Source organism: Bos grunniens, chromosome 2 (genome assembly GCF_055505025.1).
Source record: "Bos grunniens cultivar Pamir isolate PY7600 chromosome 2, Bosgru_T2T1.0, whole genome shotgun sequence".
Classification (NCBI taxonomy): domain Eukaryota; kingdom Metazoa; phylum Chordata; class Mammalia; order Artiodactyla; family Bovidae; genus Bos; species Bos grunniens.
The window spans coordinates 44,709,387-44,833,130 of NC_141166.1; the positions used below are offsets into that span (position 1 = coordinate 44,709,387).

At 41.5% G+C, this 123,744-nt stretch overlaps 1 protein-coding gene and 1 long non-coding RNA gene across 4 annotated transcripts; both read right to left on the reverse strand.

The window, feature by feature from the left end:
• Nucleotides 1–18,028: 18,028 nt before the first annotated feature.
• LOC147377995 (uncharacterized) lies at nt 18,029–35,528 on the reverse strand. The gene is made up of 2 exons (XR_015151222.1): nt 35,408–35,528; nt 18,029–21,138 (listed from the first exon to the last, which is right to left on the reverse strand). It is a non-coding gene; the product is annotated as an uncharacterized LOC147377995 (long non-coding RNA).
• Nucleotides 35,529–44,246: 8,718 nt separating this feature from the next.
• CTLA4 (cytotoxic T-lymphocyte associated protein 4) lies at nt 44,247–107,664 on the reverse strand. Of its 3 annotated transcripts, none has more exons than XM_086366641.1 (4): nt 107,448–107,664; nt 46,547–46,894; nt 45,666–45,775; nt 44,247–44,424 (listed from the first exon to the last, which is right to left on the reverse strand). In XM_086366641.1, the coding sequence occupies exons 2-4, from the start codon at nt 46,890–46,892 to the stop codon at nt 44,320–44,322; spliced, it is 561 nt and encodes a 186-aa protein (XP_086222767.1). In that variant the 5' UTR covers nt 46,893–46,894; nt 107,448–107,664; the 3' UTR covers nt 44,247–44,319. The 3 variants fall into 3 exon arrangements, with proteins under 3 accessions (XP_086222767.1, XP_086222761.1, XP_086222778.1); XM_086366635.1 differs by lacking the exon at nt 107,448–107,664 and adding an exon at nt 49,617–49,854; XM_086366652.1 differs by lacking the exons at nt 45,666–45,775; nt 107,448–107,664 and adding an exon at nt 49,617–49,854.
• Nucleotides 107,665–123,744: the final 16,080 nt, after the last annotated feature.

Genomic DNA, 123,744 nt, shown 5'->3' on the forward strand with positions numbered 1-123,744 from the left:
TCTTCTTGTCCAGATCCAGAATTTGAACACAGGGATTGAATTCCAGCACCTGGACTTAAAACTGCCACACTTATTAAAGCCACGTGTGTGCTTGCTAAAGTCGCTTCAGTCATGTCCGACTCTTTGTGACCCTATGGACTGTAGCCTGCCAGGCTCCTCTGTCCATGGGATTTTCCACACATGAATACTATCCAGGGACCAAACTCAAGTCTCTTTTGTCTCCTGCATTGGCAGGCAGTTTCTTTACCACTACCACCACCTGGAGCCATGACATCAGTTAATTCATACTCCACAACTCAAGATTTACCAGTTGTAAACCCTCTGTTTTAACTTTTTCTCTGCACAACATAGAATGGGAGAATTGACATTTATTTAAGCTTTCATTATACATTTGAATCAGTTCTAATGAGGTGGATGAAACTGGAGCCTATTATACAGAGTGAAGTAAGCCAGAAGGAAAAACACCAATACAGTATACTAACGCATATATATGGAATTTAGAAAGATGATAACAATAACCCTGTGTACAAGACAGCAGAAGTGACGCTGATGTATGGAACAGTCTTATGGACTCTGTGGGAGAGGGAGAGGGTGGGAAGATTTGGGAGAATGGCATTGAAACGTGTAAAATATCACGTATGAAACGAGATGCCAGTCCAGGTTCAATGCACAATACTGGATGCTTGGGGCTGGTGCACTGGGACGACCTGGAGGGATGGTATGGGGAGGGAGGAGGGAGGAGGGTTCAGGAGGGGGAGCACATGTATACCTGTGATGGATTCATTTTGATGTTTGGCAAAACTAATACAATTACGTAAAGTTTAAAAATAAAATAAAATTTTAAAAAAAAATAAGCTTTCATACACTTTGCTACGAATTTAACACATATTATCTCATTAAATGCTCAGAGCAGTTCTATTTTACAAATAAGAAAACTGAGGCTCAAGAAAATAGCAACTGGCAGAGACTGGAGTCACATGTTTGACTACTATTTACCCATTATATTCACGTATGCTTCAACTGGCTCAACTGAATAAGGGTTTCATTTTATCACCTTTTTAATGTTTTAATAATTTTGAAAAATTGGTCCTCTACTATAAGGATTCTATCCATCCTCAGGTTTTATGATAATCGATAATGACCCAAATGTTCACAATGAATCTGCCTATAGTTTAATACAGAATCCATTGTGTTCATCAATACCCACTCCAGAGGCTGAATGGCAGAATATTCTTTAATAAAAGAGTAGAACTGATCACCACTTCCTGGGCTTGTGCTGCTTAAGTGGAGACAGGCAGAGTATGGGTCCAGATGGAATATTCCACAGATTCCTGAGACCAGAGCAGAGAGACGTAATTCTTTCTATTTGTTCAACTGGGTTGTCTTTTAAAAAGTTTAGTTAGGTGATTTTTAAATTCCTGAATAATTAAACATACTTGGATAAGTTGTAGGCGTGGCTGGTATTATTAGATATTAAAAAGACAATATTTCTAAGGGTGTTCTAATTTGACGTCCCATCTCAGAGGCATTTTCAATTCCAAAATACAGCCACTAGGAGGTGCTGATGGATCATACTTGACTCACAAAACCCACAATATAAATGCTTTCGTTCTTTTGCTGCAATCAAAGAAAAGAAAAAGCACAATTTCCATAGATATACAGTGCAATTCAGTGTAAGGGCAAGGGTTGTTTTGTTTTGTTTTTAACAGTTTGCAGTACAAGCCCATAGAGCAAACACAATGCAGGTAAATCCCAGCAAAAAGTGATGGATTATCTTGATGCAGTGACACCTTCATTGGAATTGTTTTCTTAAAAGAATTTTTTATTTTCATTCAAGGAGATGATTGCTTGAAAACCTGTGCATTTTTTGTCACGATTTGCCTTGGAGAGGAGGTAGAGAGGAGGATAGAGGGGGTGCTTCCATACAGAGATTTGAGATTTGTCCTTGAAGGAATGTGACATCCCAGTGAAGGCAAGAAAACCAGCTGAAATTGCCGTGCATCCCATCAGACTCGTCTTGGTCCTATTTCCACCCTCTCTAACTGTAAATGCATTTCATAGTACTTGCCTGAGCAGCATTAGATGTGTAACCCACAAAGCAAGGTAACTTGAAACTAAATTCATATTCTCACATGCAGAGAAGAGAGAAAAGGAGAGGGCAAAGGCTGAGAACAGAACATGACCCCACCACCCACGGGGGTATGTCATCTGGTTAAAGACACCCCTGAGGAGAAGTATTGGATAAAGGTCAGGTGGAGGAGGTGACAACACCTGTTCACGTACCTCAGGGAGAGGAGAAAGCTGAGCAGAAGCCAGTTCCTTGTGAAAGACTGACCGGTTTCCCAGACATCGTGATCTCAAGAAATTGATCGCTGGAGTCAAAGGGAATTGAATTCCCGGTTTTGCTTTTTAAAATATCTTGTGTCATAAACAGTTTTTAGTATCCTAAACAGTTCAGTTTATATTTTTAGTGTATTAACAGTTTAAAAAAATTTAAATATAACTGTTCAGAATGTCTGTAAATAAATGGCTGCAGAGTTTTTAGAGAACCCTGCTTCTGACCTACGCTAACACAGCAATACTGCCTTTCCCTCCCTCCATAAATGGTTGTTCTTGATTGTTCCCTTTAACCACTGAAGATCCCCTGGAGAAGGGAATGGCATTCCACTCCAGTATTCTTGCCTGGAGAATTCCACGGACAGAGAGCCTGGTGGGCTACAGTTCGTGGGGTCGCAAAGAGTCGGACACGACTGAGTGACTAACACACACACATATACTTGGAGAGAAAGGGTTTCTCAGGTAGAACTAGTCCTAAAGAACCTGCCTGCCAATGCAGGAGACACGTCAGGAAGATCCCCTGGAGGAGCAAATGGCAACCCACTCCAGTATTCTTGCCTGAGGAATCCCATGGACAGAGGAGCCTGACAGACTACAGTCCATAGAGTCGTAAAGTCAGACACGACTGAAGCGACTTAGCACACACTTGAAGAGAATGGACAATCACAACGCAGGCATGCCTCAACTCCCTGAGAGCATACATTCTGGAAGTTCATTGTCAGGCCATGTTTGGAACTGAGAAAAGTATGGAGAGTTAGAGTTCTTAGGCTGCCAATCAGAGTACATGCAGTCCCTAGGCTAGGCTGTATCAGGAGCAGAGAGAAGCTACCTGCACTGAGCGCTTACTGTATACCACCACCAACAACCATACCTTACTTCCTTTTACTCTCAAAGTAACTTTGAGGTGGGTATTAAGATACTGTTTTGTAGATGATTGGGATTAGACAGTTTATAATAACCCCCATCAAAATCCCACAGTCAGTAAAGTCAGAGATAAACCAATTGACTTCAAAGCCTGTGCCCTTTCACTTAACACCCCTGTACCTATCACATGCTTTCCGTGTACCAGGCTCTCTTCCAAGTGCGTCACACATCATGTCATTTAAACCCACAATGGGTGTAACAGGTACTGTTGCTGTTATTTTCATTTTAAAGGTGAGGCAACTGAAGTACAGAGAGGCTAAGAAGAGGTAAAGTAGCTACAAGGTAACAGGGCCTGGATTCCAAGCCAGGCCATGGGGCTCCAGAACTCCTGCTGTGAAATAAACCACCACCTAGGGACCCTCAGGAAGTACTCAGGCACTGGCTGAGTTACAAATCCATGGGCCAGAGGCCATGACTGCCAAAAGGGAAAGAAAGGGGGTTCTCTCCCCACGCTGGATTCTCTCCCCATACTGGGTAAGGTAACACTTGTTTAGAGTTTATTATTTGCCAGGCTCCATGTTCAGTGCTTTATATTTATGATATCATTTGGTTCTCATAGTAGTCCTGGGAGAAAAGGATAATTATTCTCATGTTTAGATGGGAATACTTGGGCAAGAAATGTTTCTTAACTTACCCAAGGACATGCAATTAATAATCAGCAGTTCAGTTCAGTCGCTCACTCGTGTTCAACTCTTTGCAACCCCATGGACTGCAGCACACCAGGCTTTCCTGTCCATCATCAACTCCCAGAGCTTGCTCACGTTCATGTCGATCCAGTCGGTGATGCCATCCAACCATTTCATTCCTCTGTCGTCCCCTTCTCCTTCTGCCCTCAATCTTTCCCAGCATCAGGGTCTTTCAACATCAGGTGGCCAAAGTATTGGAGTTTCAGCTTCAGCATCAGTCCTTCCAATGAATATTCAGGACTGATTTCCTTTAGGATGGACTACTACTGCTACTGCTGCTAAGTCACTTCAGTCGTGTCTGACTCTGTGCGACCCCACAGACGGCAGCCCACCAGGCTCCCCCGTCCCTGGGATTCTCCAGGCAAGAACACCGGAGTGGGCTGCCATTTCCTTCTCCAATGCATGCAAGTGAAAAGTGAAAGTGAAGATGCTCAGTCGTATCCGACCCTCAGCAACCCCATGGACTGCAGCCTTCCAGGCTCCTCCATCCATAGGATTTTCCAGGCAAGAGTACTGGAGTGGGTTGGATCTTATTGCACTCCAAGGGACTTTCAAGAGTCTTCTCCAACACCACAGTTCAAAAGCATCAATTTTTTAGTGCTCAGCTTTCCTTATAGTCCAACTCTCACATCCATACATGACCACTGGAAAAACTATAGCTTTGACTAGATGGACCTTTGTCGGCAAAGTAATGTCTCTGCTTTTTAATATGCTTTCTAGGTTGGTCATAGCTTTTCTTCTAATAAATAGCAGAGGCAAGACTAAAAATGTAACTTGGAGGGATTTCCATGAAGTATTGTTGAATAAGAAAAGCCAAATCCAAAAAAGTACACACAATGTACATATGTAAAGAATTATTAATATCAACATGGAGAAAATATAGGAGGAAGCATCTTAGGCTGTTAATCTGGGTTATAGGAGAAGGTGTGATAAGGATGTAAAAAGTATATACATCATACATTTTTCCTATATGTGAAAATTGTGCATGTGTGTTTATGTACATATAATTATACAATTTATATAAAAGTTATAATAAATATAAATAAAGTTAAATAACAACACATATTTGATGAAACTCAATATCCATTTTTAATTAAAGGTCTTCGAACACTTTATTGTTAAGGATGTATCTTTCTAACATGGAAATGTTAACAGAAGTCCAAGTAAACATTATATTTAGGTTTAAAATTCTGGATGTATCGAGTCAGGAAAAAGCCTAGTAATCCAATTATTATTCTCTATTATTCAACATTGTTTTAGAAGTTCTAGTTCATGCAATAAGAAAAATAATTAAGAAGGCAAAAGCATTATAATGGAAGACACAAAATGATATGTGCAAATGATTCTGTTATAAAAGAAAACAATATATATACATCAACAGAGTACTGCCTTCTCACAACATAAGGCCAATCCTAGATGCCACTTTTCAAGTGACAAAAATTAACATTGGTGCCATTTTATCTCCTTTACTACTTATCACTTACTAGTTTCTACTCCTCCAAATCTTGGTGCCATTATGTTTCTCTAAGTCTTAAAATTACCCACTTCTTCCTCTCCTCCTTAGTAGAAGAAAGCCTCCCTATACACACACACACAAACTAATTCATACTTAAATGAGAATGACCACTAAAATTCCATTGTGTTGCCTTTGCTCCTTTGTCAAAGACCAGTTAACTATATTTATGTGGGCCTATTTCTGGGCTTTCTATTCTGTTCCACTGATCTATTTGTGTATTATTTCACTGACACCACAGTGTTTTGATTACAGTAGCCTTATAATGTCTTTAAATCAGGTCATCTTGATCTTCCAACTCTGTTCTTTAATGTTCAGTTGGCTATTATAGGTCTTTAGACTCCCCACATAGATTTTCAAATCAGTTTGTCTCATCCACAAAATAACTTTCTCAGATGCTGATTGGAATTGCATTGAATCTATATATCAAATTGGGAAGAACTGGTATCTTTTTTTAAATTGAAGTATAGTTGCTGTACTGTATTATGTAAGTTACAGGTATACAACATAATGATTCACAATTTTTAAAGATTATACTCCATTCATAGCTGTTATAAAATATTGGCTATATTGAAGAACTCATATCTTGACAATATTGAGTCTTTCTATATATGAATATGAAATACCTCTTCATTTATTTTGTTCTTCTTCAGTGTTTTCATCATATAGTTTTGTAGTTTTCATCATATAGATCTCACACATATTTTATTAGTTCTATATTACATATTTCATTTCTGGAGGTACTAACTTAAGTATTAATGTGTTCCTCTGCAATATGAATTTTTCCAGTACTTCTCATTATTTTCTCCCGTTAGGTGGGACAGGATGGTGGAGAGGGGGGAGGTTTGGGACTACATGGAAGGCCAGAGCAGACTGAGGTTGGGTATTTCTTTTCCCTCAGGTAGCTTATGTTGTGATAAATTTCCAGTAGCTTAGGCTCTAGTAAAATACTTTCTTCTGAGAACAGAAGAATAGGATGCTCTTGCATATTTCAAAATGATTCCTTTTCCTCTTGTTCTGGAAGCACAAGAAGATTTTTCTCCAGGTTTAACTGTGAGACCTGGTAGATCTTCTGGAAGTAAAACTCAGTGAAGGCCCAGCACAGCCAATTTTCTTTTTAAGTCTTTCCGAGATTTCTCTCATCATGTTTGAATGTTTCTCTTCACAGTTTAGTTTCTCAGAGCAGAGATCCTGAGGAAGACAGTCTGATGTTATTCAAAGAACAACAGGCAGGAATCAGGAAATCTGTCTTCTAGTCCTAATTACATTACCTTGAGCAAGATGGTTAACTTTTGTGGATCTTTACTCCTATCATCACATAAATAGAGAGTTGGAAACAGCTTTTAGTTCAACAAGAACAAAAGAGAGTGTCATTCAGAACAAAAGAACCATTGCTATGATTTATAGTCCAATATTGCAATATTGTAAAAATACATAACTTTTTAAAAAGTGATAACTTATTTTACTAAACTGAAGACAAGGAAAAAGAACACTCTAGACTCTCCAAAACTTTTGTAGGCTTTCCTGCAGAAGACTGACCAGCTTTTATCATCATGAATAAGATAATCATAAAATAATTGAAATCAATAGAACATTAAAAATGATGTCGTTCAGACTATGGTTCTGTTCTTTTTCATTTCTTTTTTGGTCAAAGTACATTTTTTAAAGCCCATGGGTCATTGACTATTTATAGAACTTACTTAAAGAACTTCAAAAGTTCAAGCATACACACAGTGCGGTAAGAATCATGTATGAATTTTGGGCAGGTCTTCAAAATGTTTTGCAATCAGATAGTCTGCATGCTTCTCTGGAGGTTACTAGGTTCAGCATGCCTCTGAAACTTGGGCAGATGTGAAATGAGCTGGACAAAAACTCCAAGCTGGATCTCAGTAGCTGTTCCAAAGCTAATAACAGCTCCATTTCAAGAATTCCTTCTTGCTGCTCAACCAAATGCTCAGCAAATTTAACTCAGTCTTTCCCGTTTTAACTACTAAAAATATTTAAGGCTCATGCCCTTCACATCACAACTTCTCTGTTTCTGAGGAAGGATGATGTTAAGACTCAAAGCAATCTCAAATCCTTCAAGCATTTTCTAGTTCTTCCCCACCTCAGCATTTTTCTATTTCATAAGAGACAAAAAAGTTGAGGGGATAAGCTTACTAGATCAATTAAAAATAGGGAGAGAAAGAGATGGGATTCGAAAAGAGCAGACATGCAGTTAACATGAAGCCAGCTTGCTTGCTTGTGCTCGTGCTCATTCGTGTCTGACTCTTGGCAACTCCATGGGCTGTAGCCCGCCAGGCTCCTCTGTCCATGGGATTCTCCAGGAAGAATACTGGAGTGGGTTGCCATTTCCTCCTCCCAGGGATCAAACCTGCGTCCCCTGTGACTCTTGCATTGAAAGGCAGATTCTTTACCACTGAGCTACCTGGGAAGCCTGATGTGAAGTCAGAACCCTAAAAACCTAGGACAAAAAACAAAACTGGCAATGTACTTCCACCTGATTTTCCCAGATTCTCAAATTTCACAAAGTAAATTTTCAAAATAAAAAGGGGAGGACCTTGTTTGCTTTTCACCTTTTCAAGTCATGGCATTTAGTAAATAAAATTTGAAAAACAATAAAGTTCCTAGTATAAACTAACATGACAAATTCATTGAAAGGACATACCTGAAACCAAAAAACTGGGAAGTAAACAGTCTTCAGATAATGACAATTCTTTGAATGGAATCAAAAGTGTACTATATCAATCACATTTTTCTCATTTTACTACAGACAAGTGAAAGTTTATCAAAGAAAAATACTCCTCCTACTAGGTCTGGCATCTGAAAACCTCCCAACTTCTCCATCATGAGAATGAAATTAAAAAGAAGAGCCCAAGATGCAGCAGGCAGGGGATGGTTTCACAGTGCTGCCGAGGGAACATCTGGCATGTGAAGCTATACAGAGTTCTTAGTTTGAACCTCCATCAGAAAGTGATTGTATTATCCAAAAGAAGCAAACCACTAACCTTCACCATGCTTAAGATACAACTGTTGATCTTGCATCCTGCAACCTTGCTGACTTTGTGTATTAGTGCTGAAAGTTTTTGGTGAACTATTTAGGTTGTTCTATGTATACGATCATTTCATACCCAAATGAGAGAGTTGTATTTCTTGTTTTCCAACCTGGGGGGTTCTATTTCTTTTTGGTGCTTAATTTCCCTAGCTAAAACCTCCACTACAGTGTTGATTATAAGTGGTAAAAAGAGACAGCCCTGTCTTATTCCCCTTCTCAGAGGAAAAGCTTTCAGGTTTTCACTAGTAAGTATGATGTTAGCTGGGCTTCCCTGGTGGCTCAGAGGTAAAGAATCTGCCTTCAGGAGACATAGGAGAGCAGGTTCAATCCCTGGGTCAGGAGGACCCCTGGAGGAGGGAATGGCAACCCACTCCAGTATTCTTGCCTGGAGAATCCCATGGACAGAGGAGCCTGGCAGGCTACAGTCCATAGCGTTGCAAAAAATCAGACACTCACACAGAGAGATGCTAGCCAAAAAAGGACAAACTTCTAGTTATAAGATAAATAAATTCTGAGTTTCTAATATACAGTAGGGTGTTTATAGTTAATAATACTGTATTATAATACTTGAAAGATGCTAAGAGAACAGATCTTAAACACTCTTACCACAAAAAAAGAAATGGTGATTATACAACATGATGGTGGTAGGTGCCAGATACAAGCTTATTTTCAGAAAATAAGATTCTTACACAATCGATAGATGCAAGATACAAGCTAGACAAGATACATTGTAGCACAAAAATAACCAGCACGACCTGATAGCTAGTTCTTAAGGGGCAAAACTTAAGTTTAATATTAAATTATTCACTGATCATAATTATGATTGAGCTAACTGTACAGGAAAATAGCATTTATAAAGTTTCAGTCCATAACCACAGTTTGCTGCTGCTGCTAAGTCGCTTCAGTCATGTCCAACTCTGTGCGACCCCATAGACGGCAGCCCACCAGGCTCCCCAGTCCCTGGGATTCTCCAGGCAAGAATACTGGAGTGGGTTGCCATTTCCTTCTCCAGTGCATGAAAGTGAAAAGTGAAAGAAGTCGCTCAGTTGTGTCCGACTCCTAGAGACCCCATGGACTGCAGCCTACCAGGCTCCTCCATCCATGGGATTTTCCAGGCAAGAGTACTGGAGTGGGGTGCCATTGCCTTCTCCTAACCACAGTTTAGTTGTTTTCAATTAATCTTTGTGGCAGACATTGCTAATTGTCCCCCAGTATCTTGTCCTTTTTTCTTTTTTCATAATAGAAAATTTTAGCTGGATACATAACTCCACCACCAAAGCTGACATCTTTCAGCCACCTTTTCACCTAGATGTATCATGTGACCAGGTTTTGACCAAAAGGAAACGAGAGAAAGTGATGTGCAATTTATAGGTCATACCCTTAAAAATACAGGGACGTCTTCTTCCCCCTTCCTTATTCCTGTTCACTGGAATGTAAAAGTCATGGTGGAAGTTAGAGAATCCTTCACAGATCACAATATGGAAGTCATGAGTTGAGCACAACAGAGAATCCCCACCATCCCTTGGTCTTCTTGAATTGTTCCATTCAGACCATTAAGTAAGAGAGAAATGAATTTCCATCTTATTTGACCCACTGCTATTTTGGCCTTTGTTACAGAAGCCAAATTAGTATCCTAAGTCATACAATCTTTGCCTAAAATTTCAGGTTTAAAATAAAAAACCTCAAGATATTGCTAGACATATTTTTATCTAACTGGCTGCAGCTTTCAATTTTAATCACAATTTTGGTATTACAAAATAAATGAACAAAAAGACCAGATAAATAATATCCTTTACAGAACATTATCTTAATAGGGCTTCTCCTCAAGCCATTTGTTTCTTTCTTTTCACTCTCTCTTGAACACAATTCAGTTAAGTTCTTTCTCCTTCTCCTCCACCAAAATCACTTGGTGAGCGATTGGGATCAACAATGACCTCCACATAATGAAATTCTATGCTTAATTCTCAGCATCAGAATATCAGTACATATTTCCCTCTTTGAAAGACTTCACTGAGTTTACAGAACAGCTCACTCCCCTGGACTTCCCCCAACCTCACCAGCTGCTCTGTGTCAGTCTTATCTTCATTGCTCTTCAGTTCAGTTCAGTCGCTCAGTTGTGCCCGACTCTTTGCGGCCGCATGAATCACAGCATGCCAGGCCTCCCTATCCATCACCTACTCCTGGAGTTCACTCAGACTCACGTCCATGGAATCAGTGATGCCATCCAGCCATCTCATCCTCTGTCGTCCCCTTCTCCTCCTGCCCCCAATCCCTCCCAGCATCAGAGTCTTTTCCAATGAGTCAAGTCTTCCCATGAGATGGCCAAAGTACTGGAGTTTCAGCTTTAGCATCATTCCTTCCAAAGAAATCCCAGGGCTGATCTCCTTCAGAATGGACTGGTTGGATCTCCTTGCAGTCCAAGGGACTCTCAAGAGTCTTCTCCAACACCACAGTTCAAAAGCATCAATTCTTTGGCGCTCAGCTCTCTTCACAGTCCAACCCTCACCTCATATTATTAGAGTGCTCCTCAGTCCTCAGAAATCTCTTTTCTATCTACATTCACTTCCTTGGTGATCTTATCTAATCTCATAACTTTGTTGTTGTTCAGTAATTAAGTCATGTCTGACTCTTTGTAACCCCATGAACTGTAGCACACCAGGCTTCCCTGTCCTTCACTATCTCCTGGAGTTTGCTCAAACTCATGTCTGTTGAGTCAGTGATACCATCCAATCATGTCATCTTCTGTCATCCCCTTCTCCACTTGCCCTCAGTCTTTCCCAGCATCAGGGTCTTTTCCAATGAGTCAATTCTTTGCATCAGGTGGCCAAAGGACTGGAGCTTCAGCTTCAGTCCTTCCAATGACTATTCAGGGTTGATTTCCTTTAGAATGGACTAGTTTGATCTCTTTGTAGTTCAAGGGACTCTCAAGAGTCCTCCAACACCACAGTTGAAAAGCATCAATCCTTCAGTCCTCAGCCATCTTTATAGTCCAACTCTCACATCCATACATGACTACTGGAAAAACCACAGCTTTCACTATATGGACCTTTGCAGGCAAAATTATGTCTCTGCTCTTTAATACACTGTCTAGGTTTGTCATAGCTATTCTTCCAAGGAGCAAGTGTCTTTTAATTTCATGGCTGCAGTCACCATCCATAGTGATTTTGAAGCCCAAGAAAATGAAATTCCAGAGTTTCCACCTTTTCCCCATCTATTTGCCATGAAGTGATAGGACCAGACGCCATGATCTTAGCTTTTTGAATGCTGAGTTTTAAACCATCTTTTTCACTCTCCTCTTTCACCTTAATCAAGAGGCTCTTTAGATCCACTTCACTTTCTGCCATTAAAGTGGTATCATCTGCATATCTGAGGTTGTTTATATTTCACCTGGCAATCTTGATTCCAGCTAGTGCTTCACCCAGCCCAATAGTTCATGTGACGTACTCTGCATATAAGTTAAATAAGCAGGATGGCAATATACAACCTTGACATACTTCTTTCCCAGTTTTGAACCAATCCATTGTTCCATGTCAAGTTCTAACTGTTGCTTCTTGTCCTGCATACGGGTTTCTCAGGAGGCAGGTAATGTGATGTGGTAGTCCTGTTTCATTAAGTATATTCCACAGTTTGTTGTGATCCACACAGTCAAAGTTAAACTTATAACTTTAAAACCATATAGATATTGCAACTCCTAAACTCTCTTTCCAGCCTATAAGCCCTATGATGTCAGGAATTCTTGTCTGCTTCTTTCCTGGTGCCTCTTCAGAGCCTAGAACTGGACCAGGCTCATATCAGTGCACCAAATACATAGTTGTTGAGTGAATAAATAAATAACTGGAAGCTTCTTTGCTTTATCAAAGATCTCTTTAAAGCACTTACATTTATTTTCACATTGAAAGTCTTAGCAGAGGGCCAAGAAAACCCTACCCTAACTCATCATACTGAGCATATGCAGAATAAAGTTCAACTATGAACTTTCTGGTGGCACAGCCAGGCTCTTTCACCCTCACTGTTCTTGGCCAGCTATATAGAGGTTGTAATGACAGTGTCCTCAGTTGGCCTTAAGAATTTATAGCACTGCAGAACATGAGCTGATATGACAAAGTCAATAATAGGCTTAAAGAAAATGAGTGCTCATTAGTATTCAGCTCTTCATGTCTGTGAATGCTAGTCCCCAGTACAAACTCTTCTAGGGTCATAAACAATGCTCAAAGACCAGCACTTTCAAATGGTGCTTACAGGGTTCTCTTGGCTTCTGTGTATATTTAACAACCAATTACACTCAGTGGGATTCTTGGGCAATCAGAAAAGAGCACCCGTGTCTAATTAGAAATATCAGTTATATACAGGCTCACTTAGTCCCAATATGACCTGTGTTTATCCAAAACTGAATTAGGAATTGCAATTAGCTTTCTCTTAAAAAAATCATCCTATCAGTGTTGCTGTTGTTCAATTCCTAAGTTGTGTCCAACTCTTTGTGACCCCATGAACTGCAGCATGCAAGGTTTCCCTGTCCTTCACCATCTCCTGGAGTTTGTTCAAACTCATGTTCACTGAGTTGGTGATGCCATCCAACCATCTCACCCCCTATTGCCTCCTTCTCTTCCTGCCTTCTATCTTTCCCAGCATCAGGGTCTTTTCCAATGAGTCATCTCTTCACATCAGGCGGCCAAAGTATTGGAGCTTGAGCCTCAGCACCAGTCCTTCCAATGAATATTCTAGGTTGATTTCCTTTCAGATTGACTGATTTGATCTCCTTGCTGTCCAAGGGACGCTCAAGAGTCTTCTCCAGCACCATAATTTGAAAGCATCAATTCTGTACATGTGTAACTTCCTGGATGTTTGTTGAATGTCCTCCAAGTGAGCATCTCAAGGTGGGTGTCTCTATGTATGTCTTTCTGTGTGTGAGTATGTATCTGAGACTACATGTCTGTCTATGGTCTGAAAATAGTCTGTGCAGATCTCAGGAGGAAGAAGAAGAGCTGACTATTACCTGAAAATCAGTTGCTAAACAGAACATTCAGGAGAGAAAATACTTTCCATCTAGGAACCTAGATGGGCTTCCCTGATAGCTCATTTGGTAAAGAATCTGCCTGTAATGCAGGAGACCCTGGTTTGATTCCTGGGTTGGGAAAATCTTCTGGAGAAGGCATAGGCTACCCACTTCAGTATTCTGGCCCAGAGAATTCCATGGACTGTATAGTCCAGGGGTTGTAAAGAGTCAGACATGACTGAGTGACTTTCACTTAATTTCACTTCAAGAACCTAGATTGGAACCTAAATTCTCTTCAGAGAATTGAGCAAACTTTTATTATAAGAGCTAGGTAGTAAATATTTTAGGGGTTCAGCTACATAAATGTCTGTCACATAGTCTTTGGTTTTTGGTTTTGTTTTTTAAAACTCTTTACAAATGTAAAAACCTTTTTTTAGGTCATGCGTCATTCAAACATAGGCTGCAGGCTGGATTTGACTCATAGACTATAGTTTGCCAGCTCCTGTCTAGCCTGTCATAATAGCTTCATTCCCCTTGCCAGTCACTGCTTTAGAAGAGGACGTGTGACCCAATTCTAGCCAATGAGATATATGGGAAAATCTGTTGAAGACTCTGGAGAGATGCCTCCCCATCTCTCTGGCCCCCCAGAAACTACTGCAGCCATTTTGCCATGTGGATCGACACAAAGAGGGAGCAGAGCCAGAAGGGTCACAGGGAAGTGAAACCAGACCCTTAATTGCACCCTGCCTAGAGCCCATCCTGCCTCTGGACTTCTTGCTACACACGATAATGACTTCCATCACCACTGAGCTCATCTGAATGAGTATTTTCAGCTACTATAACCCAAAGTCCAAATTCTAATTGATCCAGATGGTAATGCAGATGATAGGAGGGAAAAGAATAGTTGGGAATATAAGATGGCAGAAGATGTTTTCTCAGTTCCCTGAATACCCTGTCCTTCCCTTGATCCTCTTCAACTCCCTCTCTGATTTCAAATATAAAGATGTCTGAATGAGTATTAAGAACTATTTCAGTTTTAAAAACCCTAGGATTTTAGAGAAAAAAGAGACGTTAGGGATAATCTACCATAACTCCTTCATTCAGTGGATGAGAACATGGAGCTCAGAGAGAAGGAATTTGTCCCTAATTACACAGCTACTTGGCGGTAGGGATGGAATTAGACATGGGTCTCAAAACCAGGTCTACATACTGAAACAAGTAACCCAAAGTCTACACACCAGGATACAGGGTCTCCCAATGGTGCTTATCATGAAAACCTAGAAATCAAGATTTCCCTTTGAACATAAAGAAATTTTGTTATATCCAGGCATATAATCATTATATCTGTGTATTAGTCAGTGTTCTTCAGATAAATATAAGCAATAGGCTGAGAGAGAAAGATTCTGAGGCTGAAGCTCCAATCCTTTGGCCACCTGATGTATAGCCAATTCATTAGAAAAGACCCTGATGCTGGGAAAGACTGAAGGCAGGAGGAGAAGGGGATGACAGAGGATGAGATGGTTGGATGGTATCACCGACTCGATGGACATGAGTTTGAGCAAGCTCTGGGAGCTGATGAAGGACAGGGAAGCCTGGCATGCTGGAACCCATGGAGTCACAAAGGATTAGACATGACTGATCGACTAAACAACAACAATAGCACGGAGGCTGACAAGTCCCAAGGTCTGCCATCAGCAAGCTGTAGATGCATAAGAGTCAGTGTGTGATTCCAGCCCAAATATGGGCAGGCTCGAGACCCAGGAAGAACCAGTATTTCATTTCGAGTCTGAAGGTGGGAAAAAAGCCAACAATTGAGTTCAAAGACAATTAAGCAGAAGTAGTTACTTCTTCTTCATGGGAGGGTCAGCCTTTTATTCAAGTCTTCAATTGATTGAATGACGCCCATCCACATTAGAGAGGGAAATATGCTTTACTCAGATTACCAATTTCTTTTTTTTTTTTTTCTTCTTTCTCTTCTTTTTTCTTTTTTTTTCAGCCAAATCACATGGCATGTGAGATCTTAGTTCCCAAACCAGGGATTGAACCCCTGCTTCCTACATTGGAAGTGCAGAGTCTTAACCACTGGACCACCAGCGAAGTCCTGAGCCTACTAATTTAAAAGTTAGTTACTCCCAGAAACACCCTCACATACACCCAGAGTAATGTTTGACCAAATAACTGAGCACAGCAAGGCCCAGTCAAATTGACACAAAATTAACCATCATGATCTGTAAGCACTGGATTTCTGGGTCTGGGTAAAAGGGAGGCAGAGTTGTACATACAGCCCCCAACACATCTATCTTTGACAAGTCCCTGGCTTCGAAGCCGTGGAGAACTGTGGTGCCAGGAGAAGAAGAGGTACCAAGGCCTCCTGTCTGAGCCCATTCTTTTGGATTTGCAGCAAAGAGTGGATAAACTACAGCTAAAATAACCCTATGTACACTAGAATTTGAAATGTCAATCCTGACATTTAAGAATAAAGTGGAAAAAAGAATAAAAGGTATGAGTATCTTAGAGAAATTTACTCAAATAGAGGGGATTTTGGAAAGGCAGAGAGTTTTATAAGAATAGCTTTGTCTCTGTGGTTTTTCTAGAAAGCCAGGGGTCCCCCAGTTTTGATAAGAAGATCCATTTATCATTCTTTCAGTCTTGTGCTCATGAGTGCAGTGTTGCAGGGAGGGAAAAAAGCCATAATAGAAAACACAGTAGAGGAAGGGGCTCTCCCTTACTGATTGGAATTTTGGTCAACTACAGAGCTCTCTGTAGTTGTTAATATAAAGATCTTGGGGCCCCATTAAGAAAAGATTAAAAGCTTCTGATTGGGGTTAATTAGCATTGACACCTAACACCCTGTAAATGTTCAAAAATCAAAATAACAGGAAGAAAAAATAAGAAGGCGCTCTATAGAAGCCACGTAGAGTAATAAGTTTACAAAAAATTGGAAGCAATGTCAGCAGTTTCTAATGGGAAGTGAAAGACAGATGAAGAACTTAACTATTTAAAGAAATCAAGAGAGGCCCCATGAAAATGAAGATTCTATTCATGGCCTTCAGTAAAATTTCCTCTGAACCTTTTGAGTGATGAAAAGGAATTATTTTTAGGTAAAGTACATTTGCAGTTTCATTGCTTGGGCTGCATATTTGGTGGGTTTTCAGGCCATCAAATAGATTACACAGCATAGAGAGTCCAGAGGCAGGAAGGAGACTTGGCCATTGTTGAAGGATGTAATGCTATGGCTTGTGCCACAACTGGTGTTCGGGAGAACACCCAGTAAGACCACAAGTGCCACACAGCTGACAGCAATATCCTGTTTTTAAAAAATTAAAGAGAGGTTGGTTAATTACCATACTTTGGAGATCAAATCTGGTTACATCCTTCTAGACTGACAATCTTCTTCCTACCGAAATAAACGCACCTGGAAACTTCCCCAAAATGTGCTTGTAACCCTATCCCACCTGAAAATTTATCTCTTCATCTTCTAAGGGTATCTGATTTTCAAGGCCCTAGAAATGGCCTCTTTTTTCCCTGACCTCCTTCAGAACCATGGCAAAGGGTCAAAGATTGGAAGCAGCATATCTGGAACAGGGCTAGAAATGAAATGATCCTGAATATTCATTAGAAGGACTGAAGTTGAAACTCCAATACTTTGGCCACCTGATGCGAAAAGCTGAGTCATTGGAAAAGACCCTGATGCTGGGAAAGATTGAGGGCAAGAGAAGAAAGGCGACAGAGGATGAGATGGTTGGATGGCATCACTAACTCAATGGACATGAGTCTGAGCAAACTCTAGGACACAGTGAAGGGCAGGCTCCCCTGGCATGCTGCAGTCCATGGGGCAGCAAAGAGCCCAGCACAACATAGTGATGGAACAACAACAATACATTAAATGAAAGAGACAGAAGTAAAAATGTCCAGTGTCTGCTCACTGTCCAGGAACGGAGTTATTATCAGCTGAGCAGAGTTAGCCTCTAAAGATTCCCTCCTCCAGAGCAATCTCACCAACACCTTGACTGGCACATTCCTCCTGAACCCACAGGAGTGGGCCACAGGCCCTAAGTAAAGAGAAGAGAATGGTGGGAGGCAGCACAGAAGAAATCGTGGCTGATGGTTTTTAATCCAGATTGTTCCATTAAAATAGACATACTATATATTTAACCTCAAGGAATAAGGAGGTTTTTTTCCCCTTTCTTTTTTTCAACAAGAATTAAATGCTGTGGTGTTTGGAGACATAATTGTATGAATTGTGAGGAAAGAAAAAATCTCTTGTTGTGTTCAAACTGCTTAAAATACTTTAAACTATGAACAAGGCCAAAGACATTACTACATGGAAACCTCAGACACAAAAAAAGTGAGACACAAAGAAATGAATCAAACTATGAAGCAGTAAGTTCGAGACCTGATTTGGAGGTAAGGTTGGCCTTCTGACTCCAGAGGATTCATCCCTTCCAGTTACCATGTCTTCAGAATTGAGACAGGGGACAGGAGTGGGAGAAAAGAATATAGGACACTTAAAGAGACACTTGTTTCTTTTCTTTTATTCCTACAGTTTTTTAAATCTCCTAGACACTAAGAAAGTGCCATTTTGGAAGATAATGTGCACATTTGTAAGCAATCTTGTGCTAATGATATCCTACATTTTTTTTTAAACCCTTAAAATAGCTGCTGATCTATCAAGCTTTCCCCGCCCCCCCCCAAGATAAAAAGTACAGAGAAAATAAAGTCATAGTCCTCTTTGTTTTGCTAAAAAAGTGTTGGCCCCAAATCCCCGGGTTTTCACGGTAGCCTGGGAGAGACGGTCTGACGAGGAAAGATTCATAGAGGAGGCTGAGTCCGTAGCCCTTTGCAGGAAGGGCGTTATGTACTGTCCCTGCCTTGGACTGTCTGTGTCCAGGATGTTCGGTTCCTGAGTCCACGCCAGTTCTGAAAGGGACAAGAGGAGGTGTCTGATTCTTGAGCAGCGAAGTTCAGATGATGGGTGACTGTATGGGGTTTTCTCTCAGAAGGGCAAACTAATGGTAATCAACAAGGGTGGCCAAGAGGATCTCGAGTCATAGGGTATTTGAAGGGATATGGGCAAAGACTGTTCAGGAAAAGGAAATCGAAGGTGGTTAAGTCCCTGTGTCCACATGAAACGGAGATGCGCACTTCCCACAGTCAACGTCCTCATGTCTCATGGTTCGGAACACAAAGCATTCTGGCCAGTAGGGAGAATACAACCATTGCTCTCGGGCTTCTCCTCTTGGCAGATCACTCTCATTTTAGGGAACTTGCTTATACCAGAAAGATGGAGGCTTTCTGACCACATTCTTCAGAAATGGTTGCAAGAAGGGTGGATCACATCCTCAGCTAAGCTGGAGTCCTGAGCAGAAAAGAGGTGTCCTCTGGAGAGAAGAGACCAGAATGCAATATAAGAGTCCCCATCCTCAGTGACTCAGAGTAAAGACACAGGGGCTCAAAGGCTCACTTGGCTCCAAAGTGACTCACCGTGCCCATCCCCATTCTTGCTAAGTAATCTTCAAGCTCCTGAGTCTTCCTGATTCATAATCATCACCATTTCCCTAGCCAATATGCTTGCTTTCTTTGCCTGGATTTCCTCTGACTTCTAAGTGTTCATTCCTTCATTCTTAGCATCCCTTTCAGGATGACTCCTATTTATAAAGCCTATTAAACCAGAACTTAGGCTTCCCTGGTGGCTCAGAGGATAAAGCGTCTGTCTACAATGCAGGAGACCCGGGTTCGATCCCTGGGTTGGGAAGATCCCCTGGAGAAGGAAATGGCAACTCACTCCAGTATTCTTGCCTGGAGAATCCCATGGACAGAGGAGCCTGACAGGTTACAGTCCACGGGGTCACAAAGAGTCAGACGTGACTGAGCGACTTCACCCACCCACCCACATTAAACCAGAACAGTGGTGCTCCCACTTGATCCCATCACATCACAACAGACCTCTGGAAGAATTCTTTATGTTCAGAGTTTCTGGTGCCATGAAATGAGATTATTGTCTTCCTCAGACATCCAAGTTCACATTTGAAAATGAATTCCTTTAAGAGAAATTCTGGAAATAGGAGGGAAAAGCACAGAAGTATTTCCCTGCCCTAGCTCTAGTCCATCGGAGAAGGCGATGGCACCCCACTCCAGTACTCTTGCCTGGCAAATCCCATGGATGGAGAAGCCTGGTAGGCTGCAGTCCATGGGGTCGCTACGAGTCGGACACGACTGAGCGACTTCACTTTCATGCATTGGAGAAGGAAATGGCAACCCACTCCAGTGTTCTTGCCTGGAGAATCCCAGGGATGGGGGAGCCTGGTGGGCTGCCATCTATGGGGTTGCACAGAGTCGGACACAACTGAAGCGACTTAGCAGCAGCAGCAGCTCTAGTCCATAATTGGCCATGATAAGTAACACTCAGTTGTATACAGTGACTTGTTCTGATTGATCTTCTTGTGGTTCGCAACCCTGGCTACACATTAAAATCACCTGGGGGGAGTTTTTAATCAACAAATGCCAGTGTCCCAGCCCTTGTGGTTCTGATTCAGATGGTCTGAGTTGGAACCCAGGCAACAGTAGTTTTTGATTCTTTGTAGAGTATTTTTAATTTCAGTAATTGTGTTGTTTGTCTCTATGTTTATTCTTTAATTCTTCTAGGCCTTTGTTATTCTCACATCTTCTCCATTTTGTTTTCGAGGTTTTTGATCATCTTTACTATCATTATTCTGTATTCTTTTTCAGGTAGTTTACCTCTTTCCTCTTCATTTATTGGACTTCTGTGTTTCTAGTTTGTTCCTTCATTTGTATAGTATTTCTCCGCCTTTTCACTATTGTTTTTAACCTATTGTGTTTGAGGTCTCTTTTTCCCAGGCTTCAGGGTTGAATTCCTTCTTCTTTTTGGCTTCTGCCCTCCTAAGGTTGGTCCAGTGGCTTATGTAATCTTCTTATAGGGTGAGATTTGTGCTGAGTTTTTGTTTGTTTGTTTGTTTGTTTTTCTGAGAAAACATGAAAAGAGGATGATTCTCTGATATGTTCACACACAATTATAGTCACTGTGACAACTCCTGATGAAATAAAACCTGTTTTTGATGGAATTTCTTCGGCTGGTGAAATATTGGTGAAAGTGATGTGTGTCATTCTCAGGCAGAAATGTCCAGAGTCAGCACATGGTTTGCCACATTCTCCGTTTTTCTTCTGCCACTAGATCAAGCAATGTTCCAGACAGAGGCTGTTCTGTTTGCCTAGCTGAGCTCCGGGCACCAGAACTCCTCAACAGCCATTTTTAAAAGATCCTCTGAGATGATGATTACAATGAACAGCTCAAGCTGAGAACCACTGCTAACTTCATAGTGTCTGACTATATCCATTTTCTACAGGTCAGAATTCTATGTTCCTCTCAGAGGCAAGTGGCTCAGAGGAGATATTTCCTTGATTCATGAGTTGCTCTTGCCTGTCACGTACATTTTCTTCATAATTGACTTAGACATGCTATGACTCATTTCAAAAGTCAAAAAAGCCCAAATTCCATTTTAGGTAGGTCTGAACAACTGCAACAGTCTTCGTGCTCTCACATTTGAAAAGTGCATTCTACTCTACAGATCACTGTCTTGACGCAGTATCTCACTCCATCCTCACCACAGTCCTAGGGTAAAAAGGTCAGATGTTATTCTCCCATTTTAAAGAAGAGAAAACCAATACCTAAAGAGAGAGAGCGTGATTACCCCAGAATCACACCAAAGGAAAATGGAAGAATGGTGTCTAGAACAAGGTCTCATATCTCAATCTAGTCTTCTTCACATCCCTAAGTCTGCCTACAGTCTAATTTGCAACCCAAGCCTATTGGCCCCGTATTATGACCTGCCCTTATTTGTCACTTAAAGGGCTTCTCATTCCCAAGGTGCCTGCGAATCACCTGAGGATCTTGTTAAAAATGCAGAATCTGAGTCACTGGGTTCAGGGTGGGGACTAGGATTTTGTGTTTCTAATCTGCTCTTTGTGGGCACCAGTTCTGCTGGGGACCATACATACTTTGAGTAGCAAAGTCATCACAAAATCATGACAGACATCCCTTCAAATAATACTGAAGAAAAAAATTAAACTGAGCTTCACTCCTCTACTGGATGCTCATGAGACAAGACACATTTGTTGAAGCACATCATCCTGATCCTTGGCAGTTCTTTCTCTGGCTAGAATATGTCTTACTCTTTTGGCAGCCAAATCAACATCGTGCTCATGTCTGGAACCAGATCAATAGCTGGAGTTACAGCAGCCATTGGCTATAATTTCTCCCCTCTCCCTGACTCTCCAACCCTGCTTCTAGTTCTCAGACCAGCAGGATAGGCCCACTGGGGCCAGAGAGCCATCTGGCCATGCAGCTGGCCTGGGCTTCTGAATCCGAGAACACAATGGTGATTCACTGTGTACAGTCTAAGTCCTCAGATGACATCTTCCGTTCCTGGAAATAAACTACCAGAAACAGTTAAGTTGACAAAGGGTTTTGTCTTGAAATCCATTCAAGTAATGTCATATTGGCATGTTCTTTTTCAGTGTGTTCTTATCTTTAAAATAACTTAATAGTTACATACCTTAGCGATATGTAAGAAGGTCCTGGAAAGCACAAATAACAAGGACCCAGAGATGTAGGATTATTCCTGCCATGGACTTGGAGCAAATGTGATTAGCATTTCATTCTTTAGAAAATTAAATGATTTTTACATAAGCTCTCCAACAATCTTTCTTAGCCTTAATATTTTCTGAGACAGTGGTTCTATCTTCACGAAGTAGTACAAGAAAAGATTTTAGAGAAATTTTCTCTCTTCTTTCTACTTAGTCATTCCCCTCTCCCAAAGTTATCCTACACTTCAATTGCCACACAGGCCATTTGATTGTTGTCCGCTATACCATAGAGTCATCCCATATTAAACAATCATTATTAAGGACTACCCGTTGTATGTCATCCATACCATTGTGTATCATCCAGTTTTAAAAGGCATACATGGAGAGAGTAACATGGAAACCTACATTACCATATGTAAAATAGATAGCCAAAGGGAATTTGCTATATGACTCAGGGAACTCAAACAGGGGTGCTGTATCACCCTAGAGGGGGTGGGATGGGGAGGGAAATAGAGGGAGGTTCAAGAGGTAGGGGGCAAATGTATACCTATAGCTCATTGTTGATGATCTATACCTATAGATTCTTGTTGATGTTTGATAGGAAACAGCAAAATTCTGTAAAGCAACTGTTCTTCAATTAAAGAAATGAATAGATTTTTAAAAATTAAAATAAAAAACATTAAAAAAAAAAGCACCGTTGAGTGTGTGCAGCTATGTCTTAACACACAGATACCTCCCCTCAGTCCCCTGTGAGTTGGATTATTTTTTCCTAGCCCCCTTTGTCTCTCCTTTTAATCCCCTGCAATTTGATGATTGTAAATTTACATTCATAGAGTTGCTAAAGAATAGTATTTTGAAATAATAATCATTTATTCCCTTTTACTTCTCTCTACTCTCTCCATGCCCCACCCCCATGTTCTCAGAATTTACCTCTGCTCTTCTTGGCCTCAAGGAAAGAATGTGCTAAAGAAAAAGAGCTACTCCTATTGGTCTTTCTGCCTTTTCTTTAACAAAAGTCCCCAAGGTAAGCAAGGCTCTCAAAGAAGCTGAACTGAGGATTTCTCTCAGCCCCTAAAGAGACTCCACCAAAGTTCCTGGGGGCAGAGAGAGAGGTCAGGGAGCAGAGGGTACCTATGCCTCTCTCCCTGGTGACACCACCTGGTGTCAAGACATCAAGACCACAGAGAAAGAAGGGAATGGCTGTAGGATACATATAGGCCAATGAGACCAGAGATAATGTCTCTCAAGAACAGAACCCCCTACCCAAACAGAGCATGGGTGTGGCTGAAACCTTCTGTACCTGAAGGATGAAAAAGACAAAAAGAAAAAAAAGGAAACTGGACAGGTGTGAGAAGACCTGATATCAGACTACCTCAATATCTTAAAATTGCACAAGATCCAGAAGTATGACACAATCCTGGGGAGAAATGGGGAAACCCCAGGAAGGACTGAGGTTAAGATATCTTTCCACTAGCCTAGCGGAATGAAGCTTGCAGTCAGAAATCAAAATCTGAAACTGAGTTACTAAAATGAAGACAATGAACTGAAATATACATTATCCCTTTCCTAAAATTCATAGCTGCTCTCCATCCATAGGATGCTGTATTGCATTGCCTTGTGTGATCAACTCTGGTAGGAATCAACACTTCAGAATACTAGGGAATCCAAGATACTATTCATTAAGTATTTCTTGCTAGCTAAGCATCCTTGAAGTACCTGGATCAGATCAGATCAGTCGCTCAGTCGTGTCCGACTCTTTGCGACCCCATGAATCGCAGCATGCCAGGCCTCCCTATCCATCACCAACTCCCGGAGTTCACTCAGACTCACGTGAACCAGTCAGTGATCCCACAACACATATATAGCAGTCTCCGTGAATACTGTTTGCTGGCTGACTGGTTGTCTGAGCAACCCACATATTTAATGAAACACTGAAATGACTCCCTTCCTTTATCTTAGCATGCCAGTTTGATACAGACAGAAAGCTATTTGAATTGGTAAAATGTCAGCAGAGACTGGGCCCTTAATAATAGCTTTTACCAGATTCATTTCCTCAGATTATTCCAAAGCTTTAGCCTGCAAGAATTCCATCCTTTTCACCAGGGAGCTGACCTTGGAAGGCAGACAGCTGCTGTAAGTGTTTTTACAAGAACTGTAAAGGCGTTAATAGTATTGAAGCTCCGGGAGCATTGTGAAATTTGGGATGCTATGTTCTAAAGTGTGACATTCACCTTTGGCAGCTGTGCTGTAACCAGACATAGCCAGGTGTTAACTGAAATTGAAAATAGCCTTTTCAACAGTCCTAGGTCCTCATTATTTTTAACATCATAGTTCATGTTGCTAAAAATATTCCTAAATCTCTCCCTATGGATAATTTGGAAGGGGAGGTATTATATTAAGAAATAGATGGATAATAACCCCTCCCTACTGGAAGTTCAGAATAAACGCCAGTGAAGGCATCAAGATCCCTCTGAGGGGCGGCCATGTTGGATTCTGTCCGTTGCTGCAGAGGCTAAGACACACTTCAAACAACAGTTTCTGCATCTCTTCTCATCTGAAAGTGACAGGATTTCACATTTCACTTTAACAGTCACTGTTCAAAAGTACTAACTTACCACCCACGAATCCTGTTTTGTTGCTTTCTTTTCCTTAAAAAGATTTTTTTTTTTTTAAGTGGGGCTTAGTATTTAAGTATTTAAGCAAGGAAACAGGGAAGAGGTATGATTTTTAAAACCCCATCGCAAATGTCAGGGTTGTGATCCTGGGTCTTATTTCATTGTCAAACCTATGCCTGCTAAGAATGCTTTCTTTACTGACATTTTCAGTCATAGCTATGTTTAGTTCACTGTCCAAGTGATTTTACTGGGTGTTCTAGACATTCAACCCAAAGCAAAAAGGATAAACAGGTAAGATTAATCTTTTACTATCCACACCTAGAAGAATGCCAAGGACTCTCTGCAGACACTACAAAACTGACAAGAACTCTTGTCTCTAAGTTTTCAAGATAGCAGCTATAAAAGGAAAAGCCACGGACCCAAGATATTATAAAAAGTTAGAAATCTGAAGTTAGGTTATAGACAAGGATAGAAACATTCTCAGCCTATCTAGCTGTAGAGGTATAGCAATTAGTCAAGATGGCAGTGGTCAAGCTCTCTCACCCCACATTCTGCAAACGATGACTTTGCATGGTTACGTAACAGCGGAGATAATTTATAGCAATGCACATGCTTTTCCATATGGCACCTTTGTTCTGTATACCTGTATAAGCACCACCTGAGACAGCCCTTGCGACTGCATCAGCCATGAGAAAATAAAGCATTTTTGCCTTGCTGCTGTATCAGCTACTGGGAATAAAGTATGTCTGCAGTTGCTACGGCTCCTCACATTTTCTCCCACCTTCTCTGCTTGTGCCTTGCCTACACTGTTCAGCGATCAGCGAGACACTACCCTAGATACTCTTCCACAAGTTTAGTTAGGTCACTTGAAATACTCCTCTTTCCCTGAACACCATACAGTCACGCATGTCTTCACTGTCTGTGTGATGTCTGCTCCCCAATTCTAACCTTACAGATGAATGTAATAATAATAATAGTTCCTAACTCATCTCAGGAAGAAAAACTAAATAATTCAATTTTAAGGGTTTAAAACAGAGTACATGGCCAGCACCAAATATTTGTGATTATTACCCCTCAGGGTATGTGCATACACAGGTTTGTGTATGTAAATACACAAAGTTATCACTTATCAATGTTACAGAAATACTATTTTCAATGGATATGTCATGATTATTCTAAAACCTGCAGGTTAATTACATATTCTTTGTTAGCGTCTTCCCTTACAGTGCTGAGTCCACAATCATTTTACCTGAAATTCCTTGGACAGGGCATCCTTTATGATCACCCACCTCACTTAGAGTTTCCTTATCACACAATCAATGTGACACTCAGAGGCATCTCAGTTAAATCTAAACTTAGCCCCATTGATTGACCCAGAAGCCATCCCTCCATTCTCTGTCTGAGAAAGTACTTTCTGCCAACCTACCAACAATGGGAGAGAATGTTGAGCCTGTAGCTGGACAGAGACAGCTCGAGGTTCTTCAACTATGTGCATAATCAAGGAGAAAGTGGCTGAACAAGATTTTTCAAGTGTGGCTCTGTTAGAGAAGCCACCCCACGGAATCTTAGAGCATGGCTATATCTCAACAACACTGACCAGCTAATCTCCTGTCCTTCGTCTTTGCCCTTTTCCCTAGTATGAGGGCTGAGACCAAACAGACTACCAAGGCTTATGACAGCAGTACATTTCTATAGCAAGGAGGCTATAATTCCCAGTCAAAAGTAGTTGCTAGGACAAATAGAAAATCTGTAAAGTTGAGGTGGATATCACAGCTCCAGAGTGGCTACAAAAGCAAGCTTGTCCCTAGTCAAAGATGGTGGCCAAGACATTGACAGGACCCCCTCATAGGTTCCCAATCCAGTTTTTCATAGGCTTCCAAGGGTTCCAACCAATGGGCAGCCCAATTCATTTCCAACAAATGTTCAATAGTATTCTTTTTGTGTAACCTATCCCTCAGCCTTTCCTGATCTGGAAATGATAGCAGTTCACCTTATAGCTCTGGACTTGGACTAGATACACTACTATAGGGCTGAAAACACTTACTTAATTTTGACTTCTTAAATAGCCACAATTACCAAATGATCTCTTCCTGCTCACTCCCCTCAATAGTCCTCACCCACCAGCCCACATCTTCATTCTTTCTTCCATCTCACAAAATCTCAGGCCTCTATCCTTCCCAATCCCAAACCTGTCTTAACTTACTGGCTATGTGGAAATAAATGATCATATTCTGTGCAAGATTCTTAAGCAAGAGATGCTACCAAGAATATGTTTGTGCAATGTGTTCTTATTAAGCATGATTCATTCTTGCTCTAGTAACATTGCATAGGAGATGCAGCAGAAATTTAAGGCACAGACTTTATCTCAGGAAGCAGATAATTATTAACCTCTTCTAATGAACAACATCTCCCACTCTGCTAGACTCTAAGAAAATGGTTAGTAAATTCCATGTGTAGAAAATAATGTTATGGCATAATATAATGACAGTAAATGGATGCTAAATAAATTCCCCATTTTCTCAACCCCAGCCCAGCAAAAGCCTTAAATATCTCCAATAATAAGTGAGTCTTTGAATGAGAAAAGCCATCAAATCATGTGATGAAATCATCAAAGGCATGTGTATACACAAATGAATTAATGGCTTTTCTCTGAACAGTGAATCTAAAGTCATTTGCTAATTCTTGATAAAGTTGGCCAAGTTCAGGCTATGTGTTCTTTTTTAAAAACTCACATCTGTTTCTTGTAATTCATTAAGTGGCAAAACACCACTCTCGTGATTCTGTGCACCTATTGTTTAACTTGGCTCTGTTTCCAGTGGTCTGAATGGTGTTCTCCCAGATGGACAATGTGTTTATTCATTTAGCTATAGCTGTTCTGTTATTATAAGTGTGTCTTTGAAACAGACTTATAATGTCTGGAAGGAAGAAAAACACCTAGAAGAAAGCAATCAAGCGTATCATTTTTTTTCTTAATGTTCTTTTCCCCCTACCTAAATATTAAGCACATCCTACTCCTCAGAACATCTTTCTGAAAGATGTAGTTACCTAAAAGGTAGTAGACTATCCTGACATTGAATCTAAGTAGATTAGCTTCTATTCCCTATTGTTCAAACATTAATAGGCCTTGTCAGGATGCCTTGGCCCTCATGAAAGTGCTTCTGCTTATTGTATGATTCTAAAAATGGCCCCAAAAACCCATCTAGCTCAAATAAAATGAATCTTTAGTATCATAATTTTTAGTAAAACAAATTACTCAAGGCACCATTTTGTGGTGCAGGGAGCCTAAGATTTTGAATGGCAGTATGAAAAGGATTTCCTGATGGAATATGTCAACAAAAATGAAAAGAAAGACTATGGTATCCACTTGATAAGGGTTAAACATGCAAAAACTGAAAGCTTGCTCTTGGGAGAAGAGCCTTTATGACTTCTTGAGTCCCTCCAAGCTCTAGGGTTGAATGATTCCATAATAATAATGTGACTGCTTTGTAAAATATTGAGATAATGAGATTGGCCAAGGAGATAACCTGAAGGAAAATCTGAGTAAAGAGTGACGCCGTCTGTCAATCATAAAGGAATTCAATAGGTGAAACAGAAAGAGGTCTCTTGAGAAATGGTTGGCCACAGGGTGCAACACCTCATCACATTTCTTGCTGGTAAAACCCTCTTGCTTTGCTTAGAAGGGCTCATTTGCTGAGCTTTCACAAATGTAGAAATATGGACTCAGCAGTTTACAAAGCCAATTGGCAGTTTCAATCGTGTCACTTACAAGAAGAATTTGATAACCAATTCAGAAATGAATTGTGCTCCTTTCCTCTCTTGATTACCAAACCCATTCTGACTGTTCCAAGTATGTGGTCTCAAGTCTAATTTGTTGTGGGGCTTATGTACTGAGTTATTTCCAGAAAGCAAAGATCTGAGTTTAGGGGAGGGTGGGGAGGGAGGAGAGAAGGATATCTATTAAAAAAATCACATGACTTTCTTTTCATTCAACAATAAATGTGTTCTAGCAAGAAGGAACTAGGAACACAGTCCATGTTGAATAAATTTTACCTGCTCATTTTAAAACTTATAGGACAATAACTATATTAACTTTATGTTCCTTATCACATACATCATAGAGTCAGTACCACAATAAAATAAAGCTGAAAATGATAGATCAAGTAAACACATCCTATAAGATCTTGGGTAATATGACCTTGTTTCTGAATCAAGTTAATTAACAACCCTAAACTTTGACCTTCTCGTTTATGAGAAGCTTGGCACTGCCTACTTCTTAGGACAGTGGGGATGATCAAAGGAACTACCATTTCCTTTGACTACTTACATTTCAGCAATGTACATGAAAGTGCTTTTAAAACAGAAATATGTTCCTCAAATGAAAAGTATTGAGAAAATTCAAGCCCAGAAAAGTTGTGTGCTGTGTGAAACTGGGAGTTAATTAGCTATGGGTCTGGGACACAGAGCTAGTTGTCTTTATTTACAATCCAGCAGTATTTCCTCGGGAGACTCTGTCATCTTTCCAATTTCTCCTTGCGAACCAACTTGGAGACCAAAATAACAATTTGAAAAGACATGCTTTAGAAATAAGCACTGAGGCCTTTACCACCCAGAAGGAATGAAAAGAGTTTAACATCAAAATGTGGAACAGATCTATTTGAAAGGTCCTCTTTTAACTAAAATGACTCAATATTCTGCTTTGAAACTAATGCTTGGGAAACTTATGGATACAGTCCTAGGTGGTCCTTCTCTGGGTGACACACTCTTTCCCAAATCATCCACCAAGAAGGCATATGAATTTATACCTGCTACCAAGTTCTTCTCTGGCACTGACCACAAGCTAGGTCTGCTTCCAGCCACTAAAGGAACTCCATTAATGAAGTCTTATGCTTGAGATTTGTTCTGAAAATGTGCAGAATTCTAGATTACAACTTATCTTGTATCATTTCCTGGGGAGTAGGTTGCAGGTCTACATCCGGTAAGTAAAGGCCCTACAAGCCTTCGAGGTTTCTCCTTATGTTGTTCTTAATTTCATTCAACAGTGACCATAGCCCCTTTTTCATATTCAATCAGGCATTCATTCTACTCAACATGTTTACTGAAAACCTACTCTGTTCCAATCACTGCTCAGTGTCCAAGCCATTAAAGTGGAAAAAATGGGAAGAGGGAAAAGAATACATTTTCCAGACCCTGACACCATCAATGACAACGTATCAATACCTATCCACTGTGTTTTATGTCCAGGATCACACTCATAACTGGCCAAGATTCAACTTACTCAACACGTCAAGTCCCTGTTCATTTCCAGGACACAGGAATATGAGATGTCCCTTCCTACAAATGAGGACTGCTCCTTGATTCTAGCTCCAAGCTCTTAACAAAGGGAGGAAGGGAGGAAGGAAAGAAGAAATTGATCTTAGTAGAACTCATTTTCCATTTTCAATCTAATATGTTTCTTTTCTCTTAAGTTCCCTACTTCTAAGTTACTCAGCCAAATCAAATCCTAACACCCTGGACTAGTATATGCGGTGACAAGCAACTCCAGGGGAGAGATGGCTTTGTAGTAATACTTCCTGCAAATCACACTCTGTGTCTATCCCCCAGATTTACTCAATTTGAGCAGGATCAGCACAGCTTACTCATCCCTGACTTTTTTTTTTTTTTTTTTTGCTAATATACTTGCACACAGCTAGGCATTTATCACCTGAAATTTCTATAGTTTTGTTTTTCTTCCCCAAGCACAGCCCTCTACAATTGTTCTTAATTGAAATTCATCTTGATAATATCTGAAAATCTCTACAGCCTCTCAAGGTTGCTCTGAACTCTAATGAAAGCTCTGTAGGCTTTCAGACCTAGAAGAAATCTTGGATGTAGCGAGTCTGATCACTCCTCTTCTGCTATAGAGAAGGCAATGGGGATCCAGGGGCATAGAGGACATTTTCAAGAATGTATGATTTACATTCAGCACAAAACAGAGTTCATCTCAGATGGTTCAACTGAAGAAACTTGAATAAAGGGACTTTTTACAGAAGTGTGGACAGGATTAAGAGTAAACAGTGAGTGATGAGATCCCCAGCAACAGAAATTCTTTGCTTTCCCTAGAGTTTAAGGAGAAGTGGAAAGATACAGTGAGCAGAGCTCAGTGGGGTTGGAAATGAGAAAAAGCCCTCAACCAGCGCTATACTCAGGGAAGAACACAACTACCATTCTGGATGTTGTGTCAAAGCAGTGATGATTGGAGAAAATACCCTGATCACTGACTCCCCACACCCATGTCAGTCTGGTGTTTTCCATCCACCATGATTGCCGGAGACCAAGGAAGGCAGATGTGTGGTTCATTCAGGCCAGCTTTTCCCACAGAGAGCAGAGCAGCAGAGCCAGGAGAGCAGACTGGGAGGAGAATAACTACAGTGGGCTTCCCTGGTAGCTCAGAGGGTAAAGCATCTGCCTGCAATCAGGAGACCTAGGTTTGATCCATGGGTTGGGAAGATCCCCTGGAGAAGGAAATGGCAATCCACTCTGGTACTCTTGCCTGGAAAATCCCATGGACGGAGAAGCCTGGTAGGTTACAGTCCATGGGGTTGCAAAGAGACAGACACAACTGAGCAACTTCACTTTCTTACTTTCTTCCTTTCTCTCTTTCTTTCTTTCTTTCTTACAGTGAATTCAATCACCCAGCTTTAATGCACATATCCATTTTAACCAGCATCAGTCTTATTTCAGGGCTTCCCAGGTGGCTAGTAATTAAGAACCCACCTGCCAATTCAGGAGACATAGGAGACACAGGTTTGATCCCTGGGATGGGAAGATCCCCTGGAGGTATGGCAACCCACTCCAGTATTCTTGCCTGGAGACTCCCACAGACAGAGAAACCTGGAGAGCTACAGTCCATAGGGTCCCAAAGAGTCAGACACAACTGAAGCAACTTAGCATGCACACAGTCTTATTTCAAAGGCCCTATTTGCCTAGCAAATATTTGCTAAAGAGAAAATGAAGGAAAAGTGAAAGAAAGAAAGGCAAACAGGAAAAATGTAGACCTGACCTGTGCCAGGCCCTGGGCCAAGTGCTATAAAGAGTCATGAAGAAATAACACAAGTATTTTAGTAATATAGTTACTATATTTAGTAACTACTTAGTAACTACTAAACTATATTTTAGTAATATGGTTACTGTGTGAATTACTACATGACATAGTGTTCAGCCCCTGCCAGGCCCATGCTGAGCACTTTAGAAACACCAACTCATTCAATTTGCAACCTCACCCATCAGAGGAGGAAACAGAAGCATAGAGTATGGAGTAGAATTAGTTCCCAGCTGCCTGCAGCAGAGGTCATGCTGTAGCTATTACTCCCCTCTGCCTCCACAAAGGGAAAGTGCCTTGGGGAATTCATTACGTATTTGGGATCCCAGTAATATGAATGGGCTTCCCAGGTGGCACTAGTGGTAAAGAACCCGCCTGCCAATGCAGGAGATGCAAGAGAAACAGGTTTGATCCCTAGGCTAGAAGATTCCCTGGAGGAGGGTACAGCAACCCACTCCAGTATTCTTGCTGGAGAATTCTATGGACAAAGGAGCCTGGCAGGCTAGAGTCCATAGGGTCTCACAGAGTCAGACACGACTGAAGCAACTTAGCACACAATATTAATGCATGGGTACTTAGTTATGAGCATTAAACAATAACAAATTATATCAGTACAAGACAGCGTAAGGAGGAGTTCAGGAATGAGAGTTCAGTGGGGCTGGAACCGTAAACAAACAGACCAGGGTGGCTCTTAAAAGGTGTGCAACCCAGAAATGGCTTCAGGAGACTGCAAACTTGCTGAGGCAGAGCCAAGAGCAGAGCCAGGTTGCCGGGCTCCAAACAGGGATTCCCCATCCCTTTGTCCTTGAAAATTCACTTTCAGGGCTCCATAGACGTTTCCTTGGAGACAGGGTTTCAAAGGATAAATCTAGTACTTCCAATCAAACAAAAAATGGGCCAAAGAACTAAATAGACATTTCTCCAAAGAAGACATACAGATGGCTAACAAACACATGAAAAGATGCTCAACATCACTCATTATCAGAGAAATGCAAATCAAAACCACTATGAGGTACCATTTCACACCAGTCAGAATCGCTGCGATCCAAAAGTCTACAAATAATAAATGCTGGAGAGGGTGTGGAGAAAAGGGAACCCTCTTACACTGTTGGTGGGAATGCAACCTAGTACAGCCACTATGGAGAACAGTGTGGAGATTCCTTAAAAAACTGGAAATAGAACTGCCTTATGATCCAGCAATCCCACTGCTGGGCATACACACTGAGGAAACCAGAAGGGAAAGAGACACATGTACCCCAATGTTCATCGCAGCACTGTTTATAATAGCCAGGACATGGAAGCAACCTAGATGTCCATCAGCAGATGAATGGATAAGAAAGCTGTGGTACATATACACAATGGAGTATTACTCAGCCATTAAAAAGAATACATTTGAATCAGTTCTAATGAGGTGGATGAAACTGGAGCCTATTATACAGAGTGAAGTAAGCCAGAAGGAAAAACATAAATACAGTATACTAACGCATATATATGGAATTTAGAAAGATGGTAACAATAACTCTGTATACGAGACAGCAAAAGAAACACTGATGTATAGAACAGTCTTATGGACTCTGTGGGAGAGGGAGAGGGTGGGAAGATTTGGGAGAATGGCATTGAAACGTGTAAAATATCATGTAGGAAACGAGTTGCCAGTCCAGGTTCGATGCACGATGCTGGATGCTTGGGGCTGGTGCACTGGACGGCCCAGAGGGATGGTATGGGGAGGGAGGAGGGAGGAGGGTTCGGGATGGGGAACACATGTATACCTGTGGCGGATTCATTATGATATTTGGCAAAACTAATACAATTATGTAAAGTTTAAAAATAAAAAAATAAAAAAAATAAAAAAAAAAGAACTGGAAAAAAAAAAAAAATCTAGTACTTCCCTCCACAGGAACTTAGGGTCTCGCCTTGGCCAGCCTCCTGCCCTCAGGCCAGGAAATACTGATACGCTTTTTTGTCAAATGGAGCAATTCTTCTGCATTCATTTTCTTGATTCTGTGGGAAAGCCAGTGACCAGTATTTTTAAAAAACTGAACACAGGCTTATAAATATATGCACAGGAAAACATTTAAACAATGGAATATAAGCAAAGTAAGACTAACCTTGTCCATCACACATTAGTCTCTATTATCGCCAGTTTTAAATATAATTTAGGCTCAAGAAGATGCTCCATTTGCTTTCTTAACCATCTCTTAGACACATGAAGTATTTAATAAGAATATTAACTAAGGTCTTTTGTTCAAGGACAAAGCATGCAATTTTCTTTTCATTTGCACATGTATTTTGACCTTGAAGGGACTAGACATCACATTTGGTTTTATGTTATTGCTGTGTGATTTTCCAATTAGGTTTCTGTTATGTTCTGCAAACAGAAAAACCAGCCTGTATCTAATTTAATACCTATAAATTTCCACAGATGGTCGCAGAATATTGTAGAGTCTAGTGGATAAAGATTTTGCCACATGTTTTCAATTCGTGACTTAAATTTGTGTTTCTACCACATTCTTTATTAAAAATTTCCATCAACGATTTGGTTTCCGGAGAGTATGATTATAAAATAATTCTCTCCGTTTCACTAGGCATAGTGACATCTGATTTGAAAAAAAAAAAATTGTAGATTAGGCAGCCAAGTTAGACAGCAACAGTTCAGCTGTGACTGATGAAGGCAAAAAATGTTAGCACAGTGGTTAAAAGTCAGATTCACCCAGACTAGCTTGATCCCAGTGTGTATAAAGCACCACAGAAAAGGAAAGTTTCTGAGGGTGGAGCCTAGGATTCCATGAGCAGCCATAAAATTCCTTACACATCTGTCAATGCTGACAAGTTCAGCCTATCCTCCTTTTCGCTGAACCCAGGCCAACAGCTGAGGGGCTCGTCATTGAGTGCAGAGTTTAAGAGAAGAACACAAGAGTTTGATATCAGGCCAGCTTGAACCCAAATCTATCTATGTGTAGATGGTCCCATGATGAGACTGTGTGCAAGTTATTTAACAAAAGTAGAATAATATCTTCCCATGTAGTGGCTGGAGTGACAAATTCAAGAAGGACTCCCCATTTCCCTGCAGTGAGTTTTCTCTCTAGAGAAGGTATTAAGCTATCAACAAACTTTGACACAGCAGAGGGGGTAAGAAGGACCAAGGGCAGTGGAGTAACCACGTGTGAGGGTTTAGGAAGGTTTACAGAGGAGGGACGTTTGAGCTGGGGCTTGGAAAAGAAAGGAAGTGACTACTTTCCTGGGGTTATCAATGACATCTTGAATACTATCTATGATAACTATCTTTGATTCATAGAGACCTGTGTTGGAAAAGGTTCTAAGGTTGTGTCCAGGATTTTCAGTGGCCTTGTGGTCAATCTCAGACCCAGTGTATGGCAATATCTCCAGGCAAGCTCTCCAGGAGAATGTATTCTTCCCCAGTTTAGGGAGTGAACTGGACTGTGGCCTCAGTTCCTTGTCCAGCAGGCCAGTCCTCATGGATACCCTTCCTAGCCTCTCTGTAAGTGGGACATACTATTCTCTGTATCCTCAAATATCTGTGAGTGTCCTACCAGCTGACCCACCAGAACACCAATGGCCATCTAGTTTGGGGTATTTCTTACCATTTCATTTCCTGCTGTGGTGCCCACCTGCCACATTAGACAGTGCTGCCCACCTGAATGGAGCCTGAACCCATCACAAGTCTCCAATGCAGCCCACAGGAGTGCTGCCCACCCAGAAGGAGCCAGTCCTTCAATCAGGTCCTTTTCCCAGCCTCTATCCCACCTGATCCCTTGCTTCTTTTCCTTCCCCACCAGCTGATGTTGATGAGGATCCAGCAGGCCTGCCCCAAACCAACATGCAGTGTGACCCACAGTGATGCATTCTCCCTGGCTCCAAATCCACCTCTACATGTAGGAAGGAAAACCGTGCCAACCCTCCTTCCTATCGTGTGCTCCCTGGAACACTCAGGCTGGTGCTCCAGGAAGCCCCCAGAGCAAATCTAGTTCCTCTTTCATCTGGCAGCTCTCCATATCTTGAACACAGTTTTCATGTCCTTCTTGAATGATCTCAGTTCAGTTCAGTTCAGTTGCTCAGTCATGTCCGACTCTTTGCGACCCCGTGGACTGCAGCACGCCAGGCCTCCCTGACCATCACCAACTCCCGGAGTTTACTCAAACCCATATCCACTGAGTCAGTGATACCTTCCAACTATCTCATCTTTGAATGATCTACTCAAGCACAAATGACAAACACCACAAACACTCAGATGGGCACAAGCACAGTGCACGCTGCTCAGCTTCACACAGGCTTAAGGTTCTCCATTCAGCAGTTCTTTCATGATGCTCCCCCATCATCAGCTCTCAGCCCTGCACGGTGCCTTCCCCTGCACCACACACACACCTCCTCCAACACCATCCATCCAGAATGGAGCCATTACCTTTCATGTACATTCCGGCAGAGTAGGTTGGTTTTTTCTACTTTACCCCCAGTTGGTCCCACACTTTGACTTCTGGTAGACTTACTTCTTTATGGCTATCTCCATCACAGTCTCAAAAGGATGGTCCCCCACTTCTCACCTGGACTTCTCTCAGTCTTCTATGTGGCCTGTGGCATTGGGTCTTGCTTGACAATTTTTTTTTTCCACAGAGTGCTGGTCTACTTCATTTGCCATTTGGGGTGGGGGGAACTTCAGGCTTCAGTCTTTTGCTTCATTCTTTTTTTTTTTCTCTTCAAAGAGACTCATTGCTGTTTTCTACCACCCCTCAACCCCAGCTTAAAGGCTCTCCCTTCTCTTTACCCCCATCTCCCAAGCTCACCTTCTATTCCAAGCTGATTATTATCCTTTTAGAAACTAGCCCCGTTCCAGGGGTCACAGGTATACTTGCAAGGTCACTCACACTGACTTCCAACAGTCATTACTTTCTTTTACCTCCAGCCTGTTTTGAATGGGATTTGACCCCAGGTATAAAGGGAGCATGCTATGGTTATATGAAAATCATATCTTCCCACTGGGCTGTATTAATGGTTTCCATTTGCCCATCTCTGAGTGACAAGTTCTAATACCCCAGGCCAGCCAGCAATGCAGACACTTCAGCTCCAGTGACTGGGAAAGTAGATACTACTTAAATTGTGTATAAAACACGTAGTCTATGCTTAAATGTCTTCAACTTCCTGTTTTCTTTGCTCTCTAGGGACAATTCTCAGCTGTTGGAGCTAGTCTCATCACACCTTCCAAAAGCCTCTTAAAACATTTGTTTTGAAACAGTTATTCAAAGTAAGAATATTTGCTTATTCCACAACCCATGTGTAACTCTCAGAAACACACTTTGCTTCTCTAGCACTTCGATCTCCACTCACTTTCCATTTTCCCTTTTCCTTTTTCAGGTAGACCCTCAGAATTCAGATATGATCATTTGAAAAGAGAGTGGACTTTGGAATTCAACATAGGTTCTAATCCTGACTCTGCCTCTTACGAGCTGCGTGGCATTGGGCAAGAAATAAATCCCCCTGAAACCTCAGTTTCCTCATCTGTAAAATATGGCTGATGTCAGTATCTCTTCTGCAGGGATCTTGTGAGAATGACTTTAGCTAATTTATACCTCTGTGGTGTTGAATGCTTCAGATTGGTTTCTTTCCTCTCTTCATTCCAAATAAGGAACTCATGAGCTGCATCCAGTATGACGGCTTCCTCAACAGGAAAGCAACCAGAGGACATTGGTCTTCATTCCCAGATCCAACCTTTCTGTCCTTAAAGTCATAGTTAATGACAACTCTGATGTTCCAGGACCAAACAGATGCTCACAGGAGACCAAAGACTGTTACAGAATTGCAAGTTAACTACAAGGAAGGAAAGCAAGGCTCATTTTCAACTCATTGAATAAAATATTGGGATGGCCAAAGAGGTTGCTCTGGTTTTTCCATACGATGTTACAGAAAACTCTCTTTGGACAGCCCAGTAAGGTAATAATGGGATGCCTGCCACAAGAACGAAAACGAAGTCAAGATGAAGCCAGAAGAGAAAAGGTAACATCCTCATAAAAGTATAGTTTGTGCTGCTTTCTAAAATTTGAAGTTGCCTCCTGAAATATATTCCTTACAGTTTTTCCCAGAGAGATCCTCTTCTTTTTGTTCAAAAAGACAATATCACCTTGGGGGACTAATATCATGTTTTTAAATCACAGTTGGTTGCCATGGTAACCTGATGGCATGTGATTAAAAAAAAAAAAAAAGCATTTCATTTCACTGGGTTGTTCTATGACTTCCAGCAGAATTGAGAAGCTTTCTCAGAGCCCTGGAGACCTTTCTGAAACACTGTTGACAACGGTTGTTTGGCCTTCTCTTCTGCTGCATCCGTCTGCTGGATTGCTGAGGATCACCCAAGACCCTCTTGCTAGGGCCCTGGAAGGTTAAGGGAGAGAAAGAAAAATGGAGCCAACATCAGGCAGGAAAGAGTGATAACGGTCACATTGAGGCTCAGAAGAGCAGCTGGGGTAGAGGTGAGAGGAAAAACAGGCTTTCTGGAAAAAGTCTGGGGTGGTGGCAGTGACATTACTAAAGCAGCCTAAAAAGGACAGTTCCTGGGCAGAAAGGTTCAAAGTGTCACCCACAGCAGAGCCCTGATGTGAAAATCTATAGACCTGTCTTTCAGACTGTGACCTTGGCCAAATTTCCTAATGTCTCTGAGTCTAACTTTCTTCCAATGCATGCTCAGTTTCTCAGTCATGTCTGATTCTTTGCAGTTCTGTGGACTGAAGCCCAGCAGGCTCCTCTGTCTATGGATTTTTCCAGGCAAGAATACTGGAGCGGGTTGCCATTTCCTCCTCCACGGAATATTCCTGAGTCAGGGATTGAACCTATGTCTCCTGCATCTCTTTCGTCGCCTGCATTGGCAGGTGGATTCTTTACCACTAAGCCACTTGGGAAGCCCTAATTTTCTTCTAAAATGTGAAAATAATTTCCAAGGTCCCTTCTCTAAGTCCTAACCATCCGTGATGGTAGGATGCTGACCTAGACCAGGGCATCTGAAAGTAAGATCACAAAGACTCACTGAAGAATGAAAAAAACCCAAACCCTGCCTCAGACCTTATAAATGAGAAGCTCTGAGTCTATGGCACCTTGATCTACATTTTTCCCAAACATTTCAGTTAATTATTGTGCACAATCAATGTAAGAACAGCTGTAACAAGTCCACCACAAAAGCAAAGATTTCCAAGAAGGGTCTGAACGTCAGACTCCGCACCATACAGAACAAATGGAGGTGACCTCTAAAAAAAAAACTTTAGAGATAAAGAACTGCCCCGTTTGCAGGATCCGTTAGCCTCCAGCGAAACTGAGCATCATCCAACATGTGCCCGGGAGTGAGAACAGGAGATCCTGTTAGTTCTGAAACAGCAGTCATGGTCTCAGGCTCTTCCTGCCCACAAACTCCTGGGGAGGGGTCAGCAAAACACTTTTTATTCACACCACATTAAGATACAAACTTTCCTGCTGATAGGGTTGTTAGATCAAACACAGGGCATCCTGTTTTTAGGTTTTGAGGGTTTTTGTTGTTTGGTTTTTTTTTTTCCTTTTGGCTGAATCTGGCAAACCTACTTACAAACTCCTACCCCAGGCTGTCGACAAGGACACGCAAGAGAGGAAGGAAAGAACGTTTCCTCCCTCTCCACCATTAGGTCATGTCATCCTTCTAGTCTGAACAGAGAAAACTGACCTGTGCTGAGGAAAACAAATGTGTCCAATAAAACAAGGCCTCTACAGCACCTGAGACATGGCTCTAACCAGGTGCAAAAGAGAAGTCAAACAACAGAGTAGCTTTCCTGAGAAAACCAAGTTCTCCTTACCTTTGAGACCTCCCCCAGGCAATAACTTAAATGTATAAATTCTCCACCTTCCTAATTGGCTTTTCTCCAATTAACAGCACAGTGACATCAACAATTTGCAAGTTTGTTGTTCAGTCACTAAGTTGTGTCCTACTTTTTGACCCCATGGACTGTAGCACGGCAGGCTCCTCTGTCCTCCACTATCTCCTGGATCTGCTCACATGCATGTTCATTGAGTCGGTGATACTATCTAACCATCTCATTGTCTGTCACTCCGTTCTCCTTTTGCCTTCAATCATTCCCAGAATCAGGGTCTTTTCCAAAGAGTCAGCTCTTCGCATCAAGTGGTGAAAGCATTGGAGCTTCAGCTTCAGCATCAGTCCTTCCAATGAATATTTAGGATTCATTTCCTTTAGGATTGACTGGTTTGATCTCCTTGCAGTCCAAGGGACTCTCAAGAGTCTTATCCAGCACCACGATTCAAAAGCATCGATTCTTCAGTGTTCAGCCTTTATGGTCCAACTCTCACATCCATACATGACTGCTGGAAAAACCACAGCTTTGACTATATGGACCTTTGTCAGCAAAGTGATGTCCCTGGATTTTAATATGCCTCCTAGGCTGGTCATAGCTTTCCTTCCAAGGAGTAAGTATCTTTTAATTTCATGGCTCCAGTTACTGCCTGCAGTGATTTTGGAGCCCAAGAAAATAAAATCTGTCACTGCTTCCACTTTTTCCTCTTCTGTTTACCACAAAGTGATGGGACCAGATGCCATGATTTTCTTATTTTGAATGCTGAGTTTAAACAGCTTTTCCACTCTCCCCTTTTACCCTCATCAGGAAGCTTTTAGTTTCTCTTCAATTTCTGATGTTAGCGTGGTATCATCTGCATATCAGAGGCTGTTGATATTTCTCCCAGAAATCTTGATTCCAGCTTGTGCTTCATCCAGCCCAGAATTTTACATGATGTACTCTGCAAGCTTGCTAAGTTTGGATCCCAAGTAAATTAAATGTGTATTAACTGTGGATATAGAAGAGGGTTCAGACTCTGAGTAAAAATATAGTCAATTTTAGCAGAAATTTTGAACCCACAGTTCAAAAAATAGAGACTAAAATTGAGAATTCATCTTCCCCTTCCCCCCATACACACCAAAAAACATTGGACGATTAGATTGAGATAAAAGTAGAATATGTGGGGCAGAGAAGCCAGCAGGGGCTCACATTGCAAGCCTTAAAGGTTTAAACCGAGAAATATTATTAGATTGACCTACACATAATTCTGTTGGTCAAAGAGGAAACAGATTATGCTGAAGCCACCTTCAGAAGCACAGCCAGGTTCCACATAGAAGACATGTCCCTCTCATCATCCCAGCTGTCCTCAACTCTCCAGTACATTTATTTGAGCATCTACTGTGTGCCTGAGGCTGTGATGATGCCTATTTTGGAGAAGTTCCCACCCAGGAAAGACATTCACATTTGAAATGATTAGAGATGACTGAGTGTAGCTACAAAATGGAAGGGGAAAAAATTCACGTACGCTTGAAGTGTCAGCACAGCTGATGGAGGGAGCAGAATCTGAGATGAATCTTTATAGATGCAAAAATGAGGGATAGAGATATTTAGGGGTGAGCAATTGGAGAAGGAAATGGCAACCCACTCCAGTGTTCTTGCCTGGAGAATCCCAGGGACGGAGGAGCGTGGTAGGCTGACGTCTCTGGGGTCGCACAGAGTCGGACACGACTGAAGCGACTTAGCAATAGGGAAATGGGAAATGGCAGAAATGAGAGTACCATGTTGGAAGAAGGGAGATGAGCAGAGGTATGTGCTAGGAGCTGGTAAGAGTTGGGGTTGACCCAGGCAACCCCTGGTAGCTGTATCCTGTTCCCCTCATCTCCAGATTCCTACCTGAGACGAGTGGTTCCAGGAGGAGAGGCACAGTGCCCAGGCTCTCCCTCCATGGTGGACCGAGTCTCAATGGGATGAGTGGAGTCTTTGGGCTTCCCCAGGACCTTGATCCTTTTCTTGCCCATTTCTTCTGTCACAGGAGAAACTTTTTTAAGTTAAAGAGTATTTTATCTCTTCAAAATTGAGACTGAGTGAAAAAAGCAATTCTTAACTCAATAGTAGAATTTCAGACAATAGTAGAGGAGATATTAGGATATTCTTGTGTAAAGAAGATATTAGGCTTATGTCTGAAAAATGCCTGAGACATCTCTGAAGACCCTCTCTGTCATTTAGATCTTCTGTCAACTATGGAGAAAAATGATCTCTCTAAAGACTTGGAGGAGCAAAAATGGTAATAAACTATTCACTGGCACTCCTAAACTGTGTGTTTCTTCATGGCTTCCAACCAAAGATCAAGAAATAAAAAGGAACAGTCTACTACAAAGTAGGAGCTTACTCTGTGTGTACTTTGCTTGGTCAATTCAGTCGTGTCCAACTCTGTGAGCCTATGCATTGTAACTGCCAGGCTTCTCAGTCCATGGGGGTCTCCAGGCAAGAATACTGGAGTGGGTTGCCATGCCCTTCTCCCAGGGATCTTCCTGCCCCAGGGATAGAACCCATATTTCCTGCATTATAGGTGGATTCTTTACCAACTGAGCCACCAGAGAAGCCCTAGGAGTTTACTCTAGGTGTTATTACCATATTTGGAAGACCTATTCCTTTTTATTTAGCAAATCTTTCTGACATGCTCACTATGTGCTCATTCATTTGTATGTTACACTTGTTTGGAAAAAAAGAGCACATAGTGAGCAAGAGGAGCCTGGAGGGGTACAGCTCATGGGATCACAGAGTCAGACATGACTGAGCAACTAAGCACGTAGTGAGCGAGCAAGCGAGAGAGAGCTGCCTGAACAGCAATCCTCAAAACGTGATGGATCTGAGAAGCACTGGGGAGTTTGTTGGGAGAGCAAACCTCTGGTCCCACAGCCTGAAGATTCTGATTCAGTACATCTGAGGTTAAGCACTTGAATCAGCATTTTTTGAAAGTGACCCGGTTGATTCAATTATAGGTGGTCCCTGGCCACTTTGAGAGTCATTACAGAAAGCAACAACAGGATGTGGAGGTCAAGAATGAGAAACCTTAAGTGGAAACCAAGCAGGCTGAGATGACATACTGGTTAACCAAGAATCACAGAGGGGCTGTGTCCCTCACATTTTGAACGAGTCCATCTGGAAGCCACAAGGGAAAGATCATTTACCGCAGAGGCAGAGCAAAATGGCTGCAGGGTTGACGACAGTGGAGTTGCCATGGCAACTGTAATCTGTGTTTCAGTTGAGTTGAGAAAGGTCTGGGTAAGAAAGAGGTGAGAAACCTGTGCTAAAAAGAACGCTGTGTGATTTATCAAGGGCTGCTGGAACTGTTTGTAGTAGCTGCTTCATATCCCAAACAGTGAGGAAGAAATCAAAAAGATCAAGGATGAATTCCTTTCAAGAGGGGCTTGCAGGTGAAGTGTTGGTGGACAGCTGATTCATGAAGCATGATTTGCCCTTTGGGTTTTTTTTTTTTAATTTGTTCCCGGTCTTCCTAATATTGACGAGTCAACCAAGTGCTGAATGAATCAATCAAAAATAAACACAATACTCACATCTAAGGAAGGTTAAAAACAACTCTGGAAAACAACCATCATGGATTTTTATTTTAATTAAAAATATTATACATGTTGTTGCATTTTCATGGAAAATATCAAGTTAAAAAACACTAACAGTGTTAGTTTTCAGAGACCTTTGCACCCTGTTTTGCCATTTGCTGCTTTTTCCTGTCTGTGGCATTAACCATGTGTAAGGAATTGGGGCCCAGTGGAATTGGAGCTTCCTTGAGGTTCATACCCACAGGACTCCTGAAATGAGCAGTTTTCTCCATGACGATGACATGCCATCAAATTAACTCAGATACCACCTGCTTTGGCTTCCTTGTTAAAGAAAGGGAGAGGAGCTGGCATACAAGCCCAAAGCACATGTCGCCATCAATGCAGCCCACATGTCTGCAAGGATCAGCTATGACCTTATCTGGTTTCCAAGCCAGTTGGCACGTGACCTTGTATTCTACCCAGTGTATTAGTGTCCTGAGTCTCGACCATAAAACTTCCCCTGAATCCATGATGGGAAGACACTGCCATATAGTGTTTCTATTCAGACAATCAGCAAATACACAAAAGCACATGTGGTCCCCATGCACAATACTATCAAATAAAAAAATACATATTGTTACAATACAACCTTTGGAATCACTGACTAAAATATAGCCATGTGAGTATTTTTTAAGTCTTCACATAATTATATATTTGTTAAGAAAAATAACACAGCATAAGTATTTTACTTAAAGACATTTCAGCTAAAAACTTCCAATGGGTAAATACAAGATGTATACAATACCATCCTCTCCCCTCCTTCTTTCATTGCTTTCTTGGGATGGTACTATTCCCTAACTTTTGTCCCTGAACCTACGTCGTAATGCTGCTTCCCTATAACGCTCTCACGTGATGCTTCTTCTAAAACTGGATCAGATGTGATAGAGCCAGCCTGGCTCTGTTCTTCTGCTCCTTTCCTTTAAGTTGTAGTACGCTGAATTGGGGTTCTGCATCCTGCTTTATGTCAGAGATGAATCCCCCCATAAACACAAACAAACAAAAATAGCTGGATAGCAAAAAGTTAGAATTGCCTCAGCTCTTACAAATTAGAAAATAGTCCTTTCTCTTCAGTATGGTCTCTCAATTGATGGGAATAAAATAAGGCTGAAATTGCTTTTCACATTCTGGCTCTGTTGGGGGCATTTTCACATAGACCCCTGTAGTAAGAGGGCTTCTTTTCTTTAGCTGCCAAACATAAAAAGAAACAATCATTAGCACTGAGGAATACAGAAGCCACTTCTAACTGTAATAGGATTCGACAAATATTGGGTCCCTACCCCACTGAAAAATAGATGTTCACAACATGCAAAATTGGAGATTTTCTTGATTCAGCTATTAAAATTCATTTTGTGTAAAAAAACCCTGTGCTATTGACATAAAATAGAAATCATTTTCCCTGACAGGGAGACAGGAGGAAGAAACTCTGAAAAAGCTTTAGAAAGAACTTCCAAAATGCCTATGATAATTGACTGGATCTTGTTTGTCAGGTGATGAGCTTGATAAGATAATAAACTTCAATTATTCTCTTTGAGAGCTGTATTCCTCATCTCTACTCCTCATATACTTTTGATTCGTTTTTTTCTCTGTCCACACTGATTTCCAGTTTTTATCACCTCAGTAAACTGAGGTCTAATCTACTAGTCTGCATGGCAGTTTGTAGCAAATGAGGTAGAAAGAAGCTACTGCCACAGAACAGATTATAGAGGATCTGGGAATAGAATGTGGAGGTGAGGGAGGGAAACAGGGAGAGGAGGGGAAGGTTTGTGATGGCAAAACCAGCCATAGGCAAAGGAGGCTGAAAGTGACTATCAGAGAGAAATGGTGACAGGAGCACTGATTCCATACCTCTGTCTCTTCTACAACAACTGCAGTAAATAAAAACTGGGTTCTCTTCTACTGTGCTGGAAAGGAGGGTCAGGTTTGCCAGTCAAGCAGACTGGGTAACAGGGAGCCCTGGGCAGGGATTACGTGGACACCTACAGCTTAGACAAGGAGGGCTCAAGTAATGGGGCACAGAGAGATGGCTTCCAGGTGAAGTGAGGGACACTAACCACCCAGGTGATCTTCTCCAGCAACATTTTGCCCAACCTCATTTCGGGTTTCAAGGTTATGATAACTCAAGTACAATTGTCATGGAGATAAAGAGCAAAACAGCTGCCCCGTGTTATTCACACAGTTACTCAAACTGAAACCTTGTGCAAAAGCACACAAACATTCAATGTCAAACACACTCATCTAAAATATTAGTCATCCTGAAACCTCAAAGGCCAGTGCCACGGGTTCTAGTGTGTTCTTTACCACTGTCCTTGCTCTTCTTCATTTATTGCTTCATCTCAAGAGAACTCGACTCAACAGTGTCCCTTGGTCATTTATCATCACCAAAGGCATCCAGACCAAGGATGGTGCATTGCCCGCACTGCACTCACCATTTTGCTCAAAGAAACAGCTGTGATGAGGAAGCTGTAGAAAAACAACCCTGAACTAACTGCTGCCAGGATCCAGAGGAGAAAATCAGAATCCGGGCATGGTTCTGGATCTGCAATAGAGAACAAAGCAGAGCTTCCCTGAGATGCTTTCTAAATTCTAGCGCCTTACTCCCCTGACTGGTGAGAAAAGGAATAAGTTCAAGCTGCCAAACCTTGATGTCCACCCGTAAATAGAATCGCTGGCCCCCAGATAAGTCTGTCTCTTGGGGCTACTTGGCTGGGAATTTCAGATCAAAGGCCAAGGCCAAATTTCATGCTGGCCATCACTCCAGAATGAGTGCCCCTACCTGCTGGGAGGAAAAACACCTTCCTCGACTCATTTTATAGTCAGAATGCTGTTGTCTCACCATCCGTACTAAGCAGGACTACCACATATTATGCCAGAGAAGTCTGTTTTTCATTAACTTTTGTTGGAGTAGAGTTGCTTTACAATGTTGTGTTAGTTCCAACTGTAGAGCAAAGTGAATCAGCGCTATGTATACATATATCCCTTTTTTTTTTTTTTAATTTCCTTCCCATTTTGGTCACCACAGAGCACTGAGTGGAGTTCCCCAAGCTATACAGTAGGTTCTCATTAGTTGTCTATTTTATACATAATATCCACAGAGTATATATGTCGATCTCAATCTCCCAATTCATCCTACCACCCGCCTCTTTCCCCTCTTGGTGTCCATATATTTGTTCTCTATGTCTGTGCCAGAAAACTCTTAAAGAGAATTCCCACAATCCTAAACATGAAGGACCCAAAAAATAAGGGGCCAATTTGTTTGCATGGCAAAGAAGAGACAGCAGTGCAAAAAGTGTCGGTCAGTGACGCTCACCAATGACGTAAATCTGGGTTCCATTGCCGATGCCCACGTAGTAGGGCGGCGGGTACATGAGCTCCACTTTGCAGACATAGAGCCCAGTGTCCATGGCCCTCAGCCCTTGGATGGTGAGGTTCACTTTGTTTCCTCTGGAGGTGCCAATGCAAGTGGAATCATCCAGGAAGGTTAGCTCATCCTCCACCATGTAGGTCCCAGCACAGACTTCGGTCACCTGGCTGCCTGCCTCCCGCAGTACTGTCACCCGGACCTCGTCAGCTTTGCCTGAAGACTCATATTCACATGAGAAGCTGGCAACACCCCGGCTGCTAGCCAGCACCACTGGAGGCTGGGTCACATTCATCCCTAATGTGGGAAAACCAAAGGGAAATCAATGAACTCAAGCTCACTCACCACCAGGTCCAGGCAAACCCTTGGGCAGGGTGGTTGATCTCTGATGGCCCCGTCCAACTTCACCTGTCAACCCTTCTCTCCCCCCATCAACAAACCCATCACCCTCCCCACCCCTCCCCTCTTCCATCCACCCCAATGCCCCCTCCATCTCTTGCTGCCTTCTGGCTTCTCTTCCATAAAGGTGCTTCCTTACTGGAAAACAGTTTTTGGAAGGCAGTTGGTTGTGGCAGTGAGAACACTGATGTGACAAACAAAAGGGCTGGCTATACCATGAAATAGATGGTTTGGGGAAAGCTGTGCCTCCCTCATAGCCTTCATTTTCCCTCCCATGCAAAAGAGGGGTTTAGCTCAGATGACATCACAGTGCCTCCCAACTCTGGTATTCTAAAGTTATAATAGAGCAGTAGGGGAAATTTTGGAGGCTGAGGTAGAGAATCTTGCCTTACCTCTCAAAGTACACCTTTATTACCTCTGCTTACTTTGACCTGGCCCTGGATCTTGATTGCCCACAGGGAGCCGAGCCTTGGCTAATGTGCTGGCCACCCCCCTTCCCTGCGTTATTACCACAGAGGGAAGGATGCTGCTTGATGGAGGAAGCCGCAGAGGGAGGGCACCGGGTCGCTTCCTCTGTAGGCTGAGGCAACCCTGCCATTCACTTCTATGGGCTTCCCCTGCCACTGCCATCACCCCTTCCTCCACCCTCTCTCCTTCACTTGAACACCTTGTATTCCTCTGTCCTTTGTCTTCTAGCTTCTACAGGAGAAGGGAGCCCAGCTTTCCATACAAAAGGACTCACATCATATAAAAAATGATGGCTTCGTGACAAATTACCTTCCCATAAGTAACTCAGCCCCTTTCTAGTCCACCCATCATACAAGTGACACTCAAAACTTGGATGGAACCGTGTAACTCATTCTCTTCAAACCTTTTCATGCCTTATACACTTGGTTGTTGTTGCTGAGTCACGTCTGACTCTTTGCAACCCCGCACACTGTAGTCCTTTGGGCTCCTCTAGCCATAGGATTTCCCAGGCAAGAATACTGGAGTAGGTTGCCATTTCCTCCTCCAGGAAATGGCAAAAGACTCTCCTCCTGGGTCTTCCTGACCCGGGGACCAAACCCATGTCTCCTGCATTGGCTGGCGGATTCTTTGACCACTGAGCCATCGACTGCAAAATCAAAGTAAATAATACTCACTGTCTCTATAACCTGATCCTAACCTACTACTCCAGTCTGAGTTTCCAGGACACCTCTTCCTTTATACTGAAAGCACTAGTCTTTCCCCCAAGCACATGTATGGACACCCAGAAGAGAGAATAATATGGCAGCAGCCATTGCCATGGTTAATGAAGCAACCCTGGTTGGCTAGACAACAGTTTTCTTTCTCAGCCCTCATTTCTGTCTACCAGAGATGCCCTCCGAGCATCCTCTGTACTATTACAACTCCACCATAGTACTTAAATTCTGCCCTGTATTAAAGGATTTTTTTGTGCATCATTGTATGCTGCCCATTTGTTGTGTTGACTCTAAACCTAAAGGAGACCCAGTTTCCTGCCCTCCCCCAAGGCAAGCTTCCAATTATCACCACTAAATCTGGTCACACTTCATTTTCCAATATCCACCAGGAGCGGATCCCAGATACAGATTGAGAAATTTTCTTAAAAGTAAATTTGATTGTTTCTCTGGGCATTTAACCTTTGCATATTTAAAACATGTAAAATAAGAAAATACGTGTGAATATTTCTTATACAGGAAAAATTAAATAAACAAATATTTTTTGAGCCCCTACTTTGTACAAACCACATAGTTTTTCAACAGAGGTCTAGAGAGATAGAAGGCAGAAATGTATTAGAAAAGATCACCATTGTACACCATGTAACAAACCTAGTATCAGCCTTTACAGGGCTTTATTTCAGCTGAAAACTGGGGGACCTGCCCCTAAAGTTCAGAGATAAGTCAGGCAACAATTAAGTATCTTATGCCAAACAGACCGATGGCCCTTTCTTTTGTTCATTCTTTTATTCTTTCGTTTTTTATTTCTTTCATTCTTTCTTCCCCCCGCCTTTTTTTTTGTTTTACTACTTCAAACTGCTTAATTTTAAAAATAATTACTAGCTAACTAGTTTATAGAGTTGACTAAGTGGATCTTAAAACCTTGCATTGAGTAAAGAAGGCCGCAATGTTAAACAAGCAGGCTCATTTGTTTATAAAAATGAATCAGAAGACCTTAAAACCTTGATTGATAAGAAAGAAATATCTCATAATTTTATTCAATCAATGTTTTTTAAAAAGGAAAGCTTGAGCTAACCCTTATTCCAAGCCCAGATGGATTTAGGATGGTCTCTCTTCTCTCTTACATCACTTACCTTTACAGTATTTTCTTCCAGTCTTATAGAAGTGTCTGAAATTTCTCCTGTCTCCCAGACCAACTCACATGTACTCACTAAGCTTCCACTCCATGCCCAGTAAGCTGTTACTAGCTGTGTCTCTGCTGGTTTGCTCCTTCCAGCTGTCCCTTGCCTGCCTTGGAATACAGAGCTGCCCAAACCAGGAGACTGGAGTCTCACCTTTAGCTTCTGGCTTTGCTGTAAATCTCTGCCCTTGACTGAGAAAAGAAATGAAACCCAGTGGGAGAAACACCTCCTCCACCTTCATGCTCCAAAAGCCTCACTCACCTTTAGAGAAAACAGGAATGAAGACAAGAAAAAATAGGGCAGTGCAGGGCCAGGTCCTAGATGTCCACCAAGTCCCATGACTCTGGAATCCAGAGCAAGCCATGGCTTTATGGGAGCGGTTGTTCAGGTCTTCAGGAAGCAGAGCAAAAACTTTCAGGATCCTGAAGCTTTGAAATGTGTTTGAACCCACACAGAATCAAGGACTTTATATAGCTGGCTTTGATCCCAGGTATATACTACACATGTGCACACACAGAAGGCACATGAATTTCTAGCCTTTTTGTTTTGGTTTTACGAGAAAGGAAGACGTGGGTTTAGCTGCTACGTCGAAGAGATAACCTCAAACACTCAAAGTAAAACTGAACAAAACAAGCCAATCCATGGATGGAAAATGCACTCAACTTGAAACTGAAGCTTCTTGTTCACTTTGAGGATAAGTGGAGACTTGGAGAATTTCCTGGAGCGCAGGAGTCCCCCTAAGTCCCAGTTTTATCCGATCGTCTAGGCATCTTTTGCCACCCAGTATTTCATTGACACCCCCAGAACTGCTTAAGCTGCTGGCCCTCTGAGCCCTTGTGTTAAAGACAGAATGAGTCTATTGTGCTGTTCTTAGTTGCTCAGTTGTGTCCAGCTCTTTCCAACCCCATGGACTGTAGTCCACCAGGCTCCTCTGTCCATGGGAATTCTCCAGGCAAGAATACTGGAAGTTTTGCCATGCCCTCCTCAAGGGGATCTTCCCAACCCAGGAATCAAACCCAAGTCTTGTTTTGTTTTACAGATGGATTACAGATGGAATCCATTACAGATGGATTCTTTACGGTCTGAACCACCAGGGAAGCCCAAGAACACTGGAGTGGGTAGCCTATCCCTTCTCAAGGGGATCTTCCTGAGTCTTCCAGAGACTCAAGAATCTCCTGCACTGCAGGCAGATTCTTTACCAACTAAGCTACCAGGGAAGCCTCCCAAATGAGTCTGGACACCATTCATAAAAGCTTTCCACCTGTGAGACACCATCCTTGGCATGCTTTGCAAAGCAGAGTTTATTTCTCCTAGCTCCATTTAGCATTCTGTTAAGAGAAAATATCCAAATTACAAGAAATAAATTGATCTGCCTCTAGTTTTGAAGATTAAGAAAAAATTCATGCATTCTTAAGAGATCTAACTCCACAAAGACAAAACAGAGTTGGATAAGGTCCAGAAAAAGTCAATGATCCAAGATATTTGAACCTTCCATCAGAGGATAGTTTTTGTTTTTTTTTTTCCTCTAATGGGAACTCCTCAAGCAGAAAATGAGGAACTGAAGTTAAATATGACTGAAGTGCTTAAATTTATGAAAGCTGTAAAGAGAATAAATGTTCATCCTCTAAGAAAATGCTAAGCATTGGGGACTATATCACTCTTAAAACTGAGGAGTTTTCATGTATTTCAATGACGAAAGAAACATTTATTGAGAGGCTTTGAGATGCCAGAAATTGTGTGCGAATAGAATTGAATGACGAGCAGACAAAAACATAGCACCTTAAAGGACTTCTGGAAGACTGACCCACAGCAGACGGTGTGGTGCTGGCCTCCTGCAGTCCTCTGTGGTTTCGCGTGGCCAGGCTCCTCAGCCCTGTGGAGGGCGCTCTGTGGAATACAGGCCTGACGCATCTCATCTTAGCCTATCTTTCAGCATTCCCTCACGTGTCCCTTTCCTCTGATTGTCCTCTCTCCAGCACACCTCTTTCAAGTTTCATCACCTTTGCCAAAACTGTTCCTCCTGGCTTCTTCCTCCCATTACTTTGTTTTATCCTCCTCCTCATCCTCCAGGAGGTGACATCACCTCCTCCCGGAAATCTCTCCTGACCTAGCTCTTTTCTATCCTCCACAAGCTCCTTACAGAAGCCCTCAAACCACAGCTAAAATGCCAGCAGGTGATACCAACCTAATGGTCACTTATCAAGGGTCAGATCCCAGTCTGGGCACTGGAGATACAAAAGTGAAAAATGTATGATCCTAATCTTGAGAGGAAGCCAAGGCAGTCACAAGGCAGATGATTAAACCCATGATCGGGAAATTGGGAATAAGTGCAGGAATTGAAGTATTGCACAGAGGAGCAGAAGCCATTGGTTCAGCCTGTGGAAGTCAGAAAGGACTTCTCAGAGGAAGTAAGCCCTGAACTTATTGTTAAGGACAAGGGGCAAGAGACAGATATTCAAACAAAAGGAACAGCCCATGCCAGGCTGGAAAAAGCACAAAGTATTAATATTCATTACAGCCAGAGAACAAGATGAGTATGGGAATGACTGGTAGGTAGAAGACTAGGTTCTTAGTCTTCAATGCACCGTAAGGAGCAAATAGGCATAATTAAGTTCACATTTAAGGAAATTCCCCCAACACAGGAGGATGGATGGGTAAGATGAGTTCAAGGAGGAATAAGATATAACCAGGAAAACCCAGAAGGACACTATTGCAACACCCAGGTAACCAGGTATTGGCAAGCTTTTTCTATAGAGGGTCAAACGGGCTTCATAGGCCACACAAAATGGTCTCTGTTGCTACTACTCAACTTTCCTGTTGTAAGGTTTAAGCAACTACAAAGAACTCATAAATGAATGGGCATAGCTGTGTTCCAATAAAATATTTTTTTAATGTCCATCATACCTCAGTGAAAAACAAAATTTACAAAAATAGGAGGAAGTTGGATTTGATCTACAAGACATTGTTTGTCATCTCCTGGTCTAAACTAAGGCAATGGCAGCAGTGGTGATGTGGTTCCCTAAGGAGACGAATCCACAAGCAGTGACGTTTAAGATAACACCAGATTTATGACTTGCTGCTGCCAGAAATTGTCCAAATGTTTGTCAAGTTTTATCACATTCAAGTCTTAAAACAACCCTACCAGGCAGGGATTACTGGCTTTCCCAATTTATAAAGGAGAAAACCAAAGCACTGAGAGTTAAGGAGTGTGAAGTAAAAGTCGCTTGGTCATGTCTTAGCCTTTGCAACCCCATGGTCTGTCCATGAAATTTTCTAGGATTAAGGAGACTTATCCAATCCCCTGTCATTGGTAGGAGAGTCAGGATTTGAAGCCAAATGATGCTGTTAATCACTATACTAAAGCAAAGGATTTAAAGTCAAAGAGAGCTGGGTTTGAATTCTAGTACAATGACTTGCTACCTGTCAACCTGGGGCTATGACTTTCAGAAAATAGCCTCAATGCTATGGCAAGGATTAAATGAGATAATGTATGTCAGGTATGTTAAAGACCTATAATGGTGGCTGGCTACTCAGTAAATGTGTGCTGTGCTTAGTCGCTCAGTCATGTCTGACTCTTTGCCACCCCATGGACTATAGCCTGCCAGGCTCCTCCGTCCATGGGGATTCTCCAGGCGAGAATATTGGAGTGGGTTGCCATGCCCTCCTCCAGGGAATCTTCCCAACCGGGAGATCAAACCCATGTCTTCTGCATTGCAGGTGGATTTTTTACCATCTGAGTTACAGAGTCACTGAGAAAACAGAAGTATAATTCATTGGAATAGAAAATATAAGAAAAGCAGACCAGAAAGTGATGATGGTGAGTTTCATTCAGGCATGTTGAGTTTAAGGTATCCATAGATGGTAAGGTGAAGGCACTCAAAAGCAATTGCCATGTGGATCTAGAGCTCAGGAGAAGGAGCTGAGCTAAAGATATTAACTTAGTCAGCTATGAAGCCACAGGTGAAAATTCCACAGGCCCAAGGCACATGATGAACACATTATGACTATTTTAATAGATAAATCAATGAAAACAGTTTAACATAAAAAGAGATGAGAATCACAGTAGAAACTTGTAAAGGACTCTTACCAAGTCCCCTAAATACACTTTTATGAAACTATTTCTGCCAAATAACAGCTGTAAAAGCCACTGCATGAAAGAATGTTGGTGAAAAAGATATGTTCACATTTATCATCTGGTAGATGACTTGATATTTACAAAGAGAGAAAATAATCAATAAATCTAGCAGATACTGCTTTAACCAAGTGATCAAACTGAAGATCATCTATGATGGGCCATTCTGACATCATGTCCAGATGCAATACACTAAGAAGAACACGCCTTTGTAGCATTACTGCCAAAATTGCTTAAACTGAATCAAATTATGAAAAAACAACTAGAAAAATTCATAGTGGGAGCATTCTGCAAAGCAATTGGCCTTCAAAACTGGCCTTTGATTCCTCAAATATGTTAATATTATGAAAGATTAAAAAATAAACAACCTGAAAAAACTGTTGTAGATTAAATGCAATTAAGGAGGCATGGCAACAAAATCCAATGTGCAAGCCTTGATTGAAAAAATCAACTATGAAGTGTATTATTGATATACTTGAACAAATTTGGAATATAGACTATAGCTGATGATAAAATTGCATTAATTTTAAATTTGCCAAGTATTGTCTTATTGGGGTTATATAGGGAAACATCTTTGTTTTGGAGTGATATTTGCTTAAATGTTTAGGAATAAAGTTGGTAAATAACTCTCAAATGGTTCAGCAAAGATATATGTATATGTTTGTATTAGTAGACAGAATAATACTAATAAGACAGCAATGACAAAATGTTAACAACTGGAGAATCTAAGGTAAAGACTATACCGGTGTGCTCATGGTACTATTCTTATAAATTCTTTTTTATTTTTAATTGGAGGATAATTGCTTTATAATATTTATTGGTGGTGTGCTGCAATTCACGGGATCGCAAAGAGTCGGACACAACTGAGCGACTGAACAGACTGACTGACTGATACACCAACGTGAATCAGCCATAAGCATGCATATTTCCCCTCCCAAGCACCCCTTCAACCCCACCTCCATCCCACCCTTCTAGGTCATCACAGACCGCCAAGCTAGGCTCCCTGTGTTATACAGCAAAGTTGCAAAGTAAAATGTTGAAAGTAGAAATTATAAGACCACTATTAATATAGTAGATACACAGATAAGCAAACTGAAATTTAGAGAGAGGAATGGCTCATTTAAGGTTATTCTCCATCCCCTTTCCTCACATCTGTTCCCTACCTAGGAGACAGATCCTGTAGAGGACTTCTCAGGCAGGTTGGCCTCTGGGAGGAATCAGCTGATTTAAGGCACTGGCATAAGGTCAGAGGGCATGAAGATGGAGGTCAGAGTATTTCTTCCCTGCTTTCTCCCAGATTCAGGCCCTGCCTCTGGCAGAAACAGTAGCTCTGAACAGCTATAGCTCCTGCGGTATACCCCGACACTTCTATAATGCCAATTCTCATTGCTTCTTCCTCTGCTCCTTTCAGTCCTGGAAGTGGTATCAGCTTCTACTGTTGCTAGTGTCTGAGTGCTTTAATGTCTTCTGCCCCTTACCCTCCTTAATACCTCTAAAATACAGTTGGCCCTTGAACAATACGAGTTTGAAGTGCATGGTGCGTGTATATGTGGTTTTTTTCCCAGTGGTGCTACAGTACCACACCAAGCTTAGCTGATTCAATCAACAGAAGCAGAACCAGAGTTATGGAGGAATCACGGATACCAAACGTTGACTCTCAATTATGTGTAGATCTTCCTTAACTCCCGCATTGTTCAAGGGTCAGTTGTAGTTCTTTCACTGAGTCTCTTATTTGAATCACCTGTTTCCTGTAGAGTCTCTCATTGACCAAGTCCTAAAGCTAGTATGTGGTGAAAACTGGCTTTAAATCCTGGCCTCATCCTACCCTATTCTTTTCCCCTATTATCTCATGAGCAATAATAGTAAGTCCTATCATGTAAGTTTGTATTTATTACAGTTGTGTACAATTCTGTCTCCCTATTTCAAATTCTATCTTGCACCCTCATCCCTGGGAAAGCTTGAGGGAAGGAGGAGAAAGGGGCTACAGAGGATGACTTGGTTGGATGGCATCACTGACTCAGTGGACATGAGTTTGAGCAAATTCTGGGAGATAGTGAAGGACAGAGAAGCCTGGCATGCTGCAGTCCATGGGGTCACAAAGAGTCAGACATGACTTGGTGACTAAACAACAGCAACATCCTCACTTCACTTAGATGCAAAGTTCTTAGCATCTAAGAACTTTGTATAAAATAGGCAATGGGGAATTCTGCATTTTGATTTCATTCTCAACATTTTTATTGCTCTTGCACCTCATTTCCAGCTCTAGGGAAGGTACTAATAAGTAAGGATTCCATCAGAGGACTGATAAGCACCAGTGAGCCCAGCACAGTGGTTAAGAGTATGGCTGGAGTCAGACAGACATGAGTTCAAATCCTGCCTGCACTGCTTACTAGATGTATCCTGGGTGAGGTTTTCAAACTTCTCTGATTCTCAGCTTCATCATCTATAAAATATGGCTAGTTATGGTAGCCAATAATCTTATAGGGTTATTGTAATGATACAATGGTTATTGACATTCAACTATGCCAATAAAATGTTGAAAGCTGTGCTTAGCATATTGTAGTGCATGCCCAGTAAATGTTAACTCATCAATTAAATACAGAGAAAAGTATGGATTTCAAATCTCAGTTGTTTCATATATAAACCTTTCTTTTATTATCACCACTCTGAAGGGCGTGGCAACTACTGCAGTATTCTTGCCTGAAAATTCCCATGGACAAGAGCAGCCTTGTAGCCTAGGCGGGCTACAGGTCCTAGGGTCACCAAGAGTCAGACAGGACTGAAGCAAAATAATTGAGCACACACACATTATCATTACTAGTGACTGGATGGTACATTAGACTAATATCAGGTTCTTACTTTTCTAACACTCACACATGTATTCAATTTTTGCTGTTTTCAATGTCATCAGTATCTGGAATCAAATGACTGAGTCTGAAAAGTGTCTCCCTGGTGGTTCAGACAGTGAAGAGTCTGCCTGCAATGCAGGAGATCTGGGTTTGATCCCTGAGTCGGGAAGATCCCCTGGAGAAGGAAATGGCAACCCACTTCAGTACTCTTGCCTGGAAAATCCCAATGACAGAGGAGCCTGGCAGGCTACAGTCCATGGGGTTGCAAAGAGTTGGATACGACTGGGCAACTTCACTTTCTTTCTTTTTCTGAGTCTGAAAACTCAACTCTAGACATAATCAAAGATTTCTGTATTGTGAGCTCTCAAATATTCAGTGGTTGAATATTCAAATGTCTGAGGGTATCACATCCTTGGATGTTTTCATTTCAGGGTAGGAAAGGGAAAACCAATTTTGTTATTTACTTTTACCACTCTAATATTTTTTTTAAAAAAAAGGTTGGTGGTAAAGGAAATGAAAATAATTGGCTAAAATTAGGGTTCGGGGATTCACTGTGATTTCATTTCCTCACCATCTTCCTATATCCTACTAATTTGAGTAAACCCCAGACTGGTTTTGTAGTACTCTTAGTGGTTACTGGATTTGAAAGATCTCTCAATTTGCATAACTCACAGTGAAGCCTACAGTGAAGTGCCTTCAGAATTCCAGATGAGATATGGGTTGGGTAGGGTAACTGGGTTATTATTACTTAATTGTAAAACTCCTCTGAATTTGTAAAGCTCATCCTGAGCTTAGCTGAACTTGTAAAGGTTTTTTTTCTAAACCTCCTATAATCCTTTCCCCAACTAGTACACCACCCCTCAAAAAAAGTCTTTTGTTGAAAAATTTGCACCTGGCATTGACTGTGGTACATACTGCAAAACATCCTTTACTTGATGGTTTCAGATGTAACGGGAAGAATGAAAAGTCTAATATTTGCATAGCGTGCAGTTTCAGGACATCCCATTACGTTGAGCCTATAATCATGCCTAATTAAGGTTATATACTGTGTTTTTATGCTAATTAGCTCATCACAGTACAACTCCTTTCAAAATCGACTTCAAAGGAAAAAGAAAATCATCTACCAAAGTGATTGCTAAAGAAGGATCTATCAATCATCTCACTGAGAAAGAGCTAAAGAGAAAGGAAATGACATGCAAAGTGACTGGAAAGAAATTTTAGCTTCATTACCATTAAAGGGTGAAAATATGGGCTGGCCAAGAACTTACTTAAATAAACGTGGTAGGTGAATTTTCAGGCCCTAGGAAACTAATCTACATCATAAAGTCAGGTAAAAATGGACGGTTCTGGGCTGTGGACTTCCTGCCCATCCCTTAGTGGGGAAATAGAGTAGGTCCTGCTGACTTTTTAGTCTATAGGGTCCCCTCACTGGGGGAGCGAAGAATGGGGTGGGGGGATGTGGAAATTGTTGCCAGAGAAGCAAAGTTTTATCTACTAGTCTTAGTGACAAAATGAAATGCAGAGGCTGCTTCAGCTGAAGATTAATTCTCACCTATCAGAGCTTTATTTACGCTGAGGCAAAGACAAATACTTTTGAATGAATAAATGATAAAGTCAACTGTGACTACTAGAGTCAACTGTGACTACAATTGTCACAAAGTAATTTGAAGGGGGGATCTATGTTCTAATTATCCAAGCTGCTTACTATATATGATTGAGTGCTTTTGAATGTCTTATCTCCATTTATGGATAACGGTCTCATATTTCCGGTTTTAGCCATTATCATCTCTGATTATCTCTCAGTCGTCTTAGCATTTCACACCTAAAAGTACAATTAAGTTAGATTGTGTTTTATTCTTAATCCTTCACCCTTGTTGCAACACTGCCAGCCATGAATAGTTTAGGTCAGTGACTTTATCCAAAACCAAGAATAGATATTTTCAAAATAGATGACCCTTTTATTTTATAAATTGGATAACTGATTTGCTGAGAAGAAAATTGGCTTGCCCAGGATCACACATCTAGATCTTATTCCTTAATCATCAAGCAGAAATAGAAAGAGAAGAGTAAATAGTCGATATTTAATCTATCATGCACCCCAGCTCTCTCCACCTGAAAGGTGCTCACAGCCTGCCTGATTGCCATTTAGGACAAGTTGAGATTGGCCTAGTATCATTTTCATTTTACTAAAGACGAAACAGGACCAGACACTGTTTACCTACCTTAGTGAAAGGAGTAAGAAAACCTTGGAGCACAAGTCAAAATTGTCTTTGATACTGAATAATCCACTCCACCTCTAAAAAGTTGCTAGCTAGCTATAAATAGTGGGCATTGGAAATGTCAAAGATTTAATGGAACCCATTTCTCCCATGTTATTTGTGGCTAGGTAATCTCAGCCTGAAGCATTTATTTCAGATTCTTGGTGGCAGAGACAATCACTGTTTCCATATTTTGAGCTATGTTATTTCAAGCCCTGCTGCTATTGCAACATTTGAATGATTTCAGGCCATGATCTCCTCCACACCTCCGGTTTAAAGGAAACTCTTACGTTCACACCTTGCACATAGAAAAGGAGCATCTTTACTCCTTTGTAGTTTAAGTGATAGCAGCTGTGATGGTGCAGAAAGTTGTGTTAGATGATGAGGAACATAGGGCAATTGCACAGTCTGTTGCGGACACTGAATCCTAAAAGAAATGTGAGTTCTGCCTTCCCATTTTACAGAAAGTAAACAAAGCCCCTGCGAGGTGAACTGATCTACCCAAAATTATATGCATAACCTGTTAGTGGCAGAACTAAGATGAGAGCTCAAAAGTCCATAAAAAGTGAAAGAAAAAAAAAAACAGTGAAGTCGCTCAGTCGTGTCCGACTCTTTGTGACCCCATAGACACCAGGCTCCTCCATCCATGGGATTTTCTAGGCAAGAGTACTGGAGTGGGTTGCCTTTAATGTCATTCACCGTCTTCCCAAGGGCTTCTGACTCTAATTTCCTGCTAGTTTGCAACTTGAAATACAGCCCCACCAAACTTCCTGGTGGGTCTTGGGTCTCTGAGAAGACAAATCAGCAAATCAAATTTTAAGTAAAAAAAAAAAAAAGAAAGAAAACTTGGTCTTATAGCAGTACTAATCACAATAGTCAAAAGATGGAAACAACCCAAGTGTTCATCAAGTGATTAATGGATAAAGAAAAAGTGGTATATGCATGTGTATGTGCGTGTGCTCAGTTGCACAGTCAAGTCTCTCTACAACCCCATGTACTGTAGCCTACCAGGCTTCTCTGTCCATGGGATTTTCCCAGCAAGAATACTGGAGTGGATTGCCATTTCCTCCTCCAGGAGATCTTCCCATCCCAGGGATCAAACCTACGTCTCCTGTGTCTCCTGCAACGGCAGGCAGATTCTTTACCACTGAGCCACCTGGGAAACCTTTCATATTCAGCCATAAAGAGGAATAAGGTACTGATGCATGCTACAACATAGATGAACCTTGAAAACAGTACCCTGAAAGAAATAATGCACAAAAGGTCCCATATCATATAACTCCATTTGTATGAAATATCCAGAACAGACCAATCCATAAAGATAGAAAGCAATCTGTGGATGACAAGAGATTGGGGGGGGGGGGCGGGAATCAGGAAATGGAGAATGACTGCCTGATGGACATGGGATTTATTTTGGATGATGAAAATGTTCTCGAACTAGATATTAGTGATGGTTGTGCAACATAGTAAATGTGAATATATCCTGAATCATACACTTTTATATGTTTAGTAAATTTCATGTTATGTTTAGGTTTACTATACACACACACAAATATATGGTCATGCCAATGCATTCGGTTGGCATTCACCACCTTAAAAAGCATATCACTGATCTTACAGTATGTATTGGCCATACATTTTTCCTCTTCTCTGAGTGTAATCTAGATGAAACACATAGGCAGTTCTCCTTCTTTCCTTGAGTAAAAGGAATGAACTTGCAACTGGTTGAGGCTTGCAACTGGTTGAGGCAAAGAGAAAAAGTTCTGATTATTCCTCATCACCTACAATTGTGACCACAAGTCACACTGAACCATCACCAGCCAGAATCTAAGATATGGATCATTTGGCTCTGTCTTCTCCCGGGCACAATTTTATAATAGGTTACTTATGGTTGTAGAATAATTAAATGAGATGGAGCTAGGCTGTGGCAAGAAACTTTGGCTCAAAGAACTGTATTATTCACACATGCTTTAGGAGAATATAATTTAGAAACAGCTGGTTACATTTAGTAGCTTTCCTTCACAGGCTCTATTTATGGATTATGCTCCAAGAGAAAACTCTCTGGCCCAGAGTTTCATCCATGAGTAGGAAGCTAAATGATTGCACTTACATGGTCACATCAGGACCCACTGAAGGCAGCAAAGATGATACACTATAATGAAAACACAGGATCTTTAGGTTTTGTCTGGCACAGGTATGGAGCCTAATTTCTGTATTCATCTAAGAGCATCATTACAGCAAAGAAGTTGCCTTTAAAACTCTAAGGAAATCATTTTTTATATTTTTGTTACTTCTCAGCATTACTTAAATTTACTCTGATCACATAAAGTTCTTGCCACATGCAAACTTTGTCATCTCTGGTCATTTCTTTACATTGGTTAAGAAATGCTAACAATTAGAAAATACCAGAAACATTTTTTCCCTGTCCTCCCCCAAAATATGCAGGTCAAGAAGCATTGGTCAACCATCTCCCCTGCTTTTCACCCTCTGATAAAAGAGACAAGTGTGTGCTTAAGAACAAATGAAGTTGTTAGGAATTTTTGACTCGCAGTATAAAAAAGAGCTAAAGGAAGTTATGATTTATAAAAATTAAATCTTTGCTACTGGAGTTTATTATCTTGATTTATATGCTAAATTCAGTAACCAAGGTTATGGTGATAAATATTGTCGAGTAAATGCAATTTTTTCTCATCATTTGAAATCGCTATTTTCACTTGAGAAAATAAATCACTTTCCAATTCTCTGGCTCCCTTCCTAGAAATCCAGGCCTTTTTAAAATTAGCATTATAAAATGTCTGCTTACGTGAATGCCATTTGTATAATCTGAATATATTGATTAATTTCAATATCTCTTATAATAAAGAAAAACTGGGGGAAACAACCTCAAGATTTTTAAGAGAATGGAAATAAAGAGGAAAATGAAAAGAAAGAAGACAAACATAAATGGAGAAGAGGAAGACAAAACAGAAACTTTAAACGAAGGATAATTTGCATATATTCAAAAAAGTATCAATTCTGACCTACCTGACAGAATTAATCAACGATCACAGATCATTGGTTTTGATTGTGGGTGGAACTTTGGTAAAATTCCAGAAAACTCTCAATATCACAAAACCCCAAAAAAGATGCTCTGTTAGATGTTTTTATAGAAAGAATGTACAGATAATGTCACTCTAGTGCTAAATTTAGCAAATAAATTTGATAGTAATTGGTGATTATAGAACCTTTTTTTAGATTCTGTAACTCAAATTACCACAACATAAATAGTAATTTTTTTTAACTCACTAGTTTAAAAGTCAGGAAACTCTTACTTAGATTTAACCACATTTCTATTGACACTGACTTAAATAAGAATGTTTTAAGATTTATAGCAGTTTGGGATGTACCAAGATTTAATGCCAAAAAAAACGATTGTTCTGTCCTCAGTTTCAAGCTTTAAAGATCAAAAACCAATCAATGAAATTCACAAATTATTCTCTACAAAATACTTTAAATAAATTCTGAGTTAATCGATCATTCCCACAGTGTTTCCCAGCAAATATTCAGCCAAGATACAATACATTAGAGGAAGATAAAGACTTTCTTGTGCTCTGTAATTCCAATTTATTGAGTCGGAATTTAGTCACAGTATATAAGGGATAAAATGCGTAAAATGGTGGTGTGGGATTTAAGAGATTGGAGTTACAGATGTGGCTTTCAGTTCAGTTCAAATAAGTTCAGTCACTCAGTCGTGTCCGACTCTTTCCCACCCCATGAACTGCAGCATGCCAGGCCTCCCTGTCCATCACCAACTCCCAGAGTCCACCCAAACCCATGTCCATCGAGTCGATGATGCCATCCAACCATCTCATCCTCTGTTGTCCCCTTCTCCTCCTGCCCTCAATCTTTCCCAGCATCACCATCTTTTCTAATGAGTCATCTCTTCACATCAGGTGGCCAAAGTACTGGAGTTTCAGCTTCAACATCAGTCCTTCCAATGAACACCCAGGACTGATCTTTAGGATGGACTGGTTGGATCTCCTTGCAGTCCAAGGGACTCTCAAGAGTCTTCTCCAACACCACAGTTCAAAAGCATCAATTCTTCGGCGCTCAGCTCACATCCATACATGACCACTGGAAAAACCATAGCCTTGACTAGACGGACCTTTGTTGGCAAAGTAATGTCTCTGCTTTTGAATATGCTATCTAGGTTGATCATAACTTTCCTTCCAAGAAGTAAGCGTCTTTTAATTTTATATCTGCAATCACCATCTGCAGTGATTTTGGAGCTCAAAAAATTAAAGTCAGCCACTGTTTCCACCGTTTCCCTGTCTCTCTGCCATGAAGTGATGGGACCAGATGCCATGATCTTTGTTTTCTGAATGTTGAGCTTTAAGCCAACTTTTTCACTCTCCTCTTTCACTTTCATCAACAGGCTCTTTAGTTCTTCTTCACTTTTTACCATAAGGGTGGTGTCATCTGCATATCTGAGGTTATTGATATTTCTCCCAGCAATCTTGATTCCAGCTTGTGCTTCCTCCAGCCCAGTGTTTCTCATGATGTTCTCTGCATATAAGTTAAATAAGCAGGGTGACAATATATAGCTTTGACATACTCCTTTACCGATTTGGAAACAGTCTGCTATTCCATGTCTAGTTCTAACTGTTGCTTTCTGACCTGCATACATGTTTCTCAAGAGGCAGGTCAGGTGGTCTGGTATGCCCATCTCTTTCAGAATTTTCCACAGTTTATTGTGATCCACACAGTCAAAGGCTTTGGCATAGTCAATAAAGCAGAAATATATGTTTTTCTGGAACTCTCTTGCTTTGCTGCTACCTAAATAGGAATTACTTTAGCCATATAATTTTATTAGAGTTTAACTGTCTCATCTATGAAAATGAGGAGACTCAATTAGGAAAATCTCTTTCAATTCTAAATAATTTCTAATTAAAAGTATATTTTCCCTTCATGACATGTAAGTGGAAAAACAAGTTAGAATATTATATTTAGCATATGATCCATTTTGTAAAAATAAAGTGAAAATACATGCAGACTTTTACATAGCAACATGCTAACAGTGATTACATAGAATTTTTATTTTCTTATTTCACCCACCTATATATTCCATTTTTATGAATGTACATGTATTGTCTGTGGTCAGAAAAACAGATACTACAAGCAATAAAAATTAAAAGTCTTTCTAATGTTTATAGTGCACTAAGTGTATGCCAGGCTATCAGAACTTTTCTGCTTTTGTAAAAGGTTTAAAGGAGATAAGATATGGATATAGCTTCCTCCTCATGCAGAAATTTGAATTCAAGATGAGTCTATTCAGGAACTTCAGTTTCTGAAATATCAACCAAAGAATTTCTTCAGCACAACATATTATGCTATCAGATATGCATCAGTATCACAATCATTTAAAAGTATTTCTCGTGTTAATTTTCCTAGAATACTATGAAAAATACTGTGCACATTAAGAAATACATTCTTTTTCCCAAAGATAAACGATGTTTATTTTTTGTTGTTTTGTTTAGTCGCTAAGTCATGTCCAACTCTTTTGAGACTCCATGGACCATAGCCCTCCAGGTTCCTCTGTCCATGGGATTCCCCAGGCAAGAATATGGAGTGGCTTGCCATTTCCTTCTCCAGGGATTCGTCCTAACCCAGGGATCAAACCCAAATCTCCTGCATTACAGGTGGATTCTTTACTGCTGAGCCATGGGCATGGTTAATTAGACATGTAAATAAATATATAATGTGACCAACATAGGAGACAGACATTAGTGGGCTAAGTTTACTAAAGAATGTTTGTTAAATGTAGTCTGAGCTCCTCAGGTTTTAATTCATTGAGACCTTGAATGTAGGAATCATAAGTTTAACATCCATCTCTTATTGGTTGTGACAAGGAGAAACTGACCCACACGGGCAAATAGGTAAGCCTGGTTTCACATTCCGCTTCAGACTTTCCATTCTCTGAATACATGTCCTTGGTTTCTAACTTCATAGAAACTACACAAGATACACAGGCAGGTCATTCAAACAGATGACCTTCAGTTTAATGTGGAATGCAGGCATCAAGGGGATACAATGTCAGAATCAGATATCAGAATTTCTAGAAATTCCCATGTTCAGGGATATAAAAATTAGGCATGACCTTAAGCATACCAAGGACAGAAAATTGAGGGACCAATCCTAAGCAATTTTAGAAATTCTCTGGCCAATTTCTCTATGTCAAAATTGTATTCCTACTTAAAGGTACTTTTTTCTTTATGGTATGAGAATATAGTCTAAGGCCCTCAACCATGCCAGCCTCTTCTCTGGCAGAAGTAGGCAAGGGAAAAATGAGAGACCCAGCTTTCTTTAGCACATGGAGCCCTGTTAGTTATTCATGCTTAGGTTATACTGTAACATTAGAGGAGACATGGCACAGTGTCACAAGGAGAATCTCAAGGAAATATAAAGATGACTGGCTCCCCACAGCTCATTATAGCTGGAAAATTAAAAAAAAAAAAAAACCCTCTAAGTGATGAAAAATTCAATTGCTTCATCTTCATCTGGAGATGAGCATAAAACCACAAATCCAAATGATGGCAGCCCATCAAATATGTCATCTTGGAAGACTGTATATTTCCAGTGATGCTGTCATTGATCAAGACATCTCTGAGATGCTTCTTTTGAAATTATTTTCACTTTTATGGAGGAGAAAAAAATTCAGTGTCTTGTTACTGTACAATTACATCTTGGTTTTGATACAACATTGGAAACACCTGGTTTGGTCACGAAAGTCCCTCAGTTAATGAAGAAATCATTGAGAGAAATCACCAAATTCAGAAAACAAATAAGTGCTGACTTGGAAAATGTTGGAAGGATCATGCTACAGGGCTCTGAATAACAAGAACATTTTCAGTAATGGTAGCATCACTAGAGCAAAGGATGAGCTAATACATCTGGAGAGTGAGCAGGAGATAGGATCCTGCCACCCAAAGCACATGGAGATAGAGAGGGAGCCTGATTCTCTCATTGCCTATCACTGGTGCTGGATTGCAGACAAGCTTCAGACCCCTGGAGGATCAGATGGTTTGGAATAATGGTGGTATTCCAAACCATAGCAAGGCACAATCCAAGTAGCAATACAGGAGCCAAACAAAAAGAGATTATATAAACTGAGTAGAAAATAAAAAATAGGAATCCAGGTAGATGGTAACTGGATAGTTCATTCAGAAGGTTTCTCCCCAGACTGAGGAGCCCCAGGCCCCAAGATAGAAAGTTTCTGGCCTCAGGAAAAGGGCAAGACAGAAGAAGACAGTCAAAAAGACTCAAAGTAGAAACTCAGTCCTCTGAGATTCAGACAAAAGGACTTGGAGGGAAAATGAGATTTACATGAGTATGGAGAGAGCCCAGTGGCTATTTCCCAAGATTACAGAGCCCAGTTATCAAAGCTTCTTTGGATCCAAGTCTTGGATAGTTACAAATGCAAAGCCTCATTCAGTGAAGGACTAAGAATTTTAGAAGAGAGGTAAAACAGAGCCTGTAGGTGAGGGTAGGTACATGAGAACACAGATGAAAGAAACTGGTCAAGATAGAGGTAAGAGATATAGATAATGGCTGATTGGATGTCCAAGGTCACTTTCTAGAGAGACCAGGATTCTGGTACATTTATTTTACCAGATATAAATCTAATCCATTTATTTTAGAGTATCTATCACTTATTGATAAACCTAACAAGAAAAATAACATTTGCCTCTGGGATATCATTCCTCGAAGGGTGCTTCTGTATTCCATTTGTTGATGGGATTTTCCAGTCATTATTTTTTTCAATTAAAGTATCCAAGTTTAGCTGGGTTGAAACCAGACCGTGGTTTTCAAAGAGTAGACAAATTGAGACCAGACTATATTCTAAACTCCCCCATGTTCTGGTTTCATTACGTTCTTGAAACCCAGATCAATTTTATGAAAAAGTTGATTAAACTGGGCTTGATTCTTAACAAACCTGACCCAGTTAGAACTTGAGGCTGAAATGAATTCAATTTTAATTTGGGGGTGCAGTGCTCACAGTAGAAGTGAAACTAAACCGAAGAGGAGGAAAAAATTATTAAGTGATAAAATTATTAACCCAAATTTCAGAACAATGAGTGGACAATAACTGGTAAGAAAATATTTCCAAATCTAAAAGCCCAGCAATTACTCTAAGATGATAATTCTAAAGTAACTTTTCTGATTAAGTTCAAACTTTCCAAGAACATTCACCCTTTATCTGAAACTGAACAATGAGAAAATTCAAACTAAAAGTCATTGGTAACTGCGTGCATGAGAGTTGCGTTTTCAGGATGGAACTATCGAGTAATCATTGTTATTGTCTAACTACAATATTGAGGTAAAAGACAAAAAGTCAATGAGGCCAGAAAAGAGAAAGAAGGGAAAGAGAGAGTGAGAAGGTGTGAAGGGAGTGGAAGAGAGAGAGAAAATGAAGGAATGTGGAAGAGAGGGAAGGAAGGAGGATGGAAGAAAGGGAGAGATGAGATGGAGGGAGGAAGGAGAGAAAGAAGGTGGAGAGGTAAGGAGGGAGAAAGGAAAGAAGGCACACAAGCCGACAAGGATTATTGTCCATGTGTTCTCAGAGTGACTCAGTTCTGACCAAATCCCCCAGGAACAGAATACTGTTAGTCTTATCCTGACTGTTCCCCTGTGTGCTTTGTTCCTCAGTCATGTCTGACTCTCTGAGACCCCATGGACTGTAGCCTGCCGGACTCCCCTGTCCATGGAGAAACATCATTTTCCTTGGTGCAGAATGTACCATCTGGACCAATCTCTGAGAGTTCTATCTCCAGGAAATCACAAAGTAATTGAGCCAATATCAATACCCAACTCCCACTATTATTATCTCTCTAAGTCAGCGTTTCTCAGCTTCAGGACTATACACATTGGGAGCCAAAATGGGATTAAACCTGTAAGGGTTTTGTTAAGAAGTATCCATGACTAGAAAATAAGGAGGGAGGCAGGGATTGCTGGGAGAAACATCAGATCATGATGTAAATCTGACCCCCCGAGGGAAGGAAAGAGGGCAGGAAGTTTGGGTGGAAGTGTTCTAGACCCCTGTGCAGTCTAAGAAAGGTTTGGCCAGACTGTCAAGGTCCTTGAGCCAAGGTGGACCATCTGGAACAGACTTGCTTTACAATCCCTGCCACGCACTGTGGGAGGCAAGACTTCAGCCTAAACAGGGCAGTGATTGTCAGAGCCCTTGGCCATTACGCTCCTTACATTACAATGGGGTGTTGGGAGGTGTCTGTGAGGCTCATTCTCAAGGATGCCATAGTCTACCCCTTGTGCCATGTGGATCCACTTCACACAGGTTTGGTAGCTCCTGTCTCACAGTTCCTTGGGCCTTTCTTCCTGAGGGAAAACTCAAAAGAGGAAGATTAATGAATAAACCACCACCCTTAACCCTGCAATTGATCTCAAGGCCACAACTAGTCTTTCCCTCTCCCCCCTCCACTCTAAATTTCTTCCCCACATCCTCACCTATTACCCACAGGTCTCGGGGCCTTCCCTGGTGGTGTGACCCAAACCTGTGTTTCTGAGGGGTCTTAGCCTTGATAATCATGCCCTTCACAGTTTGTGGTTGCTACACATATCTGTTCATAGTTACAAAGTGGCAAGACCCAGGAAGTGGATCATCTGTGTTCCATCTGTGTTCCTCTGTCCCACTGTATACAGCATCCCTACCTCCTCCTCTGACCAGGGTCAATTATCTCTACCAATATGTTGACTCTCCTTCCTGCCCGCTGGTCCCAGGACACAGGATTTCAAGGTATCCTCCTGGCAGCTGAGATCCTTGCTGTGTCTTCTAGCAAGAATGTGCTCCCTTTGAGTGGCAGAAACATGAAACACAGAATCCCCCAGTGGGTCATTTATGGGGAATGATGGTAAATGGGCCCACTTTTTCTTCTACCTTTTCATCCTTGGATTCATGTTCCCTTCCTACAGGGGACACAGCACCATATAGGAGTCTCTGACTTAATAAATACATTGCATCCTAAAGGATGATACCCCATCCTTCCAGAGTATTTCCTCCAAGCTGGCATTTCAGCTGCTCCTTTCAAGGGACATTGCAGCAACACCATATGAGGCAGACTGCCTCCAGGAACGTTAAATGATACAACCAGTGGATATGAACCCATTCCAACACCACCTTCAAGGTGAAATACATCCCTTGGTCAGATGACCTTCAGAATGGTATTCTCTGCCTGTGGATTCAACGTTCTACAATGGATAGTAGTGTTGGTATGGGTCTCTGCAGGCAGAAGAAGCAAATATCTGTCCCCAGAATAGGTTATCTGTCCCTGTGTGGATGAACCACTGGACTTTCCAAGGATGGAGAGGTCTCAATGTGGTCAAATTTTTACTAAGTGGCCTGTTGATCTCCCCAAGGAATAGTGCCATATGGGATACTCAGTATTGCTAACAATGTGGACATTCATAGACCGCATTCACTAGATCTTCCTTGGTAAGTAGAATCCATACTATCAGACCAATATGTCCTGTCTCTCTCTCTCACTCTATTTGTATGTCCGCTTGACCAGTTCTGGAGCAATCAGTGATGAAGTCTGGCTAATGTCAACTGGCCAAGTCATTTTGTCCACTTGGTTGTTCTGTGCTTCTTCCTTGGTGAGTGTTTTCTGATGCACATTAATGTATGAAACACAAATCTTTGTACCCGGTGCTCTTTTCCATATGTGTAGCCTCAAGACTACATTGAGGTCTGCCTCAGACCTTCTCTCCAGTCTTCTAGTTTTTCTCTTTCTTGATCAGGTGACCATGCCATTGACCACATTCCAGGATCTATATTTTCATTTCATATCACTTCTCTTTCCACACAAAGTGGGTGGCTGGGAGCACAGCACACAGACCTGTCCACTGGAAGGACTGTTCCTCCTCCCTGTCTTTCAGGGCTACTCCTGAATATGATTCTAATGCAGCCACTGTCAACATTCAGCTTGCAGTCAAATACAAAGCAGAGCCACTTATAAACAAAACTCTGGCTGTTCCCCCCGCTTTCAACTGGTCATTCTGGAATACCCATTTGGTCATAGGTGTAAACTGGGGAGGGGCACTGGAACAACTGAGGTAGATGGCAAGGGCTCTGGGCCATCTGCTCATGCAGCTTATTCATGCTCTCTAGTTCTTCTAGAGCTCAGTCCCAGATATACCATTTACAACTTATGATTGACTATTTTAGTGCCATATGACTTTGATGACTTGGTAAATCTAACAGAACCCAGCTCATAAAGGGCAGTTCCAAATACATAGTCTCTTGGAGTTTTACAGTCAAGTTCTCTACCTCTGTTGGTATTCAGTAACAAATAAAGAGCTGTTTCTTAGAAAGTAGTGTGGCAGTGGCATGGCCTTGCTCCAGAATCCCAGAGGCCCTCATTATACTTCTCCCACTACAGCTTGCGATACTATTGATACCTTCTGTCCACAAGGTCTGCTGGATCACATGACCCAAGTGGCAGGACTAATTGTACTATATCCTGTACCTCTACAGTGTCTTTTTCTGCTTTGAACTGAATGCAAAGCTGGCAGCCTTTCTTGTCTCCCACTACAGGGGAAGGAGCAATGTTTCTAGATGTGGATGTGTGGCCTCTAGAACTCAAAGAGGTCTACCAGATGTCATTTCTCTTCTTTTTTTGCTTTGTGCATATTTGTGTGTGTGTGTGTTTGTCTTCTACTTTGGAGGGGATACTTTAGCATGGACCTAAACACTGGACTCTAAAATCTGGCCCTGACTTCCCACACACTAGAGCATATATGGTTTACCAAGGCCCTGAATACCAGTCATCTTTTGCTTAACCTGTTCAATCATCATGATGTCATTGATGAAATAGATCAATGTGGTCTTCTGTGGGATGTCCAGGTGGTCCAGGTCTCTTCAGACTATTCAATGACAGAGGATGTAAGAGAGGTGAACCTGAGACAAAATCTTAAGTGAATATTGTTGTCCATCCAATGTGAATATTGTTTCTGATCCTCTTTTATAATTGGAATAAGAAAAAGCGTTTGCCAAGACGCTAGCTACATGTCTTAAGTCTGAGTCTTTACTTATCTGCTCTAGGAATGATTTGTCATCTGGTACAGCAGCTGCATGTGAGGCTGCTACTACTATTGTAATCTGCAGAAATATTAGGATCCATCCATATTCTAGAAGAGACTATTCTGGGAAATTAAAATGGAGATTTGGTAGCAACTACCATTCCTGTGTCTTTTAGGTCTTTAATGATGGCACTCATCCCCACTATCACCTCTCCCCAAGATATGACATTGGTGGCTGGGAGGAGTCTATTATCTTGGATATGGGAGAAAGGGTGTTGGGAAATTTCAAAGGTTTCCACTTGGTCTTCCCCTGTATGATAACCCTTATTCCACAGACCAGGAAACCTGTATGAACTTACTCCAACTTCCAAATATATCAACTTCTATTTTGTAATCCTCAAGGATTCCATTTATTACTTGGCCCCCATAGGCTTCCCTGGCGGCTCAGATGGTAAAGAATCCACGTGCAATTCAGGAGACCTGGGTTTGATCCCTGAGTCAGGAAGATTGCCTGAAGAAGGGAATGGCAACCCGCTCCAGTATTATTGCCTGGAAAATCCCATGGACAGAGGAGCCTGGCAGGCTAGAGTCCTTGGGGTTGCAAAGAGTCAGATACAACTGAGCAACTAACAACACATGGGCTCTAATTCTAACAAAGGGTACCATGATGACACTTGGGGACTCCAAGAATTGATGTTATATTAGACCCTATATCCATTAACCTTCAATATATCTGGTTATTCCCCTTTCCCTCATCTGAGTAAGTGGTCATAAGTCCCTTGGGAGAAAGACTCAGGTAACTGTCACAATATATTCTTACCACAGTGCTGAAGGGTCCTTCTTCCTAGGCACCTGGTCACCTCTTCAGTCAATGGATTCTAGATCTGAAAATTGGCTCAGGTCAAGGAATTGAGAAAGGGATTTTGACTTTTATTTGGGTGATTGTCCTCAGACTCCTGATTCTCCACTCTTGCTTCATTTTTCTTGTAGTCTCATGGCTTTCCAGAGCTCTGTCATCCCCATGGATGTTAATAAGCCCAGACCTGTGATGGCTTGTCCTTGTCCTACCATAATCCCTCCATACAGAGGAGGCAACTACTGCATTGCTGATGTCCCTCTCCCCAGCACATTCTCTATGACCTTGGTGAATGATTTGTCCATGCCCACTTCATCGGGCTCTTTGTTCCTTCCTTTACCATCTTCAAGGGCAACTCAAGCATTTCCATTTCATTAGTAGTGGCCTTTGCTTTATCCAGCCTCTAGGTGAGTTTGACCCATCCCCTAATTTCACTATGGTGTTAAATCCCGTATCTCAAGAAAGTACTCTTAAGTCAACTAATCCATAAAACTGCACGTTAACAGATTAAAGAAAAATAGCAATCTGAGCTGTTGTTGCCTGGGAAATGTTTAATAATCTTCCACAGAATGGCCAGAAGAAGATGGAGATCCAACTTCTCTGGAAGTTGCTGCCTGTCTCTTGAATCATCCACAGTCCCACACCTGCTTTTTTTGTAGATCAATCCACTTAACCTATCAGTCTCTTTGAAACTTATTTTGTGCATGTAACTTCTTCTGCCTGGGCTGCCTTATCTTTTCATTAGCCTGGTAAATGCCTACTCTTTCTGTGAATTCTTTTCTTCTCCTTCATCTCCATCCCAACAGATTTACCACTCTTTCTTCTGCCATGACCTTATCAGCATCTTTTGTTAATTTGTAGGTCTCCTCATTATATTCTATTCCTTGAAGACAGGGACCACATCACTTTCATCTTCATGTCATCATTTTGAACAGTAAGTGTGCACATAATAAATAAAATGCTTGAAGATTATCTCCCAGAGGAGATGAGAACATGTAGCATAACTTGACATTCGTATTTTGTTTTAATCTGCCCTCTTTGCATTTCTTTTCTTTGGTCAGTCATCACACTCATCTATCCATTATCAGACTACCTCCCGCTATGGTGGCTTCTGAAAGGCAATAAGAAAACTTTTCCGTAAGTGCCAACAGTCTGAGTTTACATGTTTGGAGGTTCCAGGCAGGTGTCAAAAATCACAATGAATATTCCAACAGTCAGACACTGAGACTTTTAAAATATCTAGATGTAGAATGTTCAATTAAAAAACATGTGGAAGCCAAATCAGAGCTTTCCATTTTAATCTGGACATAGCCCTACTTTTACTAGGAACCTGGAATCAGTTTCCTAATAAAGGAATCTCAGGCAGCTCATATGAATTTGCAACTTCCCAATTGCCTTAGAGTTCATAGCACTTGTTGAGCCTCCAACATGCACAAGAATGAGGTCCTAAATAGTTTCCAGGTGTCTATGGAAAGAGCTATTCAATGGCTTTGGGCTAAGAAAAGAATAATAAAATGATATTCTTAAGATTCCTGCATCACAAACTCTTCACAAGTTGCTTTAAAGCAAACTGGAAGTGAAGTTATAACTGTCAAGAATACACACACACACACACAACCCAGGACCCACACAGCAAACATCTCAGCGATGTTCTATCATTCCCAGAATAGTAATAGCTTAACAGTGAGCATGGAGTGTGGGAGGGAGGCTCCAAGAAGTCTCCCACCCTACTTCTCATCTACATTCTCCCACAGTTTTCAGCCTAAGCCTCACTCACACTGGTCCAGAAGAAACATAAGGCTTATCATATGCTTGACTGCAAGCCATAACTTAACATTAGAAATGTACGAGGAACTGGGTGTGCTGGAAGGAAATCAAGCAAAAGCATCTGTAAGCTGAAAATATGTTGAAAACATGTTACAACATGATAACCTAAAGTTTCAGTGGCTTTGCTAAGCCAGAAAGAAGGAAAAAAGGAAAGAAAACACATTTTTCACTTCTTGAGTTGCCCCATTTAAGGTAACCAAATAGTTGTCCAGTAGACTTCCTCAGGTCTCAGGCTCCAAAAAAGTTGAATTTAAAAGATGTTGTACCTGTTCAGTCTTCCTATAGCCTATAAAATTCAGGAGTTTTGAAACAATGCCTAAAAAATGAAAGAAAGTCTTTAAAAAGTCTAATGAGGAGGGAAGGGAAGACAGATAGGCTGCCCTGACACAATTCCAGCTTTTCCTTTTTCACTCAATAGCCCCTCCTTCAGCCAGTACAGAGAGTTCAAGGTGCTTCCTTGTTAAAGTCATTTGACTCTGTTTAGTTCACGTCCAGTCTTGTTTGGTCCTGGAAAAGGGATTAGTTAGAACTGGACATGAAATCTCAGGGAGTACTCCCATACTACGGACCGACATGAATGAAATACACTGAGATGGCCTGCCACTGACTCCTGTCTCCCTTACCAGGAATTATTACTCATTTGTGTATCATGTAGTCTGAACCAGAAAAAAAGCACCAGAGTGGAGAGAAAACAACAGGAAAGATGTCATGAGCAATACTTATGCAGCCAGATATTGATATACCCATACATGGTATTGACATATGGGTAATAAGTGAAATGAACTTGATTTTTCTCCACACAGAGTTGGTGGAATATGACTGATGATTTGAATATAGAAAAGAAAGGATAAACCATGATCAACAGAATCCAGTACAAAAGAAGATAAGGGCAGAAAAGCACTCTGTTAATGTACCAGCAAAGAACATGATTCATAATATCTAAGGCATGTCCTGTTTGAGGAAAGTGTTTATATTCATTTTTTACTATTTTTACTATATAAGGAACATGGTAGCTATGTACAAGTTGGAAAATTCATAAAGGCAATAGAAATTTCTATATCCATAAATAGTGTGCTAACACAATTTTCTATGTGTACTTACTAGACTGTGGACAAAGGACTGTAGCAGTCTTGTTCACCACTGTTAATGAATAGTCTTGGGCTGCATAATTGAGCAATTTATATATATGTGTGTATATATAAGTGGAATTATCCCATACACAGTATTTTGCATTTGACAGTATATCATTGATATATTTTCATGTCAATATATATCCATCTACAGCGTTTGTTTGCTATATTTTATGATCATTGTTTGTAGCATACATAAGTGATTTACATAAGTGATTCTTTTTCTATCTGAACCCTTTGTAGGAGGCCTTTCCTCCCTTATCTTCCTTTATCAGAGCTGTTCCTTGTTTCTTTGTCTTCCTTTTCCTTGTGTTTTATAGAAGTATTCTCATACATTTATGAGCATGGTGGCTGCCTGAAGAACTGGTTAACGATTCTGACTCTGGACCCCAGCCCCTAGAAATCCAAATTCATTTGATTGAAGCCAGTCATAAGAACCTGTACACTGTAAAAAGATCCCAGGTGATTCATCTGTGGTGGAGGTGGGCAGACACTCTGAGAATCACCTTTTTGCCAAAGTACAGAATCCTGCAAATGTGTTTTCACTCTTTCTCAATACTTTCAGTCTTCCATCCTCTGGAATCCCTGGCCCTGTTTTGAGAGGAACATAAAAGATCTGCTTCTAGATCCCGAAATCCAGAGAAAAGGACTTGGTGCTTACAGATTCTTAGCTATAGGATGAGCCAGAACATATAGTCAGTCAGAGACTGATTTATCAGTCAGGCCTAATCAGTTCTGCTGGTTCTGAAAACAGCAAAGGATTTGAGACAAAACAGTGACAGCAGGACCCTCCCCTAAGGTCCTCTGATACAATTTTAACCTAACTCCAATTTTACAGATGCCTTTGAATGTGTATGTGTGTGTGCATGTGTGTGTGTTCCATCATACTGTACCACCAATTAGCCTATAAAAAGTCCAACAAAGTCAAAAACATCCTGGGAAGTTCCTGCATTGTCTGCTTTGACTGCCCTCCACCACTGTCTCTCATCCCTGTCTTTGGTGAGGTGCTGGGGAGAGGCTGGCACAGGAAAGAAGATGAAGAAAAGTCACTTACAGAGCCTTTGAGTCAACTTCTCTTCCACAGACAGGCTTGGAGCCCCATGACTTACTGGAAATCAAATAACAATAAACTGACCTTGCAGTCTGTGACCAAACAGTGTGTTAGTCACTTAGTCTTGCCTGACTCTTTGCCACCCCATGGACTATAGCCCACCAAGCTCCCCTGGCCATGGAATTTTCTAGGCAAGAATACTGGAGTGAGTAACCATTCTCTTCTCCAGGGGATCTTCCTGATTCAGGGATCAAACCTGAGGCTCATACATTGCAGGCAGATTCTTTACCATCTGAGACACCAGGGAAGTCGAGTTACTGGATAGTAAGCTAAATAACAATAAACTGACCATGCATTCCATGGCCAAACAACCTCTGTCTTAATTTCCTTTTTCAAGGATGGGGTGGGAACCACAGTGGCAGTGGTCAATGAAGTGTGATCCCTAAAACAAGAATGGTGGTGGATCTGGAGTCATATGATAGGAGGAAAAGGAAGGACAGGCAGCTCTCTGGTAGCCCACCTCCCCTCTTCTCCAGAGGCTGGCACAGACCTGACTATGTGAGGTGCCTTCTGAAACCTCTTCTAAGACCATCATTATATTTCATGTTATTTTCAAACACTTGAGCATGGCTCTCCAGGACCTTCACAACCTCACCAGTGTTTTTCTCTCTCCATACTCACCCTTGCCTCTCCTCTCTCCAGCCCTTCCTCAGCACATGGACACACACCTACTACGTGCTTCAGTTGCAAGCACACTCCATTCAGATCCCCAGAGTCACTACTCCCTCTGACTTCCTCCAGTTGGAACATTTTGGATCACTCTTGCCACCTCTCCTCTTGAAGAATTTCTATGTAGCTCTTACATCTCCATTTGGACACTGTTTCCTCTAGGAAGCCTGCCTTCATCCTTCCCCCTCCATACCAAGTTGAATAAAGGACACCCAAAGACATCATTTCTTAATCCCTGGAATTTCCTTATTTACAAGAAGGGTCTTTGCAGATGTAATTAAGAATCTTATGATGATAATAACATTATGCTGGATTTTCCAAGTGGGCCCTAAATACCATCACAAGTGTCCTTATAAGAAAGAAGTTAAAAGAGATAATATAAAGACACACAGAGGAAATGGCCAGGTAGGCAGGGATTGGAGTGATGTGGCCCAGAATGCCAGGGCTGCCCACAGAAGCCGGAAGAAGCAAGGAGCTTCTAGAGGGAATGCAGCCCTGAGGGATTTCTAACCTCCAGAACCGAGAGACTTAATTTCTATTGTTTTTAAGCTACCAAGTTTATGATAATTTGTTAAAATAGCCCCCAAGAAACCAACACTCTCCAAACTGAAAAGGTTCCTCTTTCCTCTTCTCCCATGGCACAACCCACAAAGCACTTAACAGCACTCAAATATTATCAACTACTTACTTGTCTTCAGACTCCATGTGATTAGGGTTAGAACCCTGTCTGGCCTGTTACCCAATGTACCCTCGCAGCCTAGAACAGGGCTTTTCATATAGTAGATCTTCAGTAAACATTTGAGAACCAGTAGAGACATTACTTTGCCAACAAAGGTCCATCTAGTCAAGGCTATGGTTTTTCCAGTGGTCATGTATGGATGTGAGAGTTGGACTGTGAAGAAAGCTGAGCGCCGAAGAATTGATGCTTTGAACTGTGGTGTTGGAGAAGACTCTTGAGAGTCCCTTGGACTGCAAGGAGATCCAACCAGTCCATTCTGAAGGAGATCAGCCCTGGGTGTTCTTTGGAAGGAATGATGCTAAAGCTGAAAGTCCAATACTTTGGCCACCTCATGCGAAGAGTTGACTCATTGGAAAAGACTCTGATGCTGGGCAGGATTGGGGGCAGGAGGAGAAGGGGACGACAGAGGATGAGATGGCTGGATGGCATCACTGATTCAATGGACGTGAGTCTGAGTGAACTCCGGGAGTTGGTGATGGACAGGGAGGCTGGCATGCTGCGATTCATGGGGTCACAAAGGGTCAGATACGACTGAGAGACTGAACTGAACTGAACTGAAGGGGATGAATACATGAATGAACAAATGAATGAACAAGAAAAGATGTTGCTAGAGAGAGAAACAGGGGCAACCAATAACAATTATTTGAAAGGCTATTATTCAAAGAGAGTGAGAGAAAATGAAAATATATTAATGTCTACTGTATCAGCTGCTATGCCAGATAGCTAATGAATGCTGCTGCTGCTAAGTCGCTTCAGTCGTGTCCGACTCTGTGCGACCTCATAGACGGCAGCCCACCAGGCTCCCCCGTCCCTGGGATTCTCCAGGCAAGAACACTGGAGTGGGTTGCCATTTCCTTCTCCAACGCGTGAAAGTGAAGTCACTCAGTCGTGTCCGACTCTTAACGACCCCATGGACTGCAGCCCACCAGACTCCTCCATCCATGGGATTTTCCAGGCAAGAGTACTGGAGTGGGGTGCCATTGCCTTCTCTGAGCTAATGAATATTGTCTCATTAATCCTCATAAAATTCTTGAACAGTAGCTATTATTGCCCTGCTTTATAGGAGAAGTAAGGTTCAAAAAATGAAGTGATTCATGCATGATCATGCAGGAAGAAACAGACATCTGTGATCATCTAGGGTGTAATTAGGCCCAAGGGTGAATGACAGGGTGGTAGAGTTCAACTTAGAAAGCCACTCTTTGTATTAAAAGCCAGAACTATCTGGCAATGAAACAGGTTGACTCAAAAAGTAGACAGCATCACTGGGCGTGTTCGAGCAAAGACAAGATGATCACTCATCACAACACAAGCAATTAGAATTAGAGGAGGGATTGGTGTAGATTATTAGATGACCTCTAAGGCTTGTACCAACCCAGTCTACGCTTCTAGGGTAGGCTGGGAAGCCAGTGAATGAAGAGCTTTGTTGAAGGCTTAATATACACATGAATTTGTTCTTCTGGACTATAGAATCTATCAGAGAATTAATGGGGAGGGCATGTATCTGGCAGAACATGTAGCCCCATAGCTAAGTTTACTTATCTTGTTTTCTAATACCCCAAATGTACTATACAGTAGCTGGCTTATACAACATTTTGAGGGTAAGCTCAGAACTGTATTAACATTTTCTCAAACTATACTTGAACTTAAAGCTGTAGAGCATTACGGAATATAGTAGTAGAGCAAATAGGCGCTCCAGCTGAACCTAAGCAGAAGTCATGAATGGACATAACAGAAAATGCACTTAGCCCCAGCACAGTAAAAAGGCACAATGGGACAGAGTATGGAGGAGGGACTGGGTTCTTCTTCCCAGGCTCTTCACTCCCTACACACCAGCCACACTTAGCCAAATTTACTCCCACATGATGGCTTTAGCACAATTTGCCCCCTCTGCCTGAAATTCACTTCCCACATATCTTAGTAATTGGTTCCTTCTTATCATTCAGATTTCTACTTAAACCTCATCTCATCAATGACGTCAGTGACCACCCATCCCAATGCAGGCCCACAGGTCACTCTCTGTTTTCATCTTGGTGCTTATCATGGCCTGATGTTATTTTATTCATGATCTGTTTCTCCCTATCAACTCAATGGTTCCAGTGCCTAGAACAATGCTTCATACATAGTAAACACGCAGTAAATGTGGGCTGAATAAGTGGATGACTGAATGAATAAACACGCTCGTAAAAAAAAAAAAAAAAAAAAACCTTTCTTCTTGCGGAGGCTGCTGGGGCAGGGTGGGGCTGTTACTCACGGTACTTTAAACCTAAGCCTTGACCGTAACTTAGCCTTCACATCTTTGCGGCATTGATGAGAAGGGGAAAAGCTGGAACCACCAATTTAAGGTTGTAAACACTTCTCTGTCTTGCAAGGTGGAGACTCAAACAGTAGAGACCAATCTGTGGTTCTGGGAACATCATCGGAGTAGGACTTCAGTTTATAGAACAAAGACCCTAATCGTAAATACAGGTGTCTTAGATATGACATTGCACTTGGAAAGTGAAATGCGCTTCTGAGAATGTAAAAGGTTGTCTATAGGGTGGGCAGACCATGCTTCCTTTGAAGAAATGTTTCTTTTCTAAGAATGAATTTGGATGGTGCTGCGCCTGTACGTTTGCTCTGGTTCCCATGGAGCAGGGTTTTGTATGAAGAGAGGTGTGCAGAAAATCGGCTACTGGGACCTTGAAAATCCAGGATGTACAAACTTTATTTCACTTCACAGAAAAGTCAACTGGCCTGGGCTTGGCAGCATGCAATCAGAACACCATCATCACAGCCCAACTTGTGACGCTGTAGAAATCTGTGCCAACTCAGCTCTGAAAAAAGATTTAAATCAATCAATCAATAAGCAAGCTGCCCTTTGCTTTTGGAATTCAGAAAGGGAAAATGTAAGATCACACACACACACATAGACACACACCTCTGTATGTGAATTATCTATAACAATAGTGGCCTGTTTCATTCTGATTGTCTATAATCTATCCTGTGGACAGGAGTGATCTCCATTAGAAATAAACCAGTCTAAAAGGAGCACTGGGAAACTGGACCTTGGAATGAGTCGGTAAGGAAAAGTCTCCCACTGTTTGGGACTCACTGTTCTGAACCTGGACCCTGAAAAATTAACATCTTTTCAGAATGCTCCTTACCAATTGTTTTTCTTTACTGTGAAATAACAGTATTTGTGACAATAGCATCCTAAATTATGATAATAAACCCTTCATCCTCACAAAATAATTTGTTTCAGTCACCTGGTCATGTGATAAATATTTGTTAAACACCTACAAACTGCTCCAGTATTCCTGCCTGGAAAATTCCATCGACAGAGGAGCCTGGCAGGCTACAATCCATGGGGGTCACAGAGTCAGACACAACTGAGCACACACACGTGCCAGACATCTTGTAGACACTGAGAAAACTGTGGTGAGCAAAATAGCCATTACCCCTACCCTTGAATTGCTACTATTTAGTGGGGAAAGACACACTAGTCAAATATAACAACCCAGAAGAGAGCATGGAAGCCATGGAAAGGTTTAACCAGAGGCATCATCTAGTCTACGGAGCAGAGGAAGAGGCTCTCCCAAAGAAGTAACCATTCTCAAGCCAAGATCTCAACACTGAATAGACTACTCTAGGCAAACAGGAGGGGAAGAAAATTCCCAGCAGTACTGTGTACAAAAGCCCTGAAGGAGAAAATAAAGCGGCATATTCTAGGACTAACTGGCAAGCCCAACAAGACTTCAAAGATACCAAAGTACAGTGCAGAAGTCAGATGATGCAGGTCTGGGGGTCATGGTTGGCATCTTTTCCTCTTTGCTAAAATCTCAAGAAGATTTGGAGGGCTTTGGAAAGATCATTCTGGTGTGAAGTGGAGGTGGTTCCATGGGAGAAGGCAAGAGGCAGCCCAGGAGAAGCATTTAGGAGATGGTCATTAAGTGATGATCTCTCAGTTCAAACCCATTCTTCTATACTATGCATTGTGATGCTGAGTCTGGGAGTCTGAAAACCAAGTTTCTCCTTCTGATAACTAGATCCATTTAGGCTCTTGCCAGTAGAGGCACTAGAAGGAGACTGGAAGACTGAAGCAGGGGGAAGGCTCTTGCTCTTCCCCATCTGCCTCACATTTGTGCGACCATCACCCCAGGGCACCATGGCGGCAGAATGCCTTCCATAGCATCTGTTGAATCCACTTTTTTATTGCATCCAAGATGTGCAGAGTTAGTTTCCTTATCCCCACCCCACTCCCCAGAGGCACCAGCACCAACTGGACTGGAGACGGGCCTCAGAGGTTTGGGTCCCGGGCATACAAGCTTCCTCCTCTTAGCCTCTAAAGTTTTAGTCAATTTAACATCTTCTTTTGTTTCCCTTGTACCAGGGGTAGTCATTGCACTTGCTGCCTCCCAGAGACATTTGAGTTTTGTTTTTGCTTCTCAGTTGCCTAATTCACATGATTATTGTCTGGTTAACAATTCTTTATGTTAAATTCCCTCTGTCCAAATAGTGTGGTTTCTGTCCCCTTACTGGACCCTGGCAGATATAGGAAGTTGACACAGCACCTAATTATCTGACATAGCAGATAATTAGGAGTAGAGATCACAAGGAAAATGGGGAAATATTGCTTTTTATCTGAAGTTTCTATTCCATCTTGATTGCTCCATTATTGATTTGGTTTTTAAGATTATAAGGAAAGGGTCCCTATTCTTGTAGTAATCACTAGAAATTAGGCTACAAAAGGTACCTAATAAATATTTTATTTATTTTTTATTTAATATTTATTGGATACATTTAAATAGGCTTTATAAGAGTTTAAATGTTCCCAAGGAACATCTTTACAATTTCTAATTTATTCCACCATCATCTTTCTAAACATATGTATTTAGAAATAGATATGTCTAGAAATCAAAGTCTGGAAAAATATAATGGCCCAAATAACTGTGCTACAATAACATGGGAATATTGTCTAATAATTTTACTGCAAGATTTTGTAAAAACACTCTTGAATCCTACTGGTTGATATGTATGCAGGCTAAGTCACTTCAGTTGTGTCCTATAGGCTGTAGCCCACCAGGCTTCTCTGTCCATGGGATTCTCCAGGCAAAAATACTGGAGTGGGTTTCCATGCCCTCCTCCAGGGGATCTTCCTGACCCAGGGATCGAACCTACATCTCCTGCATGTATTTGCAGGTTCTTAACCACTACCACCACCTGGGAAGCCCAGTTGATATGAGGCACAAGTTGCTTTGCCCAGCTTGGTAATGGATTCCTTTTCAAAGATTATTTCCTCAGTGGGAATGGAGCACACAGCCATTGTTTGATTTAAGGTACATCTTTAAATGTCTTGGGAGAATAAAATCCATGAGCTTTCATTTATTTGGGTTATGAAAACACAGACTTATATCCCCAATGGTATTAATAAAATATTTAAACTGTGAAATACTCCTATGAAAAAGTTAATTATTCTTCCAAGAATATAACTTTTATTAAATTTTTATTTCCATTTAATTTAAAATTGCAATGATTTCTTTTAATGTTTGTGTCTTTGTACTTGTCAAGGCAATCAATTCACAGAATCACTACTCTATGTCAAGTTAACCACTTTTTTTCTTTGAAATATTTAAATCTTCTATTAGAAAATTAGTCTATTAGATCCTAGCTCATCTTCCCATATTACAGTATTTCAAGCCACGTAATTTTCTCTTCCCAGTTGTGAGATCCTGTTGATTTTATCTTCCTCAGTTCTGTCACATTCATACCCTTCTACCAGTCTCTTCCTGCAGTCTCTGGTTGACCCTCGTTACTTACTTCTTACTTGGAGTTTTGCAGTAGCCTTCTAAATAAGGACTGCCAAAAGCAAATAAAAATACAGGCAACTCAATTAAATATAAATTTCAGATAAACTACAAATATATTTTTTAGTACAAGCATGTCCCAAATATTGCATGGGATAGTCTTAAAATTTAAAAAATATTTTTTGCTTATCTGAAATTTAAATTTAACTGGACACCTTGTACTTTATCTGGCAGTCTTACTCGTAACTCATGTTTCTATCCTCTCCTTTTCTGATCTACCCTTTATATATTTCTACATATGTCTTAAAAAGTACTGATAATATCACACCATTATATCACCCTTTCCCTGCTTTGAATTTTTCAGACAAAAAGAAGTCGCTGATGATTTTAAAATTTGGGCACCTTACCCTATAACATTCAAGATTATCACAGTACCCTCTTACAATGACATTTTGGCACTTCATTCTTCACAACTGAATTTCTACTGCTTGCTGACCCCAGAGCTCCATGTTTTCCTGTTGCCATATCTTGTCAACATAAGCCAACTTTTAGAATATCTTTTTAATATTAAAGATTCATTTCAGAAACAAAGAGTAATACTACCTTCACAGAAAGCACTTAATAGATATTAATTTTTCATTTTAATTGCAAAATTATAATGATCAGATTGTCTCCAAGACCTCAAGGAAAAAAAGGAAAATGTATGAGATTTTTTTTAATTGCAGCAAAATAATAATTCAATTCCTAGTGCACATTTCCCCAACCATTCACATCCAATAAGATTTATCTCCATGTCTAATGGTCTGGTGGAATGGGTTGCCATTTCCTTCTCCATTTCCTTCCCAACCCAGGGGTTGAACTTGGGTCTTCTGCATTGCAGGCAGATTATTTACCATCTGAGCCACGTCTAATGTCTAATGGGGATTGTTTATTTGGGCTTCCCCCATGGCTGAGTGGATAAAGTATCCACCTGCAATGCAGCAGACACAGGAGACATAGGTTTGATTCCTGGTTCAGGAAGATCCCCTGGAGAAGGAAATGGCAACCCATTCCAGTATTCTTGCCTGAAAAATCCCATGGACAGAGGAACCTGCCAGGCTACAGTCCAAATGATCACAAAGAGTCAGACACAACTGAGAGACTAAACATGTACATTGCACATTTACCATGTTGAACCCCAAAGCTCCAACCTGGAAAAGGATATATTACTGTATATTAAATGTAAACACTATCGTGGAAACTAACTCACAAGGCTAAATCCTTGACAGATGAGAAATCAGTTGAGTTATCCAAAAGTGGAAAAACCTGGCACCTATATGTTAGTGAAATAAAAACAAACACCCCACTCATCCCCAAAATGCTGCTCCGAAACTAAGATGCAGTTCTTTTTCTACTTTCTACTATCCTTGAGTCTTAATTTGTTCTTTCTCTTTATATTAAGAGCCCTTTTGAATTTCTGAGAATTTGTCCTTTATTCTAAAACTTAGGTATTTAGCTTGAACTCATATGAATACACATTTTAATTTTCCAAATGTGGTTTAAAGGATGAATAAATAAAACAAGCTCAAACATCCCAAATATTATAAGTTTATACACACAAACACACATGCACGCCATCAGGATCCCAGCTTTTATGGTAATTTCCATTTGGGTGTATTAAGAAAGGCCGATATTAACTTTCGTTTTAACGGCCCTTTTTATTTTTTAATATTTTTCTCCAGAAAGAAAAACATTTGTTTAAAAATTGAAGTATAGTTGACCTGCAATGTTGTGTTAATGGCCCTTTTTATACACCAGTAACAATAGTGCTTGCATTATGCTTTCCTTCCCTCACAATACCATCTTACATGGAAACTTAATGTGAGAAAAGGGATTGGCTTCTGAGAAATGATATAAAACAACTTACAGTACATGAGTTCAATGACTCAAGATGGTGAGGTAGGGACAACCTACTTCTACTTGCTCTCCAGTTTTACCAGTTTATGCATTTCCAAGTATTCTACATAGATGTTTCACAGCCTACTTCCTTCTACAATCTGCAAAAAATCTCTCTCCCACTTGAGAACCATTCAATGGCTTCCGTATTAAGAAGACCACATGCTAATTTAATGGAACCCCTGGCATTCTTGCCGTGCTTGGGGGAATGACGCGTGAGCCTGGTTACGGGTCAGACCTCAGACAACTGGGAAATGACTCTGGTTCTCACCAGGGTCATTCAGTCCTCATGATAATGAATGGATGAGCCAGCACCTTCCCCTCCTAGCACGAGAGAATGGGCCTCCAGGAAATGAAATATCTCCACCGACACCAAACCCCAAACCAATGAGAGGAAGCACGCTTCTGGCTTTAATCTTACTCGACTCAGCTCTGTGGAAACAAGACTGCTGGCTTGCAAAGAAACCAGAAATAACACTTCCTCTTCTGGTTCAGGCAAGAGCCGACAGACACCTTGAGAGGTTACCAGGTTCACGCTTCTCTACCTAGAACTAGGTCTCCTTTACAAAGCATTTGGGAGACTCGGACTTTCAGTTGGGGAAAGGAAAAAGAGCGCCAGGAGGAGAACTATAAGCGCCATCATATGCGCTTCTGTATCTCCAGTGTGAACACCGTAACTGGCACAAATGAAGAGCTCAGCCTTCTGGTGGGTGCTGGATCTGGCTCCCCCTGCCCATGGAGCCAGTGGTTAGCATCACTTCTCAACTCCGCATTCAGTGACACTATATTGTTAGTCTGAAGTTAGCTGGGTGGGTGTCTGTACACCCTGGCCATCGGCAATACTCCAAATCCACCTCCTCACCTTCCCCAGAGAGCCAGTTGTTAACCATTTACCAGCTCGGTTCACACTTGTTGTTGAATGTCTGGACTGCTTGGGGGCTTCCCAGGTGGCTTAGTGGTAAAGAATCACCTGTCAATGCAGGAGATGCAAGAGACCATGGGTTCAATTCCTGGGTTAGGAAGATAAGAAATGTCATCCCACTCCAGTATTCTTGTCTGGAGAATCCCATGGACAGAGGAGCCTGGTGGGCTATGGAGTCACAGAGTCAGACACGACTGAGCGCATAGCACACATGGATCGCTTATTGTATTCCAGGAATTTTTACAATATGCCAACTTACTTGATCATCACAACATTAAAAGGTGAAAATAACGAGGCAGATACGAGTGTAAAGTAGCTATGATATCTGTCAGCCCTCAGAGTGTTAGTGTTCACTATCATTGCCCTCAGTTCACTACTCAGATGAAGAGACTGTGGCTCACCTAATGAAGTAATTTGTCTAAGGTCATCCAGCCAGAATGGTCTCTTGAAACAATATCTGGGACTTGAGCAAAGGCTGAAATGAAAGCCTCTGGAGGCTCTGTTATACACCATTGCCTGAGCAGGACAAACCCAACAGGGTATTGGCCTGAACTCTGGAGATATTACACAAAGAAAATGAAAGTGGAGTTCTTATCAGTTTAGTTGCTGGAAGCAGCACTTCTTGCCCTTGGGACCAAGTAAGCAGGGCCCCTATCCTGGCCCATCTCAAGAGCTTTTCTCCACTGCCTGGGAACACCCAGAATTAGCAGTACCATCTAGGCAGGAACCCAAACAGGGACCTGTGTTGGTCTGTCCCTGCTTCTCCCTTTGGGGATGTTCTCACACACTCCAGCCCTCTGCCCCAAACCCCCTACCCACCTGGAGAGGGGACCACAAGATCCAAGGAGCTCTGGGACCATGCTCATGGGGTGGCCCCAGACACAATGGCCAGGGCTCATTCCAAGGGGGTGGACTGCTAAGCAGATTGCTCCTGCTGGCCAGTAGGGTATTTATTTTCCCAGGTCCATGCAGTATTGAACTGCCAGAATGGTGCTAACATCCTAATTTGGATGAAGCTTATTCATATCAGATGTAGGATAGGGCTACCAGTGATCCCGGGGGTGGGCAGAATGATGGCCTCCAAAGATGTTCATACTTCAAACCCTAGAACCTCTAAATCTGTTATGTTATATGGCAAAAGGGACTATGCAGATATAATTAAGGTATAGACCTTAATAGAGAAATTAGAGTATGCTGGATTATCCAGGTGGGCCCAATCTAATCACATGAGCCCTTAAAAGCTGAGAACTTTCTCCAGCCAGAGGCAGAAGATGAAAGAGATGAAAGGGAAAATCCAAAAGATTCAAAGCATGAGGAAGACAGCCTACTGCTGCTGGCACTGACGATGGGTGAAAAGAGGCCATGGGCCAGGGAATGCAGGTGGCCTCTAGCTGAGAACGACACCTGGTCAACATCCAGTAAGGAAACGGGACCCTCATTCCTGTAACCACAGGGAGCTGAATTGTGCCAACCATCTGAATGAGCTTGTGAGCAGATTCCCCCTGGAGCATCCAGAAAGGATCACAGACCTGCCCAGACCTTGACTCTAGCCTTGTGAAATCTGGGATGGAGAACTAGCTGAGCGCCCAGACTTCTGACTGTGAGATAATAGATGAGTTGCTTTAAGCCACTAAATATATAGACAGTCTGTTATGGCAGCAATAGCAAACAATTACAGACCACTACCAACCAATCTTCCAGTTTGAGTCACATGTGCAGACAGGTGCACAGACTCTAATCTGTCCATGTCCTGACCAAAGTGCTGCCTCCAGCTATAGCACTAAGGAAGGCAGGATGGGGCAGGTGTACTTTATGTAATGCACCCCTCCCCCAGCACCATTCTGCCTCCCACTACAGATCCTTCCAAGTGAGGCCCCCCCACCCTGCCTCCAACTGGCTGGTGACCTCATGCTCTCTTGGGTCAGTTTTAAGCTGTGCCTGGCATGGGACACTGATTCCTTACATGAATGAGACCACACTCCCCCACCTGCCTATGAGCGCTTTGCCTCTCCTCCCAGCTTGCGTGGTGTATGAAAGACGGAGGTGTAGTCATCGTGGAAGAAGATCACGTTCTAGGAACGGAATGATAATGATCTACAAATTTTAAAAGAAGATGCAATTGAAAGATATGCTGTTCCATCTTATGCTACAAAATTCTGAACATGACCAAAAACCAAATGATTGTTCACATTTTCCTGTGCTCTCTGAGTATGACTTATATTTGTGATCATTCTCAGAGAAGTGCAATAACAACATGTGTGACAAGCACTGGAAGCCAGTATTCAGAGGCAGCCTGATGGATGATGCAGTAAAATGACTAATGCTGTAATCGACATTAAACAAATGAAATGAGTAGATGACAGAAGCTAGAAGGTCTATAGAGTTTCGATACAAACAGGTTCTGAGGAGCCATGACGTGATAATAGCATTGCTACCTTTTCATCACAGCAGATACAAAAAATTATCCAGGAATCATGAATCTGACAACAAAGATTACAAAGTGATTGCCAGATCTAACCAGGGATCTTTATGTACAATAACAGGACAATAAGTAAATACTTAAGTATCTCTTCTCTACTCACCAATCTATGTCTTCATTGACAAATCATATGGACTTCACATGGATCCATCAATTTCTGTGAGATGCTTTTAATCAAATTGCTTAGATGGACAAGGGCACTGGAAGAAAAATTTCCCCAGACCCTTACGTACCCCAAGGCAGCACTGACACTGGTAAACCCTTCAACAGCTGTGGTGGTGACCGGCTGATTGTTCTCCTCCATGAAATTCTTGATCACGGACCCTCAGCCAGAACTCTCCTCACTTCCCAGCCAAGGAGTGGAAGCAGCAACATGGGGTAAGAGTCAGGGGCTTCTCCCAAGCCCACTACCATCCTGCCTGAAGTGGAGCCTACATCAAGCCTCTCAGTCACCCTGTGTACATGCCCCCACTCCCTGTCAACTGTTGGGGGGTTCCCCATGTTCCCTGGCTGCATAAATAGGGGGTGGTGTGTCATAGGCAAGACACTCGATACAGGATCTTCTCAGGGTCCTGATAACTGATCTTTTTCATAAATTAATTTTTATTAGAGTACAGTTGCTTTACAATGTGCTAATTTCTACTGTACAACAAAGTGAATCAGTTATAAGTATACTCATATCCCCTCTTTTTTGGATTGCCTTCCCCTTTAGGTCACCACAGTGCATTGAGTAGGGTTCCCTGAGCTATACATTAGGTTCTCGTTAATTATCTATTTATACATAATATCAACAGTGTATATATGTCAGTCCCAATCTCCTAGTTCACCCCATTCTCCCCTTCCCCACTTGGTGACTGATAACCGATCCTGACTGAAAACGTCTGGTTAACTTTTCTGCAGAGGTTAATGCCAGGTCACTAGAGTATAATTTAGTCCAAACCATCAGATCACCGACCATTAGAGTCAGAAAGCACCTTAGAGAATCATCTTCCCCAAAGTCTACACAGTGCATGTTAGGATCCTGAGGCCCAGAGGACACAAGTCAGTTCCTCAAGCCTCCACAGGGCAGATCCAGGGGTCTGCACACAGGGATATGCATGCTCAGTTGCTCAGCTATGTTTGACTCTTTGCAACCCCATGGACTGTAGATTGGCAGGCTCCTCTGCCCACAGACTTCTCCAGGCAAGAATACTGCAGTTGTCATTTCCTATCTTCCTGACCCAGGAATCGAACTGGCACCTCTTGGGTCTCCTGCATTGGCAGGCAGATTCTTTACCACCAGGTCACCTGAGAAGCAGATGCTAAAAGGATATGAGCTACAGAATATAGTGGTTAAAGGCTTGAGTCCTGTGGTCAGGTTGTCTGAAACTATAGCTCAGTTTTTCCATAAGAAAAATGAGCATAATAATAATAGTGCTTAATTCATAAAGTTGTAAAAATTACATGGGAAAATATATGCAAAGGGTTTAGGACAAATGCCTGGTGCCTAGAAAGCACAAAATTCACATCCCTCATACTATTAAATAAGGCTGCCTCACTGGTCGAGATGACTTTACACCTAAGCCGGCACATGGCCAAGGAAGCCATTCAGCAGGCATGATTGTGAACCTGTTACATGGTTCACAATCATGAACCACTGCAAAGCTGGTCCCTGGGGGAATCTGCACAAAGAGTTTACAGAATTACAAACACAGGTGGTAGGAGCTGCCAGACTCCAGCCTGGAGGCTATGCTTGTGTATAAAACATGCGGTCCCCTCCTCCTGCTGATGTAATCTCACTTCAGTCTGTCTTCTGACAGACTTGGTCCTTCCTTGCTCTTGCTAGGGTCGCAGGATTACCAAATTCAGAGAGCACATGTCTATTCTTACCTTTGTTGACATTTATCTTTCTCTAAACTATCCTTGAAACTCTCTACTCCCTTGGAATTGTTCAACTTTCCATAACAAAATACCATAGGCTAGGTGGCTCAAACAACAGACATTTGCTTTCTCATAGTTCTGGAGGGTGAATCCCCAAGATCAAGGTTCTGACAGGGCTAGTTCCCAGTTTGGCCTCTCTTCCTGACTTAGAGATGACACTGTCTCTCTCAGTCTTTGGGCACGTGTGCTAAATCGCTTCAGTTGTGTCCGTCTCTTTGCCACTCCATGGACTGTAGCTCACCAGGCTCCTCTGTCCATGGGATTCTCCAGACAAGAGTACTGGAGTGGGCTGCCATTTCCTTCTCAGGGGATCTTCCCAACCCAAGTAATCAAACCCATGTCTCTTATATCTCCAGCACTGGCAGGCAGGTTCTTTACCACTAGCGCCACCTGGGAAGCCCCTCTGAGTTCTCACATAGCCTCTCCTCTATGCATGTGGAGTATGACAGAGCAATCTCTGGTGTTTTTTCCTCCTCTTATAGAGACACTAGTCCTATTGGATTAGGGTTCCATCAGTATGACTTAATATAACCTTGTGCTCTGCTTAGTCGCTCAGTCGTGTCTGACTCTTTGTGACCTCATGGACTGTAGCCCACCAGGCTCCTCTGTCCATGGGTATTCTCCAGGTAACAATCCTGGAGTGTGTTGCCATGCCCTCCTCCAGGGGATCTTCCCAACCCAGGGGTCAAACCCAAGTCTCCTACATCGCAGGTGGATTCTTTACCATCTGAGCCACCAGGAAAGCCCAATGTAACCTTATTTATCTCCTAGTGGCTCAGATGGTAAAGTGTCTGCCCACAATGTGGGAGACCTGGGTTTGATCCCTGGGACAGGAAGATCCCCTGGAGAAGGAAATGGCAACCCACTCCAGTAACCTTGCCTGGAAAATCCCATGGACAGAGGAGTCCAGTAGGCTACAGTCCATGGGGTCACAAAGAGTCAGACACTACCGAGCTACTTCACTTATCTCCTTAAAGTCTACCTCTAAACACGGTGCATTGGGAATTAGGGCCTCAGCAAATGAATTTTGGTGTGGGGTAGGGGGAGAGGGGCACAATTCGGCTCATAACAACTTGACTTCCATAGCATGACTCTCTCACAGTTCCCTCCTACCTCTCTGACCACCGGTTTGCAATTTCTCTGTAGTCCTCTCCATTTCTCTTCCTGCAAATACTAGAGTTCCTCAGAATTCCATTGTCTGACTCCTTCCCTTCCCCACCAACCCCAATACACATTCCTTGAGCAATTACACTTACATGCATGGTTTCCACTACCAAATCCATGCAAGATGGTGCCCAAATCTATATCTCAAGCTCAAGCTCTCCTAGCTCCACATCTGAATGCCCAACTACCTACTGGCTGTTTTTTATGAAACACAGAAATGTCGAACTCCCCAGGACTAAGCATCTTCCCACATCAACCTAGTGCTGCTTCTGGATTTCCTGACCCATCATCCAAACTAGAAATCTTGAGTTACCTTTGACCCTTTCTTTTCTATACACTGTACAATCCATGAGAACAGGGATGACATCTCTCCTACTGTAGTCTGTATTTCCAAAATTTACTACAGTACTTGGCTTAAAGCAGGTGTCCATTAACACTATGAATAAAATAAGAATTTAACCCAGACACAGGCACATATAAATATAGTCAACTAATCTTTGACAAAGGATCAAAAGCCATATAGTGGAGCAAAGACACTATTTTCAACAAATGGTGCTGGAAAAACTGGACATCCATATGCAAAAAAAAAAAAAAAAAAAAAAGACTCTAGACACAAACTTTACACTATTTACAAAAAATAAATCAAAATGGATCATAGACCCAAATTTAAAACTTCAAACTATAAAATCCCTATAAAATAACATAGGAGACAACCTAGGGTATGGAACCTTAGGTATGGTAATGACTTTTCAGAAACAACACCAAAGGCACAATATATGAAAGAAATAATTGATAAACTAGAGTTCATTAAAATTTAAAACTTCTGCTCTGTGAAATACAATGTCAAAATAATGAGAAGACGAGCCACAGACTGGGAGGAAATATTTGCAAAAGACACATCTGATAAAATACTGTTCTCCAAAATACACAAAGAACTCTTAAAAGTCAACAATAAGAAAAGAAACAGTCCAGTCTGAAAATAGGCCAAAGCCCTTCAAAGATACCTCATCAAAGAAAAGATACAGATGGCAAATATGTGTATGAAAAGATGTCCCACATCATATGTTATCAGAAAAATGCCAATTAAAGCAATAAGATACCACTACACAATTTGAATGGCCAAAACGCAGAACTCTAACAACGTCGGTTGGTGAAGAGCAACAGGAACACTCATTCATTGCTGGTGGGAATGCAAAATGGTATGGCCACTTTAAAAGATTGTTTTGTGATTTCTTAACAAACTAAACATACTCTGACCATATGATCCAGCAATCACACGCCTTCTTCTTTATCCAAAGTAGATGAAAACTTTATGTTCACACAAGAATCTGCACACTGATATTTATAGCAGCTTTATTCCTAACTGCTGAAACTTGGAATCTGGTGGACCGAGTGCCTTAAGAACTGTGTTCATAACATTGTACGGGAGGCAGTGACCAAAACCATCCCCAACAAAAAGAAATGCAACAAGGCAAAGTGGTTGTCTGAGGAGGCTTTACAAATAGCCGAGGAATCAAGAAAAGTAAAAGGCAAGGTAGAAAGGGAAACATATACCCAACTGAATGCAGAGTTCCAGAGAATAGCAGGGAGAGATAAGAAGGCCATCTTCAATGAACAATGCAAAGAAGTAGAGGAAAACAATAGAATGGGGAAGACTACAGATCTCTTCAAAGAAATTGGAGCTATCAAAGGAACATTTCATGTAAGGATGGGCACAATATAGGACAGAAATAGTAAGGACCTAACAGAAACAAAAGAGATTAAGAAAAGTGGCGAGAATACACAGAAGAACTATACAAGGAAAGTCTTAATGACCCAAATAACCACTGTGGCATGGTCACTCACTTAGAGCCAGATATCCTTGAGTGTGAAGTCAAGAGAGCCTTAGGAAGCATTACCATAAACAAAGCTAGTGGAGGTGATGGAATTTCAGCTGAGCTATTTAAAATCCTAAAAGATGATGCTGTTAAAGTGCTGCATTCAATATGTCAGTTTTGAGTCAAATTTGGAAAACTCCAGCAGCGGCCAAAGGACAGGAAAAGTTGTTTTTATTCCAACCCCAAAGAACGGCAATGCCAAAAAATGTTCAAACTACTGTACAATTGCATTCATTTCACATGCAAGGAAAGTAATGCTCAAAATCCTTCAAGCTAGGCTTCAGCACTATGTGAACCAAGAACTTCCAAGCTGGTTTTGAAGAAGCAGAGAAAAAGGGATCAAATTTCCAATATTCACTGGATCCTGGAGAAAGCAAGGGAATTCCAGAAAAGCATCTACTTCTGCTTCATTGATTATGCTAAAGCTTTTGTGTGGGTCACAATAAACTGCAGAAAATTCCTAAATAGATAGGAGTACCAGACCACCTTACCTGTCTCCTGAGAAACCTGTGTGTGGGTCAAGAAACAACAGTTAGAACCAGACATAGAACAACTGATTGGTTCAAAATTGAAAAAGGAGTACAATAAGGCTATATATTGTCACCCTGCTTATATAACTTATACACAGTGTGTGCGTGTTTGTGTGTGTGTGTGTGTGTATGTGTGTGTTAGTCACTCAATCATGCCTGACTCTAGAGTACACATGTGAAATGCTGGGTTGGATGAATCACAAGCTGGAATAAGATTGCAGGAGAAATACGAACAACCTTAGATATGCAAATGATACCACTCTAATGGCAGAAAGTGAAAGAGGAACTAAAGAACCTCTTGGTGAGGATGAAAGAGGAGAGTGAAAAAGCTGGCTTAAAACTCAACATTCAAAAAACTAAGATCATGGCATCTGGTCCCATCACTTTATGGCAAATAGAAGGGGGAAAAGTGGAAACAGTGACAGATTTTATTTTCTTGGGCTCCAAAATCACTGCAGATGGTGACTGTAGCCATGGTATCTATGAAATTAAAAGATACTTGCTTCTTGGAAGAAAAGCGTTGACAAGCCTAGACAGCATATTCAAAAGCAGAGACATTACTTTGCTGATAAAAGTCTATATAGTCAAAGCTATGTTTTTCCAATGGTAAAGTACAGATGTGAGAGTTGGACCATAAAGAAGGCTTTGGTGCTAGAGAAGACTCTTGAGAGTCCCTTGGACTGCAAGGAGATCAAATCAGTCAATCCTATAGGAAGTCAATCCTGAATTCATTGGAAGGACTGATGCTTAAGCTGAAGCTTCAATACTTTGTCCATCTGATGCAAGAGTTGGATCATTGGAAAAGACCCTGATGCTGGGAAAAATTGAAGGCAATAGGAGAAGGAGGTGCCAGAAGATGAGATGGTTAGATAGCATCACTGATTCAAAGAACATGACTTTGAGCAAAATCCAGGAGATAGTGAAGAACAAAGGAGCCTGGGATGCTGCAGTCCATGGGGTCACAAAGAGTCAGACAAACTTAGCAACTGAACAACAACAACAACGAAACTTGAAAGCAACCAAGATATCCTCTAGTAAGTGAGTGATAAATAAACTGTTGTAGGTCCAGACAATGGATATTGTTATCAGGGGGTATTAAGAAAGGAAGGATAAATAGATGGAGCACAGATGATTTAAAGGGCAATGAATTAAACAATGATACATATAAGTATATGTTACTATAATAATGGGTACACGCCATTACGCATTTGTCCAAATGCATCGAATGTACACCAAGAGTGAATCCTAATGTAAACTACAGGCTTTGGATAGTAATGTGTCAACATAGGTTCATCTGTATAATAAATGTACCACTCTAGTTGGGGAATGTTTGTAATGGGAAGGCTATGCATGTGGGGGGAAGGATATATGGGAAATCTTTATTTCCTCTTAATTTTACTGTAAACCTAATACTACTCTAAAAGATACTCTTTTAAAAATTTGTGGATCCCACATTCCTCATATATAATCAGTCACCAAGTTCTGTTGAATCTACTTTCCAAGTGGCTCTCAAATCTGTACCCTTTCTTCACCTACACTACTTCTGCATATCCTTCTAGCCATGTTTCAGATTCTCCTTCTCTGTGTGTGTCTCCTTTTATGCACACGAGCCATGGAACAGGTGTGCGCCTGTTCCATGTCACACTTCTATGCCTGTACATATGTTTTTCCTGTGAAACATCTTGGTCACCCTTCATCACTTAGCTCGTTTTACCTCCTGGTGGTCCAGTGGTGAAGACGCCAAGCTTCCAATGTACGAGGCACAGATTCAATCCCTGGTCAGGGAACTAAGACCCCAAATGCCACAGTGTGCAGCCTAAATAAATAATTTAATTAGAAGGATATCAAACTCATTATCAAATTTTATCACTAAAAAAAGAAGAACCTTTGAAAACATAAAAACCTTCATGAACTACCTCCCATCCAAACCTTGGCTGGCTTAGATATCTCTCCTCTGGGCTCTTGATACAACAGTATTGGGCTTCCCAGGTGGCTCAGTGGTAAAGAATTTGCCTGCCAATGCAGTGAGCTGCAGAGAATGCAGAGATGCAGGTTCGATCCCTGGGTCAGGAAGATCCCCTGGAGTAGGAAACGGCAACCCACTCCAGTATTCTTGCTCAATAATCCCATGGACAGAGAAGCCTGGTGGGTTACAGCCCACAGGGTTGCAAAGAGTCAGACACAACTGAGCAAGCACAAACCTCAAAATCTACACAATAGTATTACAGAAAAAATTACACCATATGGTGATGTGTCTTTTCTTTTCTGATGTCCAGCCACCATGGAGGGTAGATACTGTCTGCTGGTCACCTCAGTATTCAGAGGTAGTGTTCAGATCACAAGAAACAGTGGCTAGAATCACAGACTTTGGAGACAAGTGATGTGGATTCAAGTTCTTCTGCCTCTTGAGCTCTCTGAACCTCATTGTCTTATCTTTCAAATAGGGGAAGGAATTAGATCTACAGAGGATAGGGTTGTTAGAGGGATTATTAGATGAGGCAGCAATTGTAAAACAGTGTGATGCTTAGTACATAATAGGGTCTTAGTAAATAGTTACAGAGTGAATTAATTCGCTAATTAATTAAACAATGATGTATAGAAGTATTATATATGAGTGTATATATTAATACCTACTCCCTACGCTCCCTTGGATCGAGACTTGCTGTTGTCAATGAAGAGGTGAAAATCATTTTAGAACAACCCCAATTCATTTGTAGCAATGTTTTGGACTATGTTTGACCGTCTGAAATAACTGGTCCAGCATCAGCAGGGTTTAGGCTGGGAGGCTGCTCTCTGGGGGGTAATCTCGTCCAGCACAATTCAGGAACCTCCATTTCTGACTTCTCACCCTTCCCACCATTTCACTCTCTCCTTTTCTCACCACCACACCACGCACCCAGCACTCTGAGTCTGCACCTCTGTACCTGGAAACCTTTGGTGACAAAGTGACGTAGTACAAACCTAATGAAATAGGACACTTTTTTCCCCATCTAAATAGAAATGGCCTATTAGGCTCTAATTCTGACTTCTTGTTCAATCCAAGGAGATAGTGACTAAATGAGTTAAGAAAAACCTGATTATCCCCACAGAGATTTTAAGGATTGAAGTTCTTCCATTTGGAAGTTTCTAGAAGCATAATCTACCTCCATGAACAAAAAGTAACCCACATCAACCCGATAACATAGCCTACCAATAATGTAGATTTCTAAAGGGGAAAAAGAAAAAGCAAAACTCCCTTAAGTAAAATATTTAGACAAAATTAAAAGCTCCTTGTATAGTAAAAAAGTTGGCTTAAAGCTCAACATTCAGAAAACAAAGATCATGGCATCCAGTCCCATCACTTCATAGGAAATAGATGGGGAAACAGTGGAAACAGTATCAGACTTTATTTTGGGGGGCTCCAAAATCACTGCAGATGGTGACTACAGCCACGAAATTGAAAGACGCTTACTCCTTGGAAGGAAAATTATGACCAATCTAGATAGCATATTCAAAAGCAGAGACATTACTTTGCCAACATAGGTTTGTCTAGTCAAGGCTATGGTTTTTCCTGTGGTCAGGTATGGATGTGAAAGTTGGACTGTGAAGAAGGCTGAGCACCAAAGAATTGATGCTTTTGAACTGTGGTGTTAGAGAAGACTCTTGAGAGTCCCTTGGACTGCAAGGAGATCCAACCAGTCCATCCCAAAGGAGATCAGCCCTGGGATTTCTTTGGAAGGAATGATGCTAAAGCTGAAACTCCAGTACTTTGGCCACCTCATGCAAAGAGTTGACTCATTGGAAAAGACTCTGATGCTGGGAGGGATTGGGGGCAGGAGGAGAAGGGGACGACAGAAGATGAGATGGCTGGATGGCATCACTGACTAGATGGACGTGAGTCTGAGTGAACTCTGGGAGTTGGTGATGGACAGGGAGGCCTGGCGTGCTGCAATTCATGGGGTCGCAAAGAGTAGGACATGACTGAGCGAATGAACTGAACTGAACTGATAGTAAATTATAAACAACTACATTTGAAATGGTTCTCATGATAAGCAGCATTTTAAAAGGCAAGGAATAAAGTATCTCCTTGCTATCATGGTTACTACTGGTAGTTTTTGTTTGGCTTGATTTTTAATAATCTGCATACAGTAAAGTTTGTATCCTCTCTCTTAGAGGAGGTGACTTTGGTATGAGTGCTCAGTCATTTCAGCCATGTCCCACTCTTTGTGACTCCATGGACTGTAGCCCCTCAGGCTCCTCTTTCACAGGACTTCACAGGCAAGAATACTGGTGAAGGTTGCCATTCCTACTCCAGAGGATCTTCCCAACCCAGGGATCAAACCCACATCTCCTGCAGCTCCTGCACTGCAGGCAGATTCTTTACCCACTAAGCCACCTCAGAAGCCCAATGTTGGTATAGTTTAGTTCATATCACAGACAGTTGTCATTTCTTTTAGCTGCCTACTGTTTATTTGAGGAGTTGCCTTTCTTATGAGTCTTCAAGAAAGGCAGAGGCTGCTCGCCATTATAAAAACTGAAATGTGAGACATTACCTTTCCAGGAACCCCCTGCAAGTAGCTATATGGGTCTAGGATGCAGGACCCACCAATCAGAAGCACCCACTCTGGACTGTGAATCCGGTGCTAGTGATGCAAAGAAGAGGTGACTCTGAGGCCCTCCCTCTCCAGAGGTGGTGGCAAGATCACAGTTCCACAGCAGCAGTGGTTATATGCTGTCCCCATTCTCTACGTGGTGCAGAAGTGCTGCCATGTCAACAAGAGAGCACAGCATCTGGAAGCGGCAGTGGTGCCCTCCCCCGAGCACTGAGTGGCCCGACTGTGGGTACTGTGCTTTGCTCCTCTACCTCCAAGCCTGGGTCTCCCTACAAGCAGCCCAATGTCATTTTAATTAGTGACATTAAATCAGTTGATGTCTGTTTTTATTGCCTACAACCAAGAATTCTGACAGATTTTGAGAGCCTAAGGGGAGAACAGAAATTCAGAAAGCTGAAGCTGGGCTGTCCTCGTCTCCAGAACGAGTGTCTCAGTGAGTGTCTCAGGGAGTGATAGCTCCTTCTTTTCAGATCCACCACCAGACAGCTGGCCACCTATGGATGGCTTTTAAAATCTGGCCTGCAACTATGTGCTCAGTGAAGCATAAAAGAAAATAGATCAAAGCAATGAACTGCACTGTACTGAATGTGGAAGTGTCAAGAGACAGCAAGCATTGGCACCCATGAACTGTGAATATCGGAAACCACAAGTTGAAAATCTGTGCTCCCTTGGGTCTTTCTCTTAGTCTGTTTTGAATAAGGCTCCCATTTCTGTTAAGGTAACTCCAAGGGTATGCAAATAAGTGGTTCAGACTGTTTACTTTTAAAAAAACTAATTCAACAAAGCTTTAGTAAGGCTGTATCATGCAGAGTAGTGAGTGGGGTTTGTGAAGGATTCAGAAGTGAATTAGATGCAGGCATCAACATCTGTACATTTATAAAAATGTCATGCTGCATGCTTACACAGTACTCCAACTAATTCCAAGTGTTATAGTTTTTAATGCATGCATGCTAAGTCGCTTCAGTCATGTTCGACTCTGCGACCCTGTGGACTGTAGCCCACCAGGCTCATCTGTCCATATGATTCTCCAGGCAAGAATACTGGAGTGGGTTGCCATTTCCTACTCCAGGGGAACTTCCCAACCTAGAGATTGAACGCTCTTCTAGCTCCTGCATTGGCAAGCAAGTTCCTTACCGCTAGCACCACATGGGAAGCCCCTATAGTTTTTAATACTTCCTATGATAAATATTTTCATGAGCAAGGTAATCTTGTTTTTTTAAATGCCTCTGACATGGGTGAAAAGAGTTTATTCTCCTATGGAGATAAAATATATATATGCAATTTTGTATGCACTAACCAATAAAATCTCAGACATCCTGGAAAATCAAAAATTCTAAGTATAGAAAAATCTATCTGGCCCATAGATTACACATTTTAGATGTGCATACTTTTTAAAATATCTGTTTCTAGGTGACATCCTGGTGATCCAGTCAGTGATTAAGATTTCACCTTCCAACGCAGGGGGTGCGGGTTTGATCCCTGGTCGAGATCCCGCATGCCTTGCAGCCAAAGACCAAGACATAAAACAGGAGCAATATTGTAACAAATTCAATGAAAGACTTTAAAAAATGGTCCATGTCAAAAAAAAAATCTTAAAAAAAGTAAAAACTTCTGTAAAATGAAATAATTTTTTCTATGAGAATTTGGAAAAATCCTTCGTATTCAAGATTCCTCAGCAAGTGCCTTTGGCATGACATTCGGAACTCTGATTCTGTTGGGTGAATGCCAGATAAAAGAGAAGGAAATAGTTTTGCTTAACACACAGTTTTGAGAGTACAACGTGGAGTCAGATGGCAGTGTGATCTCTTTCCAAATTAGACATACTTCCAAAAACAGGAATGAGAATAAAGAAGGTTTCACTGCAAGCCTCGGGAGATTGGCCTGCCAATCTCAGGCTCACAGGCTCACAGCAGGAACTAGAAACAGCGTGTTCACGGGAGCATGCATCTGGCCATCGGCCCTGCATTCTCTATTCCACTGAGTAATGTCAACATCCTGTTGCACCAAGAAAGCCCAGGCAAGACCTGCTGTTGCCCCACAGACACCCAAGGTCCAGATCAAGTCCATGGACACATGTTTGCTATCAGTTGGGGGTCATCAGCTTCCTGGGACTCCTCATAGGGACCCTGAGACTCAACCCAGGGATTGAACCCGAGTTTCTTGTGCCTCCTGCATTGACAGGTGGATTCTTTGCCACTGTGCCACCTGCAAAGCCCCAATAAACCTGTAGACATAAAGTTTTCCTGGGTTCTGTGAGCCATTCTAGCAAATTATCAAACCTGAAGAGAGGATCATCAGAACCCTCAATTTATACAGAGGACAGGTGGCTCAGAACTTGCAACTGACATCTGGAAAGGGGGTAGTCCTTTAGCTTGTGGGATCTGATGCTAACTCCAGGTTCAGTTCAGTTCAGTTCAGTTCAGTCGCTCAGTCGTGTCCGACTCTTTGTGACCCCATGAATCGCAGCACGCCAGGCCTCCCTGTCCATCACCAACTCCTGGAGTTCACTCAGACTCACGTTCTTCGAGTCAGTGATGCCATCCAGCCATCTCATCCTCTGTCGTCCCCATCTCCTCCTGCCCCCAATCTCTCCCAGCATCAGAGTGTTTTCCAATGAGTCAACTCTTCACATGAGGTGGCCAAAGTACTGGAGTTTCAGCTTTAGCATCAGTCCTTCCAAAGAACACCCAGGACCGATCTCCTTTAGAATAGACTGGTTGGATTTCCTTGCAGTCCAAGGGACTCTCAAGAGTCTTCTCCAACACCACAGTTCAAAAGCATCAATTCTTCAGCGCTCAGCTTTCTTAACAGTCCAACTTTCACATCTATACATGACCACTGGAAAAACCATAGACTTGACTAGATGGACCTTTGTTGGCAAAGTAATGTCTCTGCTTTGAATATGCTATCTAGGTTGGTCATAACTTTCCTTCCAAGGAGTAAGCATCTTTTAATTTCATGGCTGCAATCACCATCTCCAGTGATTTTGGAGCCCAAAAAATGAAGTCTGACACTGTTTCCACTGTTTCCCCATCTATTTGCCATGAAGTGATGGGACCAGACGCCATGATCTTCATTTTCTGAATGTTGAGCTTTAAGCCAACTTTTTCACTCTCCTCTTTCACTTTCATCAAGAGGCTTTTGAGTTCCTCTTCACTTTCTGCCATAAGGGTGGTGTCATCTGCATACTGGGGTTATTGATATTTCTCCCAGCAATCTTGATTCCAGCTTGTGCTTCTTCCAGCCCAGCATTTCTCATGATGTACTCTGCATATAAGTTAAATAAGCAGGGTGACAGTATACAGCCTTGACGTACTCCTTTTCCTATTTGGAACCAGTCTGTTGTTCCATGTCCAGTTCTAACTGTTGCTTCCTGACTCCAGGTAAATGGGGTAAATTGTTGGAGACCCAGTTGGCATCAGAGAATTGGTTGGAGTCGGGGAAAACATGTCAGGCAAATCACTAGGGCTTTAGGAGACACAGACTATAAGTGTCACAGCTGAGGAGTAGCTTCTTTTCCAGAATCGAGTTTATTTTCTTTTTTGGAGTTAGGGCTTCAGCATATGAATTTTAAGGGGACACAGTCCATCATAGTGATATATTTGTTTTCCAGAACCTGTATTTGTTTCTAGAACCAAGATGAGCTTCATCACTATCTCTAGTGACTGCACCATATTTAGAGTTATAAGATGTGAGAGATGGAAGCTATAGGGAGGAAACTGGGTTCCAAGTGGGTGAAGTGACTTGTTCATTGACGTAGTTTCAGAGTAGTGAGGCTGGGAGTAGAACCCAGACTCTCCTCTGCCAGGTCAGTGCTTTTTCCAAAGGGTAGCTCCTAAGAAGAAACTTTGAAGAACTTGACTAGCAAGGAATGGCTTTCGAACATGACCTGCTACCTGACAATGAAACATTGCCCTTAGGGGAGCCAACCGTATGGCCAATAAAAAAAACCCAGTACATGTTCCTAAATCGAGCACTTGGGGTTTTCCCTTGTCAAAATAAGCAACATGGTGTTAGCCAGGCTGGATTCAAAGGTCATAGTCAACTCCATGGCTACATCCTAAGCAACTTCCTCTGAGCCTATGAGGGTTTTCCTAAAACTTAAAGGAGAGTCAGGGAGCTTCCTTGTGCCTTGACTTCGTTACCCACAGAACATACTATTATCATGGTCTAGCCCTCAAGACCTAGTGTCCTGCCCTCCTCTTGGTCAATCTTACATCTCTTTGGCCAATCAAAAGACCAGGATGGCATGCTAACACCAGTTCCTACTTTTATCTCAGCTTTGCCAAGCCAGGGGCTTCCTGCTGGCAACCCAAAGCAGTTCTCTCATGAGCCTCAAATAATTCTGGCAGAACACTCACAGGACTATCCTGACACTAAGTACTAAGCCAGATGCCCCACTGGGACCCTTAGCACCCCAAAGACTCTGAGTCCTAGGTCTTCCTTCAAACACTGCTTCGTGGAGTCCATTCCAGCCCTAACACTCACCCCTCTGTCCCGGACCAGTCTCCTCTAATTCACCCTAAATACTGTAGCCAAATTAACCTCACAGGATACCTTTTCTCTTTCTCACCTTCAAAATAGTATAGACGTTATTTTTTTAACAAGACCTCAGGATTTTATTATATTCGAGATAAAACAAAAGATGAGGCTTAGAACTGGGTCCCTTAGTCTTTCTCCTCCTATCTCCTCTCAGTTCATAATGCTTGGATCCGCAGTTGGAGTCAACCCATTTAAGCCTCTGCACAATCTTTTTTGTGGTTTATGTATAGCTTATTGTCTAATATCGTGTATATTTTAAAAGATTGCACTACAGACATAATCCATCTTTCCAATTCTCCTCTGCACTCTGGGAAATGGCTTTTCTCAATTAACTGAATGGGGAAAGTCCACTTTCCCTTTTCCTGAGTTTGATGGTCTTATATTCCAACCAGCACTCGCTCCCCCCACGCCCCCCCACCCCGACCCGGCACAGTCACCATCCTACTCCATCCCCAGGGGCAGGAGTGACGGCAGAAGTTCCACCCTAGAGCATTGTCCCTCCTCTGCCCACAGAGTGCCACCAGAGCACCTGCCCCATTTCTGGACTGAGAAAATGGTACCCACAACGTTCTCCCACACCAATACTACCAGGCATTGGTGAATGGGCACTGTTAGCTTGGCCTCTAAAATAAACCATCAAAGAAAACTTAATAATGGAAGATGAACAATTTTTCTGCTATTTTTTCCTTCCTGACCCTTGCATGGGCCTCTTTCTGGTCCGTGGGGATACAGACAGCCCCATACTTGCAGTATAGAGAAGACAGTTGTTAGACCTGTAACCTGACAAGTGTGATGGGAGTTCCAAAAGAGAGGGAAGAATGCAAAGCACAGCATGTACAAGGAGATTCCACCTAGTCTAGGGAATCAGGCAGGGCCTCCTTCTGGAAGTGACTTCATCTGAAATCTATAGGATGAAGAAGAGTTACCAAGCTAAGGATGGTTCCAGACAGGGGGTGGGGTTGGGCAGCTGATGCAAAAACTTCTGGTGATGGATAGCATGCTTTCCAGAAACTAAAGGAAACTAGAATGGTTTGGACCAGGAAGAGGGTAAGGGAACTTAGAATGGAAACAGGAAAGAGACAAAGACATGAAGACCCAAAGGAAAAAGCTTGATACGAGGCAGACTTATGAGAAACAAGTTTCTTCTTTTTATATGCTGAGGCTTTCTTAATCGGTAAACACAGAGTACAGTATAGAGGGCAACAGGTCATCATCGCCACCAGCCAACCCCTTTACCGCCACCCGCATTCTTCTAAAATCCAGAGCCCACCTCCTCCCCTCCAGACAGTCCTCCCTGATTTCCCCTGCCTGCATTGCCCCTTACATCACAATCAGTGGCCTTCCCTATGCCAGCTGCTGCTAAGAATAAAACACCAGGACAATAGAAAGCAGAAATCGCTCCAATTCCTGGTTCACCCCCCTTACTGTGGGAAAATGCAAGCTTCACCGGATTTTTAAAATGACGTCTTGGCCATTTAACATAGAAGGAAGGATTTCCTGGTTGTGAGGAACATGTGAGCAAATAGAATCTGGGCATGCAATGCCCTCCTCACTCACAGCTGCATCTCAAGGCAAAATTTCTCCCCTTGTTGCATAGAGAGGATTATTTATAGTCACGCAAAGCACTGCATCTACCAAAAACAAAAGCAAAGAACAAACCAAAAAAGGAGAAAGGCTTTCCCGAGCAAAAAGGAGGTGTGAGTAGTTTTTAAAAATCAAGTCAATCATTTTGTGTCTGAAGATGATCACAGCCTACTCTTCAGATAATGCAATAAATCATACTGACCTATAGATGGCGCAAGGTGACTACTGAATAAATACCTTGTTACAGATACAGATCACAGAATCAGACAGGTCTAACAAATTTCAGAGGCCAAGTGCTAGCATTTTCTAGGCTTGTGACATCAGGCCAAAAACAGTTAAAGGCTTTTTCAAACCATAAGACTGTGTCTCTCCATGCTTCGTTCATCTGTGTCCTCCTAATTTTATTCTTTTTTTTTTAATTACCAGAGCTACAGTGGTAATCTATAATCAGTTCTCTATTAACTGTTACGGTTTAGAGAATTTACATTCCTGGGCATAATCATAAGGTCAGTACTGCTAACATGACCCCCACTTGCAGAGCCCTTCCAGAGTGTAGGCACCTTTCTAAAGTACTTGCTTAACCACGTCAACTCAGGCAACCCTCATGGCGATCATGTGAAATACGTAAAGCACTGTCATTCATCCCCTATTTATAGGTGAGGAAGCTGAAGCACAGAGAAGTTTGAAATAATTTTAATGTAGGTCACACAACAAATAGTAGAGCTGGGATCTGAACACAAGCCATCTGGCTCCAGTGACCACATTCTTATCCACTGGAAGAATGCACACTTAGAACTATTACTGGAGCATGAAATGAACTAAGGCCATCTTCCTCCTCCTCGATAAATCTGTGACAGGTTGGCTTGAGCTCGAACATAGGAGTGAAAACAGCTCCCTCCTAGAACTTCATGGTTCCAAGTCTCCACTGGTCTAGGGAATCCAGTATAGACCCAATAAGGCTGCAAAGGGCAGAGTCCGGGAGAGTTGGCAGAGCTCTCATTACCCGGAGAAGAGTGGGGAATACCGCTGATTCAGCCTCTTACATTTGTTTCCCATTTCTAAAATGAAAACTCCATCCAGCTCACTGAGGCATATAATTCGTAGGAGTCCCCCAATGGAGGCAATGGGCAGTATCAGCCTGCCGGGGATAACCTGGATCCAGAGTAGGTGGCCGCTCTCCATCAGGATTTTAGTGTGTGATTTCAACAATGGCCAGTTTGTGAAGAATAAATAAAATGTAAAGTGCATTTGATAGCATCTCAAAAAGTTAACCAGAGAATTACCACATGGGTGGAATCGGAGAACTGAAAGCAGGAACTTGAACAGATGTCTATACACCAATGTTCATGGCAGCACTATTTACAGTAGTGAAACTTTGGAAACAATCTCTATGGTCTGAATGTTTCTGTCTCCCCAAAATTCCTATCTTGAAATCCTAATGCACAGTGTGATGGTACTGAGCCAGGGTCTTTAGGAGGTGAGCATGTCATGAGGGTAGAGCACCCACGAAAGGGACTAGTGTTGCCATGAAAGAGGCCCCACAGAGATCCTTTGCCCCTTCCACCAGGATGAGAAGTCAGCCTTCCGCAATGCAGAAGAGGACCTTCAGCAGAACCAGACCATGCTGACACTCTGATCTTGGACTTTGAACCTCTAGAACTGTGAGAAATAAACTTCTATTCTTTATAAGCAACCCAGTCTGTGGTAATTCATTACAGCAGCCTGAATGGACTAAGACAACCCAAGTGTCCACTGACATGTAATTGGATAAACAAAATGTGGCATATCCATACAATGGAATGTTATTCAGTCATAGAAAGGAATGCAGTACTGGTGCGTGCAATTGGATGAACTTTGAAAATATTATGCGAAATGGAGTCAGTCACAAATGGATAAATGTTGTATGACCTGTGGTACCTAAAATATGCAAAATCAAAGATGTAGAAAGTAGAATAGAGGTTATCAGTGGCTGAGGGGAGATGGGGATGGTGATCAAATCATTGTTTAATGGATACAGAGTTTCTGATGCAGCTGATGAAGTTCTAGAAATGGATGGTGGTCATAGTTATACAACACTTGTGAAGGTACTTAATGTCACTGAATTGTACACTTAAAAAATAGCTAAAATAGTGGGACTAACCTGGTGGTCCAGTGGCTAAGACTCTGTGCTCCCAATTCGGGGGGCAGGGTTCGATCCCTTGTCAGGGAACTCGATCCCACATGCCACAACTGAAAGATCCTGCACGCCACAACTAAGACCTGACATAGCCAAATAAATAAGACTTTTTTAAATAGCTAAAATAGTGACTTTCAGGTTATGTAGATTTTACCACTATTAAAATCACTTTTTAAAATGTAAAGTGTCTAGGAAATTTGGGAGATATTGCCAGTTACCTAGCCAATACCTAGTCTCCCAGAGCCAAAACCTAGTCTTCTCTTTTTCTTTCCTAACAGAATCCAACCTGTTGGGGGCTGCAAGGAGTCCTGCTAAAGTCTACGTTTCCCAGGCTCCCTGCAGATAGGGATGACCATGTGACTGTAAGCTGTGCAGTGAGAGGAAAATTTCTCTTTACTGAGTGAAACTTCTGTGAAAGTTCATTAAAAGGTGGGGGTGGGAGATGCTGATTCATCTGGCATAATCCTTTTTACCTCTGACCTTTTCCTCCTTTCGGCATGAAACCATGGGTATGATGGCTGGAACTTCAGCAGCCATCCAGAAACCATGAGGATGGAAGTCAGCACCGGGGAGGCAGAGCATAAGGAGAGAAGGAACCTGAGACATCAAGGGCATTGTGGAGCTGCTACGCCTTTTGTGGAAGGCTTATCCCTGAACTTTACACATTACTTGAGAGCAAAGAGAACTCCTCTCTAGTTTAAACCAGTGATTTTAAGGTCTCTCTCTGCTACCTACTGAACACAATTATTAACTGATTCAGCACCTTAATCCCTATTGTTATTATTATTGTTAGTGATTTCATTACCAAGGAAGTATCTCCCCAGGCCAGTGTTCATTTGACAATGTCATAAACACCCGTAAGTTTGGATTTGTCGTAAAATGAGCTATCCACAGGCCTAATGGATACTCACTAGAAAGCCAAAGGATCTGGTAAAACAGACTCACCTGCTTCCACAGCCACACAGGCCTATATAAACTGGGGTTATCATTGCCTGTCCCTGGAAGCAGCCACGTGGTTTCGATGCATTTCCTCCTCAGCAAGCTCCAGTGGTGAAGAGTTTTCTGCTCCACAGAGTGGAAAGAGGATCAGGAGGCATAGGCATCTTTTCCTTGCCAGAGTTAAAGAGAAGCTGAAGGCTTCTCCAACCGCCTTTCTCAAGATAATGACAAACTAACCAGTATGAACTGACTGGCTCATCATCTCAGTGAGTCACTCTGACACCTCATAGTTCCTTAACTTCCTCTACTTCCTCGACCTTGCCTGTGCTCGAGCCCACGCCAACAACTTCCGGCTGCGGCCACACCCTGGATTTTGTCAGCGGCAGGAACTGCTCCACCAGAATCTCCACATTCGACATTTACTGTTATCCAGCCCCTCTCTCCTCTTCAACTCCCTCACCCCTGTACTTCCCTTCTTTGACCTCTTGATGGTCAATCCCATGAGTGTGTACATTGGTTCAAAGACATTCAGTACTGTCTATCAAATTCAAATTTGACTCTGCAACCCTCTTCCTGGGCATTTATCTTACAGATCATTGGCATCTGGTCAGTAACACACATACAAGATAACATACCCAGAAGAAAGTTTATTGTTTTGGGGTTTTTTTGTAACTTGTTGGGAAGATCCCTTGGAGTAAGACATAACAACCCATGCCAGTATCTTAGCTGGGAAATCTCATGGACAGAGGAGCCTGGCAGGGTACAGTCCATGGGTCTGCAAAGAGTTGGATACGGCTGAGCAACTGAAATGGAACACACACACCCATCAGATTAAATGCTAGGCACCTATTTTTAAAATTGAGGCAAATCCATATGCAATGATATGAAAAGGTCCCCAAGATACATGTGTAAAAGACAGTATTTTATTTGTACCACCTGTGTGGGTATAATTAACATATATATTACCTGTATGTTTAACATATACACACATATATAAAACCCATATCTATAATGTGAGTATATACATATACCTATGCCTATAATCAGAGAAGGCAATGGCACCCCACTCCAGTACTCTTGCCTGGAAAGTCCCATGGACGGAGGAGCCTGGTAGGCTGCAGTCCATGGGGTCGCCAAGAGTCGGACACGACTGAGTGACTTTACTTTCACTTTTCACTTTCATGCATTGGAGAAGGAAATGGCAACCCACTCCAGTGTTCTTGCCTGGAGAATCCCAGGGATGGGGGAGCCTGATGGCCTGCCGTCTATGGGGTCGCACAGAGTCGGACACAACTGAAGCAACTTAGCAGCAGCATGCCTATAATATATTTACACATACATAATCCCTACTATACTATCTCTGAAAGGATATACAAGACACTAACAATATTAGAAAATGGAGGTGGATGGTGAGAAAGGAAGACTTATTTTTCACTCTATATTCTTTCATGCTTCAGTTTTGTTCCATGTACTAATATTACCTATTCACAACTATTTTCAAAAAAAAAGTTCATCACAGAACTTTTTCCTTGCTCTCCTAGTCTCCCCATAGGTTTGCTGCATCCCTTACCTGACACAAATCCATGGTCTATCTGTAGCAGACACTTAAAAAAAAAAAAAAAAAAACTTTAACCTTTCTATTTTGTATTGGGCTATAGCCAATTAACAATGTTGTGGTAGTTGCAGGTGAACAGCAAAGGGACTCAGATATACATATACATGTATCCATTCTCCCCCATGCCCTCCTCTCATCCAAGCTGGCACATAGTAGTAACACTGAGCAGAGTTCCATGTGTGTAACAGACACTCTTGATGCCCCGTCTTTATCCTCCCAGGCTTCTCTTTCGATAGGCATTGCTAGACCAGACTTCCAACAGTCAGCATCTCTTTGCCTGAGGCCATCTTCCGGCCACCAGAATTCTCTGTATTCAGGTGTGTGGCAGCCCTCGATCCACGCATGATTGCCCTGGAGCAGTCCTAACCAATGGCAAATGGGAAGTGATGTGCAAGGATGCTGGGGAGATCACTATAAGATGAGTTTTCACACTGGCTCCCAGAGTCCCCCTGCAGGAGTAAGCTCCCCTCGCATGTCTGCCGGGTACTCCCTTTTCTGACTTGTCTCATTCCCCCTCTCACCTACAAGCATTTTTCCTGGACTCACCTCCCAGTAACCTTCTTGCTCTTGAATCCCTATCCCAACATCTGCCTTGAGAGATCGCAAACAAAGATGCAGTCATTTCAACTATATCATCAATTTCTCCTGTCTGTGTTCCTCCTGTGGCTAATCTACAACTGCTCTTACCCCAAACAACAAGCAGTCCAGTGCCCTTCAGAAAATCACGTAACCATGCCAACCAACCCTCTGCAAACTCAGTACTTACAAACTCAAGCTGGCTCTTCAATGCTGCTGAAAATTCCTAGTCAGCTTCTTTCTCCTTTATTGGAAGCAGTATCTTCAAACTATTATTAAACTTGAGTCTAGAGTCCTGCTTACTATCATCTCCTTCCTTCAGAGTCACCACCGACTTCCCCAAGAAAAGAGAAGCATCAGCCACTAACGCCTGGTGATTTCTATATCTAAGTATCCCACACATGTTTATTTATTTTTCCTGATAAACTTCTTCTTTGGGATTTTCTTTGCATATGTACATAAGGTACAGATGAGGTAGGTTCACATCCTGACTGGCAATTTACCAGTCTTGCAACTTCAGGCAATTGACTCAATCTCTCTCCTCTATAGTACAGAGATAGTAACAATATGATTCATACTGTTCAATCATAATTCATATGACTATTTGAGAAGTAAATGAGTTAATATATGCAAAGCACATAGACCAGAGTCTGAAATATTGTAAGAGCTCAGTAAATCTCATGGTTTTTGTCTTTTGCAAATATTCTGCAATGAACACTTAATACTTTGAAATAAGAACAAATGAATATTATTACACACATATATATGGATGTTCACATATCCAAAGGTCTCTCTTTCCCTATGCTAGTGCCCCCATCTGTACGTATTAACTCAGCCTCTAATTTGTCTCCTAAACCTCTGACCCACTAGTTGTCCCCCTTCTCACTTCTATCTTCATTCTCCCCTTCTCCATTGGTTCAGCCTCAAATATACTCAAATTTTTCTCATTCAAAAGAATACATTTCCTTCCACCCTGCCTTCATATAAAGTTAACTCTTTCCTGTCCCTTGCTGCCTACCGTTCTCACCTCATATTACCCACCAAAATCAGACTTTCACCCCTGCCATTCTAATAAGCTCCTCCAGCAGCAGCTTCTGATCTCACTTATCAAATTCTTTTTTTTTTTTTAGTTCTTTTCTACCTAACCTCTTCCTATAGCACTTGAAAATATCAATTACCACCTCCTTCTGTTAACTGATTCATCATAACTTATGGAGCATTTACCATAAATGTATTATGAACTGTTTTAAGTACCAGAAATATAGTGATAAAGACCCTCTAAAGTTGTGTTTCCCCAGGAAGCAGACCCAGAGACAGGAACTCAGTATAAGTATCTTTTTGGGAAAGAGATCCCTGGAAACACTGATCAGGAGTGAAAAAGTGAACAGAGGAAGTGAAAAAGCCAAGCAGTATGAATAATTCAACTCAGCCCTGCTTTGGACCAGGGCAGCAGACAGCAGAAAGTAAACTTCAGCACTGTCCCCCTGAGAAGGTGAGAATACAGCTACTCTGCCACCAAAGCTCACCTGCAAGTAACTTCCCAGCACGTGCAGCACATCTCGTGTGCTGGAGGAAGCCTCAGAAAGTTACAGGTGCTGCAGGGAGAAGATGCTGGTAACTATGGTAACAGGGGTGTGTCAGGGGTGCCAGCAGAGTCTGCTCCAAAGACTGGCAAGGTTCCTGTTCTGTGGAATGTCCAGAGACAAAGAAAAAAATGAAAGCAAAAAACAAACAATGTGATTGCAGATAGGGCCAAATGCTATGAAGATAATGAAACCATGTGATGAACTGGGGATTGAATGTGGATGTTACAGGTTGAATAGTGTCCCCATATCTGTTGGAGTCCTAACCTCCAGTACCTCAGAGGGTAACCTTTTTTTCTGGAGACAGGAGTTAATCAAGCTAAAGTGAGACCATTAGTGTGGACCTCCATCCACTATGACTGGTGTCTTTATGAAAAGGGGAAATATGGACATACAGACCCACCTAGAGGGAAGACAGTATGATGAGACAAAGGGAAAAGACATCTATCTGCAAGCTGAGGAGAGAAGCCAGGAGCAGACTCTCTCTCCCAGGTCTGAGGAAGAAACCAACCATGCCAACACCTTGATTTTGGGCATCTAATTTCCAGAAACAAGACAACAAATTTCTGTTGTTTAAATCACCTAGTTGGTGGTACTTTATTATGGCAGGCCAAGCAAACTAATGCAGTGGGTGTTTGCTACAGAGATGGGATGCTCAGAGAAGACCTCTCTGCGGAAGTGATATTTAAGCTGAGGCCTGACCAAAGACAGAGCCAGAGTGCATTGGTCTGGGGCAGAGCTCTTCAGACAAGGAGGGCAGCAAAGGCATGGGTCCTGTGGAGGGGGGTGGACTTAGTACATTCAAAAACTAAGAGAAGGGCTGTTGTGGCTGGATTTGGTGAACAAGGGGGAAATGTACAGGATGAGGTCGGAGAGCTGGGTAGGGCCAAATGTGGGTCCATTTCAGTTCAGTTCAGTTCAGTCCATTTAGGTCATGATAAAAGTCTTGGGATTTTAGTGAAAGTGCAATAGCAAATCACCAAAGGATTTTAATCAGGGAATGATATGATCTTCTTTGTGCCTTTGAAGAGTGTTCTGTTTTCTGAGTGGAGAATGGTCTTGGTTAAGGGCGGGACAAGATAGAAGCAGAGGGACCACTGAGGAGGCTGTTGTAGTCACCCAGGGGAGAGGTAGGAGGGTCTTGGATCATGAGCAGGGGGAATTCTAGAGAAACAGGGAAGAAGTGAACAAATTCAGATATAAATAGGAGTTGAATTGATAAAAATTCGCTGATGACAGAAGAGGGGCATAATCAGAAAGACACCTGTTTGCTTACTTAGGCAAGTGGGTGGTGTGTTTAGTCACTCAGTCGTATCTGACTCTTTGCAACCCCATGGACTGTAGCCCCCAGGCTTCTCGGTCCATGGGATTTTCCAGGCAAGAATACTGGAGTGAGTAGCCATTCCTCCTCCAACTGAGTGGAAGGTGAGCCATTTACTGAGATGGGGAAACCTGGAGACGACAAGTTTAAAATAAGAAGGGAAGCGAATCCTCCTCTTCCCTTGCCTTTCAGGGCACTGCTCTCTCCTGCTTTTCTTCTTCCTTCTCTGTATTCTTTCTACATTTCTTCTTGGCTCCTCTTTCTCTATTCATCCTTGCTTCTACACTCTCTCTGGATGGTTTCAGCCATTCCCAAGACTCTGGTAGCACCTATCTGCCAATCATTTCTTTTTTTTTTTTTTTTTGCCAATCATTTCTGACTGTGCATGTCCAATCCAAACTCTCTTCAACGTTCTTGTCCATTGAAAAAAATGCACAAGGTGAAAATCGTGAATTAAGTTTTGAAACAGAAATGAGGACTGTAGACTGGGAAACGTCACCTAAGATAGCCTGGAGGAACTACTCTGAAGAGGTGGGTAGGCGCAGGTGAGGGTGTCAGTATACTTGTAATTTTGGTGAAGAGGGATACGTGCCATCAAGCACATATTTTGGCAGGCAGTTGTTGCTAGTCATGAGCAAATGTCTCTATTAATGATTTTAGTGCTTTTCTAGATGTGAGAAGATACAAGAATTTGGGCTCATAAAATCCTCTCCTGAAAATATCTATCTGAAGGACTATTCTGCCAGTTTTTCCCAGAGCACAGAATGCCTCATTCCTGAACTCCTTTCAGGGTGTATTGAAGGTCAGTGACTACAGTGACTAGTGGTTTAATCCTTGTAGAAGCAAGTGATAATTAAATGGCAAGTGACAATTTTTAGTTGACATTCCAGAACTGTATTTTCAACTGCCTTGTAGATTTCACACCTGGAAATTCAACTAATGTGCCCATGACTCTCTAAGTCCATTCATGCAAGCTCAGCCTCAAGTCTACTCATCCTAGTGGGTTCTGCAGCTTATCAAACGGCTCAACCATCCATCTGCCTTCTCTTGTTCTCATCTCCTCCCACTTCCACCCCACATTTTTCCCCAAGCTCCATAATGGTTAAATGTGGTTATGACAACTGTCACTATGGAGACTTAAAAAACAGAAGAGCATTAGGCATTAGGATTTTAAACAGCATTAATGATTTAGTGGAATTGAAAATCCTGTTCTTAAGACATTACTTTAAAGTTATGTGAAGTATTGTGAGGTTATCTGAAATATTTAGTGATTGGAATATGTTTTGATGAGAACATAAATCTCCTAGAGAAGAGAAAACAATCCCTCGACTAGAAATTAGGAGCCAAATTTGAAGTATAAGCTTTGTCACTTATTTGACATTTGTTCTCAGCTAATAAGTCATTTGCTACCTCTGTGTCTCAGTTTTCTAATCTGTCAAATGGCTATGAAAAGTAATACAATTCCTACTCAACTCACAGGAAGTTCAGTGTAAAGGAAAAAAGATTATTATCATGATAAGTGTCAGAGAGGAAATAAATGGAATCAAATAGAATATTAAAAGAATAATCCATCATGACCAAGTAGGGTTTATAATAGGAGTAAAAACATAGTTTAACATTTGGATATCTATTACTTTTACTACATTAACAAATCAAAGAGAAGAAATCATATAATCATTGAGAAAGATTCCCAAAAACAATTTAAAATAATTCAATGTTAATTTGTGATTTTAAAAACTCTTACCAAGTTAAGCAACTTTTCTTTTAATTCTTGGCTTGCTCAGTTAATTTGTTATGTGTTTCTCGTAAGGGTAGTTTTAGGGTGAAATCTTCAAAAGCCAATGCTTTCAAAAATTCTTTTCAGTTAAAGAAAAGCTGCCAAAAAATGCTTTTCAGTGACAAGCATGAAGGAATAGAATTTGAATTAGAATTTTATTTGAAATCATCTTAAAGGCTTTTATTGCATTATTTTCTTTGTGTGAATATTATTGGCATAGTCTTAATTTATGGGTGCAAAGTCTTCAATCAGAAATGCAATCTCCAATAACATCTGTGAAAGAACACCCGCTCTGGGAGCAAAGATAAGCTCTAGAGTATAGAAGCACAAAATGAATTGTGATATTTCTTGTCCTATTTTTTTAAAGAATTTTGATATTTCTTTTCCTTTTTTTTTTTTTAAAGAATTTACTGGCATTCCTATCTCTTTCTAGCAACTCATGCTGACTGTATCTAACTGGACCACAAAAACCAGTCATTCATCTCTCCCACCCTTGGCCTTTCCCTCTGCTTCCACACCATGAGTCAATGTGAGGAGCCCTGAATCATTTCCAAGTCACTGGCAATGCAAACAAGTTAGAAGAGCTTTTATTTGTCTATTTTCTTCAGTGTAAAGTGATCTGCCTAGATTTCAAGCCATGGGATCATGGGGCATGATTATTGAAAGAGGTCTGGACAACCCAGTCTAGACCAGTGGTTTTCAACCCCAGCTGCACATTAGAAACAGGTAACAATCCTCAGTCTTCACCCTCAAACCACTGAATTTAGTGGGTCTGGTAAGGGATTCTGACTTTGGTATTTTTGCAAACTCCCCCAGATGATTCTAACATGTAACCACAATTTGAAACCACTACAGGGATGGGGAAGCCTGGTGGGCTGCCGTCTATGGGGTCGCACAGAGTCAGACACGACTGAAGTGACTTAGCAGCAGCAGCAGCTTTACTTTAATCTTATCATTTAAAGAGTGGAATGTAGACCCAGAGTGACCAGCTGATAACAGCAGATCTCATTGACTTCTATGTAATACTTATGTTAAGAAGATTTCCAAAACTTAGAAATAAGTCCAAAATATATGTCCATTTAATGCTTTCTTAAAAGACTGATTTTCCAGGGGAAAGTACCTTTTATTTTATTTACTATTACTCTTAACTAAGGTCCTGACATTTTTAACTCTATGAAGGTTGGATGTTAGCTCGTAAAAATGAATACTATACAAATGAATTTTCATATAATAGAAACAAAAATCATGTCTGTTCAACTGGGAAGATAAACTCAAAGGTTATGATTTTATTGGGATATTAACCAGTTTTATGTCTAATTTACTTAGCTTATTCCAATACATTTTTCCATTTATATTCTCACTCCCCTTCCTTCTCTGCCTCCTCCCCTCTTAATAGATCATTTACTTTCTCTGTGTTTCAGGTTTCTAACTGCTTTTATCATCTTTCTGTTTACCTCATTAATGAGAAATAAAACTTTGACACTTGCTTACTAAGTATTTATATAAAATCTATGAGTGTAAAATGAAGAAAATTATGTTTCAACAGTGGAAAAGGATGTAAATTTTATTAGAATGTCCTAAACCATTATGAGACTTTAACTGATCATTCAGGATGTAATGTATTCTGTACTCCAAATAAATTACTCTTCAACCACGTTCAGAAGCCATGAAGTTGAAACTTTTGCCTCAGGCAAAGTGGAGTAACAAGAACCTAACAAACTCTTTCTCTAAAACACATACACACACACAACCTAAAAAATAAAGGGGGAAAGTATGTGAAATTACAATTTTTAGATATTAGACACCAGGCAGCAGAGGACAATGATTTCTGAGAGAGAAGAAACAAATGAGGAGAGCTCTCTGATTGTCTGAGCTTACTGCCTAGAGAGTTTTCAAGACAGGTCAGGGAGGAGATAAACCTGGGAGTCCAGGAGCCAAGGTACCTAGAGTTTCACGAGCAGAGTATCAGACAAGTATCACAGAGAGAGCTCTGGAGATCTGAGAGTGTCCTCATTAAGTCCTCAGCTAGGAACTGGTCAGTGTACACATATTAGGAAACTCCCTGAGGCCAGGGAAAGGATTAGAGGAAATAATACTTGTTGATCGAGCTAGGCTGGAACTAGTTCCTGTTCCTACCAGCCAGAATTGATAAACTAATGTTTCCTGATGTACTGGTTAGAAGAATCAGTAGTGAGGAAAAATTGTCCCTAGACTAGAGGCTGCTCTGGTCCCACCCATTAAGCAAGCCTGAAAAGAATCAAACTTTTTCTGAGTAATTTAGCTGCATCCCAGGATAAGTATCAAGGATATTTATAGGAATAACCAGCACCCACAAGGTAAAATTCACAGTGTGTGGCATCCAATCCAAAATCACAAAGCATGCAAAGAAGCAGGAAGTACAAGCCATAATAAAGAGAAAATAAAGAGAAAAAGCAATCAATATAAACAGATCAAGAAATGGCAAAAGATATTTTAGAATTAGTAGATACATGCATGAAAACAGTTATGATAACTCTGTTCCATATGTTCAAAAAGGAAGGATTAAGTATGTTTTTTCAAAAGACATGGAATATATTCAAAGCTATGGTTTTTCCAGTAGTCGTGTATGGACATGAGAGTTATAGTCATGTGTGGATGTGAGAGCTAAAGAAGGCTTAGCACCGAAGAATTGGTGCTTTTGAACTGTGGTGTTGGAGAAAACTCTTGAGAGTCCCTTGTATAGCAAGGAAATCAAACCAGTCAATCCAAAAGGAAATCAGTCCTGAGTATTCACTGGAAGGACTGATGCTGAAGCAGAAGTTCTAATACTTTGGTCACCTGATGCGTAGAGCTGACTCATTAAAAAAGACACTGATGCTGGGAAAGATTAAAGGCAGGAGGAGAAGTGGACGACAGAGGATGAGATGGTTGGATGGCATCACCAACTCGATGGACATGAGTTTGAACAAGCTCCAGAAGATCGTGAAGGATAGGGCAGCCTGGTGTGCTGCAGTCCACGGGGTCGCAAAGAGTTGGACACAACTGAGGAACTGAACAGCAATATAAAAATGACCCAAACAGAACTTCTGAATATTAAAACTGTAATGGATTAGGCATTATAAAAAATAGAATTAGTGAGCTTGAAGACATAGCAATAGAAAAACTCCGAAAGAAAAGAGACTGGAAAACAAATGAGCATCAGAAATCTTCTAGCAGCCTAGTACACATATAATTGGAGTACTAGAGTCCTTAATAGAAAGTGAGGGGAACAGAAAAATATTTAAAGGAACAATGACTTAAATTTTTTTCAATTTGATGAAAACTGTAAACCCACAATCCAAGAAGCTTCAGCTAACCTGGCATAAAGAAAATTTAAAAACAAGAAGACACCTCCATTAAGGCACAACATAAGCAAATTGGTTAGAATAGGAAAGAAATCTTCAATACGGTGAGAAGAAAAACACCCTAAAATGCAGTATCTCCTCTAGATTGTTTAATGCTCAATTCTACACATCCTGACCTTGTAAACCATAGGTGGTGGAGCCCAGGACCTCTGCACCTCGGCAACATAAGCTTTCCTTTTCAAGCACAGCTCAGAATGCAGACAGTTTCTGATGTGCACTATGAAATTTTCTCTTTGTTGTTTCTCCCCAGCAGGGCAGGAACTAGGGTGACGCAAGTGAGGCATTCCCTTGAGGCACAAATTTTATTGGGATACCAAAAACTCAATAATTTAGACAATGTTTTAATGTAATGTTTTAAAATCAGAATGAATACAAGCAAATCCATGATAAAATATCAAAAGTTTGAATGAAGGTGGGACCCCACCAGGTACTTGAATGCCTCCGTCTCCTCAGTGCCAGCCCTGCTCTTTGGAAAGGGTCCTGAAATCCTCAGAGAACTTCCATCTCATCGCCCCTCTGCATTACCCATGTTAACTCAGCCCTCTACCCACCCTCCACTCAGATTTCATTTTGATGCCTAGACAAGAAACCTCTAAAGCCATCCCCAACTTTCTCATTAGTTTGATTTTTTTTCTCTTTGTTTCTCTGCTGCTAGAGACATAAGAGAATTATCTTCTGCAAGTACATATTATATTTCTAAAACTTTTGCCTCTGTGTTAGAAACTATTATCAAGAAATTTTCTAACAATACACTCTTATTAATCAACTAGATAAAAGGGAAATAAAAACAGACAAAAAACTTTACTTACTAGTAAAAAGTGAACAATGGGAAGGTATTTTGGGGGCAACTTGTTTTTTGGGTTTTTATGTGTTTCTTTGATCAATTAAATGCAATTCACAGAGGATTTTTTTTTTTTTTTTGCTTTCTCTTTTGTTTTAATAGGGCTTTAATAGGGCTATTGTGTTGCTATGGTTGCAAGTTTGCATTGGCATTTTCATTAGGAAACGATGTGGTCTGAACAGTCCTCCCACTTCTCACATCTGCCCACGTGCTCCAGACAAGGATTTAGTAACCTGATTTCCAGTGCCAACCTCCTCTGCCACCCCAGCGAGTGCACATTTCTCAGCCCCTTCTCAGAAAATCTTAACTCCTCTGAGATGTGAAGTTAGGCTCTGCCTGCTACTCAAAATGCACGTAGCAATCCCCAGGACATTGATCTGCTCCCTTTGTGCAGCTTAATCATCTTTACCCTTTAGTGTGATACATATGCATGAGATCACTATGACATGTTTATTTTAATTATGAGCTCTTTTGAAAAACACTTAGGAATTAGTTTATTTTAGGACCTACTATATAGCACAGGGAACTATATTCAGTATCTTGTAATAACCTATAAGGGAAATATATATATATATATATATATATATATATATATATATATATATCACTGAATCATTTTGCTGTATACCTGAAACTAACACAACATTATAAATCAACTATGCTTCAATAAAACTTTAAAAAAGAAAAGAAAAGTACATCAACATTAAAAAAGAAAACATTATTTAAATTTATCTTAACACTAAAAAAAGATACCCATCTTGAAATTCAAATATTTTTTTTAAAGCAACCCTTAAAAGATACTTTTGTAGCCAAAGAATGACCTCTTGTTGATTCTTCTTCCAAGTTTCACACATTCACATAACTTTTCTTTCTTTCTCCTCACCTTTTCACATCTTCTCCATTCCTCTCTTTACTGGTTTCTTTTGGAACATTTATACCCATCATTCAAGTTTGTATGCCTGAAATCTGATTCTTGAATCTGCTTCTTGGAATGTCTTCTAAGTAAAGAAGCAGTACAGGCACTCTTAGGATCGGGTCTGCTGAGTACAGGCCAGTGGCAGCAACAGAAAGCGACGGTCCTCAAGCACTGGAGAACAGCGTTCCACTTCCTAGTTCAGGCTCTTATCATTTCTAACTGGTCTTCATTTCTGGACCCCCCTCCTTCCTATCCTTTCTAACTTCTCTCCATATTCTAACCTCTGTGATCTTTCTAGACTGCAATTCTATCATTTGAAATTCTCCTATGGTTCCCCATTGTCATCAAAATGGTATCCATGCCTTTGTACATGAGGCTTTTTCAGCCTGGTATGCCCTTTCTTCCTCTAGCCCAGCCCACTGGCATCAAGCTGTAATAATATAGTCTCAAGGCTAATCTTTTATCCCAGAAGAGTATATTCTATCTCAGACCTTTCATTGTCTCTGATCTTTGTAGCCAAGTTTATTTATAACTATGAATTAGAATTCTCTACAGTTGTGGTTTCATGATGTCAGATGCCAGCAGAAAACTGAACCCTTAAATCAGTGATCCACATGTTTGAAAATATGTGAATGCTTAGCACTGTGTAGCTCTGGTCTAAGAGGAAATGAATAATTAGCCAGTCTTTGGGTTACCACTCTCTGAACTCTCTGAGTACTTCTAAATACATCATCTCATTTGCTGACTCTCTCACAGTAGCCTCAGCAGCATCACTCACATTCTGGCGCTTTGCACAAGATTCTTCTTATGGGCTGTGGCAGCACAAATTCTGATTGCCTGAGCCATGGATAGGGGTGTAGTGGTTTTAATGCTCTCTGACACATGATCCACTGCCTCCCTGGCACACCTAACCAGTGAGCACACGGCTGTCTGTTGTTTAGTCGCTGAGCTACATCTGACTCTTTGTGACCCCATGGACTGCAGCATGCAAGTTTCCCTGTCTTTCACTATCTCCCAGAGTTTGCTCAAATTCATGTCCATCGAGTTGGTGATGCCATCCAACCATCTCATCCTCTGTTGCCTCCTTCTCCTCCTGCCCCAAGTCTTTCCCAGCATCAGGGTCTTTTCCAATGAGTCAGCTCTTCACATCAGTTGGCCAAAATATCGGAGCTTCAGCATCAGTCCTTCCAGTGAATATTCAGGGTTTATTTCCTTTAGGATTAACTGTTTGATCTCCTTGCTGTCCAAGGGACTCTCAGGAGTCTTCTCCAGCACCACAATTCAAAAGCATCAATTCTTCAGTGCTCAGCCTTCTTTATGGGCCAACTCTCATATCGGTACGTAACTACTGGAAGACCCATAGCTTTGACTATACAGACCTTTGTCGGCAAAGTGAGGTCTCTTCTTTTTAATATGCTGCCACAGTTTGTCATAGCTTTTCTTCCAAGGAGCAAGCAAGGAGCACAGGGCTATTCTAACCCAAATATGTAAGAAGAACTGTGATATAGTGGAAAAAGCACAAGACTATAGGTGACAAGGCCTGAATTTAGACTCTCACTCTTTATCTCTATCATGAAACCTTAAACAAGTCATTTCCCTTTCTCTGTCCCAATTATCTCATCTTTAAAATTAGTGAGTTGGACAAACACCAGTGTTTCTCCATCTGGCATCCACGGACTGCCTACATCAGAATCACCAGGGATGCCTTTTGGCAATGCAGACAGCTTGGGCCCCTCCCCATCCTACCGAATCACACTCAGCGAGGGTGGGGAGGTGAAGGGATTTTAGAGAGGAAGAGAAATCCAAAATCAGCATTGTAATAGTTTTCCAAGTGACTCTTTCTTTTTTTAAGTGACTCTTATACTTAGTAAAATTAGGGATTCACTGAGATAGATGACCAGGTAAGTCATGGTTCCCTACCAGGGTCTCACCATGCAGTAACAAGTTACTATCTGTTGCAAGATGTGTTATAAAGAAAAAAGTTTTATTAATAATTTTTAAAATTATTACTGTTTAGAATATTAGAATGTAAAATTTAGAATTACATTTGAAATTTAATTATTGGGAATTCAGGGTCATCACTATCAATTGCCCCACTTCCATTCATTTCTCTTTTATTAAATTGATTAGCAAAGCAGAGCACAAATCTACTCCTAAAACTCCAGAAATAACATATAACCAGCTTCTTGGTTTATATAGTCACAAGCTACTGTAATAGATTTCTTTGGTGCTGGACATCCGTGCTGTCTGTGTAGTAAGTACTACATCTGGGCTTCTTCAGGGGCAGTTTCTATTGGCTGCTGTTTTCCTGTGTAAGGCTTATACTTCCTCAGTTTTTTGTTTTGCACATCTCATAATCTTTTGCTGAAAACTGTACATACATTTTAAATATATAATGTGTCAACTCTGAAAGTCAGATTCCTCTATTTTCCCAGGATTTGTTGCTCTTGTTTGTTTGGTGACTCTCCTGGATGAATCCTGTGAAGTCTATAGTCTTTGTCCTGCGCAGCCCCTGGAGTCTGTGCTCTGCTGGCTTAGTGGCCAGTTAATAATTGGACAGAGATTTCCTTAAATGTCTTGAACCAGTAAGTCCCCAGTCCTTGCCTATGGATTGTGTTTCTTTGGGAGGACAACTTCGACACTCCAGCAGGCCATTTCCAACTCTGCCTTTGCCTTCATTTCCTGATTGCATGGAGCTTTGAGTTAACCCCAAGGTGAGAGCTTAGGGCCTCGCAGGACTTTCTTGAGCAGGTGCACAGACCTATGTATGCATGTGGGCTTCTGGATTTGTCAAATATGTCATAAAGTTTCAAAACCCTCTCTGGACATTTAGTTCACCAGTTTCTCCTCTCCAGTTTTGTGGTCAGTCTCGAAATGCCACAATCTTGCTGTTCTCACTAAGATTTGGCCATTTTGCTTTAATAAATAGTCCTTAGATTATTGCAAGCCTTGAATTTTCAGAATTCTAAAATAGTTAATTTTGACAGTCCTTCTTACTTATGTGGAAAAGCAGATTTTTTAAGAACTTCACTCCATCATTCATTCAGTACCCCCTCACCCCTGGTTTGTTTTGGGGTTTATTTACCCCCAAATCCCACCCCAACTGTGTGCAAAATAAGCCCAGGATTTCAGGGCAGTTAAGCTCCCAGAAGACCCTCAACAATGGATGACTGGTGCCAGTCCTTCAGATGAATGAATTCTGAGGCATCTGTCTATTTTTCCCAGGTTCAAGGACAACCATTGCTTAAGGCACCCTTTTGTTAGTTCTTCCTCCATTCCCACCTCATCCTCTCCACTACTTTTTTCCTATTCCAAAGGATCATCTCCCAAATAAACTACCTACACCCCAGTCCTCGTCCCAGGCTCTGCTTCAGAGAAGACCCAAATTAAAATGCCCATCAGTTCTGGTGAACTATATATCCGTGTGTGTGTTGGTTGCTCAGTCGTGTCCAACTCTTTGCAACCCCATGGACTGTAGGCCACCAGACTCCTCTGTCCATGGGATTCTCCAGGCAGGAACACTGGAGCGGGCTGCCATTTCCGTCTGCAATACACCGATGTGGCATGCATGAATTACTGTGTGCTTCGCTTCACTGCAATTTGCTGCGTTTTATCAAATCTGGGTACATGCAATGGAAGTAGCACTCATGTGTATCCCAGCATAAAAGAGGGGTAAGCATTAAGAAGAGCTGTTCTAAAACACAGTGATTTCTAGGACAGAAAGGAGCTGCCAGCACATGGAGTTAGAGGAACCACAGCACGATGCCTCCATATGTCACAATCCCTTTGCTCCCTAAACTAGATTCTATCTAAACTAGAAAAGCAGCCTTCCTTGCTCTAAATTCATCCTGCAATTAACTTGAATGAGGCCTGGGCAAGTTCTTTCTTGGCTGAACCCTGAAATAATAACCACAGGACTATGGTAATAATGATCACAATGCCGACAACAACAGAAATAATGGTTACCATTATTGACAGCTGGCCACACCATAACCACTTAAAGCTTAGACTACTCCAGCTGATAAGAGTTACCACCTGATGGGAACATGTGTCTGAGTTGCCTTCCTTTACTGGGTGCCAGAAGGTCATGGTGTTTGTCCAAATTGAATTTGGATTTACATAAAGTACCTGTATCCTCTGACTTTCAAGTGTTCTTTTAACTATATAAAATCTCATTTGCAGCATCCTTCCATCTGGAGATTCTTGTTGCTATTCCAAGTGGCCATGGGATGCATTAGCCACTGACACACATGGTTACTGTTACCAGGTACATACAGAAAAACTTGCACTA

Coding starts and splice junctions, on each gene's coding strand:
- CTLA4 (XM_086366635.1), bottom strand. CDS start 49,719: ATGGCTTGCTCTGGATTCCAGAGTCATGGGACTTGGTGGACATCTAGG. Junction 45,776..46,546: donor AACCCAGATTTACGTCATTG/GTGAGCGTCACT, acceptor TCTCTATTGCAG/ATCCAGAACCATGCCCGGAT. Junction 44,425..45,665: donor CTGTTTCTTTGAGCAAAATG/GTGAGTGCAGTG, acceptor TATGTTTGGCAG/CTAAAGAAAAGAAGCCCTCT.